We start from the raw sequence: 121,896 nt of genomic DNA, 5'->3' as shown, positions 1-121,896 counted from the left end.
TTTCTCTATTCTCTCGTCTGATTTTCCCAGTACTTAGAGTCAAATAGTCATGCAGCATGTAAACAGGCCCTTGAACCCAATGTGACAATTCTGACCAGTCCTCACAAACTGAACCAATCCTAGTCCTAAATGCCTGCGTTGGCCCTTATCCCTCTAAACCTTTCCTGTCCATGTATCTTTCCAAATGTCTTTTAACAGTTGTAATTGTATCCGCCTACAGCACTTCCGCTGGAAGCTCATTCCATATACAGACCACTTTCTGTATAAAAAAGTTATCCATCAGGTCTCTTTTAAATCATTCCCCTCTTACCTTAGGAGTTTGCACGTTCTCCCCGTGTCTGCGTGGGTTTCCTCCGGGTGCTCCGGTTTCCTCCCACAGTCCAAAGATGTGCAGATCAGGTGAATTGGCCATGCTAAATTGCCCGTAGTGTTAGGTAAGGGGTAAATGTAGGGGTATGGGTGGGTTACGCTTCGGCGGGTCGGTGTGGACTTGTTGGGCCGAAGGACCTGTTTCCACGCTGTAATGTAATGTAATGTAATCTAATCTAATCTAATCTAATGCTCTGTGGGTTTGGACTCTCATGCCCTTGGACTCTCCTGCCCTTGGCTATTCATCTGATTCCAGGAAAAGGCAAAGTGAGATGTCGAGTAGCCTTTGATTGGATCACAAGTACACATCCAAATCCTTCTTCAACATAATGAGGTTTGTGGTTCACCCAACCAAGCAGTGAGTTCCAGATTGCGCACCACCCTCTGGGTGAAAATCTTATCCTTCGCATCCCCCTCTAAACCTCCTTCCCCTGACCTTCAATCTATCCCCCTCCCCGGTCATTAATCCCTCCATCAAAGGGGAAGAAGTATCTTGTCTACCATTCATTATTTCACACATTTCAATCATGCCCCCACACTCTCAATTTCCTCTGCTCTCAGGAAAACCGCAGTCTGTACAATCTGTCTCCATCAATGAAACTCTTCAGCCCCCAAGGCAACATGCCTCTGCACGCTCCTCCACTGTTATCACATTGCTCTGATAATGTGGATTTGTACAGAGTTGCTTAGAAACTCAACGATCACCGAAACGGCGAGGAATTTGCTGTTCAGGAGAAGTTGTTCCTCCTGATTAGAAACAGTGCAGTGATAATTACCCTCTTGGCTTTTGCTAATGCGTGTACGGTTCTGCTGTGTTTGGAGAATTCCCAGTATATCTCCTCGCCATCCTTGTAGAAAATATGTTGAATTGGGGTCGAACCGCTAGTCACGGATCAGTTGAATGCAGTGCTATCTCACTCCACTACCTCGTTTCCAGGCTGGGCACTCAGCTCTGGGACTGACACAGGGATGCCTGCAATTGAACCAAACTGTTAGGCTCTTTTCTAAGGCAGGAATTGCTGTTGTGTTCAGCCACAAACAGTATTCCCATCATACAGTCAGAGAGAGACAGAGTTAGAGAGACACTGAAAGAATTAGATCCAGAAGAGTGAGTCATACAGAGACAGGGGGAAACAGAGAGAGACATAGACATAGAGAGGTATAGAAAGACATAGAGAACCATAGAGAGTAATAAAGGAACATAGAGTCATAGAGAACATAGAGAGTCAGATAGAGAGATAGACAAAAATCACAAACTCATCAAGATTAATCGACATAGTCATAGAGAGTTAAAGCGATTCATACACAGTCAAACAGATATATATGCACATAGAGAGAGAGAGAGAGAGAGAGAGAGAGAGAGAGAGAGAGAGAGAGAGAGAGAGAGAGAGAGAAATAGACAGAGGGAGATGAAGAGACATAGAGAGAGCCCTCAAGGTTTGTACAGTTCTGTCATCATGACCCAATGCTTCATAATCTGTGCTGTGACTGTTAAAAACAAGTGTCTTATCTGCCTTCTTAACATACTTATTAAGCTGTCCTGTCTCCCTCAGGGATCTGTAGACGAGTTCCCCCAGATTCTTGTATTCCTCTGAACCAGCCAAAGGCTGTAGATAATTCATAACAAAAACCGTTTAATATTCACATGAAATTCAGACCCCTGAAGCAGAAGCACTGGTAATTGCAAAAGAAAGAAGCAAAAATTCATGGTTGGGTGGATAACCATGGATCGGGACTGAAGACCGGAATAAATATGTGTTTCACAAATTCAATAACAAGTAAAAGAGTGTAAACTTTAAAGCACAAAAACAGTTTTCCTATGCTGAAATTGACAAGATGAGCTGACTAACTCTTACATTTGCAACGGACTGAATGGCAGGAGAATGAATGAATTAAATGGAGATGCAGTTTACGTTTGATTAAAATGGGCATAATGTTGCTCTTTTTCCTCAGATTATTGTCGTGAGTCGTGACTTCACATTTGTAAGTCCCTGAATGGTGCAGTGTTGCTTCCTCTATTGTAAAACTGCTCTTTTCTGAAGGAAAATTGAGAGATTCCCGGATTTTGTAAAATGTGTAAAACAGAGGGTGATCATCCTGAAAGGTTTCAAACAAGCAGATGAGCTTAAAGCCTTCAGCAATGAATACTTCCATGATGGGGTCAGCTTGCAAATTTGCTCAGAGCAGAGATCTACATCAGAACAAAAACACACAGAGGTATAAACACAATGAACGCTGGAGATAGGAGACAAAACACAAGAAGTGCTAGAGAAACTCAGCAGGTCTGGAAGCATCTGTGGAGTGAGAGGGAGAAGCAGAGTTAACGTTACAGGTTATAAACACAGAAAATGTCAGAGATACTCAGCAGTTCTGGCAGCATCTGTAGAGGGAGGAACAGAATTAGCGTTTTGAATCCTTTGTCCCAACTTCGGATTTGCCATCCTGCCAAAATAATGGGACAGTATCTGTTTTTACACATTACACTCTGATGTCTTTATGAAATTTCTATTGCACGTTTGCAAATCTTTTCGGACAACTGCTGACGATGGTTTTTAAAGCAACATTGACATCTTTGCCTGTGAGCCATTTGGTACAAGTCAGAGTAAGTCAAAAGGGATAACCTACCTTTTACAACAACGCTCACATCGTCTGAGATCCATTTCCTGAAACCCAGTTTCTGCTCACATCGATAAGTTGCTCCATCTGAAAATCTCATCCTTGCTATCATGTATTCGAGTTCATGTTCTCCTTCAATTAAGGAATTGTTTCGATACCAAACGTAAGCGTAATCTCTTTCAGATGCCCAGAAACGCTTGAAGTACTTCAGAGCAGATGTTTCACCAAGCAGCAGGGTCCTTGAATGGACTTGCGCAGTCCATGCCACACTCGAAGCTTAAAGAAGAAAACATAACTTATAAGATCTGACAAGCCTTGTTAGCACTTAGGGAAGTCTTATTGCAACTTCACAAGGTGATGGGGAGACGACACTTGAAGCACTGGGAGCAGTTTGAATCCCTTTGTTTGAGGAATGATATTATTGCATTGGAGACAGTTCAGATAAAGTTTACTGGCATGATCTCTGGTAAGGAGAGATTGCCTTATGGAGCAAAGGCTAAACAGGTTGGGATTCGACTCGCCGGAGTATAGAAGAATGAGAGGTGATCTCAGTGAAATATATAGGGACTTAACAGGTTCAATGATGAGCGGATGTTTCCCCCTCATGGGAGAGTCCAGGGCCAAAGGGCACAGTCTCAGAATAAAGGGGCACTGATTGAAGAGAGAGATGAGGGCGAATTTCTTCTCTCAGAGAGTTAAGAGTCTTTGAAACTCCTTGCCATCGAGAGCTGTGAGGCGACAGAGCCCTTGTGCAAATTGAAGGCTGAGACAGATAGATTCTTGATCAGTCGGGGAATCACGAGAACGAGCAGGAAAGGGGACATAAGGAATGTTTGATCAACCACGATCCCATTGGATGGCACACCAGGATATCAACACGATTGGACAATCTCAGGATGATCATCACAACAAGAATTTATCATCTAAATTCGGATCCGAGAATGCTTTCCATAGGGGGAGGTGATGGCCTAGTAGTATTATTAATTGTTAATCCAGTGAATCGGGTGCAAATCCCGCCATAGCAGATCGTGGAATTTGGAACCAATTGATAAAAATCTTGAATTCAGAGTCTAATGATGCCCCTAAATTAACTGCTGATTATCAGGGGGAAAATACCTGGTTCACTAATATCCTTTAGGGAAGGATATCTGCCAACAGTTCTCAATCTGACCTACAAGTGACTCCAGACACACAACAACATTGTTTTCCACTGGACAATTAGGGATGGGCAGTAGGTGTCGGCCTAGCTAGCATCATCTATAACCCCAAAACAACTAAAAAATTGTAATGCAATGGAATATCAAGGCAAAACGTATTAATCAGATACTACAATGCAAGCGATGATGCAGATGGTATGAAGACTGGCTGGATGATTCACAGTGAGGGAGAAGGTCAGATGGGCAGGTCAATGACAGATGGAGTTGAACTCTGTTAATGGGAGGTAAATCACTTTGGAAGAAGGGATGAGACAAGGGCATACTCAGTGAGTAGTAGGACACTTGGAAGCACAGGGATCTTGGGATGTTTGTCCACAGATCTCTGGAGGTGGCAGAATAGTTTAATAGGACGGTTAAGAAGGCATAGGGGACACTTGCCATTGTCAGTGAATGAGTAGATTATAAGAACTAGGTAGAGTGGGATGGGACTTTAGTGAGTCCACAGCTGAAGCACTGTGTGCAGTTCCAGTCTCCACATAATAGGAAGGATGTGATTGCACAGGAGAGGGTGCAGACGAGATTCCCTAGGATGCTGTCTGATTTAGAGCATTTCAGCGATGAAGAGTGGCTGAGTAAGCTCAGGTTGTTTACTATGGAGCAGAGTAGCCTAAGGGGCGATCTGATAGAGGTGTATAAGATTAAGAGTAACATGCATGGGGTGGGGGGGGGGGGGGGGGATGCGGGGTAGATCAAGTAGCTGTTCCGCTAAGTCGAAGGGTCAATAACAAGGAGGGGAGGCATCATTATAAATCGAAAGACAGGAGGTTTAGAGAGGGATTTGAGGATGGTTTCACACAGAGAGTAGGAGAATTTGGAAGGCACTACGCGGGAGGGTGGATGAGGTGGGAAACCTCTCAAACTTTAAATGCTCTTCGTCATCCACTTGCAATGTTATAAAATTCAAGGTTATTGGCCGAGTACAGGATAGTGGGAATAGCGTAGAAAGATCAGTGCAGAGCCGATGGGTTGAAGGATCCCTTCTGTACTGTAGCTGACCAGGACTCTGTGACTCACTCACTAAAGTAAATGAAAAGCTGAATTAATTTGGAAGTGAATGTGGCCCAATTTATGATGATGCCCAGCCTAGTCAGCAAAGTAGGTAAAGCTCTTGGAGCAAGGGGTCGTGAAAGCAGGTCAAAGATCAGTCGTTGCAACTGACTGGAAAGTGAGCAGAATCGAGAGGCCGAACAGTCTACTCCTGTTCCGATTTTTTCTGATCCTGATGGTCAACATTAAAATCCGGAGAGCCTGAGAATTCCTTTCCTTGGGAAGTGGGATGGAAAGCCACAATACCTCACCGCACCCCTTGGGACATAATGAATGGAACAGCGTGCAGTACGATATATCGTGCGCTCTCTCTGCAAAAAAGAATGTGGTTCGACACAGATACGTATATGATCACTCAATATTTACGTACCAATGGTCACCACTTCCAAAGGTTCACTTGGTGAAAAAAGGTTCCCAATTTGACACAGGTACAAGCCTTCAATTTTACTGTCAACCCTTCCACTGAAGTCATAAAATTTAACCTTGTAAAAGTTGTTCTTATATCAGGTAGCCTTTATAAATCTGTTGTTGCATTGACAGTTCAGAGTAAACCACTTCTCTTCTTAGATGACACTATCCCTAGGATTAGTTATGACAGCCTCTGCGAATTGGCCTGCAGAACAATGATAACATGCATTTCTAATGAGTAAAACTTTAATTTAAGGCTTTCACTCTTCATTACAGTTCATGCCTTTGGTTTTTCTGCCCAACGCAAAATCTGCATTTCGTCGATTAATCAATGTTTCTCCTCATCAAATCCTGATCACCATTCACAAGGCACAATTCAGGAGCCAGGAGAGGGCATACTCCTTACTTGCCTGGATGGATGCAGCTCGAACAACACTCGAGAAGCTCGACACCATACAGGGAAAAAGCAGTTTCTGCACCACATCCATGAACATCCATTGCCTCTTCCACTGACACTCAGTGGCAACAGTGTGCACCATTGACAAGGTGTACTGCAGAAATTCACCAAAGATTTTGAGACAGCACCTTCCAAACCCATAGTCACTTCCATCCAGAAGGACACAGTATACAGATACATGGGAACAACATCCCCTGCAAATTCCACTCTGAGCCACTCACCATCCTGACTTGGAAATACAGCAGTTGCTCCTTCAGTGTTACTGGGTCAAAATCATCGAATTCGTTCCCTCAGGGAATTGTGGGTCTACCTGCAGCATGTGGACTTCAGTGGTTAAAGAAGGCTGCTCAGCATCACCTTCTCAAGTGGGCAACTGGGGGTAGTGACTATACATGATGGGCCCAGCCAGCGACGCCCATGTCCTATCAGCGGAAATGATCTTCAGTGGGACTCCATCTCCGCAAAGATTGTGTAGGGGTCACTGTTAGAGATACGGTCAGGGGCAGATGTATCTGCAGCTGGCAAGTTGTTAAGGAATGTCAGGTTGTTTTTCCCTCATGTTGATTCCCACACCACCTGCTGCAGACCTAGTCTAGCAGCTATGTACTTTAGGACCCGACCAGCTCGAATAGTAGTGCTGCTGCCGAGCCACTGTTCGTGGTGGACACTGAAATCCCCCACCCAGGTGAGATATTGTGCCCTTGTCGTCCTCAGTGTTTCGTCTAGTTTTCGTTCAAAATGAAGGAATGCCGATTCATCAGTTGAGGAAGGACAGTAAGTGATTTCCTTGACCATGTTTGACCTGAAGCCATGAGAACTCATGTTGTCCGGAGTCAATGTTGAGGACTCGCAGGGTAACACCCTCCGGATTGTATCTCACTGTGCAGGATGTGTCTTGCTATGGGAGAGGACATATCCAGGTATGGCGATGGTTGTGTCGGGGACATTGTCTGCAAGTTATGATTCAGTGAGTACGACGATGACTCTCCCAATTTTGGCACTCGCCCCCAGATGGTAATGAGGAGGTCTCTGCAGAGTCGACAGGGCTGTTTCTGCAATTGTCTTTTCTGGTTTCTAGTTTGATACCAGGTGATCCGTCTGGTTTAGGTACTTTGTTGATACTTCAAAGCGATGGATACAACTGAATAGCTTTCTCGGCCATTTGAAAGGGCAGTTAAAGGTCAACCCTGATAAATAGTTGAAGGATTCGACATGTTAACGCTGTTTCTCTCTGTCTCCACAGATATTATCAGACCTACTGAGTTCATGCAGTACTTTCTGTGTTTACAACCTGTAGCGTTAACTCTGTTTCTCTCTCCAGAGATGATGGTGGACCTGCTGAGTTTCTCCAGTACTTTCTGTGTTTATAAGCGGTAATGTTAATTCTGTTCCTCCCACTCTCTCTCTCTGTCTCTCTCTCTCTCTGTCTCCCCATTGACCTGCTAAAACGTTGAAATTTGGCATTTTTGCTTTCTTGTCCTGATTAATATGAGACAAGAAATCTCAAACAATTGATTCATTCTCTACGAGCAATACTGCCAAGTGAGTATTGGCAAAGATTCCCAACTTTCGAAAGTCGCTGGAATCGACTTAAGGAAAGGGTGGGGTGGGGGGGGGGGGGGGGGGCGGGGGGGGGGGGGGGGGGGGGGGTTGAGGGCGTGTTGGTGTCAAGGCAAATGAAATTCATGTTCGCAGTAACAGTTGGTACAAAATGCAGCTTTCAGTTGATTTTGAATGTTTGAAAAGGAACATGTCATTAGAACATTGCTCAGTTCCAGATCATGGCAAATTCACTACAGTCTTATCAGACCATTGGGCTGTTTTCCCATTACAGAGAGATGACTGAGTGGTGGTTTAACCAGATGGTCACCACTCCTCAGGCAACGGGAGAGGTTGAGAAGGAGAGTCTTTCATGGTGACATCAGCTGGTGTGGGAACTGAATGCTCGCTGTTGGCGTTCCAGCATATTGCAAAACAGCTTTTCAAGCTCCAATAAACTCCATCCTCTGTCTGAGGCAGGAATAGGAGATGATCTGGAAAAGGGGGTAATTACAATTCAAATAGTCTTAACTCACACCCAAACCCAACATCACTGAAGCCAAAGATACTGATTTATTCCAAAGATTTATCGTAAGAAAAATGATTGAGCAGTTTAGGCCGATATTCTCTCAAGTTTAGAGAAAGGATAGGAGATCTAACTTAGAGATATAGACTGCTAAACGGGGGTTGACAAAGGAGATGGAGAGAGGATGTTTCCTCATGTGTGACAATCTAGAACGAGAGGTTATCGTTTCAGGAGCAGGGGTTAGGACAGAGTGAGGATAGAGATTGGCTTCTGTCAAAGGGAGTCGTGGTTCTATGGGAATATACCCCAACCCAGAGTGTGTGGGTGTACTGGGACACTGAATAAACTGAAGGAGGATATAGATTTTTAATCAGTGATGGGTTAAAGGAAGCGAGGGCAAGAAAATGGAGTTGAGACAGAGATGGCATTAGCTGCGATTGTGTGTATTGGGAGAGCAGGCTCCCCTGGGGCTTAAATGGCCTGCTGTTTCTAGCCCTTATGTATGTATGATGTGCCATGAATAACAATGGAGAACTTCCACACGGTGTGAGTACCGAGGGATAATGCCAATAGCAAATACAATCAATCCTCAACACTGAGGATTCGTAGGGATACACAATCCCTAAAATGAAGAAGCAAGCCATTCGACCCACCAACTTCACACCAACCTTCGAAAGGGCATCATGCCCACACCAATCTCCCTACCCTACCCCTATAACCCTGCACTTACCAGGGCTTATCCAGCTAACCTACACATCTCTGAACACAATGGACAATTTCCCATGGATAATCCACCTAACCTGCACATCTTTGGTTTGTGGATGGAAACAGGAGCACACAGAACAAACCCATTCAGACGCGGAGAGAATGTACAAATTCCACACAGACCATCACCCGATCAAGTTCAAGTCTGCTGCTCTGGAGGTGTGTGATAACCCCACCTCCGTCATCATGGCGTTCCCAGAACATCTGCAGCGAGAGAAATCCCATGAATTCGCGCAATAGTGTTTGGAATCTCAGAAAGCCAGGTCAAAGCATTTGGCAGGAGTTTTGGATTATTGAGAGATCGCTCCTCCATGGAGATTCCCAATCAGCCATGCTTCCTCCATCCCGATCTTCAATCGCTTACAGCTCAGTGTTCGTTCTGTCCGTGGGGCACAAATGTGCGAGCTCGAGCCCCACGCCACAGGACACACTCACCCTGAAAAGTAACCAATAAAACTGCCTGGTTTCTGTTTTAGTATCTCCCTCCTGTCAGAACTGTCTGACAATTTCTGTTCTAAGATCTGTTCTAGTCAGTATGGGACAGATTCCTGATCGTCCATTCATTGAAGGGGCCAGATATATTCTTGCCCTTAAACGTCGACCAAATGAAAAGCTTAATCTTCAGATATGTACATGAGAGCGAAGGAGATGCAGGTATTAAATATCCAAAGACAACCAGTAGCCAAAAGAGTTTGATAAATTCAAAACCCAGTGGTGACCAGAACAGACTGATGGTCACACTGACGTGAAAGTAGCTTCCCTGGGAGAAAATGAGTGGAGTTAAAATGCATTGCGAAACATGGTTTCTATCATAAAGTTAAGAAGTTTGTTATCTGTACGCAGGAATTACATTGTACCGCTTTATCAACCAGTGTATAGAATCGAATGAACACCCCTCACCCCATCTAACATCTTGCTTCTTACTTGCGCGGAATATTCATGTAAACATTTCCATCCCCTCCGTCTTCTTCCTGCGAGGGCTCGCTGAGGTTCAGTGTGGCGTATTTGATACAAGAATCGTCAGAGTCAGTCTTTGAATCCTTTAATGGAATGACATTGGAAGGAAATTGGAATTGAGTGGGAGCAAGAAGCAGAAGGGGAAAGAGAGGTCAGTTGGGTTACAGGTAGCAGTGAATCTCAGAAAAAGATGGGAATCACCAGCAGGCGGTTCAGGGCCTGGAACGTAGAAATCTGGCGGCAATGTGATACTGTCCCTATCTCTGAGCCAGGAGGGCAGAGTTCAAGTCCCACATGCTGCTGTGGTGTGCCATATAGATATAGAAGCTGGAAGATGATGTGGGAGCGGGACAGGACTTTGGTGAGGCCATTGTGTACTGTTTCAATGTCTGCACTATCATAAAGATGTGATACACTGGAGGGAATGCAGAGGAGATTCACCAGGATGTTGTCTGGGATGGAGCATTTCAGTGATGAAAAGAGGCTAGATAAGCGGCACAGTGGTTAGTACTGCTGCCTCACAGCGCCGGAGACCCGGGTTCAATTCCCGCCTCAGGCGACTGACTGTGTGGAGTTTGCACGTTCTCCCCGTGTCTGCGTGGGTTTCCTCCGGGTGCTCCGGTTTCCTCCCACAGTCCAAAGATGTGCAGGTCAGGTGAATTGGCCATGCTAAATTGTCCGTAGTGTTAGGTAAGGGGTAAATGTAGAGGAATGGGTGGGTTGCGCTTCGGCGGGTCGGTGTGTACTTGTTGGGCTGAAGGGCCTGTTTCCACACTGTAATATAATCTAATCTAAATCTAAAGCGCCGCTTGCTTTCTTTGGAATAGAGTAGACGGAGGTGGTTTGATTTTGTTTCCATTTACTTCTGGGATGGCAGCATCGTGGCTGGGCCCAGAATTTGTTGCCCAGTCTCCAGTTGGTCTCCTGAGCAACTGTACTCCCACCTGCTGAAGGTTAACTCGCAATTCACGTAGGGAGGGAATTTCTGCATTTAGACCCAGCGACACAGAAGGAACGGCTGATGTATTTCCAAAGGATGTTGAGTGGCTCGCTAGGGTTGGTGTTCCCGTCTGCTACCCTGGCCCTTCCAAGTGGAATTGGCTGTGGGTTATAACGCTGCTATCCTAGGATCTTGCTGACTTCCTACAGTGAATCTTGTAGACGATACACACTGCTGCTACCAATTGGGTCCAAATGACAACGGACTGACAAGCATTCAACGTCAATATCAGTGATGTTATAATAATGTATGAAAGGGAACTGGAACATCAACACTAATATTGCCCCAATTTTGAAACTCACTTGTCTCTGGGCATTGGAAGTGGAATGCGAAACAGTGAGTAATCTACTCCATTAAGAAAGCATTGCCGGTTATTTTCCATGTGTTTATAGGCACACACAAACTTGGGAGGGAGGGGGAGCAGAGAAAGAGGATGCAGAGATGCGCCAGTGTGATTTGGACAAGTTGAATGAGTGGACCAATGCACGACAGATGCAGGATATTGTGAGATGATCCAATTGAGAGCAAAAACAGGATGGTGAATTATTATCTGAATAGTGATTGATTGAGAAAGGGTGAGGTGTAATAAGGCTGGGCGCCCCTCATACACCAGTCACTGCAAGTGAACATTGCAGAAGCAGCAGGCTGTGAAGCAGGTAAATGGAATGTTGGCCTTCATAGTGAGAGGATTCGAGACCAGGAACAGTGATGTCTTGCTGCACTTGCACCGGGTGAGACCACATCCTGGAGTAATGTGTGTGCAGTTTGGGGTCTTCTTATCTGAGGAAGGACGTTCTGGCGATGGGGGCAGGGGGTTCTGCCGGGAAGATTTCCCAATGTGATTCCTGGGATGGCAGGACTGACGGATGGAGAGAGATTGGATTAGTTAGGATTATATTCACAGGAGTTCAGAAGAATGACGGAGAATCTGATAGAATTGTAACAGGACTAAATATGGTGAACACAGAAAGTGTGTTCCCGATGAACAGGAGTGAGTACAGAACCTGGGGATTGCAGTCTAAAAGAGACGGAGTAGGACTAATTTGGGGAGTAATATCTTCACCCAGAGAGTGGGGAGACTGCCACAAAAAGCAGTCAGGCCAGAACACACAATGTTGTCCAGGAAGGAGTTGCATAGAGTTTTTAAGGACTAAATAGAGAAAATGGGGGAACAGGAGACTGAGTTGGATCATCTTATTGAATGGGGAGAGTAGTCTGCAAAGGCTGAATGGCTACTCCTGCCCCTACGTTTTATGACATATCCTTTAATTAGTCTGATAATAATCAGCAGTTGATGTTTTATATTGTGGATACCAGGAATAAATCTAACTGTAATTTGTGTAGAAATAGCCGTGGTCTATTTAGACATAAAATGTAACATACCTTCTTCCTATCGGAGGAAAAAACAACACTCTTGCCTGAAAATAAAATACAACTAGATGAAATGGATCTGGACCCATCGAAGGCTGATCAATACTAAATACAGAGCTGCATCTGTTGAAATCATAGCTCTGCTTTTGTCAACTTTGAAAAAAAGAAAAGAAGAATCAGTGCAACACATTCAAATTGGATTCCGAATTTCTCAATCAATCCCGACACTGCAGAATATCGCATTTAGAAAATTCGGCTCTGTTTAAATCGTGCAATTGGTTTTCTGATAAATAAGACGGTTTATCAGTTTTTAGGATGCGGGTCACTGCAACATCTTGAACAGGCCATCTTAATCTCATCAGCCTTTGTGTCACATGCCAATTGTTCAGAAAAGACTGGAGTGAACTATTCAGGTTGCATACGTTTGGGTTTTAACTCCTGTATTTGGCTAGTTCAGTGTAGTTCACCTGTGTGGATGGCTGGTGCTTGCAAAGCATTTGCCAACAGCATGGTTACAATTCTCACACCAGCTGAAATTACCCTGAAGAACTCTCGTTATGAACCTTTACTCTCTGATGATGCATGATGACTGGCAAATTAATTTTGACAATCCTCCCACTCCTCTCACTCTCTCTCTCTCTCTCTCTCTCTCTCTCTCTCTCTCTCTGTCTTTCGCTGTCTAATGAGAGAACAGGATAATGGCCTGGACGAACATGACTTTTACTCATCCACTGACACGGTGACTGAAATGAGAGGCAGATTTCATTATAGATAAGACCAATTGCAGTTGAAATTAAGCTTATGGTTTGAGAAGCATCTGCGTGAAAATTGTACGCTCAATTCTCCGAGCAACAATATAATGGGCGATGCTTTTATTTTCTCTGTCATCTCAAATCGGTGAGTGACAATATTTAGCCAATCGGCTTTGAACATTATGTGACAAAAACAGGACTTGCTTTCTGTCTCTCCGCAGATGCTGAGCTGCTCTAGCACTTTCTGTGTTTATATGCTGCAAAACTAAATCTGTTTCTCTCTCTTTCTCTCCACAGACGCTGCCAGACCTGCTGAGTTTCTCCAGAAATGTCTGAATTTGTTTCAGATTTGCAGTTATTAGCTTCATGTGAAAATGATCTATAACTACCTCAGTGAAGAATAAAGTACATGTCCCACTGCCACTCTCATACACAGAATGTGTATACATGTGCAAGAAGTGATTCTGACGCAACTACTATCATAACCCACCCACCGACATACACAACTACATCCCTCTCTAATTGCTCTGTGAATTTGTTTTGGGTCGCTGTCAACATTTAAACCATCTCTGAATTCTTTGCCTTCACCCTATCTACAGGAGAAGAAAGGGACAGAGTAGATCAGATTGGAGATTGTTTCTGATTAGCTGGAGGTTCCACTTTCTCAGCCACTGGGATCGTACTATGGTTGGAGCTTCAGTAATCTCACCCCCACTGATCTCCCCCAGTCCCATCTCATATATTCATAGTATTGAAGAGAAGAGATCTTTACCAGGCTCTGTTCTCTTTTTGATGGTGACCACTGAATAAATCAAATCCGCAGTGGTGTTTCCTACAAAGAAATAAAGTGTCACAAGAAACACACATCAATCTGACAGCTTCGCTATAAAGTGCTAAATGATCTATAGATTAAATGGAGTAGATAGATACGTAGGTAAGAGAGATTGATAGACAAATACATTTTAGACTGAGATAGATAGGAGCTTGATTAGGAAGGGAGATGAAGGTTAATAGTGAGAAAGGAGGAGAGTCAGGTTGTGGAATATATCAACCCCGATTGAGGAGGAGAGGTGCCTCGATAGGCTGAATTGCCTAATTCTGCTCCCATATCTCATGTTCCTATGATTGCATCTAGATAGATAGATAGATAAACATGTATATAGAGACATTTCATTAGAAATCATTATGTTAGCCAAGATCTCTCTAAAGACTGCTGTACAGGAAACGAGCTCCTCTTCATTATTATTTGCTCAGGCCACATTTGGAGTATTGTGTATTGTTTTGTTCGCAAGGCGAAAGTGAGGATTGCAGAAGCTGGAGTCCAGAGTCAAGATTAGAGTGGTGCTGGAAAAGCACAGCATTCGAGGAGCAGGAAAATCGACGTTCCGGGCAAAAGCCCTTCATCAGGAATGTGGCAGGGACCCTCCGGAGTGGAGAGATAAATGGAGCAGGGTGAAGCTGGGGAGAAGGTATCTAAGAGTATAATAGATGTATAGAGGTCGGGATGAAGGTGATAAGTCGGAGAGGAGGGTGCAGCGGATAGGTGGGAAGGAAGACTGGCAGGTAGGGTAGGTCATGAGAATGGTGCTGAGCTGTCAGGTTGGAACTGGGGGAAGGTGGGGGGAGGGGAAATGAGGAAACTGGTGAAGTCCACATTAATGCCCTGGGGTTGAAGTGCTTCAAGATGGAAGACACGGCGTTCTTACTCGAGGTGTCAGGTGGTGAGGGTGTGGCGGTGGAGGAAAACCAGGACCTGCATGTCCTCGACAGAGTAGGAAAGGGAGTTGAAATGTTCAGCCACAGGCGGAGGTGGGGTTGGTTGGTGTGGGTGTCTCGGAGATGTTTCCTAAAGCGCTCTGCAAGAAGGCATTCAGTCTCCCCGATATAAGGAAGGCCACATCGGGGCAATGGGTACAATAAATGACATTGGTAGATGTGCAGGTGAAACTTTGATGGATGTGGAAGGCTACTTTGGGGCCTTGGATGGACGTGAGAAGGGAGGTGTGGGCGTAGGTTTTGCAATTCCTGCGGTGGCAGGGGAAGGTGCCAGGACGGGAGGGTAGGTTGTTGGTGAGCGTGGAACTGACGAAGTATTCACGGAGGGAACGCTCTTTGTGGAAAGTGGAAAGGGGTGGGAAGGGAAATATATCTCTGGTGTTGGGGTCCATTTGGAGGTGCCAGAAATGTCGGTGAATGGTATGGTTTATGCAGAGCTTGGTAGGGTGGATGGTGAGGACCGGGGGGTTCTGTCCTTGTTGTGGTTGGACAAGTGGGCTTTGAAGGCGGAGGTGCAAGACGTGGATGAGATGCATTGGAGGGCGTCTTCAACCACGTGGGAAGGGAATTACGATATTTAAAGATGGAGGCCATCTGGTGTGTTCTGTGGTGGAACTTGGTCCTCCTGGGAGCAGATACGGTGCAGGCGGAGGAATTGGGAATATAAGATACCTACCGGAGGATGTGGAATCTTTAGAAAGAGAGTGCAGAGAATTTTCACTGGGATGTTGCCAGCTCTCAAGATCATTGGCTAAGAGGAAAGGTTAAATCGACTTGTATTGTTTTCACTGGAAAGACAGCTTTTGAAAGGAAATCAGATAGAGATCTACGACATTATGAGAAGCATATGTAGGGAAGATAGTCAGAGGCTTTTTCCCAGGGTTGATGTTTCAACTTACAAGGGGACACATGTCAAGGTGAGAGACGGAAAGGTTTAAGGAAATTGTGCGAGGGAAGCTTTTCACACAGTAAATGGTTAGAGCCTGAAAAGCATTGCCAGAAATGACTGTGGAAGTAGGCACGTTTAACAGGCCTATGGGTGGTCACATGAACAGGGAGGGAATAGTGGGGTAGAGACCAAATAAAGGCATGAGGTTTTTTGTATAGTTTGGTTAGGACATGATGATCGGCACAGGCTTGGAGTGCTGAAGGGCCTGTTCCTGTCCTGTACTTTTCTTTTGTTCTGTTTTTTTCTTTTCTTTGCCCCCTTTGAACCTTCCATCGAGACGGAAACGTTTCTTCCTGTTAACGTTTCTTCCTGTTAACGTTTCTAAGCTCCTCATCATTTTTCACATCTCAAACAAGAAACAGTTCGCATCTTTGGGGATTAAAGGGATTGAAAGTTTGAACAGAGAAAGCGGGGAACCAGGGACTGAGTTGGATGTTCAGCCACGATTCTATCAAATGGGCAGAGCAGGCTAGAAGGGCCAAATGGCCTATTCCTTGTTTTTATGGGAACCAGAGTTGGATGGATAGCCATGATCATAATGAACGGCGGGGCAGGCAAGAAGGGCTGAATGGCCTACTCCTGTTCACTACTTTCTGCATAACACTTCAGCCACCGCAGTTCCAAGGGAATCGGCCCCATTCGAGCCCATCAGATGGCTCGGATGTTTATCCAGAATTTCCACCAGGTTGCAGTACACTCTGACTGTGCGGGGCTCTTTAATCACACTGATACTATGGCACTCACCAACATTGTGCGCTGCTCCAACTACTGCAAACTACAGATGGCTGGCTGCTGCCCCTTCACCAGAAGGTTGGGATCTAGTTCCAGTATAAAGGGGAAGGAAAGGAAGCCGTCATTTCGAACACAATGTTTTCAAAACCAAGTTTAACTTTAAGAAAACGGCAAAGCTACCAAACAAAATAAAAGAAAACTCAGCGAGACCTGCTATTCCCTGTTCCCATGTCTCTGGTTTCCATCCAAACACGGAGTTTTCTCACCCTCAAGGAGTTGCCCAGTTCTCTATCTTGTTTTCACTCATATCCTTTGTGGAAGGTAATCCGCCGTCTTTACCTGGGCTGGGCCAACATACGATTCCATACCATGGTTAAATATTACCGCCCTCTGGGGCTTTTAGGGATCGACAACAAATGCTGTCCTAGCCAGTGACAGCATCATCCCTATTAATGAATAAAAGTTGTCTAGGACCTTCCTGTCGTATGGTAACCTGGTTTGTCGATAAGACACAGGTTAAAAGGATGCAGTCATATCCAAGCTCCTTCTATGACTTCTTCGTTTCTGTCGTCTCTCCCTAATTGAGAGGAATCGGGATAAACAGTGACAAATATAAAAACTGCAGTTTCAGTCACTTACCTCCTGGGCTGCGACACAGTTGACGAATTGCCTGCAGGGAAAGAGAGAATATTCTCAGCATCATTTACAGTAGCTCTGTACTGTCACAGACAGGAGCTGCCAAAGTGTTATCTCAGTCATAAACAGGGAACATAAGCATCAATAGATGATACATGGCTTGGAGAGGGTGGACGCTAGGAAAGTGTTTCCGTTAGGCGAGGAGACTAGGACCCGTGGACACAGCCTTAGAATTAGAGGGGGTAAATTCAGAACAGTAATGCGGAGACATTTCTTCAGCCAGAGAGTGGTGGGCGTGTGGAATTCATTGCCACAGAGTGCAGTGGAGGCTTGGACGCTAAATGTCTTCAAGGCAGAAATTGATAAATTCTTGATGTCATAAGGAATTAAGGGCTACGGGGAGAATGCGGGTAAGTGGAGTTGAAATGCCCATCAGATATGATTGAATGGCGGAGTGGACTCGATTGGTCGAATGGCCTTACTTCCGCTCCTATGTCTTATGGTCTTATGGTTTTATAATGGTCAAACCTGTCTTAATGCATTAAACAGCTTAACATTAAGCAACCGCATAGGTTTAGGGTGATGGGTAGGGCTAGGGTGAGGGCTAGGATTCTGATAATGGTTAAGGTTAGTGTTAGGGTATTTCGTTGAGGTTCGTGGTTAGTGTTATGTTAAGAGTTAGGTTTAAGGTTAGAGTTATGATGAGGTTTATGTTTTAGATTAAGAGTAGGATTAGAGGCAGGTTAGGATTAGGGTTAGAGCTAGAGCCAGAGTTAGGTTTAGGATTAGCGTTAGCTGTTTCGTTAGGGCCAAAGTTAGAGTTAGGGTAAAGGTTATGATTGAGTTACATTTAAGTTTAAAGTCGGAGTTTGCGTTAAGGATGGTTAGGTTTAGTGTTAGGGTAAGGATTAAGGTTGAGCTAGGTTAAAGTTTAGGGTTAAGCTTCGGGCTAGGGTTCAATTTACGTGTAGGGTTAGGTCAGACTGCCCAGTGGATACTGAATAAATTTAAGGAAGTGATAGACAATGTTTTAACGAGTCATAGTTTAAAGAGAGTGATCTGTAAAGTGAAGTTGATCCAGATGCAATGCATTAAATAACAGAGCAAGATCCTGAGGTGCTGAATGTGCTCATCCTGTTCCCGACACTCTTGGTCTTACATCTCTCCTCTTCTCTGAGGTGCTTTGACATAGAGTGGTGGGCTGTGGTGGGTCACAGTTACCCGATCCAGCAGGCTAGCTTTATGAGTACTCTCCCTCCCGACTGTCCGGAACACGGCCTACTCCAGTTCCCGACCTTAACATCCTTCCCTCGGCCTCCCCGTTCAGCTGAAAGGTTACATTGTAATTGGAGGGTACCACTGTCATGGCGTGAGGATGTGGAACAAGTCCCATTCCCATGGGATGTTACAGACCTGTGTCCCTCAGTGAATGTAGTTCCACAACACAACCAGGCCAGCCAACAGCAGAACTGGGAGGAGCGACGCCACGATTTCCTTGGAATAATCCTGAGCTGGAATCCAACAAGAATATTCAGCTCACGTTAACAAATTCACCAGGAAGTTTTATCACATCACCCCTGCGTGAGGTACACAGTTAATATCAGACTGACTAACACCTACAGAAATGTAACTCCCTGCCAGCATAGAGGTATCGAGAGTTTCACAGTGTGGCAGAGTTTGCCCCACTGAGTTACCAACACAAATCCCACTTTCCAACACTAACCCTCCGCAGCCTTCAATGTTATGACATTTCAAATGCCGATCCAAGTACTTTGTAAAAATTGGGAGTTGCCCTGCTAGGCAGTATGTTCCACCAAGGTAAAAACAATGACTGCAGATGCTGGAAACCAGATTCTGGATCAGTGGTGCTGGAAGGGCACAGCAATTCAGGCAGCATCCGAGGACAGGCCAAATCGACGTTTCGGGCAAAAGCCCTTCATCAGGCTTTATTCCTGATGAAGGGCTTTTGCCCGAAACGTCGATTTTGCTGTCCTCGGATGCTGCCTGAATTGCTGTGCTCTTCCAGCACCACTGATCCAGAAACGAAGTATGTTCCAACCCCCACCACACTTTGGGTGAACCTATCCTCAAATTTCACTTTAAACCGCCCGTCCTTCACTTTAAAATGACGTTTCCATCCCTGACATTGTTATTGACCCTTTGACTATTGGGAACATCTGTTTCCTTTTTCCCCAGTCCCTTCCCCGTCATGTTGTGGCTGTACAGGACATTGGTTACGCCAATGTTGGAATACTGCGTGCAACCCTGGTCTCCTTCCTATCGGAAAGATGTTGTGAAACTTGAAAGGGTTCAGAAAAGATTTAAAAGAATGTTGCCAGCGTTGGAGGATTTGAGCTATAGGGAGAGGCTGAACAGGCTGGAGCAGTTTTCCTTGGAGCGTCAGACGTTGAGAGGTGCCCTTATAGAGGTTTAAAAAATCACGAGGGGCATGGATAGGATAAATAGGCAAAGTCTTTTCCCTGGGGTCGGGGAGTCCAGAACTAGAGGGCAAAGGGTTAGGGTTAGAGGGGAAAGATATAAAAGAGACCTAAGGGGAAACTTGTTCACACAGAGGGTGGTACATGTGTGGAATGAGCTGCCAGAGGATGTGGTGGAGGCTAGTACGATTGCAACATTTAAAAGGCATTTGGATAGATATAGGAATAGGAAGGATTTGGAGGGATATGGGCCGGGTGATGGCAGGTGGGACTAGATTGGGTTGGGATATCTGGTCGGCATGGACGGGTTGGACCGAAGGGTCTGTTTCCATGCTGTACATCTCTATGACTCTATGACTCTATGTCTATTGAGTTCCCCTCTCAGCATTTCCTGTTCCATAGAAAAGATTCCAAGATTATCCAGCCTCCCTCTCTTCCTCGCTAAAATTCAGGGAACATCCTGGTAAATCTGCTCTGCACTCTGCCCTCTCCATGAGGTGTGCAGTTCTAGTTTTTTATTGCATTCGAATTCCACCCGGAACACCACCCAACATCATTCTGGATCAATAACCTATGATAATGCCGCCCAGCTATCACCTCCCCAACTGAGATGGTTAACAGTTTCTGATTAGCACAGACTGGATGGACGAATGGCCTTTCTCTGTGGTCTGTCTATGTTCATTCCGAGTGTCAATGTTACTTCGCAGCGTGAATTCTATGTAGTCGCTGGTAACATTAAAAATGGTGTGGTTGGCTCCTTTGTTGATTGCTGCACAGTAATACCTCCCGACATCGTCTCTCTGGAATGAATGAATAACCAGCTCACCACCATCAGCAGTCACATAGTAGCTTGCACTGTCGTTTTTTAGCGGAGTGTTGTCATGGTACCAAACGAACTGGGGCTCTTTGCCTTCCCTCACCCGGCACTGGAGAACAAGGCGGTCCCCAGATTGTATCTCAGTCCCGTTAATGAAGAAAATCTGTGACAGGAACTGAGGAGAAAACACAGCGTGATCAAAATGCATAGAGTTTACCCATTGAATTCAGGCCATCAGCGGGAACCAGTTTGACACAATGGTTTTAAAAGAAAGTTGGGAATTCGATAGATTAAAGAACTAATGTAACGGATGGATAGTATTAAACTGGAGAAAATACCGAAGAAATGTAAAAGAATGTTGAAAGGATTCAACACTCTGAGTTTTAGGGAGAGACTGGATAAGCAAACCCTTTTGCTTTCAAACATAGGAGACTGAGCTGGGATCACAAAGAAGTATATAAGATCTTGGTTGGGGTGAATGAACTCAATCTGTTTCCCTCCGTTGTGGAGTCAAGGACTAGAGGGCATCGGTTTAAGGTTCGACAGGAAAGATTAAAAGGGAAACCTGAAGGACAATTCTTTTACACATCTGGTGTAACAGATATGGAATGAACTGCCAGGGGAAGTGGTTGAAGAGGGTACATCAACAATATTTAAAAGTCGTTTGGACAAGTACTTGGATAGAAGTGGTTTAGAAGGATATTAGACAAAGTGCAGGGACATTGGCTTCGCGTGGATGGACATTTTGGTCTGCATGGACCAATTTGAGCAGAAGGGCCTGGATTCTTGCTATAGGACTCTATGATTCTGATGTGCAAGGCTGTGCCACTTTTGTTTCGGAAAGCATAGTTGACGTTTCGAGCATAAGCTCTTCATCACGTTCCTGATAAAGAGATTATGCCCGAAACATCGGCTCTCCTGCTGCACGGATGCTGCCTAACCAGCTGTGCTTTTCCATCTCCATATCTTTTGACTCTGATCTCCAGCATCTGCAGTCCTCTCTCTGTCTCTGTGTTGCTTTAGTCAAAAGTGTGGTGCTCAAGAATGAAGCGCCAGCTTTGAGTTGGTCTCAGCAGCAGTTTTCCCGAGCTGATGGTTCAGCTACTCTTTGGGAGAGAGTCCTTGTGAACTCATCTACCACTGTGATCTCTATGTCTTCACTGTGCTGAGGGCATGTCACCTCATTTCTCACTGAACAATGGTAAAGCCCTTCATCAGTTCTACTGATAGGCCCAATGTTGTAATCAAGCTCAGTGCTGTTGGAAAGCTCCCTGTACAGTTCCACACTTGAGCTGTTGTAGAATTGATAATAAATCGGCAGAGAACCATTGGAGACTGAACAGATTAAGGATCCTGTGTCTCCTTCGATTAGATCTTTTCCGGGTTGAATTACCAGTTCCGGTTTTGACACTGGAATTCCTGTAACCATAGACAAATGGTAGATCATTGTATTTAGCAGAGTTAATTGCAAACTCAACTATGAACATCACCACAGACATGCAAAAACGCATATCCTGTTGTTTTTGTTCATTCGTTGGATGTGGGTGCCACTGGATACTCCAGTACTTACTGCTCATCCCTAATTACACAGAGGACAAGGTTGTTGGGCTGCAATCAACCTTTGGAATTGAATTCAGATTCTCCCATATGCTATGGTTGGATTTGAGCCCAGAATATGAGCCGATTCTCTGAATTTTTACGACATAAAGCAGTACAGCACTGGGACATGCCCTTCAGCCCACCATGTCTGCGCATGGCTGTGATGCCATTCTATACGTATTCCATTTGACTACATGTTGTCTAGATTCCTCTACTCACTACATATAGTCTGTCTATATGCCTCGTAAACATTGCTATCGTATTTGTTTCTACTAACTGCTCTGGCAGTGTGTGCCAGACACCTAACCACTCTCTGTGTAGAATCATAGAGATGTAGCGCACCTTCAGTCCAACTCGTCCGTGCTGACAAGATATCATAAATTAATCTAGTCCCATTTGGCAGCACTTGACCCTTATATCTCTAAATCCTTCCAATTCATACACCCAATCAGATGTCTTTTAAATATTGTAATCTTACTGGCCTCCCCACTTCCTCTGCCAGCTCACTCCACAGACGCACCACCCTTTGTGTGAAACTGTTATCCCTTAGGTCCTTTTAATTTATTCCCCTCGCACCCTAAACCTACGCCCTCAAGTTTTCGACGCCCTCACCCAAGGGAAAAGACTTTGCCTAATTTTTCCTATCCATGCTCCTCAAGACTTTATAAACCTCTATAAGGTCATCTCTCGGCCTCCAATATTCCAGGGAAAACAGCACCAGCCTATTCATCCACTCCCTATAGCTCAAATCCACCAACCCTAGCAATATCTTCATATTTTTTTCCAAAATTCATTCAAGTTTCACGACATCCTTCCTTTTGGAGGGAAACCAGATTTGCACACAATATTCCAGAAGTGGCCTAACCTATGTGCTGTACAGGCGGAACATGACCTCCCAACTCCTATACTCAGTGCTCCAACCAATAAAGGAAAACATATTAATTAGATTCTTCATCATCCAATCTATCGGCATCCAAACTACACTGTTAAGAAACTGTGAATCTAGACTTCAAGGTCTCTTTATTTAGCTGCACTCCCCAGGACCTTACCAATAATTGCATAAGTCCTGCCTTGATTTGCCTTTCCAAAATGCAGCACCTCACACTTAGCTAAATTACACTCCATCTGCCTCTCCTCAGCCCATTGGCCCCTTTGATCAAGATCCTGTTGTCCTCTGAGGTAACCTTTACTCGCATATCACATTTAAAATTTCCTCCTTTCACCTTAAAGCTGTGCTTCCCACCTTAGTATTTGATATTTCCATCCGGGGAGAGAGACTCTGACTATCCACTCTCTCCATGCCTCTCATAATTTTGTATATACAATACAAGTCTCCCTACAGCGTCCAATGCTCCACTGAAAACAACTCAAGTTTGTACAACCTGTCCTCATAGTTCACGTACTCCAACCCAGGCAACATCCAGGTAAACCTGTTTTGCACCATCTCAGAAGACTCCACAACTTTGTTATAGTATATCCTTGCCAACATTTACAATCACTGCCCCGAATGATGACGACAAGCATGCCATATGACTTCTTTACCACGTTATTCACTTGGGGTGCCACATTCAGTGAACTATGAGCTTGCACTGCAAGATCCCTCTGCATATCAATGCTCTCAAGAGTCCTGCCATCTACTGCATATTTTTCTCTTGCATTTCACCTACCAAAAAATGGAACAGCTCATATTAGTCTGGATTAAAATCCATCTACGATTTCTGTGCCCAATGTTCGGGTTGATATTCTTTGACAACCTTGCTCACTATCCACAACTCCACCAAATTTCATGTCATCAGCAAAATTATTAATTCGACATGGTAAGCACAGAAAAAAACTGTTATTGATAGTCGAGAGACATCCAGGGGTCACAGTCTAAAGGAGATGGAGTAGGACTGAGATGGGAGGAATGCCTTCACCTAGGGAGTGGGGATCCTGTGGAATTCTCTGCCACAGAGTATGGTCGGAACCAGAACCTTAAATGTTGTTCAAGAATGAGGTGAATATAATACTTAGGGCCGAAGGGAAGAGTGCAAGTGGCCAGGGGACTGAGTTGGAAGATCAGCCACAATCCTAGTGCATGGGCATATCAAGCTGCAAGGATTGAATGGCCTATTGCCATTCACATGTTCCAATAATTTTCTAGCAGTGAATCCCACAGGCTCCTCAGTCTCTGCATGAAGTCATTTTTCCCCATCTCAGTCCTAAATGGCCCACCCAACACCCTGTGCTCTTTGCCTCTAACTCTCCAATATATGTCTTTCAGATGTGGAGAGTGATGATAAATTGTCTCTATTCTGAGTCTTCAGCAGTTTAGAAACGGACGAAAATAAATTATACTCATGCCTGATGGACGAATAGAGCTGATTACTGCATTTCCACACTTTCCCGTCTGTAACTTCACAATGGTAAGTACCCGAGTCTGTCAGACGAGCTGACACAGAAAGGTAATCCCTGTGGTAGCATGGAGACTGGAGAGGGACCCCATTTCTGTAAAAGCTGTACCACAAGGAAGCTTGCGAGGGATACTCTTCAATCCAGCACACCAGGTTAACCCATTGGCCATCAAACAGCTGTCCCTCAGGATGCACAGTCAGCATCGGAATGGCGAACACTTTGGAAAGCAGAAGGACATGTTTCTGTTTCAGCCTGTAGAGTGTCTGTGCTTGGGGAAGCTCAGTGATCAGAACGAGAGCAAGAAAATCCCGAGACGGGGTTAGTCCAGGAGATTCCAACAATCCTTCAAGGATAATCAAGGCTGTTAACGCCATGTCAGCTCGAGGTTAGATTTGGTGAAGATTGCGATCGAATTTGGAATGAATAAATACAACGTCAGCGAGAGTATTGCATTCGGTTCCGGAATCCACATTCTAGGAGGGACAGGATAGCACTGGGAGAAGGTGTAGAGGCAAATTTACCAGGATGTTGCCCTTGGAGATGGAGAGTTTCAATGATGGCGAGAGACTGGAGAAAGTGTTTTTGTTTCCTTAGAGCAGAGGGGATTGAGACGAGGGTGGGGGTCATGATTGAGATTTATAACATGATGAGGCGTGTAGATAGGATAAACAGGAAGAAACGTAATGCCCTTCGTGGAGAGATCAATGACCGAGGGAGGGAGTATAGATTGAAAGTAAGGGGCAGGAGTGTTTAGAGGAAATGTGAGAGAAAGCATTTTCATTCAGAGGCTCTGTACCTTACTGCCTGTTAGGTTGGAAGACGCAGAAACCTTCATCACATTTGAAGAGTGTTTAGATATGACTTTGCAATGCCAAGGTTATGGGGCCACGTGCTGGGGAAATGGGGATTAGAGAATAGTGAGGTGGCTGTATCTGACTTGATGGGTTGAAGGGTTTTAATATGTTCTTCAGATTCTGCAATAATGATAGATAGTTATGTTTAACAGGAATGTTAATGCTGTTGCTCCTCTTCATCAGTCCATAAACCGTATCGATTGCTTCACAGGCGTAATTCCCAGAAACGTTTGCAGCCGCTGAGTTAATGGTGTACACGCTTCCATGATCAGGCGCAGTCTGCAGTGCGGCGCTGTCTCTGTCAAGCTGGACGGAGAGCCATTCCGCCAGGACAGTGCACGTCAACGTGAACTGGAGCCCCTCGAATACTTCAGCTGGCTCCACCCTCAGCACGCGCTCGGCAAATCGATCTGGAATCGAACATACAATTTGGACTTAACAAGCAACTGCTATCATCAGAGAAAAGAAGGCACTATGGTGACACACAATGAAGAATGTGAGCATTTACTGACAAAGTACAGGGGAGAGGGCAAAACTTTATCTTTTTCTTACTTGCCAAATTTCAAATTCCGTTTTGCTGCCACGAGTGCCGTAAAATGGTAGAGACATACAGAATGTAAACAGACTCTTGTGCCCAACTTGTCCATGCTGGCGAGATCTCCCATGCTGATCTACTCTCATTTGCTACAATTTGGCCCATCACCCTTTAACCCTTTCCAACTCAAGTTCACAGAGACAAAGAAAGAAAGAAAGACCATTACACAAAGTCATACAGAGACATAAGGAGGGGAAATATTTGGCATTTGCCTCACACCCAGCCTTGGATTCAGAAAAACAAAAAGGTGTTTGAGCTATAGGGAGAGGCTGAACTGGCTCAAGCAGTGAGGCAGAGGGGTGACCATCAACGTTTATAAAATCAAGAGGGGTCTAGATAACGTGAATAATCACTGTTCCAGGGTCGGACAACCCGAAAGCAGATGGCATAGGTTGAAGATGAAAGGGCAAAGATTTAAAACGGACCTTAGGGGTCACTTCTTCCCAAGCAAACTGGTGCATGCATTGGTCGAGCTGTCAGTGGAAATGGGTACAATGACAACGACATTTGGTAAGGTATGTGAAACGGAAAGATTTGGAGGGGTATTGGCCACAAGCAAGCAAATTGGACAAGATCAGTTTAGGAAACTTAGTTGGCATGGATGAGTTTGAGCGAAGAGTTGGTTTCCATGTGTTTCTATGGCTGTATAAAACTAACTATTAATTTTGGTATTGATTTACTTTTTGAGAAGCAGACTGGTAGTGTCTGGCAATAAGAACAACTGGTGGGAACATTGCAACAACAAGGTTGTTTCAGTTCATCTCCTTCACACACACCTTCAACCATGTTAAAAATCACACAACACCAGGTTATAGTCCAACAGATTTAATTGGAAGCACACTAGCTTTCGGAGCGACGCTCCTTCATCAGGTGATTGTCCAAGGAGCGTCGCTCCGAAAGCTAGTGTGCTTCCAATTAAACCTGTTGGACTATAACCTGGTGTTGTGTGATTTTTAACTTTGTAGACCCCAGTCCAACACCTGCATCTCCGAACCTTCAACCATGACATCAAATTCACCTGGACCATCTCTGAGACCTCCCCATCACCCCCGCCCCGCCTTCCAGGACGTTTTCGTCTCCATCTCCAACAAACCATTCAGCACTAGCATCTGTTTCAAATCGACTGACTCACACAGCTATCTTAACTACAAGGGCTTTTGCCCGAAACGTCGATTTTGCTGCTCGTCGGATGCTGCCTGAATTGCTGTGCTCTTCCAGCACCACTGATCCAGAATCTGGTTTCCAGCATCTGCAGTCATTGTTTTTACCTCTTATCTTAACTACACCTCCTCCCACCCAACTCCCCTGTCAAAACGCGATTCCTTACTCCCAATTCCTCTGCTTCAGCCGTATCTGCTCCCAGGGTGAGTAATTCCATTCCACAACATCCCAGATGGCCTCCTACTCTGGTGACCATAGTTTTCCTTACGCCATGATCCACAACGTCCTCAACTGCATCTCCACCATTTTCCACACCTCTGGCCCTGAAACCCCACTCCTCCACCACAACAACGATAGAATCCCCCGGCCCTCACCTCCCACACTGCTAATCCAGTGCATCATCGTCCGCCAATTCCTCCACCTATAGTCAGACCCCATCACCAATATAATATTTCTCTCCCCACCCCATCTGCTTTCCACAGGGACCATTCACTCTTGGACTCCCTCATGAGGTTGACACTCCCAATCAATCTCTCTTCCATATTGGCATCTTTCCCTGTGTCTACAGGAGGTAGGAAATCTGCTCTCACATGTCTCCTCTTACCTTTGTCCAAGGCACCAAAGAATCATTTTAAATCGGACAGAGATTCAACTTCATTTATTCTAACCTGATTTATTACATCCACTGCTCCCAATGTGGTTTCCTCTACATCAGAGACCGAACAACAACTCGGGGACATTTTCAGGAAATATCTGTGGTCCCTACGCTCCAATCACCCCCGCCTTCCGGTTCCCTGCCATTTCAACTCTCCCTCCCACTCCCTCAGTGACATGTCCACCCGGCGTCCACTGGCTCATCATGATAACCTCCAACGTGCATCTACGTTTCGCCATCGCACCTACCTTCCTCCAACCTGACATCCCTCCTTCTATTTATTACTCAGCCAATTTCCCAAAACGCAGAGCTGATGAAGATGCTGGCCTGAAACTTCGACTCCCCTGCTCCTCTGATGCTGCTTGACCCGCTCTGCATTTTCGAGCTCTGCACTTTATCGGCTATTCCGTGTAATATCTTAGCTTACATATAGAAATAGAAAGTCACAGGTTTCATGCCTTTGGCCCGTCATATTAATCCCACATTCCCACAGCTGTCTAATCATGGTTGTCTTGTATTAATCATTCATCGCAATTGTTGGCCAGCTTACCAATTTCCAGAGCGCAGTTAATGGTCAGCCGCATTCCTGTGGGAAACAGGAGTCACGTAGAAGCCAGACCATGTCAGGAACGGCAAATTTCCTTCCTAGAAGGACATTAGTGACACATATAGGGATTGACCGGTCATTAATAGCTCTTTAAATTCCAATTTATTTATTATTATGTCATGCTATCACACAACAGCGGCACGGTGGCACGGTGGTTAGCACTGCTGTCTCACAGCGCCAGAGACCCGGGTTCAATTCCCGCTTCAGGCGACTGACTGTGTGGAGTTTGCACGTTCTCGCCGTGTCTGCGTGGGTTTCCTCCGGGTGCTTTCCATTAGCCATGCGGCTTGAGCAGCCATCATCCCCACACTGATTGATGATGTCATTTCCACCCCCATTATGGCCGCTTCCACAGCCAATTCCGCCCCTCACAATTCCTCATGCACCACACGTGACATCACTTCTGCCCCTCACATCATCGCTGATGTCACATGTTCAGTGACTTCCGCCCACCCCACTGCCATGTTTGCCATGTTTGCCATGACGTCCGCCCCCACCAACACCACTCCCCTGCATTCTGCTGACACACCCTCCACAGATCCCACTGTCTCCATCCTTGCCCCCCAGAACCCTGAGAGGAACACCACCCCTGCTCATGACTCCACCCCATTCCCCCACCACCACACCCACTCCAGTTACAGGCTCCGTCCCACTCCCAGCCCCACACCCACACCAGATCCCAGCTCCTGTCGAGTTTTCACCATCCCTCCTGACCTCCTCCTCACTGAGGACGAACGATCAGTCCTCAGTAAAAGACTCACCTTCATCCCCCTCCACCCACGCATCAATGAATTTAATGCAAGCCATGACGTCAAACACTTCTTCTGCCGCCTCCACCTCTGAGCTTACTTTCACAATCAGGACTCCCGCCCACTTTCTGAGGACCCCTTCACCCGCCTCCAATACATTGCATCTAACTGGGCACCCCGTGCTGGCCTATTAACCGCCCTCGACCTCTTCATTTCCAACTGCCGCCGGGACATTAACTGCCTCAAACTGTCTATCCCCTCCCCCTCTCCAACCTCTCACCCTCATAACGCGCAGCCTTCCAATCCCTCTGCTCCAATTCCCGACCTCACCATCAAGCTAGCAGATAAAGGGGGTGCAGTGGTAGTCTGGCGCACTGACCTCAATACCACTGAAGCTAAACGCCTACTCGAGGACACGTCTTCCTACCGGCCTCTCGACCATGACTCCATCCCCATCACCAAACCATCATCTCCCAGACCAGACAGAACCTCATCAACTCAGGAGATCTGCCATCCACAGCTTCCAACCTCATAGTCCGGGAACCCCGCACTGCCCGGTTCTACCTCCTTCCCAAGATCCACAAGCCTGACCACCCTGGCCGACCCATTGTCTCAGCATGCTCCTGCTCCCTGAACTCATTTCTACCTACCTCGACACTGTCCTATCCCCCCAGTCCAGAAACTCACCACATACATTCGAGACACCATCCACGCCCTCCACCTCCTCCAAGACTTCCGTTTCAGCGGCCACCAACGCCTCTTCTTCACCATGGATATCCAATCCCTCTACAACTCCATCCGCCATGACCAGGGCCTCCAAGCCCTCCGTTTCTTCCTCTCCCGACGTCCCCAACAGTACACTTCCACCAACACTCTCATTCGTTTGGCTGAACTGGTCCTCACCCTGAACAATTTCTCCTTTCAATCCTCCCAATTCCTCAAGACCAAAGGGGTAGCCATGGTCACCCGTATGGACCCCAGCTATGCCTGTCTCTTTGTTGGCTATGGAGAACATTGCATCTTCCGTAATTACACCGTTACCACACCCCACCTTTTCCTCCGTTACATTGATGACTGCATTGGCGCCACCTCGTGCTCCCGCGAGGAGGTTGAACAATTCATCAACTTCACCAAAACATTCCACCCTGACCTTAAATTTACCTGGACCATCTCATACACCTCCCTCCCCTTCCTGGACCTCTCCATCTCCATTAATGACGACCAACTTGACACCGACAAACCCACCGACTCCTACAGCTGCCTGGATTACACCTCTTTCCACCCTACCTCCTGAAAAAATGCCATCTCGTATTCCCAATTCCTCCGCCTCCACGGTATCTGCTCCCAGGAGGACCAGTTTCACCACAGATCACACCAGATGGCCTCCTTCTTTAGTGACCGCAATTTCCCTTCCCACGTGGTTAAAGATGCCCTCCAACGCATCTCGTCCACATCCCGGACCTTCACCCTCAGACCCCACCCCTCCAACCGTAACAAGGACAGAACGCCCCTCGTGCTCACCTTCCACTCGACCAACCTTCGCATAAACCAAATCATCTGCTGACATTTCCGTCGCCTCCAAATTGACCCCACCACCAGGAATATATTTCCCGCCCCACCCCTTTCCACCTTCCGCAAAGACCTTTCCCTCCGTGACTACTTGGTCAGGTCCACACCCCCCTACAACGCACCCTCCCATCCTGGCACCTTCCCCTGCCACCGCAGGAATTGCAAAATCTGCGCTCACACCTCTTCCCTCACCTTCATCCAAGGCCCTAAAGGTGCCTTCCACATCCATCAAACGTTTACCAGCACACATCCACCAATATCATTTATTGCATCCGTTGCTCCCGATGCAGTCTCCTCTACATTGGGGAGACTGGACGTCTCCTAGCAGAGTGCTTTAGGGAACATCTCTGAGGCACCCGCACCAATCAACCATACCGCCCTGTGGCCTAACATTTCAACTCCCCCTCCCACTCTGCCGAGGACATGGAGGTCCTGGGCCTGCTTCACCGCCGCTCCCTCACCACCAACGCCTGGAGGAAGAACGCCTCATCTTCTACCTCGGAACACTTCAATCCCAGGACATTAACGTGAACTTGAACAGTTTCCTCATTCCCCCTTCCCCCACCTCACCCCAGTTCCAAACTTCCAGCTCAGCACTATCCCCAAGACTTGTCCTACCTGCCTACCTTCTTTTCCACCTATAGACTCCACCCCTTCTTCTCCCTGACATATCACCTTCATCCCCTCCCCCACTCACCTATTGTACTCTAAGCTACTTTCTCCCCAAACCCATCCTCCTCTCACTTATCTCTCCACCCTTCAGGCTCTCTGCCTGTATTCCTGATGAAGGGCTTTAGCCCGAAACTTCGATTTTACTGCTCCTCGGATGCTGCCTGAACTGCTGTGCATTTCCAGCGCCACTCTAATCTAGACTCTGGTTTCCAGCATCTGCAGTCCTCGTTTTTACCTCCCTAAGACTTACACAATTTCTAATTGCAGCTGTGGTACTCGAAAATTCCAATAGGGAAAAATGCAATGCGTCTTATTTGATGTTTATAGTTGATACTGCCACTTTTAGAGTTCTGTATATAGTTCTGCTCACCCGGTTATAGGAAAAATATCATTCAATTGGAGAGAGTGCAGAAAAGATTTACAAAGATGCTACCGGGACTTGACGGTATGAGTAAGACCAAGAGGCTTGATAGATTGGGACATCTTTCCCTTGAGCAGTGGAGGTTGAGTGGTGACCATATAGAAGTGACAGATATTGATAAGGTGAATATTCACGGTCTTTTCCCTAGGGTAGGGGAATTCAAATCTAGGGGGCAAGTGTGTAAGTAGAAAGGTGCAAGATTTAAAAGGAACTTGAAGGACGACATTTTCACACAGAGTGTGTTTAGTATCTTGTAGGAACTGCTAGAGGAAAGGGTAGATGCAGTTACAGTTACAACATGTAAAAATCATTTGGACAGGCCGTAGTGCCAATGGATGATGGGGCTTTTGTCTCGCTGGAGGGAGAGGGAGAAAAAGAAAGGGGACGTGCTTGCATTTCCATTTGAGGGTCACTATGCCTCGGTCGAGCGATGAGCAGGAGAAGGGTGTCCTTCATGGTACCCTCAACTGGTTATTTTTTCTTTTTTTTTCTTTCATTTTTTTGCAGCAGAGAGCGGCGGGAGCTGGACGGAAGTGAAGCCGGAGTGCAGAGCTGGTCGGGAAGGTAAGTGATTGTTATTTAAGAACTTACCGCGACGCCAACGGTCTTTTTGCAGCAGAGAGCGGCGGGAGCTGGGCGGAAGTGAAGTCGGAGCGCAGAGTTGGTCGGGAAGGTAAGTGATTGTTATTTGAGTGGAGAAGAACCTGAGACACTACACGTGTAGTGTCTCCCAACCTCCCTCCTCCTCTAACCTAAAAGACAAGGACTCAGTCGGCTGAACAGGTAAGCTACTTAGTGTTCTTGTTTTGGAGACTAAGTTTAGAGTTATGGCAGCGCAGGCGGTGGAACGTTCCTCCTGCAGGATGTTTGAGGTAGGGGTGACCACCGATGCTCCTGCCGACGTCATCTGCAGGAAGTGCAGCCAGCTCCAGCTCTTCACAGACCGCGTTAGGGAACTGGAGCTGGAGTGGGGTGAACTGAGAATTATTCGAGAGGCTGAGAGGATGATAGATAGAAGCAACAGGGACATAGTTACGCCAGAGGTAGCTGGGTAACAGTTAGAGGTGAGAAGGGGAGGAAGCAGGCAGTGCAGGGATCCCCTGTGATCGTTCCCCTCAACAATAAGTATACTGCTTTCTATACTGTTGGGGAGCCGGCCTCGCAGGGGTAAGCTGCAGTGACCGAGTCTCTGGCACGAGGTCCGGCTCTGAGGCTCAGAAGAGAAAGGGGGAGAGGAGGAGAGCGCTAGGTATAGGAGACTCTATTGTTAGAGGGACAGACAGGCCGTTCTGTGGACATGGGCGAGACTCTCGGTTGGTTTGTTGCCTCCCAGGTGCCAGGGTCTGAGACGTCTCGGACCGTGTCTTCAGAATCCTTAAGGGGGAGGGTGTGCGCCAGAAGTCGTGGTGCACGTTGGCACCAACGACATAGGTAGGAAGAGGGGTGGGGAGGACATTCAGGAGCTCATGGAGTGAGGCTGGAAGCTAAAAGCTAGGTCAGACAGAGTCATCATCTCTGGGTTGTTGCCGATGCCACGTGACAGTGAGGCAAGGAATAGGGAGAGAGTGCAGCTGAACACGTGGCTGCAAGAATGGTGTAGGAGAGAGGGCTTCAGGTATTTGGACATAGGACTGCACTCTGGGGAAGTTGGGACCTGTACAAGCAGGACGGTTTGCATCTGAACCAGAAGGGCACCAATATCCTGGGAGGTAGGTTTGCTAGCACTCTTCGGGGGGGGGGGGGGGGGGGGGGGGGCGGGGGTTAATCTAATTTGGCAGGGGGATGGGATCCTTGTAGTCCAGCAAGGAGGTTAGATGTTTTTCAGGATCTCCAAGAATGTAGGGAGGCTGTGGAGAAGGTAGCACTGACAGGGAATACTTGCGGACACAGAGATGGGCTCAAGTATGTATAATACAACGCAAGGAGTATCAGAAATAAGGTGGGTGAACTTAAGGCGTGGATCGGTACTTGGGACTACGATGTTGTGGCCATCACGGAAACGTGGATAGAAGAGGGACAGGGATGGTTGTTGGAAGTTCCTGGTTACAGATGTTTCAGTAAGATTAGGGAGGGTGGTAAAAAAGGAGGGGGGCATGGCGTTGCTAATTAGAAATGGTATAATGGCTGCAGAAAGTCAGTTCGAGGGGATTCTGCCTTTGGAGGTAGTATGGGCTGAAGTCAGAAATAGGAAAGCAGCAGTCACCTTGTTGGGTGTTTACTATAGGCCCCCCAATAGGAGCAGAGATGTGGAGAAACAGATTGGGAAACAGATTTTGGAAAGGTGCGGAAGCCACAGGGTAGTAGTCATGGGCGATTTCAACTTCCCAAATAATGATTGGAAGCTCTTTAGATCAAGTAGATTGGACGGGGCGGTGTTTGTGCAGTGTGTCCAGGAAGCTTTTCTAAATCAGTAGGCAGATTGTCCGACCAGAGGGAAAGCCATATTGGATTTGGTACTCGGTAACGAACCGGGACAAGTGATGGGCTTGTTAGTGGGTGAGCATTTTGGTGATGGTGGCCACAATTCTGTGACTTTTCACCTTGGTTATGGGGAGAGATAGGTGTGTGCAACAGGGTAGGTTTTACAATTGGGGGAAGGGTAAATACGATGCTGCAAGACAGGATCTGAGGAGCATAAATTGGGAGCATAGGCTGTCAGGGAAGAATGTCGTTGAAATGTGGAACTTTTTCAAGGAACAGATACGACGTGTCCTTGATATGTATGCACCTGTAGGCAGGAAAGAGATGGTCGTGTGAGGGAACCTTGGTTGACGAGGGAGGTTGAATGTCTTGTAAAGAGGAAGAAGGAGGCTTACATAAGGTTGAGGAAACAAGGTTCAGACAGAGCGTTGGAGGGATACAGGATAGCCAAGACGGAGCTGAAGAAAGGGATTAGGAGAGCTAAGAGAGGGCATGAAAAATCTTTGGCGGGTAGTATCAAGGATAACCCCAAGGCCTTTTATGCGTATGTGAGAAACATGAGAATGACGATAACGAGGGTAGGTCCGATCAAGGACAGTAGTGGGACACTGTGTATTGAGTCAGAAGAGATAGGACAGGTCTTGAATGAGTACTTTTCTTCAGTAGTTACAAATGAGAGGGACTGTATTGTTGAAGATGAGAGTATGAAACGGACTGGAAAGCTGGAGGAGATACTTGTTAGGAAGGAAGATGTGTTGGGCATTTTGAAAAACTTGAGAATAGACAGGTCCCCCGGGCTTGATGAGATATATCCTAGGATTCTGTGGGAAGCAAGAGAGGAAGTTGCAGAGCCGTTGGTAATGATCTTTTTGTCTTCACTGTCAACAGGGGTGGTACCAGGGGACTGGAGAGTGGCGAATGTTGTGCGCCTGTTCACGAAAGGGAATAGGGATAACCCCGGGAATTACAGGCCAGTTAGTCTTACTTCGGTGGTAGGCAAAGTAATGGGTAGTGAGGGATAGGATTTATGAGTATCTGGAAAGACGCTACTTGATTAGGGACAGCCAGCACGGATTTGTGAGGAGTAGGTCTTGCCTTACGAGTCTTATTGAATTCTTTGAGGAGGTAACCAAGCAGGTGGATGAAGGTAGAGCAGTGGATGTAGTGTACATGGATTTTAGTAATGCATTTGATAATGTTCCCCATGGTAGGCTTATGGGGAAAGTCAGGAGGCATGGGATAGTGGGAAATTTGTCCAGTTGGATAGAGAACTGGCTAACCGGTCGAAGTCAGAGAGTGGTGGTAAATATTCAGCCTGGAGCATAGTTACAAGTGGAGTTCCGCAGGGATCAGTTCTGAGTCCTCTGCTGTTTGTAATTTTTATTAATGACTTGGAAGAGGGAGTCTAAGGGTAGGTGAGTACATTTGCAGACGATATGAAGATTGGTGGAGTTGTGGATAGTGAGGAGGGCTGTTGTCGTCTGCAAAGGGAATTAGATATGACGCAGAGCTGGGCTGAGGAGTGGCAGATGGAGTTCAACCTGGTCAAGTGAAGGACAAATTTTGGAAGGATAAATAAGAATGCGGAATACAGGGTTAACGGTAGGGTTCTTAGTAAGGTGGAGGAGCAGAGGGATCTTGGGGTCTATGTTCATCGCTCTTTGAAAGTTGCCACTCAGGTGGATAGAGCATGTAAGAAGGCCTATGGTGTATTAGCGTTCATTAGCAGAGGGATTGAATTCAAGAGTCGTGAGGTGATGGTGCAGCTGTACAGAACCTTGGTAAGGCCACATTTGGAGTACTGTGGAGTCTGGTCGCCTCACTTTTGGAAAGATGTGGAAGCTTTGGCGAGGGTGCAGAGGAGATTTACCACGATGTTGCCTCGGATGGAGAATAGGTCGTACGAGGATAGGTTGAGAGTGCTAGGCCTTTTCTTATCGGAACGGTGAAGGGTGAGGGGTGACTTGATAGAGGTTTATAAGATGATCAGGGGAATCGATAGAATAGACAGTCAGATACGTTTTCCCCGGGTACAACAGAGTGTTACAAGGGGACATAAATTTAAAGTGAAGGGTGGAAGGTATCGGGGGGATGTCAGGCGTAGGTTCTTTACCCAGAGAGTGGTGGGGGCATGGAATGCGCTGCCTGTGGGAGTGGTAGAGTCAGAATCATTGGTGACCTTTAAGCGGCAATTGGATATGTACATCGATGGGTACTTCAGCTAGAACAAATGTTCGGCACAACATCGTGGGCCGAAGGCCCTGTTTTTTGCTGTATTGTGCTATGTTCTGTGAGTGAACCTACTTTGTATTAGCAAATTGTCTGCCCAGCTAACTTCCCTCCAATGTAATGTGGAACATGCCAAGGCACAAAACAGAAACAAGTGTTAGGGAATATCGAAGATTAAAAACCAAAACAATATTGGCAGTTTTACCTGTCAGTTTCAAGCCGTTTGTAAAATTTTCGACAATGATGACCACCATCAGAATAAACACGAAGACACTGAACCAGATTTGCACCAAAATCACATCAGTGTCTTCTCGTTTTGCACAAGAAGAGGATGCCAGTTTAGCTCTACCCTCATCCACCTGACAGAAATGATTGAGGAGCAAAGATGCACCGAACTCCTCATTTTAGATATGGCCAACTTGGAACGGTTGCAGTAAAAGCCAACGACTTCAGGTGAGAAGGGAATTGTAGGAATGTAACTTTGGTCTCCACAAAATTGACGGAAGGGAGGGTTAGGATTTGCTTGAATCGGTCGATGTAAGCCTTCAGCCCATCAACCCTGTACTACCAAAAAGCATACTACTGTCCTCCTTTCTGCATTAGGCCCGTATCCTTGAATGCTGAGAAACATCAAGTGGATTTCTGTGTACTTCGTAAAGATCGTGAGGTTACCTGCAATCCAAACAGTGCATTTCAGACATCCACAGGCTCTGGGTGATAAGCAGATCCTTAAATCCCTTCTAAAACTCTTGCCTTTCATATTAAATTTATAATACCCTTTTACTGGCCCTTTGACTAAAGTGAACAGCTGCATCCTGTCCCCCTGCCCATGAACCTCAATCTTACACACCTCTATCAGGCCTCCCACCTCTGGTCCAACGAAAACAACCCAGACTCTCTTCATTGCTGAAATACTCCATCCCAGGTAACATGCTGGTGAATCTCCTTTGCACCCACTCCAGTGCAATCACATCATTCCTATAGTGCGGATACTGGAACTGAGCACAGTGGTAGTTGAGGCTGGAGCTTTTATCAATAGAATGTTGGGAGCTTGAGGGGAGATCCTATGAAGGTTTGTAGAATCATGAAGGTCATAGATAACATGGATTGGCAAGGTCTTTCTCCCATTAGAATGTGAGGACTGCACTGCTGGAGATCAGAGTCGAACAGTGTGGAAAAGCACAGCAGGTCAGGCCGTATCCGAAGAGCAGGATAGTGGAGGCTCAAACTCGAGGGCATAGGTTTAATATAAGGGGGAAAGATTTGAAATGATCTTGAGATGCAGTTGTTCCACTTAGATGGTGATGAATGCATATAAAATGAGCTGCCAGACGCAGTGGTAGAGGTGGGTACAATTATAATATTTAAAAGACCTTTTGACAGACACATAATTAAAAATGTTTAGAGGGATGGGGGCCAAAGTTAGGCAAATGAGACTGAATCAGATTGGGATGGCTGACCAGTGCGATGGAGTTGAACACAACCAAAGAAGTTGTTTTACTCTGCCATCAAATCACCATGACGTTTTCTTTATTCTTTATCAATTAACTGCCACCAGTAAATCAGCTAATTAGATATTGACAACAAAACCCATTCTGGGAAATATAAACCACCAAAGATAGGTGGAGGGGGTGGGTGGGGGGGAGGGGGGAGGGGGGGGAGAGGGATAGGAAAGTGAATAAATGGAGAGCATTGATGGACACCATGTGCACCCTCACTAAGGACACACGCATATGAATGTAACTGCAAAAGACAGATACTGCGTCGGATTTCGTTTTCTTTTCCTTAACCAGAAGTACTACTATATTAACTTAATGACTTTTCCATCAATAAATCACCCTGATTTTCAGTTTTTTTTGAACGATTAACCACTACCAGAACTCAGTCTGACTTTTAATTTTCTTTCAACAACATGTGTTATCATAAAACAAACGTTGCTAGCCACCAAAATAGCTGTAACTACTTCTTTTTTGCTTTTCTCCTCACTTTTTGAACTGTGAGACATCACCAATAAATCGTCAATTTGCCATTTATATGATCATGAAAAACCATTAAAAGTGTGGGGGATGTAAGGAATGGGACCAAACCAAAATGGACTTCGAGAGGGAATAAAGCACTGTATACCTCGCAGTGCCCACCTCTCTCGAAAGGCATTCAGAGCAGGAGGAGACACCAGTTTCTCTCTCTCTCTACAATGACAACTAGGCATGGAAGGGGACAATGGATCTTTTTTGTAAAACATTATTTCTAAACAACCTGTTCAGCGTTGCTATTGAATACCTCTGGATCAGATGTGACTTTAACCCAGGTCTCTTGTTTCAGCGGAAGGGACAGTACCACTGCATCACAAGAGGTCCCCGGGGCAAGGGTTGCCTTATATTTCTTGTTCTTTTGTAACTTTTTGGCCCATTGGAACTCTTTAATTTCCTTTTTCCCCCAAATCAACCGTGGTAATGTGTATATTTGTTTTCTCACTTTGTAAACATGCTGAGACAATGCGAAAAGACACTGTTCTGAATGGACTGGATTACTTATGTATGTTTGCATCACAACGAAAATACCCGAGTGGCTAAATATATATTATAAAGCTACGCCTGTTAAGGGCAATGCGGACATGAAAAAAAAAGAGAGAGACCAGGGGAAGAGGGAGGTCAATATATCAGACTGGAGATAATGCAGGAAATAAATCGCTTCCTCCTTTTCAGTGCCCACCTCACTCTGAAGGCTTCAAAAGCATTTGTAAACTGCATTGACAATAGCTGTTGTTTTGAGTTGATATGTTTGAATGGATATTGCTCTGTTCACATTTTAACTCCTTGACCGGAAGGAGATAATGTTTTCTGCAACATTATCAATTAATACCACGCTCTCCATCTGCTATGCTGGATGCGTATAAAATGCCCATTCGACCACAAAGCAAGAACATGTGGAATCCACATTATAGGAAGAGTGCGATAGCCACTGGGAGAGGGTGCAGAAGGAGATTTACTGGGATGTGTCATGTGAGCTGAGAAGTTTTATATACGAGTACGGAGAGAGACTGCGACAGAAGAGAAACTAATGGAAAATTGGGCGGCACGGTGCCACAGTGGTTAGTACTACTGCCTCGCAGCGCCAGCAGATACGGGTTCAATTCCCGCCTCAGGTGACTGAGTGTGTGGAGTTTGCACATTCTCCCCGTGTCTGCGTGCGTTCTCGCTGGTTTCCTCCCAGAGTCCAAAGATGTGCAGGTTAGGTGAATTGGCCATGTTAAATTGCCCGTAGTGTTAGGTGAAGGGGTAAATGTATGGGTGGGTGGCGGGTCAGTGTTGATTTGTTGGGCTGAAGGGCCTGTTTCCACGCTGTAAGTAATCTAATCTAACACACTTCTGACGAAGAGTCACTGGACTCAGATTATTAATTCTGTTTCTCTCTCTCCACAGATGATGCCAGAACCGCTGAGTTTCACCCAGAACTTCGTGTTGAAAACATATAATATTTAAAATAACTCCATGAACCTAGTATTCTGTCAACAAGACACCGTTCTTTCACACGTGCACTTTCATGAGACTGACCCAGCTAGCATAGAACTGGTTCCTACAGAGAGCACAACTAATGATACTTCGGTTTATATTTAGCAGCAGGACTCCCTGATCATGCCAGGATAACGGCTCCAGTTAGGAAATTCATATTCTATGGCTGATCCATTAGCCGTCTGGCTGATCCATTGGTCTTTTCTTCTTCCTACAGCGTCCCCAGAGCACTTTCATAGAACATAGAACATAGAACATAGAAGAATACAGCGCAGTACAGGCCCTTTGGCCCTCGATGTTGCGCCGATCCAAGCCCACCTAACCTATACTAACCCACTATCCTCCATATACCTATCCAATGCCCGCTTAAATGCCCATAAAGAGGGAGAGTCCACCACTTCTACTGGCAGGGCATTCCATGAACTTACGACTCGCTGAGTGAAGAACCTACCCCTAATTTCAGTCCTATATGTACCCCCCCTTAATTTAAAGCTATGCCCCCTTGTAATACCCGACTCCATATGCGGGAAAAGGTTCACACTGTCAACCCTATCTAACCCCCTAATCATCTTGTACACCTCAATCAAGTCACCCCTAAACCTTCTTTTCTCTAATGAAAACAGCCCCAAGTGTCTCAGTCTTTCCTCATACGATCTTCCTTCCAAACCAGGCAACATCCTGGTAAACCTCCTCTGCACCCGTTCCAGTGTCTCCACGTCCTTCCTATAGTACGGCGACCAAAACTGCACACAATATTCCAGGTGCGGCCGCACCAGAGTCTTATACAACTGCATCATGACCTCAGGACTCCGGAACTCAATTCCTCTACCAATAAAAGCCAGTACGCCATATGCCTTCCTCACCGCACTATTTACCTGGGTGGCAACTTTCAGAGATCTGTGTACATGGACACCAAGATCCCTCTGCTCATCCACACTACCAAGTATCCGACCATTAGCCCAGTACCCCATCTTTTTGTTATTCTTCCCAAAGTGAATCACCTCACACTTAGCTACATTGAATTCCATTTGCCACCTTTCTGCCCAGCTCTGCAGCTTCTCTATATCCTGCTGTAACCTGCCACATCCTTCCTCACTGTCAACAACTCCTCCGACTTTCGTATCATCCGCAAACTTGCTCACCCAACCTTCTAACCCCTCTTCCAGGTCATTTATAAAAATGACAAACAGCAATGGTCCCAAAACAGATCCTTGCGGAACACCGCTAGTGACGGCACTCCATGACGAAACTTTGCCATCAACTACTACCCTCTGTCTTCTTCCATCCAGCCAATTCCTAATCCAAACCTCCAACTCACCCTCAATGCCATATCTCCGTATTTTCTGCAGTAGCCTACCATGGGGAACCTTATCAAACGCCTTACTAAAATCCATATATACCACATCTACCGCTTTCCCCTCATCAACCTACTTTCGCACCAGGTCCAGTTCCTCAGACTGTGCCTGGACAGTGGTGGTGTGCATACACTGCAGCCTGCCTCCTGTACCCCGAGTGTATCGGCCTAAAAGTATTTTCTTCTTTCAGGCAGTAATGGCATCGATGCTGCAAATTTTGCAGTGTCCTTCTCGACACTAAGCAGTAGGGGCGAACTCAACAGTTAGGACATCTTTGGCGGATATTCTGTGGGACTGGTTATGTTTTCCTTCACCCCTATTTGTGAGTTTGCAGCTTTCACGTGGTCAATATGCTTGTTCAGTCCCGCTTCACCAACTCGAACTTTGCATGTCAGTGGACGTGACCTCACAAAACCTATGCTATTGCCGTGGCTTCAAACCAAAACCTCGTCCTCAGAAAAAAATCTATCTCTCACGAAGCGGAGTCTTGCGTTGGCATTCCTGATCCCATTTCACCCTTATCCACGTCCAGGAAGATCAGGTTTAATCTTCATTTGCAACTCTAGTGGTGTCCCTGCAGCTGAGTGAGGGATGGTCCTAATTAAACAAGAATTGGGGCAGGTTGGTTTTGAGTGAAGCTGTAGACTGTTTCTATAAACATGCCTTCAAAGTTTGGATTTCTCCTTCCTCCAGCGATGGATGCTATGGAGCTATCCTGACATGTCAAATGCCTTTTTAACTTCTAGTCGAATTCTCTGCTGGTAGGTGATGGCCCATTTTCTGCGAGCAACCTTTTTGCAGTCCATCAATTGCAAGAGATGCTTGCAACTTTTCAATCATTTTCATGTATTTTACGAATAAACTATATGCACGTCCAACCATTTTGAATGATGACTAAAAACATTGAGCCCATGTAAGGAAACGCACAATTGACATTAGATTAGATTACAGTGTGGTAACAGGCCCTTCGGCCCAACAAGTCCACACCGACCCGCAACCCACCCATTTACCTAACACAAAACCTAACACTACGGGCAATTTAGCATGGCCAATTCACCTAACCTGCACATCTTTGGACTGTGGCAGGAAACCGGAGCACCCGGAGGAAACCCACGCAGACACGGGGAGAACGTGCAAACTCCACACAGTCAGTCGCCTGAGGTGGGAATTGAACCCGGGTCTCTGGCACTGTGAGGCTGTAGTGCTAACTACTGTGCCACCGTGCCGCCCACTAGCATATAATCAAAATCAGGGTTTAGCAAAGATGGGGAGCTGCTGGTGGCAATTTCTGCTCTTGGAAGCAATCTGGTCACTGTCCCACCAAAGTAGAAAAGTCAGCATCCAATCCTAGCCACCAGACATAACTTATGTGCAACAGCTTCATTTTGGAAACTCCTACATATGCCTGGTGGAGATTAGCCAGCATCGGGCAGTCAGCTGTACAAAAGAAATCCGTTTTTCTCCCCAAAATAACAATATATCCTCTCTGTCTTCTGGTCTTTCCAAATCCAAAAAGGTTTCAATTCTGATTGTGATGGTCCTTCTGTTTCCGCATCATTCCAGCTGTTTCTGATTTGCCAAGATGGGAACTTTTTATTTCCATAGTCAGATATCTTCAACAGTGACAGGAAGGGAGAACAGGAAGTTTAGAAAAAAAGCAGAACGGACTCTTCAAGTGACGGATATCCACACTATCAGTCTTACGAATAAATGCTGTATTCGAGGGATTGGGTATTAGTCCAGCTGTGAAAAGTGGTTTACTTTTAGTTAGAAATCCCAGCAAAGATAAACTGTTCTGTCAAACTTTACAAATGGTACAACCGACGCTACCCATTCCACAAATTGGACCGGTTTGGTGATTACTGCCTCTACTTTTGCTCGTAATGCAATGGTCCTCGGCGGGCCTTACAGAATCCTGGAATTGTTTCTTGATCAACATGTAACGTGACCTTGCCTCATTTGATAGGCCCTAAACCTTTTGAAAAACTTTCAGATATTTAATTAAGACTTAACTCAGACAGCTATTTTCTGATTGAGAAATGTTGAGTCAAACAAGATTAATCTTTCTCAACCAACTTCAGTTCATCAAGCTTGGGTCCGACTTTTTTTTACTACAGTCAGCTCTAACCAGACCAAGTGCTTCTCATAAGAGATCTATAGTTGTATCCTTACTCTGTAGGGGTTACATGGTAGAAGTTCTTAGACAGGCTAAGGTCTTTAACAAACTCAAGGGGAGGTGTCCAGATTGAATTTTGGTAAAGACTGGTTCCACATCAGTGCTGGTATCACTGTCCATTAAATAGGCGACTATTTAACCAAACGTTTAAATCGATTAGTTCGGATTTGATGTTGTGTACCAATCTAACTGTTGCAAACCACTTGCAGGGGGATTTTCCAGCCTGTTTACTCTCCAGGATAGCAGCTTATGAGTTCTCTTCATCAGATCAGGCTGAGTGGGACTCTTCTGCTGTCGCAAGTCCACATACTAGTAGGACTACAATGGCCTGTGGCCTGGATCCTTGAGAAAACTTTAATTGTTTTGCCAAAGTTTGGCTTTGCTTTGGTGTTTCGCTGTGGACTGACATAGAGTCCCTCTGTTCAGGTTATGTCCTGAGTAAGGCTTTGCAAACGTCCTCACTGAAGTGGTGCTCACCCAACTCAGATGGCCTGGCCAGCGTGCCCACTTCCATTAGAATGCCCTTTAACTCATAAGCTCCTTTTACCGCATTTTCAAATGAGAAAGCCAGTTGGAGCGCCTGTTTGAAATCAAATTAGGATTTCAACTAGTAGGTACTTTTGCGTGGTTACATTATTAATCTCACATGCTAAATAATTTCTCAGCACCTCACTTAGTGTTAAAGCAAAACTACGTGCCTCTGCCAGTAATCTTAATCTTGTCATAAATCCCAATACAAATTCCCCTATTTCTCGAACTGCCGAGTAAAAGTGTTAGCATCACAGCATTAAAGGCGGCTTGGGGTTGTAATGTTCCATCACTGAATCCACCAACTCTGTAAAGGATTTAGCATCTGGTGCCTCGGGGAATGTTAAGCTTTTAATAATTGCAAAAGCTGCTCGCCCAAATGCCATCAGGAGAATTATTTGCTTCGTTTTATCTGCCTTAATATCACTTCCCCAGAAAGAAATAACACATTATTTCCAGGATGTGGAAGAGCCCGTGTTGGACTGGGGTGGACAAAGTTAAAAATCAGACAACATCAGGTTATAGTGCAACAGGTATATTTGGAAGCACTAGATTTCGGAGCACTGCACATTATTCATGAGGATGTGAAGTAGGACCATAAGACATAGGAATTGTGTCTTATGCTCCTACTCCACCATTACCTATAACTCGGTATTGTGTGATTTTTAACGTTATTTCTACATACCGGACCCAGTCTAACTTCCCAAATAATTCCATGATACCCGAAATGTTTACGCCAATTCACAGATTACTGTTGTGAGCGAATATCTTCATCGTGTGTTTTTCTGTCGTCACCACTGAAATAACTCGACAAGGACTGGTATCCAGTCAGTAAGTCACCCTTCATTTACAAGTGCATAATACATAAAGGGTGCAGAAAGGGGCGGGCTACATTGCAGAAAATAAACATGCAACATGGTGTGCCATACTAGGACAGATTTTTCTATTGGACAATACATGCTAAACGGTTCCGAATGTGCAAGGGATACTGCTGACAAGTGGATGCGGGAAAAGTAAAAGGATTCTGGGTAATCCAAGGAGGAGAGAGGGGAAAAGGTAACTGCTCTATTTTGAAGTAGTTTAGCTGTTGGAGCGGATTTCCTTGAATTCCAGAAGCTATAATTACTATTCTGTAAGCTGTTGCATTGTTTGGAACTTTGGGGAAGAGAAGGTCAAAACAATGGAACTTTGAAAAGGGCGAAGGGAGACAAAGGCAGAGACCACATGGTCAGGGAAAGAAACCTACACAGCTGTCTGACACATCAGTGGATCTGCACAGCGACTACCTTTGCTGTTTGAGGTCAAGTACTTCTGGACATCAGAGTGCATCTAAGCAAAATTAACGATCAGGAAAATTCACAGCTGACCTTGGAGGAACTTGTGTAGGTGAGCTCAAAGCATAGGAACAGGGAAGTGCATAGTTTTCAACTGTAACCTTGCTGTTACATTTTTGTAAATCTACAACAGGGAGTAGAGTGGGTTCTTTTCAAAATATATAATTTAGTGGGTTCTGTCTCCTTGATGAAATTTTTAAAAGATAAAACATTGGTACTAAATTAGCCTGCAGCAGTGTTTTGAGAGCTCTGAGACTATGCTATTTTTTGGGATTGTAGATAGTTAATGTGCAAAACTGGCCTTTAGTAGAGTGGTGTGCTACTCCTGTCAAAGGTGGGAGATTTGGGAGAGATCCAATATTATTATTGATTATGTCTGCAGTAAGTGTGTTTAATTGTGAATCCTATCATATCTGTTTGAAAGGCACTTAGAGGCAATGAGGAATTTACAGGATCTAGAGGGTGTAATGAAAAGCAGTCATAAGAAGGGAGAAAAAACATAGATACAGTCAGGTACATGGGTTAACTACAGGAAAGGTAAGAGAGGGAGGCAGGCAGTGCAGTGCAGGAGTCGCCTGTGGCTATCCCTATCTCAAAGAAGTAAGCTATTTTGGAAAATGTACTGGGCGATGGACTCTCAGAGGAATGTAATACAAACAGTTCAGTTACTGGTACCGAGACAGGCTCTAACGTAATGAGGGATACATAGGGTTCCAAGTGATCGATTGTGATAAGGGACTCTCTACTCAGAGGCACAAACAGTATTAGGCAACAAATTTCAAAAGTTGATTGGAAGCGGATGCTTGCAGTTAAATGGATGGCTGGAAAATGGGAAGCCGTCAAAAATGACAACGAGATTCCAGAGACAGTATGTTCCTATTTGGGTGAAAGGAAAGGCTGGTAGGTGCAGGGAATTTTGGATGATTAGAGAAATTGAGGTTTTCATATTAAAAAAAAGGAAACATATGTCAGATATGGTGAGCAGCTGTCGAGTAAATCATTAGAAGAGTATAAAGACAGTAGGAGGATACTTAAGAGGGAAATCAGGAGGGCAAAAAAGGGACATGAGGTAGCTTTGCCAAATAGGGATAGGAAAATCCAAAGGGATTTGATAAATAAATTGAGGACAAAAGACCAAGAAGGGTGTGAATAGGACTCAACAAAGATCAGCGAGGCATCTTATGTGTGGAACCAGAGGAGATGGGGGAGATTGGAAACAAGTACTTTGCATCACCATTTACTGTGGACAAGAATATGAAAGATATAGAATGTGGGGAAATAGATGGTGGCATCTTGAAATAAGTCCATATTACAAAGGGGGGAGGTGTTGGATGTCGTAAAATGCATAAAGGTTATAAATCCCGAGGACCTGATCATGTGTACCCTAGGAATCTGTGGAAAGCTGGGCAAGTGATGATAAGCCCCTTGCTGAGATATTTGGATCTTCAATAATTGCAGGTGAAGTGCTGGAAGACTGGAAGTTGGCTAACGTGGTGCCAATCTTGAGAAAATATGGTAAGGAAATGCCAGAAAATGAGAGACTGATGAGCTGATATGAGTGATGGGCAATTTGTTGGAAAGAATTCTGAGGGACAGGATTTAGGAAAGGAAAGAACAGATTAGAGAAAGTCACTATGGCTATGTGAATGAGAAATCATGTCTCGTTAACTTGATTGAGTTTTTTGAAGAAGTAACAAATAGGATGGATGAAGGCAGAGCAAGGGACATGATCGATACGGGCTTCAGTAAGGCACTTGAGAAGTTTCCTCGTGGTAGACTGCTGAGAGAGGAATACAGGGAGAACTATCGATTTGGATACAGTACTGGCCACAAGGCAGACGACAGAAGGTGATGGTGATTGTTTTTCAGACTGGAGGCCTGTGACCAGTGGTCTACCACAAGAATGGGTGCTGCGTCCACTGCTTTTTGACATTTACATAAATAATTTGGATGAGGAGATCGGAGGTATAGTTAGTAAGTTTGTAGATGACGCCAAAATTGGAGGTTACGTGGACAGTAAAAAAGGTTATCTCGGAGTACAACAGGATCTTGATCAGATGGGTCAATGGGCCAAAGGGTGGCAGATGTAGTTTAATTTAGGAAAGTGTGAGGTGCTGCATTTTGGAAAGGTTGATTAGGGCAGGACATATACAATTAATGGTAAGGTCCTGGGGACTGTTACTGAACAAAGAGATCTTGGAGTGCAGATTCATAGCTCCTTGAAAGTAGAGTTGTTGATAGATAGGATAGTGAAGAAGGCTTTGGTAAGCTTTCCTTTATCAGTCAGATAATTGAGTAATAGGACTTGGGAGATCATGTTGCACCTGTACAGGATATTGTTTAGGCAACTTTCGGAATGTTGTGTGCAATTCCGGTCTCCCTGTTTTCGGAAGGATGCTCTGAACCCTGAAAGGGAGAGAATGAATAGGCTGGCGCTGTTCTCCCTGGAACCTCGCAGGCTGAGCGGTTACCTGTCAAGGTTTGTAAAGTCATGAGGGGCATAGATGTAGAGAATTTACAAGATATATGCCCTGAGTCAGAAATAGAGGCCATAGTTTTATGGTGAGGGGAGAAAGATTTGAAACGAACTGAAGCGGCAATTCATTCACACATAGGGTATTGCTTGTATGGAGTAAGCTGCCAGTGGAATTATTGCAGGCTGTTGCAATGACGACATTTAAATGGGATATGGATGGCTTTATGAATAGGAATATGGGAAAATTGCCAGGAAATGGAACTAGATTAGTTTAGGATATTAGATTACTTACAGTGTGGAAACAGGCGCCTCAGCCCAACAAGTCCACACCGCCCCATCGAAGCGCAACCCACCCATACCCCTACATTTGCCCCTTACCTAATACTACGGGCAATTTAGCTTGGTCAATTCACCTGAATGTACACCTGACCTGTACATCTTTGGACTGCGAGAGGAAACCGGAGCACCCAGAGGAAACCCACGCAGACACGGGGAGAACATGCAAACTCCACATAGGTCAGTCGCCTGAGGCGGGAATTGAACCCGGGTCTCTGGCGCTGTGAGGCAGCAGTGCTAAACACTGTGCCACCGTGCCGCCCACATATATGGTTGGCAGGGACGAGTTGGACCCAAGAGTCTGTTTCTGTGCTCTATATCTCTATGAGTTCATTTATTTGCTGAATATCAGTGTCAAACCTCCCTTTTCGGCAGGAGTAATGTTATAATAACTTTTTTTAAAAGATTTGGCATTGCAACATTAAAATTAGCAACTGATGATCATCCTTAATAAGACTTAAAAATCCATCTAACAGTTAACTTACTTCACTGATTGCAAATGTACCTCACTTGAATTCATTGTCCCTTACCACCATTACTTTATTTTCTACTTATGGAGCATTAATCACCCTTGTGCTTATTTGTCCCCTTGAGGAGGTAATGCTGAGCTGCGTTCTTGAACTGCTACAGTCCATGCGCTGCAAGTACGCCCTAATTGCTCTGAGGGAGAGAATTACTGTATGTTGACCGAGTGACACTGAAGGGACAGCCGATATATTTCCGAGTCAGGATGGTGAGTGGCTTGGAGGTGATGTGCAGGTGACGGTGTTCCCACTTATCTACTGCCCTTGTCCTTCTAGATGGATGTAGTCATGAGTTTTGAAGGTGCTTCTCAGGACCTTTGATGAGTTTCTGTAATAATATTGTCGATGGTACACACTGCTGCGTTTGAGCATCAATGGTGGAGGGAGTCAGTGTTTGAGGATGTGGTGCCAATCAGGTGGGAGGTGCTTTATTCTGGATAGTGTCGATCTTCTCAAATGTTGTTGCAGCTGCATCCAGATAAGTGGGGACTATTCCATCAAGCTCCTGACTTGTGCCCTTTCGATGGTGGACATGCTTTGGGGGTAACCAGGAGGTGAGTTACTCGCTGCAGTATTCCTAGCATCTGGCCTGCTGTTGTAGCCACAGTATTGGCATGGAGAGTCCAGTTCAGGTTCTGGTCTACACTAACCACCAGGATGTTGGTAGTGGGGGTATTCATCAATGGTAATATCATTGAATGTCAAGGGGATGAAGGTTAGACTATCTCTCAAGTGTAACCTCCCGGATGTTGATAGTGGGGGAGGGAGTGTGGCGTCAATTCAGTGATGGTAACATCATTTATCATCACGGGGACGATGGTTAGATTCTCACTAAATGATAAACCACAGAACGTTAATTGGGAGGGGATGCAGTGATGGTAACAATATTGAACATAAATGGCAATGGTTAGATTCTATCTTATTGAAGATGGTATTTGCGTGGTGTAAATGTCCCTTGCCACTTGTCAGCAAAAGCCTGGATATTATCTCGATATTGCTGCATTTTGACACAAATTGCTTCAGTACGTGAGGAGGGGCGAATGGAGCTAAAAGGTAGAGTCATAGAGATGACCAGCACAGAAAGAGACCTTACAGTCCAACTCAACTATTCCGACCAGGTATCCTCAAGTAATCTAATCCTGTTTGCCAACATTTGCATCATAGCTCTCTAAACTTTTCCTATTCATGTGCCTTTTCAATTTATGGCTCTCCCATTAAACCTGTGCCCTCCAGTTTTGGACTCCGCTACCCTGGGAGAAAGACTTTGGCTATTCACTCGATCAATGGCCCTCGTGATTTTGAAAATCTCCTTATTTAGTAGACCTCAGTCTCAGGGAAAATAGCCACAGCCTATTCAGCCTCTCCCTATTTATCAAACGCTACAACATGGCAACATCCTTATAGATCTTTTCTGAATCATTTCAAGCTTAATAACGTTTATCCTATAGCAAAGAAACCAGAATTAAATGCAGTATTCCAAAAAAATGGAAGAGCTAAAATCCTGTACAGCCACAACATGACATCACAACTCCTACACTCAATGCACACCCTAATGAGTATACCAAGTATACCAAAGGCCTTCTTCACTAACCTGTCCACCTGCAACTCCACTTTCAATGATCATCCTGCACCTCTAAGTCTCTGTTGGGCAATATTCCCACAGATGCTGCATTTAAATGTATAATTCACTTATTAATCAAGAATGTATCTGACTCAGTCTGAAATATACACAAGGATTCTGTCCACCCACTCACTTCTCTTAGTTAAGGAGCTCCAAAGACACTCATCCTTCCCAGGGGAGAGAATCCTCCAAATCTTAGTCATCCATTGACACCGTTGCGTCTTAGAATGTGTCTTCTGGTCATAGATGCTTCAATGATGGAAAAGCATTCTTTCAGCGTTGACCACATCAAGCGCCTATATGTTTCAAAGACATCACCTCAATTCTTCTAAACTCCAGTGATTAGAGTCACATTCCGTTTAACTCATAAGGCAATCACCCCATCCCAGGAAATATCCTGGTTGACAGATTATAGATCGAATGAATATTATTTGTCATCATTTAATATAATGTAGGTTCGGCAGGTGTGATTTGCTCTAATGGCTAGTGGGCGATGCGAATTATGTGGGTTCAATCCCCACATGGCCTGTGTACTTTCCATCTCAACGTCTCCCTCCTGTCAACTGTGTTGACCCTCTGCTTGAACCATCAGACGTGTCTCTCTCCAAGGTAAGTGTGGGGCTACAGTTTTGAAAATGCCTATATTTCAGTGGTTATCAGTATTACCACACAAAAACCATTAACAAAATAAACTAGTGAGACTCACTGCTAAAACAGCCAGAAAAATAAAACACTCAATTTCAGTGCTTCTTTTATCCCAGGTTAAAACAGCAATTTAATCAATTACAACCCCACGGTAAACATACGATTCTTATTCAAACTCAAGTCACTTTTATTTTCTTGCTCCGCAAACTCGGTTTAGATTCTGCTGTAAAGAAAGACTTCTGCGATAAAGAATATACTTGGATGGCGAAGAAGGTTAGGACAAGTATGCTTTGATTAACAGTGTTAAAAATCACACAACACCAGGTTAAATGACAACAGGTTTATTTAAAGGCAATGGCTTTCAAAGCGCTGTTTTGAAAGCTAGTGCCTCCACATAAACCTGTTGGACTATAACTTGATGTTGTGTAATTTTTAACTTTGAAGAGAAAGTGAGGACTGCAGATGCTGGAGATCAGAGCTGAAAATGTGTTGCTGGAAAAGCGCAGCAGGTCAGGCAGCATCCAAGGAACAGGAGAATCGACGTTTATGCCCGAAACGTCGATTCGCCTGTTCCTTGGATGCTGCCTGACCTGCTACGTTTTTCCAGCAACACATTTTCAGCTCTCATTTTTAACTTTGTCCATCCCAGTCCAATACCACTAGCTCCAAACCTTGATGAACAGAGAGACTGAGATGGAAAAGGACGCAGAAAATCAACACAAACAAAGGGACAAATGGGAATACGGTGGTGAGAAAAAGGGGAACTGTATTGAAGCATGAAGGTGGAGATAAACATCGGAAGCAAATTGAAAATAGTGAGAGTTATAGAGTCGTACAGCATGGAAACAGACCCTTTGGCACAAGTCGTCCATGCTGACCAGGTTTCCTATACTAAACTAGTTTCATTGACCTATATTTGAAACGCATCCCGCTAATTCTTTCTTAATAATGTACCTGTTTAAATGCATTTTAAACGTTGTAATTATACTACCTCTACCACTTCCTTTTGCAGCTCATTCCATATATTAACCACCTTCAGCTCCCCTTTAAATCTTTCACAACTGACTTTAAACCTATGCCCTCGAGGTTTGGACTCCCCAATCCTGGGGAAAGGATCTTGGCTATTCTCCTCATCTATGCCCCTCATGATTTTCCAAATATCTGTAAAGTTACCCCTCAACCTCCGATGCTTCAGAGAAAAATGTTCCAACCGATCACTCTCTCTATAATTCAATCTTCCAATCCGTTAGCATCCTTGTAAATGTTTTCTGTACCCCTTTTGGTTTAATAACATCTTTCTTATCGTAGGGCAACCAGCATTATACGCATAACTTTAAAAATGGCCTTACCAATGTGTTGTGCAGCTACAACATAATGTCCCAATTCCTATACTCAATGCACTGGCCAATTAAGGCATTTGTGTCAAACACCAAATTCACTGCATTGTCTACCAGCTATATCACTTACAAGGAACTATGTACTGCACCCCAAGGTCTGGTGGGCGGCACGGTGGCACAGTGGTTAGCACTGCTGCCTCACAGCGCCAGAAACCCGGGTTCAATTCCCGCCTCAGGCGACTGACTGTGTGGAATTTGCACATTGTCTGCGTGGGTTTCCTCTGGGTGCTCCGGTTTCCTCCCACAGTCCAAAGATGTGCAGGTCAGGTGAATTGGCCATGCTAAATTGTCCGTAGTGTTAGGTAAGGGGTGGTTTGCGCTTCGGTGGGTCGGTGTGGACTTGTTGGGCCGAAGGGCCTATTTCCACATTGTAAAGTAAAGTCTGTCTGGTCGACGACACTCCCCAGGATCATTCTATTAACTGTGTAAGTCCTGCGATTGCCTTAGCAAAATGCAATACCTTGCATTTATTCAAATTAAACTCAATTTGCCACTCGTTGGCCCATTGGCCCCTCTGATCAAGATCATATTTTACTCTTAGATAACGTTTTTCCCAAATGCCACTAAGTTTGGTGTGATCTGCAATCTTACGCCTTAACTTACGCCTTCTCATCATATTGAGAAACTGAAAGGAAAAAGAATTGAGAACAGAGTGTGGGGATGGTGAGAAAGCGATTGACAGGAACCTAGAGATTGTGATACATAGACGAACAACAAAGGTTTTGTGAGGAACGAACACATAAGATATCAGCGCATACTTTGCAAATGCCACTTTCCATGTTACAAAATGCAGGCTAGTCTTCCAATGTTCTTGACAGCAAATATGAGGGAGTTACTTAAACTGCCTTGAAAATGGATGGTTTGGATCAATGTGAATCTGCCTTGGCCGTCAGGGAAGAGTCGAGTGTTTATATGGTCGTGAAAACATAGTAACCTTTGTCCCCACCCCCCACCATTGCCATCTGCTTCTGTCATGTTGCTTGCTGAAGACCAACCAGTGAATTAATTCAACCCTCTAACTCCTTCTCCATCAACTAATGCAACGGGAATCCACTTCTGGTTCGATGAGTCCTCAAAGTCGCCTCGTAACTTTGCAAGGAATGGAAATTTAGCAAACAATTTCCTCTCAAGCCCTTCAGCCTTTGCTCAGAGTATGGATCCGGCTCGAGTACGAGAGAGAAAAGCCTCCATGATTTTCATTTCTGCTTTAAAAAGTGTTTGTGAAGGTTTCCATCTCAGTTGAAAAAAAGGTCTGTTCCAAAACGGTCCAATACTTCAAAGATTTATATACATCAGAGGATTGGGGAACTATAACATACCAGAAAATGATCAGAAATAGTGAAGCACGCAGATACACAAAAACCATACAGGAAGAAAAGAATAATAATACCCTAAACAAATACTGAAAAAAAAACAAATAGCAGAAATAAGAATATCAGAGGAACAGGACTAGGCTATTCGTCTATTTGAGCCAGTTCTGCCAATTTATGAGATTAGACAATAGACAATAGACAATAGACAATAGATGCAGGAGTAGGCCATTCAGCCCTTCGAGCCTGCACCGCCATATAATCATGGCTGATCATTCCTAATCAGTATCCTGTTCCTGCCTTATCTCCATAACCCTTGATTCCACTACCTTTGAGAGCCCTATCCAACTCTTTCTTATTTGAATCCAGAGAGTGGGCCTCCACTGCCCTCTGGGGCAGAGCATTCCACACAGCCACCACTCTCTGGGTGAAGAAGTTTCTCCTGAGCTCTGTCCTAAATGGCCTACCCCGTATTTTTAAGCTGTGTCCTCTGGTTCGGCACTCACCCATCAGTGGAAATATGTTTCCTATTGCCAGAGTGTCCAATCCTTTCATAATCTTATACGTCTCAATCAGATCCCCTCTGAGTCTTCGAAACTCAAGGGTATACAAGCCCAGTCGCTTCAGTCTTTCAGTGTAAGGTAATCCTGCCATTCCAGGAATTGACGTCGTGAATCTATGCTGAACTCCCTCAATAGCCAGAATGTCTTTTGTCAAATTTGGAGACCAGAACTGCACACAGTACTCCAGGTGATTTCTCTGTACTGCCCATTTACATAAATTGATTCCATTGAGGTAGTAGTCTGCCTTCCTGTTCTTGCCACCAAAGTGGATAACCATACATTTATCCACATTAAACTGCATCTGCCATGCATCCGCCCACTCACTTAACTTGTCCAGGTCACCCTGTAATCTCCTAACATCCTCATCACATTTCACTCTGCCACCCAGCTTTGTATCATCAGCAAATTTGCTAATGTTATTGCTGATACCATCTTTTATATCATTAACATATATTGTAAAAAGCTGCGGTCCCAGCACTGATCCCTGTGGTACCCCACTGGTCACTGCCTGCCATTCCGAAATGGAGCCGTTTATCACTATCCTTTGTTTCCTATTAGCCAACCAATTTTCAATCCAATCTAGTACTTTGCCCCCAATACCATGCGCCCTAATTTTACTCACTAACCTCCTGTGTGGGACTTTATCAAACGCTTTCTGAAAGTCCAGGTACACTACATCTACTGGATCCCCATCGTCCAACTTCAGAGTTACATCCTAAAAAAATTCAAGAAGATTAGTCAAGCATGATTTGCCCTTCATAAATCCATGCTGACTCTGTCCTATCCTGTTACTACTATCCAGATGTGCAGTAATTTCATTCTTTATAATAGACTCCAGCATCTTTCCCATCACTGACGTCAGACTAACTGGTCGATAATTTCCTGCTTTCTCTCGCCCACCTTTCTTAAAAAGTGGTATAACATTAGCCACCCTCCAATCCTCAGGAACGACCCCGAATCTATTGAACTCTGGAAAATAATCACCAACGCATCCACGATTTCCCGAGCCACCTCCTTCAGTACCCTGGGATGCAGACCATCAGGCCCCGGAGACTTATCAACCTTCAGACCTAACAGTCTCTCCAACACTAAATCCTGGCAAATATAAATTCCCTTAAGTTCAGGTCCTTCAGCCACTGTTACCTCAGGGAGATTGCTTGGGTCTTTCCCAGTGAACACAGATCTGAAGTACCCATTTAATTCCTCTGCCATGTCTTTGTTCCTAGTTATTTCCCTGTTTCTGTCTTCAAGGGCCCAATTTTTGTCGTAACCATTTTTTTGCCTTGCACATACCTAAAAAAGTTTTTACTATCCTCCTTAATATTCTTGGCTATTTTACCTTCGTACCTCATTTTTCCTCTGCGTATTTCCTTCTTAGTAATCCTCTGTTGCTCTTTAAAAGCTTCCCAGTCCTCAGTTTTCCCACTTATCTTAGCTATGTTATACTTTTTTCTCTTTTAACTTTATATGTTTGTTTACTTCCCTCGTCAGCCACGGCCGTCCATGCCTCCTCCTGGGATCTTTCTTCCTTTTAGGAATGAACTGATCCTGCAACTTCTGCATTATACACAGAAATATCCGCCATTGTTCCTCCACGGTCATCCCTGCTAAGGTATTGCACCATTGAACTTTGGCCAGCTCCTCCCTCATAGCTCCATAGTTCCCTTTATTCAACAGAAGTACTGTCACTTCCGACTGTACCCTCTCCCTCTCAAATTGCAGATTGAAGCAATTATGGTCACTACTTCCCAATGGCTCCTTCACTTCGAGGTCTCTGACCAATTCTGGTTCGTTACACAATACCAGATCCAGAATTGCCTTCTCCCTGGTCGGCTCCAGCACCAGCTGCTCTAAGAATCCATCTCTGAGGCACTCCACAAAGTCTCTTTCTTGAGGCCCCATACCATCCTGATTCTCCCAGTCTACCTGCATGTTAAAATCCCCCATTAGAAATGTAGTGATATCTTTGCGACAGGCCAATTTCAGCTCCTGATTTAACTTACATCTGACATCCAGACTACTGTTTGGAGGCCTGTAGATGACTCCCAAGAGGGTCTTTTTACCCTTAGTATTTCGAAGCTCTATCCACACTGACTCTACATCCCCTGACTCTAGGTCCCCTCGCGCAAGGGACTGAATATCATCCCTTACCAACAAGGCCGCCCCACCCCCTCTGCCCGTCAGTCTGTCCTTACGATAGATTGTGGCTAATCTGTAACTTCACTCCATACACTTTCCTTTGGCCTCTTCCTATTTGATACTTCTGCTTAACAAAAATGCTTCTCTCTCAGATTGAAATCAAATAATTCATCCAGCAGCCAGGTGGTTTGTGGAAGGCAGTTCCACACTTCTCCCACACTTAATGTAGTGAGTATCTTCGATAGACTTGGTTCAGATCTCCAGCATCCGCAACTCCTTGTCTCATTTTAGCAACTCCAACTTTCTGTCTCACTCTCGCAGTGCCCAAACTGTTATTTAGGATCAGGAATGCAGGAGTAGGTCATTCAGCCACTTGAACCTATTCCACCATTCAATGAGATTGTGGCTGATGTGTGGCCTAATGCCATATGGGGACTCTTCAAACAAAAATGTACCTCTCTTAGATTGAAAACTAACAACTGATCCAGCATCCACTACTGTTTGTGGAAGAGAGCTGCAGGCCTCTATCTTCCTTTGTGTGTGGAAGTGTTTCCTAACGTGGTGTGGACTTCATTCTCAGACTATGCCCTCCCAAGTAGTCGAAATTCCACCCCCCCCCCCCCCCCCCACCACCAATGGAAATAGTTTCTTTTTTCCCACTCTGTCCTTTCCTGTTTATATCTTGAAGAATTCATTCAGGCCACTCCTTAGCTTTCTAAATTCTCCTCATAACTTAACCTTCTGAAGTCCAGGAATCATTATTTGTACGCCTCCCAGACCAATCTATTCTTTCTAAGGCATGGTGCCCAGACTTGCCCCAAGTAGGATCCAAACACGGTTTTGTATAACTGCAACATAACTTCTGCATCATTGCACTCCATTCCTCTCGATATAAAGGTCAGCATTCCATTAACTGTCTTGATTATGAATACAACTAGACCATTATCAATGTGAGAAACCGTAAACATGTGGTCTGCAGCAAGGATCAGTACTGATTACAATTAATGTTATGAACTGGATAAATGGACTTAATGCATTGTAGTGAAAAGCTTTGCTTTTTTAACAAACTTTGATTGGGGTAGCAGGTTGTAGCGAGGTCACAATGTTGGTTCAGTGTGTTAATGATGGATGAAGTCAACTGGCAAAAGAAAAATAGAGTTTAACGTGAGAAAATAGAGTACCAGTCATTCTGACATGATGTGCATTTTGTCAATGCAAATTCTCAGTAAAGCAGTTATGAATTATGTACACGATTTCTGAAGTGTGAATTTTTAAAATGTGTGCTTGCTGCAGTGCGATTGCATCACCAACGCTTTAAGCAATGTCTCATTGGAGTGATTTTTCTATCGTTCCGAATTGCTCAAGAACGCAACCATCATGTTATAGAAGAAATATCCGTATTCAATTGGGTCGAACCAATTGACACTCAGGATATGATTTGAATGGGGAGGGGGCAGACTTTTCTTATTCATTCACAGGATGTGGGCATTGCTGCCTGTGACAGCATTTATTGACCAGAGAGCTTTTAAGTATCAATTGCATTGCAGAGGCATCGGCGTAAACCAAGTTAGGATGGCAGATTTCCTTTTCTAACGACATTATTGAGTGAGCCAGGTGAGTATTTCCCCAACAATCGACAGTGGTTTGATGGTCATCATTAAAATCTGATTTCTAGATTATTATTGGATTCAAATTCCACCATCTGCCATGGAGGGATTTTAACAGCAGTCCAAGACATGACTTGGTCTCTGCATTAACTCTGTCTTGTCATCATACCGTTATCACACAGAAAAATCTGACAGTCCACTTAGGAAGGTGCACTTTCTTTTTAAATGAAAAGCACAACAAGGTTTGTAAGAGAGAAGCTGAATGTTGGATTTTGTTACAAGCTCGATTAGAATATGAAAGTTTGAAATTTGCTGCTAGACACTGGTGCAGACATATCCAATGACTTTATTGGCTTTTCCCCCCTTATTTATCGTGTAGTCCTACAGTGACCAAACAGGGTATTTGGCCCAACAAGTCCACACCAAACGTCTGAAAAATAACCTACCCAGACATATTCCCCTACTTGATTAGGCCTGATTAATGCACCTAATCTACATATGCGTGAACCCCACAAGCAATTTAGCATTGATAGTTCACCTGACCTGCAATTCTTTAGATTGTGGGAGAAAACCAGAACACCTGGATGGAACCAAGCAGGCACAGGGAGAATGTGCAAACTCCACGCAGACAGTCACCCAGGGTTGGAATCGACCCAGGTCCGGAATCGACCCCAGGTCCCGAGTGATGTGAGGCAGCAGTGCTAACCATAGAGTAGTACAGATTGAGGGATATATTTGAGACCTATAAAATTATGAAGGACAAAGATAGTGCAGATAGCAAAAACCTTTATTTATAACATGCAACATTGATTATATTTTTCTATCTCTTTCGCCCCGCAACAGCTACCAGACATGTTGAGTTTCCCCAGTAAATTGTGTTTATATCCTGTAATGTCAACTCTGTTTTTCTGGTTCTCGCTCTCTCTCACGGGCGCGTGCGTGCGCAACACATCACACACTCCACCCAGCACCACGCTGCCAGACCTTCTGAGGTTTTCGTGTAAATTTTGCATTTGTTTCAGACTTTCAGCATCCATAGTTTTTTGCTTTATCTTGGGGAATACATTTTGTTTATCGTTTGCAACTCTTTTTTCAGTTATGATCTTCTAAACCGAGGAAGGATGTTCTGGCTATGGAGGGAGCGCAACGAAGCTTTCCCAGGCTGATTCCTGGGATAGCAGGACTGATGGATGAAGGGAGACTGAATCGTTTGGAAGTATATCCACGAGATTGTTTTTAACGAGGGGCCTTCTCATAGAAACATATAAACTTTGCAAGAGCAGACGACAGGGATAAACATAGAGAAGGTGTTTTGGGTATATATGGGGATTGAGGGCGGTGATTTCAGAAGCTAATTATTACAATCTGATGGAGATCGGATAGGACTAGGATAAGAATATCTTCACCCCGTGAGCAGTAAGCCTGTTGAAGTCTTTGCCAAAGAAAGCGTGGGGGGCCAGAACTTTGAATATTGTTCGAGAAGGAGTTGGATAGAGTTCTTAGAGGCTGAAACGGGGTACAGGGGACTGAGCTGGATGATCCTATTGAATGGGCAGAACGGACCAGTGGGGCCGAATGCCCTACTCCTACTCCTATTTTCTGTGTTTCTCAGACACAGTGACAAATGAAGAACTCTTGGCATAGCATTGTAGCAGAAACACTAGCAGGCAGATCGACAGCAACTCCTCAATAAGAGTGTGATTTAATGTGCTCTAAGCATGCTGTAATAGACAATGCCGCAGTTCCACGTACAGGTGCCAGTGGTACACACTGAGAAACATTTCTCTTTCTTCACTCACGGGAAAAGGCACTTTTCACTGCATTTAATCGTTGCTCTGAAAAATATCTGTTTTTTTCCTTCTTAACATGAGCGTACTCTTGCGAAGGAGGCACGTGAACACTGGGGGCTAACTTGTGGTTGAAGTGGATGATAAACAACGGAAATAGATGGAAATAGGGTTACAACGGTCACACGGAAACAGATGGGATTGGTTTTAGTGGACGTAGATCCCTCCGCAGATTCCTCAGTCACAGAGCATGGAAACAGACGCTTTAGTCCAACTCATCCATGCTGGCCTGGTTTCCCCAACTGAACTAACCCCTCCCCCATTAACTGTGAGAGTCCTGCTTTGGTTCATTTAACCACCTCACATTTATGTGGTTTGAACTTCCATCTGAAACTCCTCAGATCGTTGGCCCATTCTGTCTAAATCTCGCAGTCTTCGATAATCTTCTTCACTGTCCACCATGTTTTGAAATTTGGTGCTATCTTGCAAGCTTCTTCAGCTAACGAGGATTAAAGCTTCCTTCTCAGCCAGATCCATGGTTGCTTTTGGTAGTTAGATGAGCTGAAACCACACGTCCAGCGAAAATACACTGTAGTCAAGTAGTCAGGTTTCATTAGACAGGGTTAATATTTATTTTTAAATAGATAAATGGTCTGTGTTATGTTTCGACCTGGAATCCAAAATCATGAAATACTTGAGGATAGTGTGTGAACCCATATGATGGTTACGTTTTATTCTCAACGGTCGGATATTTCTGCTCTGTTTCTGTTGATGTTCTTTCGACAGAATCTGTAAGGAGAGAAAAGAACTGACGTTTCGAGTCTATCTGACCCTTTGTCAAAGCTAAAAAAAAGGGAGAAATAGGGAGGTATTTATACGAGGCTGAGAGAAGGTGCGTCATGGCTCCAGAAGCAAAGGTAGCAATAAAGAGGTGATAATGACAGTGCATAGAGAGATTATAGGGAAATTATTAGCTGTGAATGGCAAAGGCTGAAGCCAACGCTATGTGACAAAATATGTGGCTTCACCCATCCCCCCATCTCCCATATATTTTGTCACATAGCACTGGCTTCAACTTTGGTCATTCACAGCTCCTCGTCTCCCTATAATGCATTGTTATTATCACCTCTTTATTGCTAGCTTTGCTGTTGGAGCCATGCCTCACCTTCTCTCATTCTGGATTAGTGGTACTGGAAGAGCACAGCAGTTCAGGCAGCATCCAAAGAGCATTTTTACCTCACCTTCTCTCAGCCTAGTATAAATACCTCCCTATTTCTCCCTTTTTTTAGCTTTCACAAAGGGTCAGTAAAACTCGAAACGTCAGTTCTTTTCTCTCCTTACAGATGCTGCGAGACCTGCTGAGATTTTCCAGCATTTTCTCCTTTGGTTGCAGATTCCAGCATCCGCAGTAATTTGCTTTTACCTAATGCTATCCTTCTGAATTCAGAAAACGGTTAGCAAAATCGAATAACTTTTTCAGGAACGAAGGTAACCAGGCATAGGGTAGTGTTGATGGTATTGACATTCTGACAATAACATAGCCATGTGAATAATACGACAATGAAAACTGTGTAAAGTAAGTGGATGAGATTATGCAATAAGAAACAGCAGGGAGAACCTTGGGCAGTATTAGGCATTCGGACTTATCACGATCAGATCATTGTGATATGACTCTGACCTGGCATTGTGCTTTTGTGGACTTTCAAAGAATATGCTCAATCCGCTCCACCAATCAATAAGAGCATGGCTGATCTGATTTTAACATCAACTCTCCATTCCTATATATCCCCTAATAACTTCCATTTCCTTGGTCATCATAAACATAGCTACCTTTGTCTTCGAAATACTTAAAGGCGTTGTATCCACTGTCTATTGTATAAGGGAATTTCAAAATCTCTTTACCGTCTGAAAGAAATAAAACATTTCGCCATCTCCATTATAAAGGAGCAGGCTCTTATTTTTAATCTCTGGAACCTAGTTCTAAATTCTCCAACAATAGACCACCCTTTCAAGATTCGCCTAGTCAAATGTCCCCAGGGTCTTGCATGCTTCAATTATGCCACCTTTGATTCTTCGGACCTCCAGAGGATAGAGGTCCAGTCTGCCTACCCTTTCCTCATAAAACGATCTGCTCCTTCCACGTATTGATTTAGGTAAGCTTCTTGGAACTGTTTCCAATGATTAAAATCCTCCAGTAAGTAAGGTACTGCACAAAACACTCCAGTCGTGGTCTCAGCAATGCCCTCTCTACACTTTTATTCAATTCCCTTCACAATAAACCATCGCATTCTATTAGTTTTCCTGATAATTTGCTATACCCACATACTTCAGTGTTTCATGCACGGGGGCACGCAGATGCCTCTGCATCTCAGAGCTCTGCAACCCCATCTCCAGTAGAGTGTACATACTGTACTGACGAAAATAATGTGTCTACTTACAATGGAGACAGAGAGTCCATTCCACGTTAGGAGGAGCAACACCTTACATGGCAGGCTGCTGTCAGGGTGGCGATCACTGGACTGTAGTCAGCAGGGTAAAAAACAATGGCTGCAGATCCTGGAAACCAGATTCGGGAGTAGAGTGGTGCTGGAAAAGCAGAGCAGTTCAGGCAGCATCCGAGGAGCAGTAAAATCGACGTTTCGGGCAAAAGCTCTTCATCAGGAATGCAGCTAAGCAGTTCAGTTCATACTGGAATCAAACAGAGACGTTCTGGTTGGATAGCCTATAGAATAATGGATATACAGAGTGAGTTATAGCCTGGATCTCATTGAGGGATTTAAAAACTTGTAAAGAAATACATCATGAGATGTAGTCTTGGACAGCATTTAATTCCCTTCCCTCATTGCTCCATCCGAAAATGATGGGGAGCTGCCTTCTTGAACCACTGCAGTCTGTGTGCTGTGTGGAAACCTTAGGAAAAGAGTTCTAGTGGATTTACACAGTGACACTGAAGTCACAGCAATATATTTTGGAGCTAGATGATAAATGACTTGGAGAGGAACTTACTGGTATGATGTTCCCATGCTGCCCATCTCCTTTTAAATGTAAATAGTTGTGGTTTTGGAAAGTGCTGCATATGAGTTTCTGCAGAGCATCTCGTAAATAGTTGACAGCGCTGGTATTGAGCGTTGGTGGAAGAGAGAATATATTTGTGAATGTCATGCCAAACAGGTAGGCTGCTTTGCCCATGACGGTGTTAAGCTTCTTGAATGTTGTTGGAGTTCCACCCATCCAGGCAAGTGGGGAGCATTCCACCATACACCCGTCTTATGCCTTGTAAATGGATAGACTTTGGAGAGTCAGGAAATGAATTGCACACTGCAATATTCATAGCCTGCACTTGCAGCCACAACATATTTAATGCTGGTTCAATTCAATTTCTGGTCAATGGTTATCCTCAGGATTGTAATAATGGAGATTCAGTGATGGTAACACCCTTGCATGTTAGATTGTATCTTATTCGAGACTATCATTGTCTGCCGTTTGTGTGGTACAGATGTTACTTGTCACTTTTCAGCGTAAGCCTGAAAATGTTTAGGTCTTGTTGCACTTGGACATGGATTGCTTCAGTGTCTGAAGAGTTATGATTGTTGTTGAATATTGTGCAATTATCAGCAAGCATTCCACTTCATACTGTCAGAGAATTGTAGATTCACTACTGTGTGGAAACAGGTCTTTCCCCCTCACAAGTCCACAACGACCGTCTGAAGAGGACCGACACAAACACATTGCTCATTATTCTACATTTACCCTGACTAATGCACCTGACTTCTGATTTTAAAATGGAGGGAATCGCAATTATGAAACAGCTGAAGATGGTTGGGCCGAGAGCACTGCCCAGTGGAACTCCTGTCGACATGTCCTGGAGCTGAGATGACTGCCCTCCAAACAGCACATTCAACTACCCACGTACCAGTTAGGATGGTATCCAATAGACAGTTTGTCCCCTGACACTGATTGATTCCAGGTTTGCTAGAGGTCTTTCATGCCACACTCAGTGAAATGCGGCCGTGATGTCAAAGTCTGTCATTCTCACGTCACCTCTGGAATTCAGCTCTTTTGCTGATGCTCAATTAATAAGGTCAGCAATTGAGTAGCTCTGGCAGAACCCAAACTGGATGTCACTAAGCTGATTCTTGCTGAGAAGGTACTGCTTGATAACACCGTTGATGACAACTTCCATTACTTTAGTGAGAAAGTGAGGACTGCAGATGCTGGAGATCAGAGCTGAAAATGTGTTGCTGGAAAAGCGCAGCAGGTCAGGCAGCATCCAAGGAACAGGAGAATCGACGTTTCGGGCATAAGCCCTTCTTCAGGAATGAGGAAAGTGTGTCCAGCAGCTAAGATAAAAGGTAGGGAGGAGGGACTTGGGGGAGGGGCTTTGGAAATGCGATAGGTGGAGGGAGGTCAAGGTGAGCGTGATAGGCCGGAGTGGGGTGGGGGCAGAGAGGTCAGGAAGATGATTGCAGGTTACGAAGGCGGTGCTGAGTTCGAGGGATTTGACTGAGACAAGGTGGGGGGAGGGGAAATGAGGAAACTGGAGAAATCCGAGTTCATCCCTTGTGGTTGGAGGGTTCCCAGGCAGAAGATGAGGCGCTCTTCCTCCAACCGTCGTGTTGCCATGGTCTGGCCATGGAGGAGTCCAAGGACCTGCATGTCCTTGGTGGAATGGGAAGGGGAGTTAAAGTGTTGGGCTACGGGGTGGTTGGGTTGGTTGGTCCGGGTGTCCCAGAGGTGTTCTCTGAAACGTTCCGCAAATAGGCGGCCTGTCTCCCCAATATAGAGAAGGCCACATCGGGTGCAGAGGATGCAATAGATGATGTGTGTGGAGGTGCAGGGGAATTTGTGGCGGATATGGAAGTGACCCTTGGAGGGAAGTATGGGGGGAAGTGTGGGCGCAAGTTTTGCATTTCTTGCGGTTGCAGGGGAAGATGCCGGGAGTGGAGGTTGGTGGGGGGTGTGGACCTGACGAGAGAGTCACGCAGGGCGTGGTCTTTTTGAAACGCTGATAAGGGAGGGGAGGGAAATATATCACTGGTGGTGGGGTCCGTTTGGAGGTGACGGAAATGGCGGCGGATGATACGTTGTACATGGAGGTTGGTGGGGTGGTAGATGAGGACCAGTGGGGTTCTGTCCTGGTGGCGGTTGGAGGGGCGGGGCTCAAGGGCGGAGGAGCGGGACGTGGAAGAGATGCGGTGGAGGGCATCGTCGACTACGTCTGGCGGGAAATTGCGGTCCTTGAAGAAGGAGGCCATCTGGGTTGAACGGTTTTGGAACTGGTCCTCCTGGGAGCAGATGCGGCGGAGACGAAGGAATTGGGAATATGGGATGGCGTTTTTACAGGGGGCAGGGTGGGAGGAGGTGTAGTCTAGGTAGCTGTGGGAGTCGGTCGGTTTATAGTAAATGTCCGTGTCGATTCGGTCACTTTAGTGGTGATCGAGCCAAGACTGACGGGGATGTAGATTAGATTAGATTACATTACAGTGTGGAAACAGGCCCTTCGGCCCAACATGTCCACACCGACCCGCCGAAGCGCAACCCACCCATACATTTACCCCTTACCAAACACTGCGGGCAATTTGGCATGGCCAATTCACCTGACCTGCACATCTTTGGACTGTGGGAGGAAACCGGAGCACCCGGAGGAAACCCACGCAGGCACGGGGAGAATGTGCAAACTCCACACAGTCAGTCGCCTGAGGCGGGAATTGAACCCGGGTCTCAGGCGCTGTGAGGCAGCAGTGCTAACCACTGTGCCACCGTGCCGCCCATAACTTGAAGCATGTAATTGGCCTATAATCTGCGTTTTGTGTGCAGAACAATTCCACGCTGTCGGGTAGATGTCAGTGTCGTTCTAGAACAGTTTGGCTCGTGATGCTTCAAGTTGTGGAGCACAGGTCTTCAGTAATTGAATTGACTTGGTTGAAAACTGGTATATGTGATTCTGAGGACCACGGGAGAAGGGCAACATAGATCAACCATTTGTCACTTCTGGCTGGAGATTGATGAAGATGCTTCAGCCTTATCTTTTGCCATGATGTGTTGGGGTCATGCATAATTGAATATGGAGATATTTCTGCAGCCTTTTCCTCCAATGTGTTGTTTGATTATCCAGCACCATTCACAACTGGATGTGAAAGAACTGCAGTGCTTAGATATAATCTGTTAATTGTGCGATCACATAACTCAACCCATCATTTGCTGGTGTTTGAAAAGCAGTCTTGTTTTCTATCTTCACTAGTTTGGCACTTCATCTTTAGATATTCTTGCTGCTGCTCCTGACTTGTCCTCCTACATAATCCTTTGAACCAGGATTGATTCCCTGGCTTGATGGTAATACTTGAATGGTGGATATGCTGGGTCATGCTGGAGTACAGTTTTGCTGTATATGGCCGATAGCGCCTCAGGAAAGTTCAATTTTAAATTGTGAGGTTTGTTTGAAGATTGTCCCATTTACTATAGTGATAGTGCCACACCACATGATGGAGATTATTCTCAAAGCTAAGGTGGAACGTTGTCTCCACCGGACTGTGCATTGGGCCCTCTTACTGTTACAGTCACAAACAGATGCATCAGCACCCGGCAGTAGGGTGAGCATAAAGTGAAGTATGTTTCGCCCTGTTGCTGGTTCCTCTTTCATCACTTGCTGCAGACGCATTCTCGCACCAATGTCATTGAAGGACCGACCAGCTCTGTTAGTCACGCTGATACTGAGGCACACTTGGTGGTTGAAAATGATGTCCCCCACCTGAGGAGTGACTTTGCCTCTAATAGGGTGTTCACCTGATTGGTATTTAACACGCCTTAAATATCCAACTGGATGTGGATAAAGTTGCATTGAAGGATCCAACGAGCATTTATTCCAACTCCTTATTATGGACATAACACTACAATGCACAGGCACATAGACGAGTGGACAATAGTAAGCTAGTAGATTAATATGGCCAATGCAGAATGAAATGGGAATAGATGCAATGTAAGGTAACTCTGAATTCTCTGCATCAATTATTCATCAGACAGGTACAGCATGGAGTGAATTACAGAGTAAACACTCTTCTACTCTTTTAATGTAAAAGAAAAAGGAAAGTAAATCTCTCTTTACACTGTCTCCATTAACCATTTGCAGGGCAGGTACACCACACCTTTGAACAAATTAAAGCTCTCTCGACACTGTTCCCATCAAACTCTCACAGAGCATGTATAGCACGGATTCGACATAAAGTTTGCAGTGCTTTTATAAACTGAAAGTCAAGATCCTTTTCCTCTCTTAAATGAAAAGCATGGCTCCCTTGACACTGTCACCAGGTAAAACTCCCAGGAAAGGGACAGAATAAGATCAACTATGCAGTAAAGTTTTCTCTACTCTTTTAAACTGTAGTTAAAGCTGCCTCTACTTTTCAAATTGAAAAATCCCTCCCTATACTGTCCCTCCGAAACACTCCCAGAACAGGGGTAGCACTGCGTCAGATAGTACAGGGGAAAGCTCCTCTTCTATTTTAAACTGAACGTCCCTGTATACTATCCCAATCAATTACTCGCTGGTCAGGTGCAGCACAGGTTACATACAAAGCAATGCTTCCACTGCAATCTACTTGATATTCTCTCACTCTCTGTCTCAGATCAAAATCTCTTTTATATGGTGTTTGTAAGACAAAGAAAACGACAATACTCCCTGGGGCTATTGTATCCTGTCTACTGCTCAAAGCAGTGTGAGTAATCCACGAGATTGAGACAAGGAGGTGGAAGAGGCACACATCATTCCCTGTGGAGAGGCTAAAAAGTGGGTGAGATTGAACGGTAATGAAGGAGAGTGATAGTGAAGGGAGGTACAAAGAGAGAATGAAATTGGTTTGAACTAGGACAGTCAGTAATGAGGGATTGCTGGTCTGTCGGAGGGTCAGGGCTGAGGGGTTGCTGCACTGTCTCGATGTCAGTACTGAAGGAGAGCTGCACTGTTGAAGGGCCAGAAATCAAGGAGGACGACGCTGTCGGAGGTTGCGGATTGAGGGGCGAACACTATGAGATCTTAGAATAATAGAAACGTACATTCCCAATGGTGTGGAAACAACAAGTTCATACAGACCCTCTGAAGAGTGACTCACCCAGACCCATTACTCCTACCCTATATTTACTCCTGACTAATGCACCTAACCAACACATCCCTGTTGAACACTATGGGCAACTTAGCATTGCCAGTTCATCTAACCTGCACATCTTTGAACAGTGGGATGAAACCGGAGCACCCTGACGAAACCCACGCAGATACAGACAAAATTTGCAAACTCCACACAGACAGTCACCCAAGGTTGGAAACAAATCAAGTTCCCTTACGCTGTGAGACAGCAGTGCCAACCTCTGAGCCACTGTGCTGCCGAGATACGTAGAGTCCCTTCGCACTGGTGCAGTGAGTCAGGACTGTCTGCCGGCGAAATGACGCACTGCAGAAATTCACCAAGGTTTCTTTCGACAACACCCTCCAAAGCCACAACCACTTCTACCCAGAAGGACAAGGGCAGCAGATACGTCGGAATCTCTGGCCCCTGTAATTTCCCTTCAAAACGCTCGCCATCCCGACTTGGAAATTTGTTGCTGTTCCTTCAGAATCTCTGAGCAAAAATCTTCAACTCCATGGAATTGGAGAGACAGTTAGAAGCGATGGGGAATTTGCAACAGTATGTGATGGATGACAGTTATAGGAAGGGGGGCAAGTCTCAGAGAGAGTCACATAGATGGGTTAACTCCAGGAAAAGTAAGAGACGTAGGCACCTAGGACAGGAGTCTTTTATGGATATACCCATTTCAAACATCCATGCTGTTTTGTAAAATGTAGGGGGTGATAAATTCTCAGGGGAAAGTAACACGAACAGTCAAGTTTCTGGTATTGAGACTGGCTCTAATGCAACGGGGGATACATCAGCTTCCAAGAGGTCAATTGTGTTAGGATATTCTTTAGTCCGAGATACAGACAGACGTTTCTGTGGCCAGCAATGAAAAAGCAGAACGATGTGTTGCTTCTTTGGTGCCAGGAACAAGGATGTGTCAGAGAGGGTGCAGAATGTTCCCATGGGGGAGAGGGTCCAGCAAGAGGTCATTGTCCACATTGGAACCAACCATAGCCGAAGGGAAGAAGTTGAGATTCTGTAGGGAGATTACAGAGCGTTCGGCAGAAATTTAAAAAGGTGGTCCTCAAGGATAGTAATATCTGGATTACTCCCAGTGCTATGAGCTAGAGAGGGCAGGACGAGGAGGATAGAGCAGATGAATGCATGGCTGAAGAGCTGGTGTACGGGAGAAGGATTCACATTTTTGGATCATTGGAATCTTTTTTGGGGGGGTAGAAGCGACCTGTACAATAATGATGGATTACACCTAAATTGGAAGGGGACTAATATACTGGCAGGGACATTTGCTAGAACTGGTCGGGAAGATTTAAACTAATAAGGTGGGGGGAAGGGGGATCAAGGGAGATAGTGAGGAAAGAGATCAACCTGAGACTGGTACAGTTAAGAAGAGAAGCGAGTCAAACAGTCAGGGAAAGCAGGGACAAGGTAGGACTAATAAATTAAACTGCACTTATTTCAATGCAAGGGGTCGAACAGGGAAAGCAGATGAACTCAGGGCACGGTTAGGAACATGGGACTGGGATATCATAGCAATTATAGAAACATGGCTCAGGATTGGGCAGGACTGGCAGCTTAATGTTCCAGAATATAACTGTTACAGGAAAGATAGAAAGGGAGGCAAGAGAGAAAAGGGGAATGGCATTTTTGATAGGAGATAACATTACAACGGTGCTGAGGGAGGACACTCCCGGAAATGCATCCGGGGAAGTTATTTGGGTGGAACTGAGAAATAAGAAAGAGCTGCTCACCTTATGGAGATTGTACTATAGTCAGAGGGAAATTGAGAAACAAACTTGCAAGGAGATCTCAGCTAACCGTAAGAATAATAGGGTGGTTATGGTAGGGGATTTCAACTTTCCAAACGTAGACTGGGCCTGCCATAATGTGAAAAATTTAGATGGAGAGGAATTTGTGAAGTGCGTACAAGAAAATTTTCTGATCAGTATATGGATGTACCTACTTGAGAAAGTGCAAAACTTGAACTACTCTTGGGAAATAAGGCAGGGCAGGTGACTAAGGTGTCAGTGGGGGAGCACTTTAGGTCCAGCGATCATAATTCTATTAGTTCTAAAATAGTGATGGTAAAGGATAGACCAGATCTAAAAGCTAAAGTTCTAAATTGAAGAAAGGTAAATTTTGACGGTATTAGGCAAGAACTTACGAAAGCTGATTGGAGGCAGATGTTCGCAGGTAAAGGGACAGCTGGAAAATAGGAAGCCTTCAGAAATGAGATAACGAGAATCCAGAAAAAGTATATTCCTGTCAGGGTGAAAGGAAAGGCTGGTAGGTATAGGGAATGCTGTATGACCAAAGACATTGAGGGTTTGGTTAAGAAAAAGAAGGAAGCATATGTCAGGTATAGACAGGATAGATAGAGTGAATCCTTAGAAGAGTATAAAGGAAGTAGTAGTATACTTAAGATGGAAATCAGGAGGGCAAAAGGGGGACATGAGATAGCTTTGGCAAATAGAATTAAGGAGAATCCAAAGGATTTTAACAAATACATTAAGGAAAAAAGGGTAACTCGGGAGAGAACAGGGCCTCTCAAAGATCAGCAAGGTGGCTTTTGTGTGGAGCTACAGAAAATGGGGGAGATACTAAATGAGTATTTTGCATCATTATTTACTGTGGAAAAGGATATGGAAGATATAGGCAGTAGGGAAATCGATGGTGACATCTTGCAAAATATCCACATTAAGGACGAGGAAGTGCTGGATGTCTTGAAACGTTTAAAGGTGGATAAATCCCCAGGACCTGATCAGGTGTGCCGAGAAATCTGTGGGAAGCTAGAGAAGTGATTGCTGGACCGCTTGGTGAGATATTTGTATCATCGATAGTCTCAGGTGACGTGCCGGAAGACTGGAAGTTGGCAAACGTGGTGCCACTGTTTGAGAAACGCGGTAAGGCCAAGCCAGGGAACTATAGACTGGTGAGCCTGACCTCGGTGGTGGGCAAATTGTTGGAGGGAATCCTGAGGGACAGGGTCTACATGCATTTGGAGAGACAAGGACTGATTCGGGATAGTCAACATGGCTTTGTGCGAGGGAAATCATGTCTCACAAACTTGATTGAGTTTTTGGATAATTAACAAAGAGGTTTGATGATGGCAGAGCAGTAGATGTTATCTATATGGACTTCAGTAAGGCGTTCAATAAGGTTCCCCATGGGAGATTGATTAGTAAGGTTAGATCTCATGGATACAGAGAGAACTAGCCATTTGGATACAGAACTGGCTCAAAGGTAAAAGGCAGAGGGTGGAGGTGGAGGGTTCTTTTTCAGATTGGAGGCCTGTGACCAGTAGAGTGCCACAAGAATCGGTGCTGGGTCTTCTACGTTCTGTCATTTACGTAAATGATTTGGATGCGAGCATAAGAGGTACAGTTAGTAAGTTTGCAGATGACACCAAAATTGGAGATGTAGTGGACAGCGAAGAGGGTTACCTCAGATTACAACAGGATCTTGGCCAGATGGGCCAATGGGCTGAGAAGTGGCAGATGGAGTTTAATTCAGATAAATGTGAGGTGTTGCTTTTTGCGAAAGCAAATCTTAGCAGGACTTGTACACTTAATGGTAAGGTCCTTAGGAGTGTTGCTGAACAAAGAGACCTTGGAGTGCAGGTTCATAGCTCCTTGAATGTGGATTCGCAGGTAGATAGGATAGTGAAGAAGGCGTTTGGTACGCTTTCCTTTATTGGTCAGAGCATTGAGTACAGGAGTTGGGAGGACATGTTGCGGCTGTACAGGACATTGGTTGGACCACTTTTGGAATAGTGCATGCAGTTCTGGTCTCCTTCATATCGGAAAGATGTTGTGAAACTTGAAAGAGTTAAGAAAATATTTACAAGGATGTTGCCAGGGTTGGAGATTTGAGCTATAGGAAGAGGCCGAACAGGCTGGGTCTGTTTTCCCTGGAGCATCGGAGGCTGAGTGGTAACCTTATAGAGGTTTATAAAATCATGAAGGACATGGATAGGATAAATAGGCAAAGTATTTTCCCTGGGGTGAGGGAGTCCAGAACTAGAGGGCATAGGTTTAAGGTGAGAGGGGAAAGATATAAAAGAGACCTAAGGGACAACGTTTTCACGCAGAGGGTGGTACATGTATGGAATGAGCTGCCAGATGAAGTGGTGGAGGCTGGTACAATTGCAACATTTAAAAGTCATTTGGATGGGTATATGAATAGGAAGGAGTTGGAAGGATATGGGCAGTGTGCTGGCAGTGGGACTAGATTGGGTTGGGACATCTGGTCGGCATGGACGGGTTGGATCCTAAGGTCTGTTTCAATGCTGCACATCTCTATGACTCTATGACTCTAACTGAGTGTAGAGAGGCATCAAATAGTTTTGGTTGTGAATGGAAGTTGTGAATATGGATCAGATATTTGCATTAGCCTAGATGTTGTATTTAATTGTATGGAAAGTTAACAGGAGAATGGAATTTATTTGGGCGAGGTATTGAAGGGTTCGAGAATTTAGGAAGTTATTAAGCCGTGGTAAGCGTGGAATTGCATGTTTGAAAATTAAAGGTTATAAGGACTGAGAGGGAGGGTGGGATTCGACTGCTTGGGATCGCATATGCTCTGGAGATTGAGTGGGCAAAGTGGGATTAGGGTTTATCAGACCCAGGGTGGAAGTGGTAGAATCCATTGCGTTCCCACAATTGATTGTTTCACAATCATGCATGCTCCATTAGACTGACCTATTCCCTTCTCCCCTCTCAGAAACACCCACACTCACTAATGTTCCTGCCCTCTAACCTGAAGACAGGGGGAGATTATTTGTTCTGAGAGGAGTCTGACTCTCATATTGACAAGAGGATACATAGAGGTTGAATAATCCGAATTCATAAGCGTCGTCACCATCCATGGATCCAGACACACCTTCCAGGTGCAGCAGTGATCTACCTGCACTTCGCTTATACTGTATTTGCTGCTCACATTAAAGTTTTCTCCACACTGAGGAAACGAAACACAGATTGGTCGACTGCTTTGTGGAATACATACATTCTGTCAATAAAATTCATCCCAAGCTTCCAGTTGCGTTTTCCATCAAACACCCACCGTGTTCCATCCTGACGTACATCTCAATGGATTGCCGCAGTGCTACAGAGAATCTCATAGCAAGCTGGAAAAACAGCAGCTCACGGAGTCATACAGACAGAATACATTGAAACAGACTCTATGGCCCTACCAGTCCATGCTGATTATAATCCCAATATAAACTTGTCCCACCTGCCTGCTCCTGGCTCATATCCTTCCAAACCTGTTTTAGTCATCGATACGTCTTCCAAACATTGGAACTGTACCCGCATCCAGCACTTCCTCAGCAAGTTCACTTCACATGTGAACCATTCTTTGTGTAAAGACTTTGTCATTTTTTATAAATCTTTCTCCTCTCACATTAAAAATGCGCTCCTTCATCTTGAAGTCCCCCATCGTAGGGAAAAGACGCCGACCATTAATCCTATCAACACCCGTCATGATTATATAAACTCTATAAGGTCATCTCTCAACTTCCTTTGTTCCAGTGAAAAACAATTACTGGACAATCTTTCCATTCCTGGCAGCATCCTCGCATAATTCTTCCAATCCCTCTTCAGCAAATAATAAACTCCCTGTAACTTGGAATCCAGAATTGGGCACACTACCCTGGAAGAGGTCTCACCAATGTTCTGTACAACCTCAACACGACGTTCCACCTCCTAAACTCAAAGAGGTGAGAAATGATGACAAGCGTGCTAAGGCCTTTTAAATCAGCATGTCTATATGTGATGCCAGCTTCGAAGAATTATGTACCTGTACTCCAAGGTCCCTCTGTTTTTCAAAGCAACGGAATGAACTACCATTAATTGTGTAAGTTCTACACTTGTTTGCCATACCAAAACGTAATGCTTTGCTTGAAGATCCTGAAACATTCAGGACTTAATATCAAGTTTTACAATTTCCGAGGCTGATACACTTCCTTTCATGTTATTTACCAGGCCCCCACACGTCAGAACTGTCACGACATCGGATGCCTTCAGCACAGCTGACCAATTCTCAGTCACCCATTGCCCACACTATCAGCTTTTACTCTTCCAAAGGCTGACTTTTTTTGCCTTTGTCCATTACAAATATGCTCGCTGTTTCGGTTTTGTCACTGACTTACTTGTCAGCCCTTGTCCCCTCCCCCTCCCACGAGCAAACCAGACTTGCTGAGTACCTTCAGCAGTTCCTTCTCTTGTTTCAGAACTTCAACATCCCTATTTCGCAGTAGGATGCTATTGGATTGTCTATTCTGGAAAGATTAGTGCTGCAAGATCAATTCTCAAGATTATATATCAGTACATTGATAAAGTCTTTCTACGGGTATATCAGAAATAAACAAAATGACAAGAATTAGATTAGCGCCAATCAAGTACCGTAGTGAGAAGTGGTGCATGGAGTAAGAGGAGATAGGAAAAGTGCTAATTGAATATTTTTCGTCACATTCTCACTAAAAAAAGAAAATGTTGTTGTGGAGAATACTGACATAAAAGCTACTAAACTAGATGGGATCGAGGTTCACAAGGAAGAGGTGTTAGCAATTCTGGAAAGTGTGAAAATAGAGAAAGCCCTTGGGTCGGATAGGATTTGTCCTAGGATTCTCTGAGAAGCCAGGGAGGAGATTGCCTAGCCTTTTGCTTAGATCTTTGTGTCGGCATTGTCTACAGGAATAGTGCCAGAAGATTGGAGCACAGAAAATGTTTCCTTGTTAAATAAGGGTAGTAGAGACAACTTTGGTAATTATAGACTAGTGAGCCTCACCTCGGTTGTGGGTAAAGTGTTGGAAAGCGTTATAAGATGTAGGATTTATTACCATCTAGATAGAAATAAGTTAATTAGCGATAGTCAACAAGGTTTTCTGTAGGGTAGGTCGTACTGCACAAACCTTACTGAGTTCTTTGAGAAGGTGACCAAACAGTTGTGGTTGATGTGTTGGATATGGACTTCAGTAAGGCGTTTCATAAGCTTCCGCACAGTAGGTTATTGCACAAAATACGGAGCCATGGGATTGAAGGTGAGTTAGTGGTTTGGATTAGAAATTGGCTAGCAGAAACAAGACTGAGGGTGTTGGTTGATGGCAAATGTTCATCCTACGTTCCGTTACTATCACCAGGGACACAGCTTGAGGGGTTATGGATATATGACAGATGTCAGAGGTACTTTCTTTACTCAGAGAGTAGTGGGAACGTGGAACGCACTGCCTGCAGCAGTAGAAGACTCACCAACTTTAAGGACATTTAAATGGTCATTGGATAACATGTGGACGAGAATGGAATAGTATAGGTTAGATGGGTTTCAGATTGGTTTCACAGGTCGGCGCAATATCAAGGTCTGAAGGGCCTCTACTGCTCTGTAATGATCTATGTTCTATACAGGTATTTATGGTAAAATGCAATGGTTGTTTTCCTCTGTTTATTGGTGAGGGACAGAATCAAATCATCTGGTTCAGTTTCATCCTTTCAGTAAGGAAATCTGCTCTCCATACTTTGTCTAATCTCTCTATCCCTGAGGATTTGAAATTTTTATGAATTTTCTACTTTGCTCAGAGATTGCACACATCTGGGGCAGGTGGGGCTTGAACACACGCCTTCTAGCTCATACGCACGCATGCTACCATTGTGTCATAGAGCATTTCTTTAAATTTCACACTCAACTGCACGTTTAGGGGTTAGATGGAAATTATGGCTTCGCCAGTGACACACTTTCATATGTGGTGCATAAACGAAATGATATCGTTTTAAAATGGATGCTGGTAATTAATTTCTAATAAATTTCCATGTACTCAAACACCAGCAAGGATTTAAATACTATTAATCCTTTTGCTAATTCACCGTGTGGGCGGCACGGTGGCACTGCTGCCTCACAGCGCCAGAGACCCGGATTCAATTCCCGCCTCAGGCGACTGACTGTGTGGAGTTTGCACGTTCTCCCCGTGTCTGCGTGGGTTTCCTCCGGGTGCTCCGGTTTCCTCCCACAGTCCAAAGATGTGCAGGGTCAGGTGAATTGGCCATACTAAATTGCCCTTAGTGTTAGGTAAGGGGTATATGTAGGGGTATGGGTGGGTTGCGCTTCGGCGGGTTCTTGTGGACTTTTTGGGCCGAAGGGCCTGTTTCCACACTGTAATCTAATCTAATCTAATCTAATCTAATCTAATCTAATCTAATCTAATCTAATCTAATCTAATCTAATCTAATCTAATCTAAATAACTTCAGACACAGCTTGTCAAAATGTGGCATTCGTTGTGAACTTACCATAAACTGGTTCACTCAATCTGTCAACTGAACAAAATGACTAGGTAGTTAGAAGCCTTTAGGACATGGGAACAGAAATGGATGATTTGGCTCCTCGAACTTATTCAAGCATTCATGAGGATCATAGCTGATCCATCATTTCACACATACATTTTCCTAGTCTTTCCCTTGATTCCATGACTGATTAACCATCTATCTGTCCTAAATTTCAATATACACAAGAATTCTGCTCTCACAGTTATCTGTGGCAGGAAGTTCCAAAGACTCACAACTCTCTAAGAGAAGAAATTCCTTCCCATATCAGTCTTAACTTAGCACTGCTTAATCATGAGATTGTGCCACAGAGCTTTACCAAGACAATACCCTGAGCCATTCGTGCTGTGTAAAACTGAAACAATATCTGCCATTTGAATTCATTCAGAATTAGTGGCTGCATTCTGAATTGCAACAACTCTGCAAACCATAATCTACTTGCTGAGCAATCAAGCAACTCCTCTCTTTCAGGATAAATTTTGTTCTTCATGAGGATTATCTTTGAGGATGAGTGAAATTTGCTCTGAAACACTTTGAAACATTTTCGCTAAATGAAATTGGAGGAGTTAATTCCTGGATTATTTCTACTGAGAAAAATCACAGGAACTTGGAAAGTAAGAGCTGGAGGAGGTAATATGTCCCTTTAAGCCTGATCCACCATTCAGCAAGATCAAGGCTGTCATTGACTTCAACACGCTGCCGCCAATCCCACTCCCAATCCCCTCAAACCCATCCGTGATATACCATGGTACCTTTAGACACAACAGTTACATTAACCTCCTTCTTCAAAACACACAATGCTTTGCCCTCAGCTACTTTCTGAAGTAGTGAATGCGACAAGGTCAACACTCTCTGTGCGAAGACATTTCTCCTCCTCTAAATTCCAAAAGTATAATCACTCCCTCGGTCATCGAGAATGTCTTTCCTGCATCCAACCTATTGACCTCTCTTAGAATTTTAAAGATTTCTATGAGAAGCCGCACTCTCCCTCGTTCTTCTTTGCTCCCGTGAATGTAATCCATACTTACTCAATCTTTCCTCATCTGTAAGTCCAGGCACTCCAGGAATTAGTCTGTGAACTTTTTAGTACACTCCCTCTGTCGTAACAACATCCTTGTTCAGATGGATGTCAAAGCTATGCATAATATTCATGGGTGCCCAATGAAGCAAGACATCCTTGTTGTGAAGGCAAGGATACAGTTTGTTTTCTTTCTTATGTGTTGCACCTGCAATGCACACTTTCAGTAACTTGTGTACAAGCCTGTTTTAACATTCCATTCTCTGATCACAGCCAATCAGATAATAATCTGTTTTCCTATTTTTGCTGCCAGATTGCACACCTGCTTTTGCTGTCAAAATTTACCCAGACTTTAAATGCGATCTGTCAGCACGTACTTGACACAGATTTTAGGAGGCATAGATGGAAAGTTTGCAGATGACACCAAAATTGAAGGTGTAATGGAAAACGAAGAAGATTACCTCAGAGTACAATTAAATCTTGGCCAGATGGGCCAATGGACTAAGGAGTGGCAGATGGAGATTAATTTAGATAAATGTGGAATGCTGCATTTTGGAAAGGCAAATAAGAGCAGGATTCATGCACTTATTGATAAGTTCCTAGGGCGTGCTGCTGAACAAAGAGACATTGGTTCATAGATCCTTGAAAGTGGAGTCACAGATAGAATGGTGAATAAGGGATTTAGTGTGCTTTTCTTTAGTGGTGGAGCATTGAGTATAGGAGTTCGAAAGCCATGTTGCGGCTGTACAGGATATCAATTAGGTCACTTTTGGAACATTGCGTGCAATTCTTGTCTCCCTCCTATCAGAAGGATTTTGTGAAACTTGTAAGGGTTCAGAAAAGATTTACAAGCATGTTGCCAGAGTTTGAATAGGCTGGGACTGTTTGCCCTGGAACATTGGAGGCTGAGGGGTGATCTTATGGATGTTAGTAGAATCATGAGGGGCATGGATAGTATAAGTAGATAAGGTCTTTTCCCAGGGGTGGGGGAGTCCAGAACTCGAGGGCATAGATTTAGGTTGACAGGGGAAAGATTTAAAAGGGATCTAAGGGACAGCATTTTCATAAAGAGGGTCGTGCATATATGGAATGATCTGCCAGAGCAAATGGTGGAGGCTGGTACAATTACAGCATTTAAAAAACATCTGGATGGGTGTATGAATAGGGAGGGTTTAGAGAGATATGGGCCAAGTGCTGGCAAAGGGACCAGACTAAGTAAGGATATATGGTCGGCATGGACGAGTTGGGCTACATGGTCAGTTTACATGCTGGATGTGATAAATTCGAGAAAGAAACGAAAATCAAACATGGTGCCAGGTGCAGAATTGAGGAAATCACTCCCTCTTTGACTGTATTGATTTAAATAAAACTGCATTAGGCTCCAAATAACTCTTCTGTGCTGCATGATACTGCAGTGAGGTTACGATCTATAATTCTACAATCGTTACACTGGAAGTGGTGAGGTTGGGGAGGGTGACAGTAACCATTGTGTGTGTGTGTGTGTGTGTGTGTGTGTGTGTGTGTGTGTGTGTGTGTGTGTGTGTGTGTGTGTGTGTGTGTGTGTACTAATTCCCACTGTCAGTCAAAGCTAATTTGTTTTTTTCTCAGTGCTAAATACGACCTCAAAGATTGGAGCTTGTGCCGGGGCATTTTTCTCCCTCTCAGCTGTAAGCAACAGGCAATTGCAATAGGATCATCACTTAATTGTAGGTATCCCATAGGTGTTGAGATGTTGCCTCCAATGAAACATTCCTTCTGTCAAGGGTGACACATGATGAATGTTGCACAGTGTCCTCACACTTCTTAAAACAAAGTTCTGCCTATTGCACACTGCGGAGTGAGATACAATTCCAAGGAGCACTGATATGTACCCATCTGGAATACAAATACGGTTTTATTTCCTTGTACATTTTCTCTTAATTTGTTGCAATTGCAACACTGCCTTGATGTATCTTGTGAGAAAGAAACTCTGCTGTGTGGGTGCGAGATTAAAACTTTAAAAAGAGGCCAGTGTCCAAACGAAGAAATTGTGTGCAAACTTCGTCATATGATTTACACACTCTGTATAGGAGAGGCGATTGGAGAAGCTGCCAGCTGCAAGACTGTTTCTTTTCTGGGAAGCATCCACACCTGTCTGTCTTCTTGACACGGGGCATGAAGTGAAACATTAGTTGGATTCTTCCATTCCACCAAAACAGCATTGTAAATAACTCAGAAAATGATTTATCATGTATTTGGATTCTTACACAAATTCAATAGGAAGCAGTGTCAGATGGCATAACCTTCACTGCATTGGTCGATTGGTAATTCAACAGTGTTGCTCTACTGAATTCATTGTTATCGAATTAATGCATTGTTTTACACAAGGGCGTAAAATTTAACATTTGTGGTTTGAACTTAATTTTACGTCAATCTCACTGGAGGTATCTCCATTCTTAACATTATGTTTGGCAACATAATCCGTGCAATTAATAATTGAACTTTTATTCTCCAATGTGTAGTTGTATGAAGATAAGAAAGGAGGTCATACACATTAAATTAAGGCTCAGGAATTAGTGTTAATGAAATAGTGCAATTTTGACAGATCTCCACTCTCTTGTGAAAAATGTCGTGAGACATTTTAAGCAGCAAATGTCAAATCAATTTGTCTGTTTATCCATCTATCCATTTTCAGATGCGTTATTTCTTCAACTGAATTCCAACTTACTTGGATTTTGCAAGAAAAAACATAAAAGTTGCCGTACCATATTTACAGGCCAGAGTTAAATAAAAATATATTGAAGCTGTCAGTTATAGAAACACTAATAAGTCCGATATCTTCACTGGACATAGCTTCACTATGAGACTTGACAAAATCGAGTCAAAGAGTTATTGAGTCATGCAGTATGGAATCAGACCCTTTTAGAGTCTTAGAATCCTACAGCACGGAGACAGGCTCTTTCACCCAGACTGGTCCATGCCAATCAAAATGTCATTCCATGCTCACCCTATTTCACCTGCACTTGACTCATATTCTTCTAATCTTTTCGTCTTCATGTATTTGTCCAAATGCTTCTTTACATATTAATAATGTAACTGCTTCAACCACTTCTGCTGGTAGTTTAAGGCTCGAGGGGAACGAATGAAAAGAGACTTAGGGCAACTTTTTTCTTTTAGATAGAGGTTTACTAAACTGGAAAGAGTGCACAAGAAATTTGCAAGGATATTGCCTGGACTCAATGGTCTGAGTTATAACGAGAAGTTGGACAAGCTAAGTCATCTTTTTTCTCTCAAGCTTAGAAGACTGAGGGGGGAATCTTCTCGGAGTGTATAAGATCATGAAAGACATGGATAGAGTGAATATACTCAGTTTTTCCCCCAGGCTTGGGGAATCGTGGACGAGAGGCCATCAGTTTAAGGTTAGAGATAAAGAGTAAAAGGGAAGCTGAGGGGGAAAGTAATTTTGTGCGGAGGCTTGTACTTGATTTGCATATGGAATGAGCTGCTAATGAAAGTTATTGAGGCAGGTCCACTGACAAGCTTTAAAAGGCAAATGGATAAATACTCGGATAGGAAAAGATTAGAAGAATCTGGGCCAAAAGCATGGAAAAGGTGTTTGCATGGACAGACATTTTGGTCGGCATGGACCACTTTGTTCCAAAGGGCCTGCCTCTGTGCGGTAGAACTATTGAAGATAAGAAAGGATGTCATGCACAGTAAAGCAAGGCTCAGGAATTAGTGTTAATGAACTAGTGCAATTTTGACGACTGTGCACTCTCTTGTGAAAAATGACGTGAAACATTTTAAGCAGCAAATGTCATATCAATCTCTCTATTGAAGGAATATGACACTTTTATCTTTGTCTAGTTTCTTTTCCCCATTGGAATAATGTCAGGAGCTGGATCTCATAGAATATGAGTTCTCCGATTGGACCTCTTGACCTGGTGCTCTCAGTGTGACGTGACTGACAGATATAAACAGGAATGTCAGGGGCTCTGCTCGCTCTAGCAGCTGGCTCAATGCTAGCTGGGTCAGTGACATGTACAATGCATGCGTAACTAAAAGGGAACTTGCCAATGTGATACCGGCCTTTGTGGAGTTATTTCGTGGGGATGACAGAAAAAAAAACATGCAACTTATGTGCTCCGGTTTCCTCCCACAGTCCAAAGATGTGCGGGTCAGGTGAATTGGCCATGCTAAATTGCCTGTAGTGTTAGGTTAAAGGGGTAAATGTAGGGGTATGGGTGGGTTGCGCTTCGGCGGGTCGGTGTGGACTTGTTGGGCCGAAGGGCCTGTTTCCACACTGTAAGTAATCTAATATAATCTAATCTAATCTTATGCGATTCAATCATAATCGTTGACGTTGAATTGGGGTAAACATTTCTGGTATCATGCCACTGTTTGAGAAGCTTGACTTCCTCCATTCTGCTGAGGAAGACTGGTCCAGTATGTGGAAAGAATCCGTTATGTTTATGGGCAAATGACATTGGGGCAGACAAAAGCAAAGAATAATTCTCCTGACAGCAGGTGGACCCTCCCACTCCATCAAGCATTGAAGATGCTTTCCAATAGAAGATACACATAGCAGATATCACTGCCTCGAAAATCTTTCTGCCTGAAGTGGAGAATGAATTTCTTCCAACATCCTTCGCACACAAGATGTAAGGTACTGTGCATTACACAGCAAACCATATCAAACACAAAGTTGGAGGAACTTGACCTGCTGTTAAAACGCCCCAAGAGGAGCTACAGGGGAAAAGAAAGCACCAGTCTATGTCCTCGGAAGCAGGCAGAGGTCAGAAAGGTGAACCTCACAGAATAAGAGTTCCCTGATTGGGGCTGTTCAACTGGTCCACTCAGGAAGCCTTGGCGGAAAGATACAAACATGAGTAGCAGGGATTTTGCTCGATCTGAGAGCTGACTCTGAGGGAATGTCAAGGATTTTTCACGAGTGAACAAAGGGTGAAATTGATGGAGGGACACCGGCCTTTGTGGAGTTATTTGTCCCTTGTTATTAACTCTTCGTCGAAGGGGAACAGCTGCTTCCTATCACCCCATCCATGCCCCTCATAATCTTATACAAATCTATCGGGTTCCCCATAACCTTCGCTGCTCGAAAGAAAACAAGACAAACTTATCCAGCCTCCCAACATTACTGAAATGCTCCATCCCAGACAACATAATGGGGAATCTCATCTGCACCCCCTCCAGTGCAATCACTTTCTTCCTAAAGTGTGGAGACTGGAACTGCACACCGTGCTGCAGCTGTGGCCTCCTGAAATTTCTGTCAAGCTCCAACGTCACCTCCACACTCTTATAATCTGTGACTTATATGATATAGGAAATTGGCCCTTCTTCATTCTTAACCGCCCGATGAACCAGTCCTGTCACCTTCAGGGCTCTATGGACAATCACGCCAAGAACCCTTCATTTCTATGAGCTTCCGAGTGCTTGGCCATTAAATTCACTGATCTCTCAATCTGGGATTGCCAAGGTTGTAAAACAACATTGTGTTCATTCATACATACACCTTCATAATCTGAATGAGTGGACTGGGAGGTTTCGAACTACTTGATAATGGACAGATGGAGATATATTGGAGGCAGTTCAGAGAGGTTCGCTAGAGTGCTCCCAGAGGCGAAGGATTTATCTTTGGAAGAAAGATTGAGCAGTTTAGGTCAATATTTTCTGAAGTTGCGAGAATGACAGGAGATGAGATTACTTACAGTGTGGAAACAGGCCCTTCGGCCCAACAGGTCCATAACGCCCCGCCGAAGCGCAACCCACCCATACATTTACCCCTTACCTAACACTACGGGCAATTTAGTATGGCCAATTCACTTGACCTGCACATCTTTGGACAGTGGGAGGAAACCGGAGCACCTGGAGGAAACCCACGCAGACACGGGGAGAACTTGCAAACTCCACACAGTCAGTCGCCTGAGGCGGGAATTGAACCCGGGTCTCTGGCGCTGTGAGGCAGCAGTGCTAACCACTGTGCCACTGTGCCACCATGCCGCCCAGATCTAACAGAAGGATTTAACATGATAAAGAAGGGTTGACAAAAGAGACAGAGAAAGGATGTTTCCTCATGTGAGCCAATCGAGAATGGAAGTGTCAGTTTTTTCAGGAGAAGGGGGTTCGACAGATTGACAATTGAGATGAGAAGGAACGATCCCCTTTCACACAAAGAGCTGGACGCGATGGGGTGGTGGATACAGAAGAATGCATTTAAAGTGAGGTGAAAACGGAAGAATGTACAGTGGATGGGGAAATTAAGAAGAAATGTATCCACTAAACAAGGAATTGAGGTCTGAAGTGCACACCCTTGGAAATGTGTGGCAGAGGCCTGCGCAATTTGAGAATACGAGTCAGACTGGGTGTCGAATAGAAGTCGGCTGTGGAGGGACCAAGCAGTTGTGGGGGAGAATGGGTGGTCGATAATTGAGCCCTTTGGTCTATGCAGGTGCGACGGGCTGAACGACCTTCTGTTGTTCCAACGACATGTCTGGGTCTCCGTCATTCGACCTCCTAGGACCTGTTCTCAGAACAGGATGCTCTAGTATCAGAAATCCCACCGTCCTCTTCTCGGGAATAAGGGTTTGGAGCGCCTTCCGCCTCCTATTGACATTTGTCAGATTTTAATATTGGCATCTTCCCATCTCAAAGGAGGGGAGAGAGAGAGAGAGAAACGGGGGTATGGGCACCCCGATGGAACAATTCTCTGAACTTTCCATTTCCACTAGGCCTTTACTACTCTTTGCATCATAACAAACATGCTGATTAGGGAAAGGAAATTCTAGCATTCTTATCTTTCAAGACTTCTGGTAAAACGTATTCACCACTTCCCCATTCTGTTTAACAATTCACAGATGTCTGAGCAAGTTTCTGTTATGGATCAGACAACATCCCCCAAAGTATATTATGGATATAGCCTAGGTCCTAGCTCGTTTTTGTAAATATTTTTAGAAAACCAAGAGTAAGGATTCTGTTCCAGATACGCATGACTTCATCAATCTAAGCATTGAGAGTAGAGTTCCGACGTCATGTTACTGCTATACAAGACATTGTTGAGGCACTATTTGTGGAGGTACTGTGTACAATTCTAATTTTCCTGCTATAGGAAAGATGCTATTAAACTGGGAAGGGTGCAGAAAAGATTTACAAGGATGATACTGGGATTGGAGGGTTTGAGTGAAAAGGAGAATTTCAAAATACTGGGATTTCTTTTCCTGGAGCATTGGATGTTGAGGGTGACTTTAAAATGACTTATAAGATAATGACGGCCATTGATAAGGTGAATACCCAAGGATTTGTTTTTCCCAAGCGAGGGGAGTCCAAAACTAGAAGGCGTAGGTTTAAGTTGAGAGGGGAAAGATTTAGAGGCAACTGAGAGACAACCTTTCATGCGGAAGGTAGTAACAGGCTGCCAGAGGAAGTAGTAAAGGTGGTTACCACTGTTCCACTTAAAAGACATTCGGGCAGGTACATGAGTAAGAAAGGTTGGAGAATGTGAACTAAATGCAAGTAAATGGAACTAGTTTAGGTTGGGGAACCTGGCCAGCATGGATGAATTGGGCCAAAGGATCGGTTTCTGTGCTGTTTGATTCTCTGATTTTATGCGCTGGTATGCTTCAACCAAAGCACACTTTATTCTGACAGCACTGTTAAAATATAACAGAAAGAAGAATTGGTGTAAATTTACTCTTTCAATATACTTAACATGATAAAGTATTATTTAAAAACTAGTCGTCAAAGTTAGCAAAGTATGCATCATTGCATAAACACACGACTGGGCAAAAATGCAATTCAACAACACAGCTATGCTGCTCACAAACTGCTCCTCTCTAGTCCAGGAGAAAGCAAAAATCATCCTGTTTTGATTTTTAAGAGCAATAACAATAACAGCAGACAGCTCAAGATTTTATTTCAGCAGCCAGCCAGCAGAAATCTTCAACTAAATGAATGCAAAACTGAAAACCTTCCTGGGTCTGTGTGAACCTGATTCTGCCCGCTCATATTTCTTTTTTGTCTAACGTTTAAACAAAACACTCAGAGAGAACTCGAAAGTCTTTTACCAACTGTCTGATTCATGGTAACATTTTGTCACCACTGCAACAATGCCTCTCTGCAAGAAAAACAGCGCAGAACACATCTTTCTTAAAGCCACAGTACTGTGGCACTCCTGACTTGTACATATCACTTTCTGCGATTTCAGATATGCGAGAGAGGATTCGTTGAGTGAGAGAGAGAGAGAGTGTGTGTTAGGCAATGTCTGGATTGGTTTCAGAGGGACTGCTCAGTCTGAGGGATTTGAGAGCAATTGGCGGTGTAGCCGTTGCTTTGGAAGGCAGGTCCAGAGAAGGTTCTCTCGGCTGATCCCAGGTACGGACGGACTGCCTGATGAGGGAGAGTTTGAGTTGGTTGGACTGTCCTCATGGAGTTTATAAGAATGGGAAATGACATTATTGAAGGTTCCTAGAGGGACCAATTAAAGAGATGGGAAGAGAGATTACTTCCCGTTGTGTGAGAGTGTCTAGGAGCAGAGGGGCATCATCTCTGAATAATGTGGGAGTCACACGTTGAAGGCAGAGATGAGCCGGTATTCCATCTGTCCGAGGGTAGAGAAATTATCAGGAAAGGGAATGGAAGATGATGGTGGGGAGAAAGGTACTGGTGACTGAGTCCCATTCCGATCTCTCACAGAGTCTTTGGCCAAGCCCACTACACTCCCGCTCCCCTGCCACCAGCAGAAACATACTTGTAGGAAACAGCAGACTGCCTCACTGACTGAATACAACCCTGATGGGACAGGGCACTGTGATGGAGATCTTTTCTGCTCTCCTACTATTCGGTACATACCACTGGCTTTTTGTTCTCTCTCACTTTCCTCTCTCTCTCTCTCTCTCTCTCTCTCTCTCTCTCTCTCTCTCTCTCTCTCTACTTCTCTCTCTCTCTCTCTCTCTCTTTCTCCCTCTTTCTCTCTCTCTGACCACACACATACACAAACAAACTCACACACACACGCAAACACTCAACTCACACAAACTCTCACCCTCTCTCACATCTCTCTCTCACACACTGTCTCATACACACTCTCACACACTCTCAAACACTGTCTCTCCCTCTCATCCTCACACACTCTCCCTCACACAAAGATACACTCTGGATCACGCATACGTCCCTTTCACACATACGTTCGAGAGAAAAGGTGCAAGAAAAAAAAAATGTGTGAGAGAATATTTCTTTGGAAAGCCCCTCTGCTTTTCTTTGCAAGGTTCTTCCGACAGTGAGAGTGAATGGGATAAAGAGACGCTGAGCAATCTTGCTGGGGCCATTGGCTACATTCTGTTAAGTTACTTGAATTTTGTCGAACTCACCTTTGCAAATATGTTGCGCGTGATGCAACTTGATATGCAAATCTAGACAAAAGGGATTTGTATTTTTAGTGCAGAAGTATATAAATGTTCTTTTGTGTGACAGTGAGAGGAGGAGAAATAATCAAGCGAGAGAGTGTGAAGAAAAGATTCCTGGGTGGGAGAGAGTGAGGCAGTTAGTCTAAGGGAGAATGTTTGGCAGAGAGTGTGCCTAAGAGAGAGCATATGAGTTTGAGAGGGTGATTATCGCTATGTGAGAGAGTGTTTCTGAGAGAGACTGTGTGAGATGAGAAAATGATATGTTTGTTTTTGTGTTTTTTCAGAATGTAAGTCAATCACTCAGTCAATCAGTGAGTCAGTTATCCACGCTGATCTATCATAATTACCACTCACCTGCATCCATCGACCGCCTTGCCAGCTAACTTCTACAACCCCCCCCCCCCCCCCACCCTCCCCAGCTCCTCCCCAGCTCCTCCCCCACCCCCTTAATTATCTCTCAATCTCCTTCCCCTTCCACATTTCTGATGAAGGAATTATGCCTGAAATTTCGACTCTTCTGTTCCTGGAATGCTACCTGACCTGCTGTGCTTTTCCATCACCACACTTTTTGACTCTTAACTACAGCATCTGTAGTCCTCTCTTTCTGCCAGTCAAACAGCCAGGAAGTCATTAAGGCAGTCAATGAGTCAGTCAATTAGTTCTTCATTCAGTCACTCAGTCACGAAGTCAGTGAATCACTTCTTTAGTCAGTCAGCCATTAAGTCGGTTTGCTCAGTCATTCGACAATGGACACAGTACCCCAGTCTGCAATTCGAAACTCACCATGGCAGATGATTAAAATTTGAATTCAGTTAAAAATAAAACTGTATTTTAAAAAAACTGACCTAATAGAAATCTCTGTCAAATATCAGGAAAACCCAAACTGGTTCACAAACGTCTTTCAGGGAAAGAATCTGCCATCTTTATCTGGCCTGGTCTTCATGTGACTCCAGGCCACCAGAAACGTGGTTGACTCTTACCCACTCTCTGGGCAATTATCGATGGGGAAATATAAGCTCGTGCAACGGAGAATGCCCATGTCCTGTGACTGCATCAGAAGAGAATACGTGTTTGTAAGTGTGCAATTGTTGGTGTGCGTCCGTGAATGCATTTGTGTGATTGAATTTTAGAATTCAGTAAACAAGGATAAAACAATTTGATCAAGACTGAAAACAGGGAATGATCTTAAAATTGCAGGGAATATTAAAAAAAAACTGGCTGCTTAAGTTTCTAGAAGCATATGATGATAATCCGGAAGATATTATAATGGCAGAAGATTTGATTACATAATTTGGTTATGTCTTTTAGAAGAGGAAAAATTATCTTCCTAGAAAATGTTACAGAACAAAAGTCTACTGAGAGGGCGGAGATGAAGGAAATCAGTAATAGTATGGAAATGCTGTTGGCGAAATTGATACGATTGAAGGCTGTTAAATCAACAGTGACTGATGATTGACATTTCCACGTCATTAAGGATGTACACCTTCGATTAAATAAAGGCATTGTTGGTTATGTGTTAAGATTCTATAGGCTCTGGACCAGTTCCCCCATATTGGAGGGGAGCTAATGCAATATTTTCGTTAAAAAAGGAAGCAGAAAGACAAAAATACAGAGAATTACAGACCAGATATCTGGACATCGATTAGTTGGAGAAGTGCTGGAATCAATTACAACAGAACATTTAGAATTGGACCAAGCCAGAATGGGTTTATGAAAGACAATTGATTGTCAATAAATTGACTGGCATTTTCTAAGCGTTGGTGGATAGATGAGGGAGAACCAATAGATGTTGGATAATTGGTTTTTCAAAAGACATTTGACAGGAGGTCCGTGTGCAAAGTAAAAGCACAGGAGTGTGAGGGTAGTATATTGATGTGAATTGAGAATTTACAGACAGGAAACCTTGAGAATAAATGGGTAATTTACCCGACAGTTAAACAGTGACTAATGGGATACAACAGGAATCAGCACTTGGACCACAGTCACTCCTAATATATATTAACGACCTGGATTCGAGAGCGAAATGCAACAGTTCCATGTTTGGTTATGACACTAAACTGGGAAGGATTGTGAGATGGGCGCAAAGGAGGAGATTTGGTCAAACTGAGTGAGTCGAATGTACAAAATAACCCCACTACCCAGTGGCCGACCACTTCAACTCTCCCTCACACTCCCACAAGGACATGCAAATCATGGGCGTCCTTCACAGCCAGAGTAAATCCACTCGCTAACTGGAGGAACAACTCCTCATCTTCCACCTCGGTATACTCCAATCACTCAGCATCTACGTTAACTTCACCTTTTTCCAAATCCCCCCACCGCCCGCCTCATCCTGCATCCAACGTTCTAACTCAGCACTGCCCTCTCGACCTGGCCTACCTGCCCATCTTACTTTCCACCTATCCACTCCACCCACACCACCATCTTATTACAATCACCTACAACTTGTATCCAGGATCGCTTTCCCAGCGAGCTTCCCCCAAGGCCCACTCCCAGCACCTATTTATCTCTCAGCACCCTTTCCACTTCCACATTCCTGATGAAGGGCTTATTCCCGAAATTATGACTCTCCTGTTCCTCAGATGCTGCCTGACCTGTTGTGCCTTTTCCAACGCCACCCGTTTCAACTCTGACTCTCCAAAATCTGCAGTCCTCACTTACTCAAAATTGAGTAGTGAGTGAAACAAACACATGGCAGATACAGAACAACGTGACTAAATGTGGAGGTATACACTTCAGATGTGGAAAAACAGAAACCATTTATGATTGAAATAATACACTGGGCACTGCGGTTGGACAAAGGATGCCGATCAAAGTAGATATGCAGGTGCAGCAAGTAACCAGGAAGGCATATGGGACGTTAGCCTTCATAGCAAGGGGATTGGAGTTCAGAAGTTGGGATGTATTACTGCAGTTATATAGGGTGTGGTGAGACCATATTCTGGAGTATTGCGTGCAGTTTTGGTCTCCCTACGTCAGAAAAGATACTCTTTCCAGAGGGAGAGTACATTAGACGTTCACTAAGCTGATACCAGGAAGGCAGGACTCTCTATAAGGAGAGATTGGTTCGACTGGGACCGATATTCACCAGAGTTTAGAAGGGGAACTGGGGATCAGATTGAACATTTGAACAAGACTGGACAGATTAGATGTGGAGAGCATGGTTATAGGGAGTCTGGATCCAGGGAGGTGCCGTCTGGTGATGATGGGGTCGGTCAGAAATGATAAATAACTTCCTCCATAGGGGATTAAGCCTGTGGAACTGTTTGCAATGGAAGGATGCATAGTGTGAATCACAAATAAATGCGGGGGGAGAAATAATTGTCGAGATTTGAAAGGAACCAAGTGGAGTGAAGACAAAATGGGCAATATAGCTTTAAGATACAGGATCAGCCATGATTTTATTGAATAGTATAGTAGGCTTGCGGGGCCGAATGGATGCTCAGAACTCAATCTCATTAGTAATTGATGGGGCTTCTTTAAAAAAATCACAGAATGTGGGCATTGCTAGCTTTGCCCAGCATTAATTGCCTTCACGTTTTATTTCAGATTTTTATAGAATTCAATATTTGTTCTCCGCCCACAGTGTTAAATCAATCTATATCCCTGGAACGTCTTTCTCCTCTCTCTTTCTATTTTTTCTGTACCATTTCCCTTTCCCATCACTCTCACTTTCCGCCTTTCTCATTGTGTTTCACCACTCTATCTCCGCTCTCTTTATCTTGCTCTGACTCTCACTCTCTTTATCCATCCTGACTTTAGTTCATGCTTTCTTCTATCTGTCTCTACCTTTCACTCACTCTTTATCACTCTCTCTCTCACTCTCTAATCACTTTCACTGTCTCTCTCTCTGTCTAACACGCTATTGCTGTCACTTTCTGTCATTTTTTGCTTTCTCTCCCTGCTTCTTTTTCCACCACACTGTCACTCTTTGTCATTTTGTCTCTAACCAACCCCACTCTCTCTTCCTTCCCCTTCGTCACACCCAATCCCCATCATTCTATCCCTTTCCATTTCTCTATCTCTTTAATCCCTCCGCGCTCTCATATTCTCCTTCTCTTCCACACTCTCTCAAAACCCCTCATAAACACACAGACTCCTCTCTCTCACATACAAACAGACAAACCCACGCACAAACATCCTTGCACACCCCTGTTGTTGCATATAAACAACCCTCTCATGCACACAACACTTCTCTCTGACGCATACAAATCTCTCTCACACAAACCGACGCAATCTACTTTCTGTCACACACGGGCACAAACTCCACTCTCTCTCTCTCTCTGACTCACACCCACCCACATCAACTTCTCTCTTGTACACGCACAAAGTATTGTTTCTCACACACAAAGACTCCTCTGTCTCTCATGCACACGGATAGAAACGATTCTCCCACACAGACATAGACCCCTCTCTCACAAACATATACAGATTACTGTCTCCCACACAGATGCCACTCTCTTTCACACGTGGAAAAATACACGCATATATGCACAGCCATGCTCTTTTGCGTACACAGATTGTCTCACAAATACAGAGACACCTCTCTCTTTCATACACACATACACCTTTCCTGGACGGAGATACCTCCCTGACTCACACACAAACACATGTATCCAGGTATGCTCATGCTTTTTCACATACACACCCCTCTCTTTGGGGCGGCACAATGGTTAGCACTGCAGCCTCAAATGCCAGAGATTCAGATTCGATTTCAGCCTCAGGCAACTCTCTACATGGATATTGTACATGAACTTCGTGTACGCATAGATCTCCCCAGGTGCTTCGGTTTACTCATGCAGTCCAAAGATGTGCAGGTTAGATGAATTGGCTTTGCGAAATTGTCCATAGTGTTCACAGATGTGTAGGTTAGGTGTAAGAGTCAGGGAGAAATGTAGGGTACTGGGTCTGGGTGGATAACATTTCGGAAGGCCAATCGGCCAATGAACGTTTTAGGCCAATGGGCCTGCTTCTACACTGTAGGTAGTCTATGATTCTTACTCACGCAGACACCTCTCTCTCGCATACACACAGACACCTCTCTCACAAAGTTCTTTCTCACTCTCTCACACATGCGCACATGCATTATCTCTCACAGACAGTCTCATTCACTCTCTTACTCTCATGCACACACGCTTTTTCTCATATATGCATTGACATGACGTTAACGAATGGTCTTATTGTGCATCACCAATGAACAATTGAAACCCTGGGAAGTCATGTTCAGCCCATTGAGTCTACGCTGCCATTTGAAGAGATTCTGGCAATTCTGATCATACTCAACTCCACTTTATCCTGTTACCCTCGTTACCCTTTCTGACTAAAAACTTTTACATCTCAGTCCTGAATCTAGTTCCCAATCCCGTTTCTTTTGTCTGATGGGAAAGAACATAGAACATAGAACAATACAGCACAGAACAGACCCTTCGGTCCACAATGTTGTGCCAAACATTTGTCTTAGCTTAAGCACCTATCCATGTACCTATCCAATTGCCGCTTAAATGATTCTGACTCTGCCACTCCCACAGGCAGTGCATTCCATGCCCCCACCACTCTCTGGGTAAAAAACCTACCCTTGACATCCCCCATACCTTCCACCCTTCACCTTAAATTTATGTCCCCTTATAACACTCTGTTGTACCCGGGAATTTTTTTTAACTGTCTACTCTATCTATTCCCCTGATCACCTTATAAACCTCTATCAAGTCACCCCTCATCCTTCGCCGTTCCAAAGAGAAAAGGTCTAGCACTCTCAACCTATCCTCGTACGACCTATTTTCCATTCTAGGCAACATCCTGGTAAATCTCCTCTGCACCCTCGTCAAAGCTTCCACATCTTTCCTAAAATGAGGCGACCAGAACTACAAACAGTACTCCAAATGTGGCCTTACCACGGTCCTATACAGCTGAAACATCACTGTATGGCTTTTGAATTCAATCCCTCTGCTAATGAACGCTAATACACCATAGGACATCTTACAAGCCCAATCCACCTGAGTGGCAACTTTCAAAGAGCTATGAACATAGACCCCAAGATCCCTCTGCTCCTCCACCTTACTAAGAACCCTACCGTTAACCCTGTATTCCACATTCTTATTTGTCCTTCCAAAATGGACAACCTCACACTTGACCGGGTTGAACTCCATCTGCCACTCCTCAGCCCAGCTCTGCATCATATCAAAGTCCCGTTGCAGCCGACAACAGCCCTCCTCACTATCCACAACTCCACCAATCTTCGTGTCATCTGCAAATTTACTGACCCACCCTTCGACTCCCTCTTCCAAGTCATTAATAGAAATTACAAACAGCAGAGGACTCAGAACTGATCCCTGCGGAACTCCACTTGTAACTGGGCTCCAGGCTGAATATTTACCATCTACCACCACTCTGACTTCGACCGGTTAGTCAGTTCTCTATCCAACTGGCCAAATTTCCCACTTTCCCATGCCTCGTGACTTTCCGCATAAGCCTACCATGGGGAACCTTATCAAATGCCTTACTAAAATCCATGTACACTACATCCACTGCTCTACCCTCATCCACATTCTTGGTCACCTCCTCAAAGAATTCAATAAGGCTTGTAAGGCAAGACCTACCCCTCACAAATCCGTGCTGGCTGTCCCTAATCAAGCAGTGTCTTTCCAGATGCTCATAAATTCTATCCCTCAGTACCCTTTCCATTACTTTGCCTACCACCGAAGTAAGACTAACTGGCCTGTAATTCCCGGGGTTATCCCTATTCCCTTTTTTGAACAGGGGCACAAAAAAGGGAATAGGGATAACCCCGGGAATTACAGGCCAGTTAGTCTTACTCTCCAGTCCTCTGGCACTACCCCCATTGACAGTTAAGACGAAAAGATCATTGCCAACGGTTCTGCAATTTCCTCTCTTGATTCCCACATAATCCTAGGATATATCCCGTCAGGCCTGGGGGACTTTTCTATCGTCAGTTTTTTTCAAAATGCCCAACACATCTTCTTTCCTAACAAGTATCTCCTCTAGCTTACCAGTCCATTTCATACTTTCCTCTTCAACAATACGGTCCCTCTCATTTGTAAATACTGAAGAAAAGTACTCATTCAAGACCTCTCCTATCTCTTCCGACTCAAAACACAGTCTCCCACTACTGTCCTTGATCGGACCTACTCTCGTTTGCGTCATTCTCATGTTTCTCACATATGCATAAAAGGCTATCCTTGATCCTACCCGCCAAAGATTTTGCATGCCCTCTCTTAGCTCTCCTAATCCCTTTTTTCAGCTCCCTCCAGGCTATCCTGTATCCCTTCAGCCTCTGTCTGAACCTTGTTTCCTCAACCTAATGTAAGCCTCCTTCTTCCTCCTTACAAGACATTCAACCTCCCTCGTCAACCAAGGTTCCCTCACACGACCATCTCTTTCCTGCTTGACAGGTCCATACATATCAAGGACACGTCGAAACTGTTCCTTGAAAAAGTTCCACTTTTCAACGACATCCTTCCCTGACAGCCTATGCTCCCAATTTATGCTCCTCAGATCCTGTCTTGCAGCATCGTATTTACCCTTCCCCTAATTATAAAACCTGCTCTGTTGCAAGCACCTACCTCTCTTCATAACCAAGGTGAAAGTCACAGAATTGTGGTCACCATCACCAAAATGCTCACTCACTGACAAGCCCATCACTTGTCCCTGTTCGTTACCAATTACCAAATCCAATACGGCCTCCCCTCTGGTCGGACAATCTACATACTGAGTTAGAAAAGCTTCCTGGACACACTGCACAAACACCTCCCCATCCCATCTACTTGATCTAAAGAGCTTCCAATCAACATTTGGCAAGTTGAAATCGCCCATGACTATTACCCTGTGTTATGTTAGGATGAGTTGTGATGACTCATTTAGGTCGATTGAGAGTTACAACTTAGCCAGGATAGACGTAAAGAGAGACCTAAGAAGAGCCAGGAGGGGACATGAGTAGTTGTTGGCCGATAGAATCAACGAAAACCCTTAGGCTTTCTATTGGTGTATGAGGACTAAAAGACTGACTAGAGCAAGATTACGGCCAAGCAAGGACAGTCGTGGGAAGTTCTGCCTGGAGTCAGAGGAGATAGGGGAAGAGCGAAATGAATAGGTTTCGTCAGTATTCACACGAGAAAAAGACAATGTGGTCGAGGACAATACTGAGTTACAGGCTACTAGACTAGATAGAGTTGAGGTTCACAAGGAGGAGGTGTTAGCAATTCTGGGAAGTGTAAAAATAGTCATGTCCCCTGGACTGAATGGAATTTATCCTAGGATGCTCTGGGAAGCCGGGTAGGAGATTGACGAACCTTTGGCTTTGATCTTTATGTTGTCATTGTCTAGAGGAATAGTGCCAGGAAACTGGAGGATAACAAATGTTGTTCCCTTGTTCATGGAGTGGAGTAGAGACCACCCTGGAAATTATAGACCTGCAAGCCTTACTTCTGTTGTGGGTAAAGAGTTGGGAAAAGTTATAAGAGATAGGATTTATAATCATTTAGAACGGAATAAGTTGTTTGGGGATAGTCAACAGAGTTTTGTGATGGGTAGGTTGTGCCTCACAAACCTTATTGAGTTCATTGAGTAGGTGACCAAACAGCTGGATGAAAGTAAAGCGGTTGAGGTGGTGCATATTGATTACAATAAGGTCTTTAATAATGTTCCACACGGTAGCCTATTACTCAAAATACGGAGGCATGGGATTGAGGGTGATTTAACGTTTTGGATCAGGTTTCCTGGAGTTTAGTTACGAGTGGTGTACCACAAGGATTTATTTTGGATCCATTGTTATTTGTCATTTTTATAAATGACCTGTATGAACGCATAGAATGATGGTTTAGGAAATTTGTGGATGACACGGAGGTCGATAGGGCTGTGGATAGTAGCGAAGGATGTTTAGGTTACAGTGGAACATGGATAAGTTGCAGAGCTGGGCTGAAAGGTGGCAAACGGAGTTTATGCAGAAAAATGTGAGGTTATTCACTTTGGAAAGAGTAACAGGAATGCAGAGTACTGGGAAAACGATAAGATTCTTGGTAGTGCAGATGAGCAGAGAGATCTCGGCAGCCAACTACATATATCCTTGGAAGTTGCAACGCAGGTTGACAGGGTTGTTAAGAAGGCAGACAGTGTGTCAGTTTTCATTGGTAGAGGGATTGCATTTTTAACCATGAGGTCATGTTGTAACTGTACAAAACTTTAGTGCACTCACACTTGGAGCATCACGCACATCTCTGGTCACCACATTACAGTAAGAATGTGGAAGCTTTGGAAAGGGTTCAGTGGAGATTTACTAGGATGTTGCTTGGTTTGGAGGGAAGATCTTACAAGAAAAAGGCTGAGAAAGTTGAAGCTATTTTCCTTAGAGTAAAGAAGTTTGAGAGGAGACTTAATTGAAACCTATATGATGATTAGAGGGTTAAATAGGTTGAACAGTGAGATCCTTTTTCCTCTGATGGTGATGGCTAGCACGAGGGGACATAGCTTTAAATTGAGGGTGATAGATTTAGGATATTTGTCAGAGGTAGTTTCTTTACTCAGAGAGAATTCTGGGCGTGGAACGCACTGCCTGCAACAGTAGTTTCGGCGCCAGTGTTAAGGAAATTTAAATAGTCATTCGATAGGCTTATGGACGAGAATGGAATAGCATGGGTTAGATGTACTTCGGACTGGTTTCACAGCTTGGTGCAACAATGAGGGCCAAATGACCTTTGCTACGCTGTAATGTTCTTGTTCTATTATATGTTCTAACTCGTGGACTGCAGCGATTCCAGAAAGGAGCTGATTTTTACCTACTTGGAAACTGGAGACGAGCGTGATTAAAGCTGTACCCAGCCTGTCACGTCCAATCCGAGAAATAAAAGAAAAGTAATGTCAATAAGATACAAAGTGCACTGAGGTTTGTTTGGAATTCGTGAAGTATGTTAGCTGTTAATTGGATTTCTCAATCGTGGTAAGGTTGATCCACAGTTGTTACCTTTCTTATTGCCAGGCCAAATAAAATGTTATAATTAAATGGTAGTCACATAATATTACATGAAATGACGTAAGTTATGGTATGGCAGCACAACTCGGCCAAGTGGAATGAGTGTGGGTTTATTATGTGAGAAATAATGGATGTTAGAGGTGATCTGCACGTTATTTTTTTCATTTTTAGCATGACAGATAGTCGGAGTACGAGGAGATCATTTGGCCCTTCGAAGCTTGCTTCAATATTCAACCTGATTTTGGCTGAACAACTTATTGCTCTGCTCCCCTTTCACACCATAATCTTTTATCTCTTTAGCCATTAGAACCAATCTTGATGATAGTGGGATTTGAATAGCAAGGTATTTGTTTTTGGGTGGTAAGACTCGATGGGCCAAAGGGCTTAACACTGCACTGAAGACTTGTATTAATCCGTACCTATAATTACCACTGCATCTTCAATTCTGGGAATGTGGGTCTTTGTGTTAAAAAGTCACTTTCCTGTGCATTATGAGCTGGGACCATTACTTTGACTGGCCAGGATTCAGAGTCATATGGTCCTGGTGATGTACAGCACGGAAACAGACCATTCAGCCGAACTCACATTCAGCATGCAAACAGACCATTTAGTCCAACTCGTCAATGCTGACCATATATCTTAAACTACTGTAGACCCATTTGCCAGTACTTGGCCCATATCCCTCGAAACTGTTCCTATTCAGATGCCCTTCCAGATGCGTTTTAAATGTTGTAATTGTACCAGCCAGCAACACTTCCTCTGGCAGTTCATTCCGTACACACACCACTGACTGCCTGAAAGAAAATGTCACTCAGGTCCCTTTTCTGTCTTCTCCCTCTCACCAAAAGCCAATGCATTCTCGTTCTGGACTCTGCCACTGTAGAGAAAAGATCTTGACTGTTTATCTTATCGATGCCACTCATGATTTTATAAACCTCCATAAGGTCACCCCTCAGCCTCTGATGTTCCATGGAAAGCAGTCCCAGCCTTGGCAGACTCCCCCATACCTCAAATCTTCCATCCCTGGCAACATCCTAGTACATATTTTCTGAACGCTTTCAAGTTTAACAACATCCTACTGTCAGGAAGGAGACCAGAATTGCACTCAATATTCCAAAACCGGCCAAACCAATGTCCTGTACAGGTACAGTATGACCTCCCAACTCCTATACGCAATGCTTTGACCAATAACAGAAAACATACCAAACGCCTTCTTCACTATCCTATATACCTGTAACTCTATTTTCAAGGAACTACAAACCTGCACTTCAAAGTGTCTTTCTTCAGCAACACTCGCTAGGACCTTACCATTAAGTGTGTAACTCCTGCTCTGATTTGCTTTTCCAAAATTAAACCCCTCATATTTATCTAAATTAAACTCCATCTACCATTCCTCAGCCCATTGGCCCATCTGATCAAGATCCCATTGTAATCTGAGGTAACCTTATTCGCTGTCCACTACATCCACAATTTTGGTGTAATCTGCAAACGTACGAACTATATCTCCGATGTTCACATCCAAACCATTTATATAAATGACGAAACGTTGTGTACCCAGCACAGATCCTAGTGGCACTTTACTTTTCACAGGTCTGAAAAGCAATCCTTCACCACCATCCTCAATCTTCTACTTTCGAGCCTGTCCTGCATCCAAATGGCTAGTTCTCCCTGTTTTCCATGAGATCGAACCTTGCTAACCAATCTCCCACGTGGAACTTTATTGAACGCCTTACTGAAGTCCATATAGATCGCTTGCACCGCTTTGCCTTCATCAATCCTCTCTGTTACATCTTCAAAAAACTAATCATGTTCATGATGCACAAAGCCATCTGGCTATCCCTAACCAATCCTTGCCTTTCCAAATGCAAATAAATCCTGTCCCTCGGGACTCCCTACGACAACTTTTCCATCACTGATACCAGGCTCACCAGTACACAGATCCCTGGTTTTTCCTTACCAGTTTTCTTACGCAGTGGCAACATATTAGCCAACCTTCAGTCTGCTGTCACCTCACTGTGAGTATTGATGATACAAATATTCCAGCAGTCACTTCCTTAGCTTCCCACAAATTTCTAGGATACACCTGGTCAGGTCCTGGGGACATATCCACTCTTATGCGTTTCATGACACCCAGCAGCTCCTCCTCTGTAACATGGACATCTTTTTTCAAGATGTCACCATCTATTTGCCTACATTCTATATCTTCTACGTCCTTTTCCACAGTAAACACTGATGCAAAATATTTGTTTAATATGTCCCACATTTCCTGCGGCTCCACATATAGGTTGATTTCCTGATCTTTGAGAGGACCTATTCTCTCCCTGGTTACCCTTTGTCCTTAATATATAAATGACTGAATTTTCTCTCCCCTCCCCAGTCCCTGCGAGCTGCCCATCCATTAGCTCAGATCTGAAGGCGTCTGTTGTGTCGGTTGGAAACCACTTTACCATTCAGTGCACCTTAAAAAGGGGGACGCTGCCTATAAACGTCTTGCTGTACGATCACCGCCACCACTTCTTGGGTAACGCAACAGTCACTGGCTCGAGAGCAGCCGCTTTCAATGTCACCATGCCACCTGAAGAGGAAGATGTCATTTACTCCTGCTGTGCTGCAAACGCTGTTACCCACATTGTCTGTAGTGAGCCACTTGCCCTCACTTTGTCAGGTATGGATCAATGCGGAAGAAATCATCATTTCGAGGTTGCCAAGTTCTCTGAGGGGACACTCAATCTTTATCCCAGGTATCCTTCCGACAATAACGTGCGAAACTGACTCTACTTAATTAAACAAATCCTTCTTTATTTAATTTAAGAAGGGAATGGGGCAGATTTAAAGCAGAGCTGAGGAGGAATGACTTCTCTCAAAGTGAGGGTGGTTGTCAATTTGTGCGAATTCACCTCCTCACCACAGAGTGTGTGGGTGTTACACTGGGAGACTCAATATATTTTAGGAGGGGACAGATCTTTAATCTGTTAAACGGAATTTTAAAGGGAATGGAGGCAGGAAAGTGGAGTTGAAACCAAAATAGAATCAATAACAATCGTATGGAATGTGGCTGACCGTCCTCCTCTTACTGCTAGCCCTGACAATGGTGTTTTCCACTGTATGAATTCCCGTCGCCAACAAATCCATTTGGCTAGTGATCCACCCGTGAATGGCACGATTCGTGAGGGGGGTAATCTGACATTGGCCTGTGGCATCACTGGCGGTTTCCTGCCGCTGTTGTACACTTGGTACAGGGGAAACCATGTCATTGGTGAGGAGACCTCATCCAGGCTGGAGGTCATAAACCGAATGCAACATCTGGATGAGAGTGCCGATGGTCTGTACAGCTGCACTGTTTACAATGGCCTGGGAAATGCATTTCATAGTCATGGTGAATATTAAAGTTGAGGACAATCTACAGGATATCTGCGGAAATAGCACTTGATTTATTGCTGAGGGGAACTGTGATAATACTATGACTTTTGGATGTATATTTTGTTTAAGAAAAGTGGTTGAGACAGAGGCAATGACCTCTGTCTGGCAAAGTCTGCTCCAAAGCCAATAACGTAAACAGCCTGTCAGGCCGTTTCTTTAGTACATAGAACATAGAACATTACAGCGCATTACAGGCCCTTCAGCCCTCGATGTTGCGCCGCCCGGTCATACTAATCTGAAGCCCATCCCACCTACACTATTCCATGTACACCCATATACCTGTCCAATGACGACTTAAATGTACTTAAACTTGGCGAATCTACTACCGTTGTAGGCAAAGCATTCCATACCCTTACTATTCTCTGAGTAAAGAAACTACCTCTGACATCACAACTTTAAAGTTGTGTCCCCTGTGTTTGCCATTCACATACTTCGAAAAAGGCTCTCCCTGTCCACCCTATCTAACTCTCTGATTATCTTGTATGTCTCTATTAAGTCACCTCTCAACCTTCTTCTTTCGAACGAGAACAGCCTCAAGGCACTCAGCCTTTCCTCATAATACATTTCTTCCAAACCAGGCATCAACCTAGTAAATCTCCTCTGCACCCTTTCCAAAGCTTCCACGTCCTTCTTATAATTCTGTGACCAGAACTGTACACTGTACAGTAGTTGGAACAATAAAAGCAGCATGAATGGGTGGAGGCACGTTCCCACAGAAATATGAGTTTAGTTTAGTTTTCAGCTTTTAGGTGTTTTTGTTTTGGAAGCTCATTGTAAAAACTGCTACATCTCTCTCTCCGTTACATGTAATTGCACATGGGCAATCTGTTTTACTGACTTTGCCTTTGCCAAGTGTCTGGAACATTACTATATTGGAGCAATTGTTTTTCAGTCAATAAATAATTAATTGTTTATCTAAATTTTCCTTTCTTCTACTTGTATTTCAACTGCAAGGTAAGACTGAAGTGTGGCGAAAGTAAGGACTGCAGATTAGATTACTTACAGTATGGAAACAGGCACTTTGGCCCAACACTGACCCGCCGAAGCGCAACCCACGCAGACCCATCCCCCTACATTTACCCCTTCACCTTACACTACGGGAAATTCACCAACCTGCACATTTTTTTGGACTGTGGGAGGAAACCAGAGCACCCGGAGGAAACCCACACAGACACGGGGCGAATGTACAAACTCCACACAGTCAGTCCCCCGAGGTGGGAATTGAACCGGGGTCTCTGGCACTGTGAAGCAACAGTGCTAACCACTGTGCCGCCCACTAGAGTGGTGCTGGAGCAGCACAGCAGGTCAGGCAGCATGCAACTAAGAGGAGAATCGACGTTTCGGGCAGGAGCCCTTCATCAGGAATGTTCCAGCAGCGCTCTAATCTAAGACTGAAGTTTATTTTGCTGAAAGCTGACAAATTGAATTACAGCTGGAACACAGAAGCCTATGCTTAACTTTACATAAAAGTTCAGATCGAGGCTACCTCTGTGGCATATTTGAAAGTGCGTTAATCTTGTCTATACCAGGCCTTGATTGGTGGCAGTTCTGCCAGGGCGAGTACATGATCCACACAGCTGGGTTTGTGATTCGTAAGGGAGTCACATTGAAAAAGGAATTGAGAAACACAGCGATGATGGAATCGAGATAAGTGGAATGCCATCATTCTGCTCCAGTATCTTGTGCACTAATGGACAAAGAGATGTAAAGGAATATTTAGACTTGCTTCAGTGTGATTTGGACAAGATTGGCCAAAAGTGCAGCAGGTGATGCAGTTTAATGTGGATCAGTATGAGTTTATTCTCTTTGGAAGTAAATACGGGAAGGTGGACTGTTAATCAGAATGGTGATCAATAAGGAAAGCCAGCAATAAGACCTATGTGTCCCTTGTGCACTAGTCGCTCTAAGTGAGCATTGTAGCAGCAACAGCAGTCAATAAAGATGGCACATGGGATGCTGCCCTTCATGGAGAAGGATATTTGCTGCTGTTGAATAGAGTATTACATGTAAAGTTTGCGGTAACTTTATCTGAGGAACGATGTTTTGGCGATGAAAGATGTGCAGCTGCCGTTTCCAGACAAATTCCTGGGATGGCAGGACTGATGTGTGAAGACAGACCGGATCAATTAGCATTATAGTCACGAGAGTTTAGAACAGATGTGGGAGAAGTTTTGAGTCACATAGCAACTGATAACGTTCTAATAAACAGGCTTGTTAGAGAGCCAAGAAGCTATTACGTTGGGGCAATAAATGGTGCCCAAGCTAAAGACGCGCTTTTGGCTTGATTGAATGAATCCTCTGATAATCAGCACTGTTAATCTCATTGAAATGATTTTTTTCATTATTTTCTAACTAGCCTGTTCGAAGGTTGCTATCACGTACCTTGAAGAAGCTAGGGTTTGAACCCCCAGACCCTCTGGCACATAGGGAGGAGCATCAACACTTCTGAGAAGAAACTCTAATTGAATTGGTATTTAGAATAGGCACACGCATCTTTAGCTCTCACAGCATTTGAGAAGCTCGATCACATCCAGGACAAAGCAGCTGCCACATGATTGGCATCACATCCACAAACATCCATCCCCTCCACCATCGACGCTCAGTAGCAGCAGTGCTTACCACCTAAAAGATGCACTGCAGACATTCACCAAAGGTTCTCAGAGAACACCTTCTAGTCCCATGACCAATACAATGTGTACTAGTACAAAGGCAACAGATACATAGGAACACCATGCCTGCAATCTTCCGTTCGAGGCACTCAGCATCTTTACTTGGAAATATATCAGCGATTCCTTCGCTGTTGTTGTGTCAAATCCCTGGGGTTCCCTCCCTGAAGGCATTGGGAACCTATCGCCAGCACATGGACTGCAGCAGTTCAAGAAAACAGATCACCATTACCTTAACGGTGCAACTAGGGACGGGGTCAATTAATGCTAGGCCCAGCCAGCCGCACCCACGACCTGTAAGTTAAAGAAAAAATAATAGCAGTAACAAACAAAGATTTCAATGAGGTTTATTTGGACTTAGTGAAGTATCTTAACTGTTAGTTGAATTTCTCAGTACCAGTAAGGTTGATCGATAGTTGCTATTTTCGTTATATTAAGATCAAGTGAAACAAATTATAAGTAAATGGAATTCACATAACGTTAATCTAAATGAAGTAAATTGAGATATGGCAGCACATGCATGTCATGCATGTCTTTTTAATATGTGGGAGATCATCACTGACCTGCATTTGATTCCTTCATTCATAGCATCACTGAAAATAGGAGCAGGAGTAGGTTATTCGGCCCTTCGAAGCCTGTTTCTCCATTCAATCTAATCATGGCTGATCATCCAACTCAGTGCTCTCGTTCCCCTTTCACCTCAAAACCTTTGATCCCTTTAGCCCTAAGGAGCAGCCCTGATTAAAATTTGATTAGAATAGCAAGGTACTTGCTTTACCTGTTAAGACTCAATAGGCTAATGGGTCTCTGTCTGTACTAAAGACTTTTGTCACTCAGTAACTGTATCAAAATCTTCACCTTCCCCACTTGAGTTGTGTCTTCGTGCGAAAAGTCATCTCCGTGTGCAATTTGTAGTGGGATAATTACTTTTGCTGTTTGGGATTTAATTGATTCCTGCTTTTTATCTCTCCTCGCCAGTCCCAGTGAGCTGCCCATATATCAGTTCAGATTTGAAAGGATCTGTGGTGTCCGTTGGTGACCGTTTTACCGTCCAGTGTACCTCCAAAAGAGGGAGACTGCTGATAAACCTCTTGCAGTACTGTCATCGCCACGACCTCCTCGGTAATATGACAGTCATTCACTCTTGGACAGCAACTTACAATGTCACCGTGCCAACTGAGGGGGAGGGCGCCGTATACTTCTGCTGTGCTGCAAATGCTATTGCCCGTGATTTCAACTGCAATGAGGTACCTGCCCTCAACTTCTCAGGTTTGGATCAAAACAGAAGAAGACATCAGTTCTAGATTGCCACATTGTCAGAAGGGACACTGAACCTCTATTCCCAAGATATCTTGCAGACAGAAAGGTGAGGAATCAAATCAGTACTTAAATAAATAAACCAATCTTTATTTAAACATTTAGATACCAACACTCAATATAAAGCATGCATTCGCGTCTTACCTCATCTGACTTAAATTCAAATATAACTTGCTTCATTTAGTTCACATTTAACCCTAACTCTGTACATTTGGATAGCGTCATGGCCACCTTTGCTCTTTGTGTAGATCTTGCCTCATAGTTCTCTGTCCACTTGAAGATGACTTCAGGGTAATTACTTGGCGATTGTTGGTCTCCAGAGCTCCTCTTGAGAAATCATTTCTTCTGTTTACTTGATCTTTTAGTGCGCTTCTCCGCCCAGAAACTTCTCTGGCTCTCGGACAATGAATTCATCAAATCCTGATCGCGTTGTTTCATCCCAGTCAATGATGTTTTACTGAGGCATCGAGTCATAAGCACGGAAACAAGCCCTTTAGCCCAACTACTTCAAGCTGGCCAAGTTTCTTAAACTAAACTAGTCTTGTTTACCTCCATTTGGCCCATATCCTTCGAAATCTGCCCTCTTCACAAACCTATCCAAATGTGTTTCAAATGTTGCAACTGAACCTGTAGCTACCACTTTATCTGGCAGTTAATCACACTCTTACATCCCTGTCTATGTGAAAAGGTCCCTTTTAGGCTATTCCCTCTCAATTTAACCCTGTGCCCTTAGTTTAGGCGCCCTTATCCTGGGGAAAAGACTGTTCCTGTTCACTCTCTCTGTGCCCTTCATGATTTGACAAACCTCTGTAATAACACGCCTCAAAGTCATAAGCTCCAGGGAAACAAGACCGATTCTATCCAGCGTGTCCTTCTAATTCAAACTCTCGGATAATGGTAATAGCTTTTTTTTGCACACTTTCAAATGTAATAACACTCTTTCTCTGACAGGGTAACTAGAAGTATATTCAGAACTGCAAAATTGGCCTCACCAATGACCTATACAAATGCAACATGAAGTCTCAACGACTATACTCAATGGTCTGAAAAAATGAATGCGTGTTAAACTGGCAAATGTTAATCAGCCGCATTCCATGTTCTGTATGATACGTTATAGACCAGACCCGACTGCTCAACACATTCTTAAGCTGGGTAGTCCAGACCGTAACTTTGCTTTATTTTTAGGTAAGTGTGTTGTGGATATTTCCGGAGTGAATTAGCTGATACAACTGTTAGGTTTTAAACAAACAGAATTAATTTACAATATTGCGGAATGAAACACAAAGATCAGAAAATAGAGCACCGAATATCTTATCCTATCCAAACCCAACAGACTATCCCGACTTAACCATGCTGTTCTAAAGATTCTTACAATAATCCCCATAAACAGACCCTTAACACAAAGATTTAAAATGATACATAAAGCTTCCAGGTTACGCAGTCAAAGGGTGGAAGGAGGGAGAGAACCACCTGCCTACCTTAACACATACTGATGCTGAGCTGAATCAAAATCCCTAATCTAAACGAAGGCTAGCTTCCGAGCAAGCTGGCCACTCCCCTTTTATTATACTGGGATTTTTTTTTGAAAGACACGAAAGGCTTAGGCCAGAGACATTATCTTTTTGGGATAAACAAATATGGCCCAAATATACCTTTCAAACCCAGCTTCGTTGAAGCCGACACAATTAGTCTGTCTCTGCAAAAGAACTCAAGTGACTAAGAACCTTGTTAAAGCAACAGGTTCGTCACACCTCCCCCTTTAAAAAATAACATCAATATCAAAACCTAGCTTCAAACATGCACAGCTACATTTGGATATAGTCTATGGTTCTCCCAACACCAAAGGCCAGAGACCCGGGTTCAATTCCCGCCTCAGGCGACTGACTATGTGGAGTGTGCACATTCTCCCCGTGTCTCCGTGGGTTTCCTCCGGGTGCTCCGGTTTCCTCCTACAGTCCAAAGATGTGCAGGTCAGGTGAATTGGCCATCATGATAAATTGCCCGTAGTGTTAGGTGAAGGGGTAAATGTATGGGTGAGTTGCGCTTCGCCGGGTCGGTGTGGACTTGTTGGGCCGAAGGGCCTGTTTCCACAATGTAAGTAATCTAGATAAAGGCCTTCATCTGTCTTTTAAGTCTCAACAATGCATCGGCAATCACATTTTCACGATTTGCTACATGTACAACTTTCAATTTTAATCGCTGTAACAACAGGTTCGATCTAAACAGTCTGGAGTTGTTGTCCTTAATTCTCTCCACAAATTGCAATGGGTTATAAACAGTGTTTACGACTGTCTCAGATGCATTTCTGGTGATATCGACACTGAAATATTGTCATGCCAACACGAAGCTCAAAGTCCCTTTGTCAACTGTTGAATCTTTCTGCCGATGAACGTTGAACGTCCTAGAGAAATACCTGCTGGTTCTTCATTTTTTTCTCCCCGTCGTCCCGCAGGCGCACAGCACCGACACTTACATTACTCGCATTGATAACCACCTTGAAAAGCTTTCTGTTATCAGGCGTGGCTAATACCGGGCTAGTGGTTAACATAGCTTTCAGGCTGCTAAACGCCTTCTGGCAGTCTGCTGTCTACTGAAACATCTTGCCTTTATTTAGCAAATCAGTGAGTAGAGCAGCTACACTGTTGAAATTCGGCAGAAAAGTTTGACAAAATCCACTCAATCCCAGTAACCGTAGTTCTGCTCATTTTGTCGATGGTATGGGAATTCCCGACTCCGTTTGTTTATGAAACCCTATGAGCCATTTGCCCATGTCCACTAACATGGCCCAGGAAGGTGCCTTGGGCTTTGGCAAATTCACTTTTAGTTGGGTTTACCAGAAAGCTTGCCTTCTGAAGTCCATCGAACAAGTTCGATAAATGTTGTAAATATTCCTGTCATGAATGGCCAAACATCACCAGGTCATTGATGTTAACCACACGGCTGTATAATCCAACAGCGACCTTATTGGTCAGACTCTGAAATATGGCCCGAGTGTTTTTCATACTAGGTGACATGACTTTAAACTGATATACACCGTTTGGCGTTATGAAAGTTGACATTGCCTTTGCTTTTCCTGACGAGGTTACTTGCAAGGTAGTCTTTGAGCAATTCCAACTTAGAAATGTAAGTTGTTTGTCCCATCTTTTCAATACAGTTTTCCAACCGCAGAATTTGATGTGTATCAGTCGTTGTAACTGCGTTGACTTTGCAATAGTTTACACATAACCGTTGGGTGTCATCTGACTTTGGTACCATTGCTATAGGTTAGCTCCAGTCACTGTAACTCACTTCAATTACGTCATCGTGGAGCATGCGTTCAAATGTTCCTTCTAAACCTGTGCCAATATTAGAGGTTTATGTCTATAAGGATGTTGCTTAATCGGAACAACATCTTCTATATCTACTTCATGTAAAATTAGATTATCACTTCGCAGTTTATTCCATATATCTTCTCATGTGATCGTCATAACTTTTCCAGGTTATTTCAATTTTCTCAGGAAGGTAACTCAATAATATCTCCCAATTTTTGACGAGTTCCTCATTGTCCAATTTACTTTGAAGAATGTCCAGTTCAGAATCCTCTGAACTAGGTTCTTCCTTCTGTAATCATTAAACATCTTCTCCTCTTGCTTTCCTTACATATCAAAATATCGCTTGAACATATTCACATGACACATCTTGTGAGATTTCTTTCTGTCTGGAGTCTCTATCGAGTAATTCACCTCACACAATATCCTTTCGATTTGATACCACCCACTAAACCTTGCTTTTAAAGATTCACCTATTACTGGAAGTAACACTCATATCGTACCCCAATAGCAATATCGCGAATTTTTGATGTCTTGCCTGCTTCATGTTTCATTGCAAACTGCAATAGTTTTAAATGCTGTTTAGCCAACACCCTAGCTCCATTTAATCACTCCCTATCCAAATGTGTGATCTCTGAATTCTGACTTACCCATTACACCTTAATTAATTTTAATTGTCCTCTCACTTTATACCCAGAAACCAAGACAGAATATGATCGATTCATTTGCTGCATCTCTGTTCGCAAATAGCACAAAGAGAATTCCCTAACCCATTCATCTAGACAGTCATGATTATAAGCCCTTAACATGGTCTTTAGTGTTTGATGCCACCTTTCTAGCATTCGCTGCGAAACTGGATGTTATGCAGTAGACATTAATTGTTTTATTCCTAAGTTGTCCGTAACTTCCTTGAATCATTTTGATGAGAAGTGGAACCTTGATCGAACTGTATCTCTCTTGGTAGTCCGTATTTAGTAAATAATTTGAGTAATTCCTCTATAATAATTCGAGCTGTCATTTTGCGTAATGAATAGCCACTGGAAATCTGCTCGATGCATCCATTGTTGTTAACAAATACTGATTCATAATTTTGTTTGAGGTAGGGGACCTACACAATCAATTAAGACTCTGTAAAAGGTTCCTCAAATGTTGGAGCAGGTATTAGAAGTGCAGCTTTTATTTTCGCCTGTGGTTTTCCACTTTCACGACATGTGTGACACATATGGAAAAAATCAACTACATTCCTGTGCAGCCCTAGTCATTAGAAATGTTTTTTTTTTGGAATTTAACCTTTATTTTTCTCACTCCAAAATGGCCTCCAAGCGATTGCTCAAGCGCCAGTTACAATACCTTCATTCCACACCCCACCGCCAAGACAATTTGTTGAATTTCTTGCTATTTTTGATCTGTTTGACTATGTGATAGTCTCGATTTCCTCATTAAGACTCAATTTTTCAGGTAATAGCACTTAGAGATACATTCAGATTCTGTCTCTGTATATGCCTCTTGATACAAATGTTCATCTTTCTGCTGTATCTAGCTTTGCAGAGCTAGATAGTTGCACAATGATCTATTCATTCTTGTTCTATCTCAACCATCTGATTGAACATAGTCTCTGCTATTGCCACTGCAGCTTCCTTATCTATAACCTTTGATCTCTCCTGTTTCAACTGGTGCCTCTGTGACCTCGTTACTGCACAATCAGGTAAGATTCCAGGGTAAAACTCCTGCATTGCTTCAGTTGCCTGATTCTCAACTGGCTTGTCGTCTACGTTAGGCGGTACACCTACTGGTGAATCGGCTCTGTCATACACAAAGACACACTGTATTCCTGGAGCTGAGAGTTTGTCCAGTACTCCTAAAACAAATTCTCTTTTCTGGACACCCTCGCCTCACCTTATATAATTGACTGCCTTTTTCAGACCATGAGTTCCCGTTACCAGTACCTTTTCTGGCAATAGTCCCCAGGAGTACATATCTCCTTATTCTTCAGCATCACAGACTGAGAGAATCCTGTGCTCCTTAATATTCTAAACTCATTACCTGCTACTCCTGACCTACGAGAATAAACTTTATCTTTGCAGGTATATATTCTATGCAGATCAGGCACTATCTCATTAACCAATCTCCGATCAGCTTACACACTGACGCCGTTTTCTTAGCTTCCACTGTGCTATATGTTACCATTTCAACAAAATTCCCAGGCTTATCCTGTTTTCCTACATCTGGCTTTTTTTTTCCCCCGAGCCGACAAACACAGTGATTCCTTGTGACCCATTGTCTTGCAATGAAAACACTAAAGCATTTTGACTTCTTTGCTCCTTTTAATGGTTTCCGTTTTACCTTGCAGTAAGTTTTCTTTATGGTCTTCACTGAGATCTACCTTTCACCTTACACGTGAGGATTTCTACTTTCCCCATTTTCTTTCCCTCCCGTGTTCGAAATTGATTCTTGAAGCCAAAACGAGTTTTATCATCAACTCATGATCATCAGACATTCCAGCTGCTAAACTCGCCGTTTTGACTCTATGCTCTTCCACACTAAGCTTACGTTCAGCCTTCATGTCCATCCTTTTCAGCTGACTTTCATTTCTAAGTGTCATTTTCTGAAGTTCAAACATTCATTTTCTTTCTCTATTGCTAAAGCCCTTCGTTCTTTTTCTTTCTCCTCCAATTTTAATCCTAACTCAAACATTTTCATTTCTGTTGCCTTTCCTTATCTCTCGATCTAATTCAGGCTGTTTCATTTGTAATTGCATTCTTGCCATCTCTACATTTGCAGAAGGTGTTTCCATCAAAGTTCAATGCTGAGCTATTATTGCAATCATCTCATCTTTATTCACTTTAGAAGACAGCGCCAAACCAAGCTTGTCTGCTAATTCCTGCAGCTTGGCCTTAACCACCTTTTGTAAAAACCACAAGGTCATCTGTTCCACTCCCAGAAAGCTCTTGAAGACAGAAAGAACCATTGCTATCCGATCCATTACTGTGAAAATCAACCAAATCAAGACCAGAAATAAAGGCACTAACATCTACTACTCGCTGTCTAAATCTGGCAAAGAGCCCCCAATCTGTTAAGGACCAGGCCCGAACCCTCTAAATATTCTTTAGCTGGTAGCCCTGATTGTAAATTTTCTATTTGCTTCGTAAAGTGTATGGTGGATATTCCAGGAGTGAATTGGTTCATTTGCCTGCCTAGGTTTAAACAAAAAGAACTTATTTGCCAAAATATGGGATAAAACACAAAGAACAGAAAATAGAATATCAGATAGCCTATCATATCCAAACCCGACAGACTATCCCAACTTAATGATGCTATTCCAAAGATTAACGCAACAACCTACTTAAACAACCGCTTTAGCACAAATATTAAAAATGACACAAAAAGTTCACAGGTTACGAAGTGAGAAGGCTAGGAGGTGGGAGACAACAAACAGCCTTTAATAACACGATTTGGAGATGCCGGTGTTGGACTGGGGTGTACAAAGTTAAAAAACACACAACACCAGATTATAGTCCAACAGGTTTAATTGGAAGCACACGAGCTCGTGGAGCGACGCTCCTTCATCGGGTGATTGTGGACGGCTCGATCGTAACACAGAATTTATAGCAAAAATTTGCAGTGTGATGTAACTGAAATTATACATTGAAAAATTGATTGTCTGTTAAGCCTTTCATCTGTTAGAATACAGTGATAGTTCCACTTCATTCATGTGTAAATCACAAAACCCTATTTTTAAGTTGCATTCTCGGGTTAGCTGTTAACAATGGTGATAGCTAGACAATATGTTGAAGGTGTTAGCCCCCTGTGTTCTCTGTCTATAACCTGATGTTTAGATTAATTCTAATCTAAAAAGTGAGATAACAGAATTTTACATAAATTCATGCAGTTTTTGAGCTCAGAGTTCTACATGAATGTATGCAGTTTTTGAACAAAGTGCAATGTAACTCTGCAAGTACAAATTCACCCCACAAAATATATGTGTGCATGTGGGTCTTTGTCTGTCTGTGTGTGTGGCTGTCTGTGGTGAGGGTTGTGAGTGTGAGAAAGCGTGCGTGTGTGTGTTTGTGTGTGTGTGTGTGTGTGTGTGTGTGTATGTGCAGTGAGTGCAGAGTGTCTTAAGTCTGTGAGGGGGTGCATGTGTGAGTGTGGGAGTGTGTGTGTCTATACAGTTATGTGTGGGTGTCTGTGTGCATCTGTGTCCGTGTGTATGTGAGTCTGTGTGTGTGTGTGTGTAGGAATATCTCTTTGTGTAGTGCAATGATGATAACCTGTAATGTGACATGAAACCAAGGTACCGGTTAATGCCCTCCCTATGGGTACCGAACTTAGCTATCAGCCTCTGCTCGGCCACTTTCCTCTGCTGCCTGTCCCGAAGTCCACTTTGGAGGATGGTCACCCGAAGGTCCGAGGCTGAATGTCCTGGACCACTGAAGTGTTCCCCAACTGGGCGGGAACCCTCGTGTCTGTTGATTGTTGTGCGGTGCCCATTCATCCGTTGGCATAGCCTTTGCTCTGTTTCCCCAATGTACCATGCCTCCGGGCATCCTTGCCTGCAACGTATAAGGTAGACAACGTTGGCTGAGTCACATGAGTACCTGCCATGTACAAGGTGTGAGGTGTTTCCACGCGTAATTGTGATATCTATGTCCACTATCTGATACGTCTTGCAGCGTCCACCGTGACAGGGTTGTATGGAGTTTTCCTGACAGCCGGGCAGTTTGCTATGAACAATCATCTGTTTGAGGTTTGGCGGTTGTTTAAAGGCAAGTAGTGGAGGTGTGGGGAAGGTCTTGGTGAGGTGCTCATCCTCATTGATAATGTGTTGCAGGTCACGAAGAACATGGCGTTATTTTTCAGCCCCTGGAAAGTACTGAACAACGAACGGTACCCTGTCAGTTCCAGCACGTGTCTGTCTTCTGAGGAGGTCATTACAGTTCCTTGCTGTGGCACGTCGGAACTGGCGATCGATGAGTTGAGCATCATACCCCGTTCTTGTGAGGGCATCCTTGAGTACTTCCAGGTGTCCGTCACGTTCCTCCTCATCTGAGCAGATTCGTTGTATGAGTAGGGCTTGTCCATAGGGAATGGCTGTTTTAATATGTTTTGGGTGGAAGCTGGAGAAGTGTAGCATTGTGAGGTTGTCTGTTGGTTTTCGGTAGAGTGTGGTGCTGAGGTGTCCGTCCTTGATGGAGACGCACGTGTCCAAGAATGAAACAGACAGTTGAGAATAGTCCATGGTGAGTTTGATGGTGGGATAAAACTTATTGATGTCACTGTGTAGTTTTATCAGTGACTCCTCGCCATGGGTCCAGAGGAAGAAAATGTTATCAATGTACGTGGTGTACAATGTTGGTTGGAGATCCTGCAAAGAGAAGAAATCTTGTTCGAGCCTGTGCATAAAAAATTTGGCATATTGGGGTGCAAAGATGGTCCCCATGGCTGGTCCGTGTCTGGATGAAGAATTGATTGTCAAAGGTGAAGACGTTATGATAGAGGATAAAGCGGATGAGTTGTAGGATGGTGTTTGGAGACTGGCAGTTGTTGGTGTTGAGTACTGAGGCTGTTGCCGCGATGCTATCCTTGTGGGGTTACTGGTGTAGAGTACGGAAATGTGTATTGTGACGAGAAATGTTCCCGGTTCGACTGGTTACTCCGTTATCTCACTTTTTAGATTAGAATCAATCTAAACATCAAGTCATAGACAGAGAACACAGGGGGCTAACACCTTCAACATATTGTCTAGCTATCACCATTGTTAACAGCTAACCCGAGAATGCAAATTAAAAAAAAAAGAGTTTTGTGATTTACACATGAAAGAAGTGGAACTATCACTGTATTCTAACAGATGAAAGGCTTATAATTTCAGTTACATCACACTGCAAATTTTTGCTGTAAATTCTGTGTTACGATCGAGCCCTCCACAATCACGTGATCAAGGAGTGTCGCTCTGAAAGCTAGTGTGCTTCCGATTAAACCTGTTGGACTATAACCTGGTGTTGTGTGATTTTTAACTTTAATAACACACACTGCTGCTGAACTGAATTTTAAAAAAATCTAAACTTAACGATGGTTAGCTACACAGCTAGCCAGCAACTCCCCCTTTGATTTTCCAGCTTTGCTTTTTAAGACATGAAAGGCTGGAGGCCTTATCTGTTAGGGATAAAGATGGCCCAATATACAGTTCAAACTCAGCATATTTGGAGCCTGACCAACTACCCCGTCACTGGCGAAAAAAAAACTCAAGGGCATGTTAACTTTGTCAAAGGTACAGGCTCGTCACAAGTAGAATACAGTCGGTCTCGGAGACCACCATTTGCCTTATTTGATCAACAAAGGAAGCTGCCTGTCCTGCACGCCATGGTCTCATTCTTGTTCCTTTTCCTATTGGCAACAGCTCCACCCTTTGGACACTGTCCAGGCGTCCACCCGTCCTCACAATTTTGAAAATCCCTTGAACTTTCTCTGCCAGACTTCTCCTCTCTCGGTGAGGACAGTCCTTAACTTCGTCGATAGACTCGCATTGCTGAAGTTTCTCTTGCCTGAAGCCTTTCTTAGTAAACTGTCTCTGCACTTTCTCTCTGATGAGGTCACATCTTTCTTGTAATGTAGCACCCACGACTATATGTAATATTCCAGCTGAGCTCTAACAAATGTCTTGTCCACTTTTGGCATCACTTTCCTGCTCTTGGACTTTAAACCTGTATTAATGTATTCCCTGTCTCCTGGTATTGTGGGTCGACCGAAAGCACCTCGACTGCAGCGAGTTAAGAAGGCATCTCACCACCACCTTCTCAAGCGCAAATCGGAATGGACTATCAATTGTGGCAAGCCAGCGACGCCCAAGTTTGACAAATGAATAAATAATAAAGACGCCAACGCTGTTAGCTTCATTAATTGCTCTCCCTCTGTCCTGCCACCTTCAATCATTTATGCACATACACCACCTCAGCTCCCTCTGCTGCTGCACCACCTTCAGATTCGTAACCCCTTATTTTGTATTGCCTATAAGGTTCTTCCCACCAATGTGCATCATCTCACTCTTCTCTCTAAATGGATCTGAACCAATTTGCCATTGTCCTTCTGGAGTTCCACACAGTCCTCCCTATAGTTTATGATTATCCTACGTTTTGCGGCATTTACAAACTTGGAAATACCTCGCCCGTCCCCCGCCATAATAAAATGCAGGTTATTAAAACATATCAGGAGAAGCAATGGTCCCAAAGCCATCCCCTGAGGAGCTCCACGAGAAATTTATTCTAGCCCGAAAAATATCCATCGACCATTACTCTGTGTTTCCTGCCACTTCGCCAATTTTGAGTCCATATTTCTTCTGTGTTTCGAACAAAAATTCCTTTTGCAGGAGAAACTTGCATCCCAAATGCATGAAGGATGTTCCTGTTGACTAGGGGAGAGTCCAGATTGGGCAGTTACAGTTTAAAGGAGACTGAGTTGAACTGGGATGAGGAGAAACGTCTTCACCCAGAGAGTGGGAAGCCTGTAGCATTCGCTACTACGAAAGGTGAAGGACGTTTATCTGTGCAGAGTTAGAAAAGAGATCAAAGGAATTCATTCCTTTAGAGTGTGTGGTGAATGCTGAGTAAATTTAAGGAGGATGACAGATTTGTAATCTGTGTTGGGTTAAAGTGAGTGGGGCAGGGAAGTGGAGTTTAGGCTGATATGAGATCAGCTACAGTTATATCGAATGGGAAGGGCTGAATGGTCCTCACAGTCTGCTACACCAATTCAATGGGATCGGTTCCCCTTTTTCTCACCCAGAGTGTTAAATTTCGTGATTTTGCGAACGTTCTCCTAATCTAGTGGCAGTCAGAATAATTTTAATATTCTCTGATTCTGTGTTCCAGATACCACTGGGAAGTTTGCCTTACGGATCGGTGGTTCTGCAGTTGCTGCTGCTCTCCTCATCGCTTTCTTGCTTCTGTTCTCTGTTTGCAAACTCCGTCAGAAAGATGGAGTTCACGACACACCTGGATCTCAAACCTCCATTCAAGGTCAGTTTGAGAGCGATAAAAAAATGTCTTTTCTTGTACAGCTACTGGTAAAAGTGCCGGTGCTGGGTCCGCTGTTGTTCATCATTTGGAAGAGAATTTAGGAAGCATGGTTCGTATACTAATGGCTGGCACCAAAGTTGGTGCTGTAGTTCACAGTGAAGTCTATCTAAGATTGCCAAGACATTTTGAACAACTGAGGTGGGCAGATGGAGTATAACTTGGATAAATGTGAGATATTACATTTTGGTGAAATAAAAGACGGCAACACTTTTTTCCTAGGGCCTTGGGTAGCGTGTCGAATAGAGTCTAAGGGGTTCAGTTACGTAATGCAGAAGTTACGTCACAGGTAGAGAGCGTGGTTAAGACGTTGCTTGGCTTGCTTGCCTTCATTGGAAAAGCATTGATTCTGATACCTTTCCACCTCTCCCTCTTTAGTTCTGATCGAGGTTCACACTAGATCTCAAATGCTAACATTCTTTTCTCTCTCTCTCTCTCGCTCCCCACAGATACTGCCAGACGTGCTGAGTTTCTCCAGTGCTATCTGTGTTGGTTTCAGATCTCCAAAATCCGGAACTATGTTGCTTTTGGGGCGTTTACAAATTGTGTTCTTTGTTTCAGATGCCAGTGGGCCCATTCCTGTTGAAACTGTGTTCACTGTTGTTCAAGTGAAGACGAAAGAAGGAGGTAAGAACATTTAAAACAATTTTTTGTCGCTCTGTCAGGAAGAAAACACAAGCTTTCATCTAGCTACATCATCTGGGAATGGGATCCGTATGAATGTCGGAGCAGAACCAGGCTATTTAGCCCATCAAGCCTGTTTCAGCATTCAACAAGATCTTAGCTGATCTAATCATTTTCAACTTCACTTTCTCCTCCATAATCCTCAATGCCCCTTTCTGGTTAAAAGTCTCAGCCTTCAATGCACTTCATGACGCAGTCTGAACAGTCATCTTCAGTACAGAATTCTTCAGATTCGCTCGCCTTGGAGTGAAGAAATTCCTCCTCATCTCCATCTTAAATGTGTGACCTCCCGTATTCTGAGACAATGCCCTTCTGATCCCAGACTCTCACACACGGGAAAACAATCTCTCCACACCTCCACTGTCAAGTCGCTCTAAGAATTTTAAAAAATGTCATCTTTTTGCATTCGTCAGGGATAAATAAAAGGTAGTTGGAGTGGGTTTGGAGTGTTCCTCTTCTGAGGGTCGATGTGGACTTGTTGTGTCAAAGGACCTGTTTTCACTCTGAAGGGATTCTATTCTATGTTTCTGATTTTTCATAATTGTCTGGGGCGCAGTAAAATAGCAACCACATTGCTGTGGGTCTGGAAACACATGAATACAAGACCAGGTAAGGATGTCAGATTTTATTCCCTCAAGGATGATGGTGGATCATTTTTTCTCCTGTCAAGTAGTATTATGTTCTTATTTTCAAATTATTATTGAATTAAAATTGCACCTTCTGCCTGAATGGGATTAAAATTTGGGTCCACAGAACATTACGTGACTTTCTTGATTAATAACCCAGTGACAATAGTACCAGGAGAAAGTGAGGTCTGCAGATGCTGGAGATCAGAGCTGAAAATGTGTTGCTGGAATAGCGCAGCAGGTCAGGCAGCATCCAAGGAACAGGAGAATCGACGTTTCTGGCATAAGCCCTTCTTCAGGCCTATTGCCTTCCCTATTCACATTCACATAGTTGAACCTGACAGGTTCTGACTTGTAAGAAGTCTATCAAAATGGGAGAGCAGAAACTGATAGGAACAGATCACTGACTGTATACACATTGCAAAAACTGGCAGGTGCAGATTGGTAAGTGCCTTTACACATTAGCAGACCAGATACTGACAGGCAGGGATTAGTAACGAATTAATTCACAATTTACACCGCCTAAGCTTTGAGGCATACACTGATAATCACACAAATATCTTCACTAAGCAGAAACTAGGGGGTACAGCTTGATAACCACACACTCATATTCAATTAACAGAAACTGACAGTAACAGAATGATAACTACACTCACACAGTGACGCAACAGAAACTAGCCGGTTCAGATTGATAACAACGTTTTTATATTCATATTTCAGAAAATGACAGGCATGATGCAATGAATGTATTTGCATTTTTACAAGGAGAAACATTCAAGGTTATATTAATAACTGCACACACACATTCGTGTAGCAGAAACTGACAGGTATAAATCAATAAGTACCTGTCAGGCAGGGAGGAAAGGGTCGTGTGAGGGAGCCGTGGTTTAATAAGGAATTGGAATCCCTTGTTAAAGGGAAGAGGGCGGCCTATGTAAAGATGAAGCGTGAAGGTTCAATTGGGGCGATTGAGAGTTAAAAGGTAGCCAGGAAGGATCTGAAGAGAGAGCTAAGAGCAGCAAGGAGGGGACATGAAAAGTCCTTAGTTGGTAGGATTAGGGAAAACCCTAAGGCTTTCTATAGGTATGTCAGGAATAAAAGAATAACGAGGGTAGGAATAGGTCCAGTCAAGGATAGTAGTGGGAAGTTGCGTGTGGAGGCTGAAGAGATTGGGGAGACACTGAATGAATTTTTCGTTAGTATTCACTCAGGAACAGGACATTGTTGCCGATGTGAATACTGAGTCACAATTAATTAGAATGGATGGCTTTGAGGTATGTAGGGAAGTGGTGTTGGAAATTCTGGAAAGGGTGAAAATACATAAGTCCCAAGGGCATGATGGTATTTATCCTGGGATTCTCTGGAAAGCAAAGGAGGAGATTGCAGAGCCATTGGCCTTAATTTTTATGTCCTCGTTGTCTACAGGAAAAGTGCCAGAAGACTGGAGGATAGCAAATGTGGTTCCCTTGTTCAAGAAGGGGAGTAGGGATAACCATAGTAACTATAGGCCGGTGAGTCTCACTTCTGTTGTGGGCAAAGTCTTAGAGAGAATTGTAAGGGATAATATTTATGAATATTTGGATAGGAATAATGTGATCAAGGATAGTCAGCATAGTTTTGTGAAGGGCAGGTCGTGCCTCACAAACCTTATTGAATTCTTTGAGAAGGTGGACGAGGATAAAGCGGTAGATGTGGTGTATATGGATTTTAGTAAGGCGTTTGTTAAGGTTCCCCATGGTAGGCTACTGCAAAGAAATACGGAGGTATGGCATTGAAGGTGAGTTGGAGGTTTGGATTAGGAATTGGCTGGCTGGAAGAAGACAGAGGTAGTAGTTGATGGTAAAGGTTCACCTTGGAGTGCAGTTAATAGCGGTGTTCCGCAAGGATCTGTTTTGGGACCATTGCCGTTTGTCATTTTTATAAATGACCTGGAGGAGGGGCTAGAAGGTTGGGTGAACAAGTTTGCGGATGATACGAAAGTCGGTGGAGTTGTTGACAGTGAGGAAGGATGTGGCAGGTTACAGCGGGATATAGATAAGCTCCAGAACTGGGCAGAAAGGTCGCAAATGGAGTTCAATGTAGGTAAGTGTGAAGTGATTCACTTTGGTGAGAGTAACAAGAAGATGGGGTACTGGGCTAATGGTCGGATACTTGGTAGTGTGGATGACCAGAGGGATCTTGGTGTCCATGTACACAGATCTCTGAAAGTTGCCACCCAGGAAAATAGTGCTGCAAAGAAGGCATATGGTGTACTGGCTTTTATTGGTAGAGGAATTGAGTTCCGGAGTCCTGAGGTCATGTTGCAGTTGTATAAGACTCTGGTGCGGCCGCATCTGGAGTATTGTGTGCAGTTTTGGTCGCCATACTATAGGAAGGATGTGGAGGCACTGGAACGGGTGCAGAGGAGATTTATCAGGATGTTGCCTGGTATGGTAGGAAGATCGTATGAGGAAAGGCTGAGGCACTTGGGGCTGTTTTCATTGGAGAAAAGAAGGTTTAGGGGTGACTTGATAGAGGTGTACAAGATGATTAGGGGTTTAGATAGGGTTGACCATGAGAACCTTTTTTACTATATGGAGTCAACTATTACGAGGGGGCATAGCTTTAAATTAAAGGGTGGTAGGTATAGGACAGATGTTCGGGGTAGATTCTTTACTCAGCGAGTCGTGAGTTCATGGAATGCCCTGCCAGTAGCAGTGGTGGAGTCTCCCTCTTTATGGGCATTTAAACGGGCATTGGATAGACATATGGAGGATAGTGGGCAAGTGTAGGTTAGGTGGGCTTGGATCGGCGCAACATCGAGGGCCAAAGGGCCTGTACTGCGCTGCATTTTTCTATGTTCTATTTTCTATGTTCTATAACTAACCTCACATATTGACGTAGCAGAAATTGAGAGGCATGGACTGACACCAGCATTCACATATTTCGATAGCATAAACCGACAGACTCAGATGGATAACTATATGCACATAGCAGAAACTGAAAAGAATGCTCCCACAGCATAAGCTAAGAAGTAAAGATTTATAACTACGCTATCATAGTCACAGAAAAAAAATGTCAAGCTCAGTTTGATAACTATATTGAAACCATCACACAGCAGACTCTCGCAGAATCTCACACATTCGCCGAGCAGAAATTGACAGACGCAGACTGTTAACTACACTGACACATTCACAGCACAAACTGACAGGAACAGGTTACCAACTATCATCTTTCATTCATGTAACAGAAACTGACAGGTACAGATTGCAACTAGTCACATATTCAGAGCAGAAATTGATATTCCTACACAGATGACCGGATCTACACATTCACATTCCAGAATCTGATTCAATACTTGCATTCTCATAACTGAAACTATCAGGGACAGGTTTCATATATATACTTACACACTAACATCTCAAAATCTGACAGGTACAAATTAGTAATTGCATTCACCCATTCACAAACCAGAAACTGATATGGACAGATTGGTAAGTACACTCACATATTCACATCGCAGCAACCGTCAGAGAAAGATTGATAACTACACTGTCATATCCACAATACAGAAGCTGAAGGTACTGATTGATAGTTACACTCCCAGTTGCACGTAGCATACATGGACAGGGATAGAAGGATAATTCCACGTAAATTAACATTTATATTTTGTAAAGGAATAAAATATTCAAAAATATGTTAATAACTGCTCTCTCAGATTCTAGAGCAGAAATTGACAGGTACAGATTGATAACTGCATTCATACATTCACATTGCTGAATCTGACAGGTCCAGGTTGATAACTAAGCTCACTTGTAGAGGTAGCTGAAACTGGTAGATATAGAATAATGCCTGCACTCACAGAGTCACATATCAGAAACTAAGAAGTACAGGATGAAAAAAAATACAGTCTACACATTCACAGACGAGAAAGTAACAGATACATTTTGATAACTATACTCTCATATTCACATAGCTTGGACAGATTGATAGCTGCATTGAAATAATCACAGAGCAGAAAGTAACATAAATAGATCTATAAAACTCACATACACACAGACCAGAACCGGACAAGATCATAATAATAACTACACTACACATTCACCAGGCAGGAACTCATTGTTGTAGATCGATAACTAAATTGACATAGCGGATACTGAGGGGCGAAGATTAAACTGTGCACTCATGCTTACTCAGCAGAAAATATCAGACAATGTTGAATAACTATACACTCATCTTCACATAGCAGAGACTGAGAAGTGCATCTTGATAACACAGTCGCACATTCTCAGTGCAGTAACTGACATGGGCATATTGAGGACACACACTTGTTCACGTAACATGTATTCACAGGAAGAAACTCATACCAACATTCTCTTAAGACATTGACAGGTACAGGTCGATAAACACACATATTCAAATTAAAAATCTGACAAGAAAAGAATTGATAATTACACTCAAGTGTTGACAGCACAGAAACTGACAGTCAGAAACTGAATATAGCACTCACATTCTCAGAGCGGAAACTGAGAGGTAGAAGTTGATAACAGCATTCTCATATTCACAAAACAGAAAGTGAACAGAACATATTATTAATAACACTCCTGGTTTTAGAGATCGTAAGGCTGGAAACCAGAGTCTAGATTAGAGAGGTGCTGGAAAAGCACAGCAGATCAGGCAGCATCCGAGGAACAGAAAAATCGACATTTCAGGCAAAAGCCCTTCATCAGGAATGGAGGCAGGGAACCTCTTTGGTGGAAAGATAAATGGGAGAGGGGTGGGGCTGGGGAGAAGGTAGCAAAGAGTACAATGGATGGGTGGGGGTAGTGTGGAAGGTGATACGCCAGAGAGGTGGGTGGATTGGATAGGTGGGAAGGAAGATTGGCAGGTAGGAAAGGTCATGAGGCTGGTGTTGAGCTGGAAGTTTGGAACTGTGGTAAGATGGGGGGTGTGGAAATGATGAAACTGGTGAAGTCCACATTGATGCCCTGGGGTTGGGGTGTTCCGAGGCAGAAGATGAGGCGTCGCGTGGTGGGGGAGTAGCGATGGAGGAGGCCAAGGACATGCCTCCAAGGACAGGCCCTGCGTGTCCTGGGCAGAGTGGGAGGGGGAATTGAAATGTTGGGTCAAGGGGTAGTAGGGTTGATTAGTGCGGGTGTCCCGGAGATGTTCCCTGAAGCATTCTGCGAGAAGGTATCCAGTCTCCCCAATGAATTGGACACCGCATTGGGAGCAATGGATATATAGCACAGGAGGTGTCCTTTGCAGTTCTGAGAGAGTGTGTCCCTCAGCTGAGACAGGACTGACTGTAGAGAGATTAAGTGCCGGCGTATTGCAGCGAGTGTGGAGCGGAGGATCCTGAAGGAAAGCTGTTGATGGTGGCTTTGAATCTGT

General features: G+C 44.1%; 2 pseudogenes; both read right to left on the bottom strand.

Annotated features, from left to right (window-relative positions):
- Positions 1-1,899: 1,899 nt before the first annotated feature.
- LOC148135486 (platelet endothelial cell adhesion molecule-like) lies at positions 1,900-106,384 on the bottom strand (annotated as a pseudogene).
- Positions 106,385-108,718: 2,334 nt separating this feature from the next.
- Positions 108,719-112,584, bottom strand: LOC148135485 (uncharacterized; annotated as a pseudogene).
- Between the last annotated feature and the right edge of the window lie 9,312 nt (positions 112,585-121,896).

Source organism: Chiloscyllium plagiosum, unplaced genomic scaffold (assembly GCF_037043375.1).
Source record: "Chiloscyllium plagiosum isolate Xiang-an unplaced genomic scaffold, Cpla_swu_hap1 HiC_scaffold_49, whole genome shotgun sequence".
NCBI lineage: Eukaryota > Metazoa > Chordata > Chondrichthyes > Orectolobiformes > Hemiscylliidae > Chiloscyllium > Chiloscyllium plagiosum.
Note: the sequence above shows the minus strand (reverse complement) of the source record. Positions and strands in the feature narration are given on the sequence as shown.